General features: G+C 45.6%; 5 protein-coding genes, 1 non-coding gene and 2 pseudogenes across 10 annotated transcripts; 5 read left to right on the plus strand and 3 right to left on the minus strand.

Annotated features, from left to right (window-relative positions):
* The first annotated feature begins 824 nt into the window (after positions 1–824).
* Positions 825–5,804, plus strand: LOC133893418 (RNA-binding protein L-like). Its single transcript, XM_062334428.1, has 7 exons — positions 825–1,415; positions 2,219–2,699; positions 4,583–4,638; positions 4,710–4,840; positions 4,934–5,030; positions 5,111–5,329; positions 5,524–5,804. The coding sequence occupies exons 1-7, from the start codon at positions 933–935 to the stop codon at positions 5,524–5,526; spliced, it is 1,470 nt and encodes a 489-aa protein (XP_062190412.1). The 5' UTR covers positions 825–932; the 3' UTR covers positions 5,527–5,804.
* A 568-nt stretch (positions 5,805–6,372) lies between these two features.
* On the minus strand, positions 6,373–10,444 carry LOC133893417 (DEAD-box ATP-dependent RNA helicase 32-like). Its single transcript, XM_062334427.1, has 8 exons — positions 9,990–10,444; positions 8,986–9,261; positions 8,563–8,886; positions 8,273–8,461; positions 8,040–8,201; positions 7,351–7,826; positions 7,070–7,224; positions 6,373–6,975 (listed from the first exon to the last, which is right to left on the minus strand). Exons 1-8 carry the CDS (start codon positions 10,353–10,355, stop codon positions 6,665–6,667), a joined length of 2,259 nt encoding a protein of 752 aa, XP_062190411.1. The 5' UTR covers positions 10,356–10,444; the 3' UTR covers positions 6,373–6,664.
* Positions 10,445–28,812: 18,368 nt separating this feature from the next.
* Positions 28,813–29,518, plus strand: LOC133892120 (18.8 kDa class V heat shock protein-like; annotated as a pseudogene).
* Positions 29,519–58,988: 29,470 nt separating this feature from the next.
* On the minus strand, positions 58,989–59,060 carry TRNAH-GUG (transfer RNA histidin (anticodon GUG)). The gene has a single exon. It is a non-coding gene; the product is annotated as a tRNA-His (tRNA).
* Positions 59,061–59,336: 276 nt separating this feature from the next.
* LOC133893556 (transcription factor GTE8-like) lies at positions 59,337–70,836 on the minus strand. The gene is made up of 10 exons (XM_062334611.1): positions 70,512–70,836; positions 67,944–68,694; positions 67,806–67,854; positions 67,663–67,727; positions 67,480–67,576; positions 67,343–67,390; positions 67,060–67,181; positions 66,879–66,945; positions 60,053–60,174; positions 59,337–59,967 (listed from the first exon to the last, which is right to left on the minus strand). The coding sequence occupies exons 2-10, from the start codon at positions 68,589–68,591 to the stop codon at positions 59,749–59,751; spliced, it is 1,437 nt and encodes a 478-aa protein (XP_062190595.1). The 5' UTR covers positions 68,592–68,694; positions 70,512–70,836; the 3' UTR covers positions 59,337–59,748.
* A 200-nt stretch (positions 70,837–71,036) lies between these two features.
* On the plus strand, positions 71,037–77,762 carry LOC133893049 (protein MAIN-LIKE 1-like; annotated as a pseudogene).
* Positions 77,763–81,122: 3,360 nt separating this feature from the next.
* On the plus strand, positions 81,123–97,254 carry LOC133892607 (uncharacterized). Its single transcript, XM_062333484.1, has 20 exons — positions 81,123–81,446; positions 82,673–82,729; positions 85,773–85,800; positions 85,910–86,032; positions 86,189–86,300; positions 91,542–91,579; positions 91,700–91,753; positions 93,424–93,492; positions 93,563–93,679; positions 93,786–93,854; positions 94,447–94,526; positions 94,650–94,778; positions 94,853–95,126; positions 95,198–95,290; positions 95,400–95,564; positions 95,950–96,074; positions 96,175–96,301; positions 96,505–96,629; positions 96,712–96,873; positions 96,960–97,254. Exons 1-20 carry the CDS (start codon positions 81,352–81,354, stop codon positions 96,997–96,999), a joined length of 2,082 nt encoding a protein of 693 aa, XP_062189468.1. The 5' UTR covers positions 81,123–81,351; the 3' UTR covers positions 97,000–97,254.
* Positions 97,255–105,840: 8,586 nt separating this feature from the next.
* Positions 105,841–111,182, plus strand: LOC133893674 (protein TPX2-like). Of its 5 annotated transcripts, none has more exons than XM_062334767.1 (24): positions 105,841–106,219; positions 106,335–106,429; positions 106,527–106,582; positions 106,685–106,721; positions 106,805–106,872; positions 106,966–107,072; positions 107,165–107,354; positions 107,437–107,545; positions 107,632–107,748; positions 107,859–107,948; positions 108,252–108,419; positions 108,502–108,549; positions 108,653–108,733; positions 108,812–108,888; positions 108,985–109,063; positions 109,143–109,271; positions 109,377–109,466; positions 109,552–109,671; positions 109,747–109,913; positions 110,002–110,110; positions 110,425–110,484; positions 110,579–110,673; positions 110,758–110,823; positions 110,887–111,182. In XM_062334767.1, the coding sequence occupies exons 1-24, from the start codon at positions 106,060–106,062 to the stop codon at positions 111,023–111,025; spliced, it is 2,457 nt and encodes an 818-aa protein (XP_062190751.1). In that variant the 5' UTR covers positions 105,841–106,059; the 3' UTR covers positions 111,026–111,182. The 5 variants fall into 5 exon arrangements, with proteins under 5 accessions (XP_062190751.1, XP_062190748.1, XP_062190749.1 ...); XM_062334764.1 differs by having other exon boundaries at positions 105,842–106,219; positions 108,502–108,564; positions 110,887–111,181; XM_062334765.1 differs by having other exon boundaries at positions 105,842–106,219; positions 107,168–107,354; positions 108,502–108,564; positions 110,887–111,181.
* Positions 111,183–121,063: the final 9,881 nt, after the last annotated feature.

A 121,063-nucleotide genomic window follows, 5' to 3' on the forward strand; every position in this document is an offset into this window, starting at 1 on the left:
TCTGCTTCCCCTTAACCTGCATATACATTCCATATGGGCAATACTCTATGCGAGCAAACATTCACACCCTTAAGGGCTCGTTTGGTTGCCCACATAGCTTAGCCTGACTCGTATCTAGTGAGCCAAGCTGAATTGAGATAGGGTGAGGAGATACAATATGGTCTATTTAGTTTGCTATATGTCCTCAGGCTGACTGAGTAGAGATTATGTTTAATTGCACGTATGAGTACATGTTGCATTACAAAAGAATTTATTTTTTCACCAAATAATATAGGATTAAAAATATTTTTATAAATTAGTACACAATATTAGTGAATTTTTCCTATTTTTGAAAATTTATTTGAGTATTAAAAATTGCTACAAGTTATAAAAGTAGGTTTTTTTTAGAATTTTAATTAAATATTAGTTTAAGATTTTTAAATCAAACCAATTAGAATGGGTTGCTAGTGAGTTCTAATTTTCTCATAATTTTTTTTAAAATTTTTAGACCACTTTATACTCTTAGATAAAATCAGAAGTTAAATAAAAAAAATACATATATACTTATACGAGCGACTTGCATTGAACTCGGGGTGGCTCGTGAGGAACGAAATCGATTCGCGTTTCCAGGGCATGGCTTGAGCGCTCGACCTGCACGCGCGGAGGCTGGCCCGAGCGCTCGGCCCGTTAGATCTGTGATCAATGGCTAGAGATGCAGATGAGGCTAACGGCACTGGACTCCTCTCATTGGGGAACCGGGACACCTGCGAAATCGTAACCCATCCGGGCCCAGCACGGACCGTAGAACAATACACCGGCCCATATAACCCCGACCCGTCCTACGCGCTCCGCCGCCTCTTCTAGCTTCACGCGTTGAGATCCCAAACCCTCTCTCTCGCGCGCGTCTCCACGCCCTAGGGTTTCGCCTCCGCATCCGCCTCGCCGGGGAATAGATGCAGCCGCCGCACCAGCCGCCGATGAATGGGCAGCACGGCCCGCCTCCGACGCAGAGCTCCGTGGCACCGCCGCCTCCGCAGCAGCAGCAGGCGCCCCCGACGCCGTACTACCAGCAGCTGCCGCCGCCGCAGTACTACCAGCCGGGGGCTCCGCAGGCATGGGGCCAGCAGCAGCAGTACGCGCCGCCACCGCAGCAGTACGCGCCTCCGCCGCAGCAGTACGCGCCTCCGCCGCAGCAGTACGCGCCGCCACCGCAGCAGTACGCGCCCCCACCACCTCAGCAGTACGCGCCCCCGCCGCAGCAGTACGCGCCTCCACCGCCTCAGCAATACGCTCCTCCACCGCCTCAGCAGTACGCGCCGCCGCAGTACGGGACCGCGCCAGGGAGCGACGAGATCAGGTCGCTGTGGATTGGGGATCTCCAGTACTGGATGGATGAGAGCTACCTCTACAACGCCTTTGCTCACGTGGCGCAGCAGGTGGTGCCCCTCTCTTTCCTCCTCTCCCCGAATTCAGGATTGTACTTTTGCGTGTCGAATTCCTCGGTGCAATATTCTGAGAACTAATCCGTGTTTCGGCATTGTGCATCTGAGAGTATGCACTTCTATGGACGAAATAGGTTCTTTTGGTTTTGATATGCGCGGCTTTAGGAGTTGTGATACGCTTATTCATGTTTTCTGTTCTAATTTTGGATACTATATGTTCCCTTTCCTGTTCCGGCCAGTGTTTCCCTTTGAGGGGCCAACGAAGTCATAAACGCATGCTATTTTAATCAATATGTTCGGTGTTAGGTCTAGAAGCATGCATACCAGTATATGGTCATAGCTGTTGGTACCGATTCTAGGTTTTGTTTTTCTTGTCGAACTGTTAATGTATTATTATCATTCTGTCATGTGTGATGTGCAATGTGTTTCTTGTTGAACTTATAATTTATCATTCATCGAGAGTGTAACACATTGATGTATTTGTAACTAACTTATCTCAAGGTATTATAAGACAATAAGGTGTGATTTTTATTGTGTGGCATGCTCTGACATCGAAGCTTCTTTCTATTATGTTTTTCATGTTATAACTCGGGATTGATAGTTGTGTTGCAAGGTCACCTATGCCCATTTGTTTTTGCAACTCTCGAAGTACAATATCTGGAATAAATTCTACAAGACTTTCGTAATAATTTTAGTTGATCTAACTTGTTGTCTGGTGGAGAACATAATCATTGTATGTTTTTGCCTTTTATAGAAGTGTTTTCTCGATTGGTGCTAATGGTTTCAAGGAACTGCAGATTGCCTCCATGAAAATTATCCGCAACAAGCAGAGTGGGCATTCTGAAGGTTATGGTTTTATTGAGTTTCACTCTCGAGCTGCTGCAGAACATACTCTGATGAACTTCAATGGGCGGATGATGCCTAATGTTGACCAAGCTTTTAAGCTAAACTGGGCTTCTGCTAGCGCTGGTGATAAACGTGGAGACAATGGTTCTGATCACACAATATTTGTTGGTGATTTGGCTGCTGATGTTACTGACTCCATGTTGGAAGAGGTGTTCAAAGCTAGCTACCCTTCAGTTAGAGGAGCCAAAGTTGTCACCGATAGGCTCACTGGATGCTCCAAGGGATATGGTTTTGTGCGTTTTGGAGATCTAAATGAGCAGACACGTGCTATGACTGATATGAATGGGATGATGTTATCTACAAGGCAAATGAGGATTGGACCTGCAGCTAACAAGAAGAGTATGGATGCTCAGCAGACATATGCAACTAACGGTATGGCATTCGGATAACATTTTCCTGTATGTTTTTAATTTTCTTTTCAGCTGTTTCGTACTTGTGTAGAATCCTCCAGGGGATACTGATTATTGGAGCATCTATGGGTGCATCACTGCATTATTTTAAATACCAAGCCAACTTACCTACGTATGCTGATTTTTCACTGTTTGTACTGGATGATAGTGTTTTCATAGCACACGGTTTCTTTCTAGTCAATCCACCTCGGCTTAGCCAGCATTTCTTCTGTTGCTGTATACAGGCATTTCCTTCCAGCTCTTTCCTTTCTAAGATTGGGATAATGTAAACATAACCAAGTAATAAAAAAACTGAACAAAATTCATGTTTCTCAAAGCAGGATGCCATGCCATCTGCATTTAGGGCTTGGAAATGTCTTCAGCTGTCTCCTGTAATCCATGCCTCGGTTAGGTCAGTGTTTAAATTTTGCGAGAATATGGTTCTAAAGTACTTAAGAGTTAAGATGGCCAACAATGCTATCTATGTGTTCTCACTCTTTTGCACCACTTTATCTAGACTTACTTTCCATTCTTCCAGTGCTTTCAGTTCTAGTTTGGAACCTACTATCCAGCATGCTTCAGTACTTTTAATAATTAAAATGTATACTTATCAAATAGTCTGCATTATATCTCAACTTTTTTCTTATATCTGCATGTAATGTCACCTGTAGCTTATCTGGTTTACTCCACATTGTACCATGGTGCAAAAATTCTCTTTCCATTTTTCCCACCTTTCTATTACTTACACGGTTATACCTGCACTTTGTTTCACCTGTAGATTATCTAGTTTTCTCTGTTGTACAATGGTGCAGATTCCATTAGCTTTTATTCCTCGTTAGTCTGCCTTGAATACACTTTCCCAATTCCGCATATTTATTATTTCTTCATATATTTTGCTTTCTAAATTTTATCTAAATAGTGTTCATTATGTTTTTTCAATTTACCGTTACCAAGCAAACGATAGCCATTCAACCATTAAACTTATACGTCTTGAGCATTTTCTGAGATGGTTTGGGTTAGGGATTGCGATGGCCTTGGTATCCAGTGAATTCTTTTCCTGATTTGGAATGTTTTATCTATCACTTATGCCCCCAGAGCATAATTAAGTGTTTAAACAATATTAACTAAACCGATCGATAAATGATTGGAAATTTCTTTCATGTCTGTGGTAATGCACAGAGCTGTGGTAATGCACAGAGCTGATTCCAGTTGATTAAATTTACTGCAAAATAGTCAGGGTGATCTAGGCCCTGTTTGTTTCAGCTTAGGCTGGCTTATTGTTGGCTTTTGTAAAGCTGAAAAGCTAGCTTCCGATGAAATAAACTAAAAGCTGATAAGCTGGCAGAGAGTGGCTTTTTTGGCTTCTGGTGTGTTGAAAACCTAAAAATTTCTCGTAAAAGCCAAAAACCATAAGCAGCTTTCAGTAAAAGCCATTTTTCAGCAAAAGCCTATGAGTTTCAACTGTGCCAAACAGGGCCCTAGTTATCTAGGATATCACATTGATAATCTGGCCTGATTTACTGATAACCGAGCTTCTGCACTTAGTTTTCTCTGTTGCAGCCAAGCTTATCAGTGCAGTGAACAATGTTCTGTGAAGGGAGGATTACTTGTATTCTTTCCCCATCTCTATGGAATGGATAGCCTTTTCTTCACTTGCTTTATTTCATGCTCTTTAACTCGCATGGTCTTTACTTTTTTGTTGTTAACAGTAGAAGTTATTGGATTAATGCTGACAACTCTATATGGGTCTGAATGCCCAGCCATTTTGCCAGATTTGGGCCTGGCATCCTGATTTTACATAATGCACAATTATTATATGAACACTCTTTCTGAATCTGATGGTATCTATATGTCTTGTCGTTGCAGGAGCATACCAGAGCTCTCATGGAAATTATTCGGAGAATGATCCCAACAATACAACAGTGAGTAAACCCATTTTTCTTAAGGAAAAATAGGAGTTGATGTTGCCTTATCTTTCATTATTTTGCAATAGGTCTTTGTGGGTGGGTTAGATTCCAATGTAAATGAGGAGTATCTAAGGCAAGTTTTTACTCCATATGGAGAAATTGGCTATGTGAAGATTCCTGTAGGCAAACGTTGTGGATTTGTCCAATTTACCAGCAGGTTCAGTGATTCTTAAAGCTATTTAGGTAACCATTTTTACCTACTATTTGTGAGTTAATTTTTACTTCTGGTTTGGCATCGCCATACATCCAGGTCATCTGCTGAGGAAGCTATCCGAATGCTGAATGGGAGTCAGATTGGTGGGCAGAGTGTTCGGCTTTCATGGGGCCGTAGTCCTCAAAACAAACAGGTATTGTGTGCAAAGTAAATGTTATCTGTTACCAAATGGTCGCTGCCTATACATTGATTAACCCAACATCATCCCCACAGGCTCCACAGCAAGATGCCAACCAGGTTAATGGCAACAACTACTACGGATACCAACAGGGTTATGAAGGTTATGGCTATAGTGCACCCAGTGCACAAGATCCAAGCATGCAAAACTACTATGGATACCCTGGTAATGGTTATGAGCAGCAGCAGCAGCAGCAGCAGCAGCAGCCACCAGCACAAGAGCAGCAGCAGCCCCCTCAACAGCCTCCACAACAGGTAGGACGCCAACAAGAACCTTCCCTCGTTTTTGAAATCGTGTACCATCTTCTCTTTTTTAAAAGTTCAATCAGTAAAATAAACAAAGACATAAATCTGTCTCCCCTAAACCACTGAACAGAGTTTCAAAGCCATAGTGTTCTGTTTTCTTTTTTTTTAGCTGATGAATAACTTAGTTATCTTTTACCCTGCAGTGATTAGTGGTGAGGTGTTGATTGCTTGTGCACTCTCGGAGCGATATCAATTAGAAGTGACGTAGTAGAGCTACATGAATTGTGGTTGGACGTGTAATCCTATAGAGGTTCAGTAGGTGCATGGACAACTCGTATCTGTTACTTTGAAGGCACTCCTGATGTTTCAATTTGTGCGACATTAAGATCTTAATTATGTTATGTTGTGTCTATGAGATCGATGTTATCATTGGATGGTCAGTCTGGCTCTTTCTTTTGAAATTACCCTGAAGTATTTGCTCTTATATACGTTTGTGCTTGTTGAAGGTCGAATTATATCAGAGAACCCTACTTGACCAACATTCCTGTCGGACTGGTGGCTATCTGACCTTTATTTTCCATGAATTGTGTGCAGCATGTCTAACGAAAATGTGGAAGTTTGGGTAGTGCTTGCTACCTCCGTTCTCTAAAATTCGTTAAACTCGCCGTCTGTGGAGGAGGCATCAAATTCAAGAGGTGGTATTGTGTGATATTTGTCCTTCGGCGATGGTCGGGTTGTGTGTATGTGTACAGGACTCAGGGGTGCGAACAATTTGACCTTTGGCCCCTTTCTGCGTCACGGCGCGTAGCGTCAGAAATAGGGTACGTCAAGCTCTCAAAAATCATCACATATATCAGACAATGGAACATCACAAGAAAGTTTAATGATACAAGTTTGTTGGATGCCCGTACTATCATTGAAAATGCTAACACCTCGGAACTGGAGTACTATTTTCATCGATCCTTGCTAAGTACTAGTATGTCATTTCCTTTTGTCAGTACAATTTAACTTCATTAGCTTACACTACTAGATTCATAAGAATGCTCGCGAACAAATAGTAACAGCCATTTCCTAGGATTTCAAACTTAAATCCAAAAGTATCAATTCAAAACTTTTCAGACAGATATTTCTTTTCATCAGTTCGGGCCAATACGGGCATGTTAGCACTGAATTTGTTCAATCTCTGGATATGCCTGATAAGTGGATTTGTATCTCATATCAACTCCCAGAAAACCAGAAAAAGAAATGCCTCAGCACCGTCAAAATTTCCCCCACTGCGCGGTATGGAGAGCTCACTAAAGCTAGGCAACCCCCATCAAGAGCAACCTATGCAGTTTCCAAAGTCTAACTGTGCATTTTACTCAAGAGCTTCAGGGCCAACGCCTCCTGCTGAGCGAGAACGTCACCATCCTTCACAGCATCATCACCTTCGTCGTCACTATCAAAGTACTTTTTGCCATTGCTGGATGCGTTTCGGCCTCTGTCAGACTCCGAGTGGCTATCCTCATCTGACCCTGTTTCTGTCTCCTGCCTCTTGCGCTTCAGTTTCACCTTTTTCTGCAGCTTCTTCTCGCGCAAGCTCTTATTGTGTTGGAGCTTGTCCTCCTTGTCATGCTCCCGCATTTCTCTCAACATCTCTGCATACCGCTGGGAAACTGTAGCAATGGGGATAAAAAGATAAATACATAAGTTTGCGTTCACATCATTCGTGCAAACTATATGCAGAAACAAAATAGAGACTGAACAGACTTTTATCCTTGTGAACCACGGCCTCTGAAGCCACTTCTTCAGCAACGGATGCGAGAGGAGGGATAGCATTGCCATCATCATCATACTTGACCCTCGTTCCCATTGGCCTGTGCACGTTTATCTTCAGTTTCTTCTTTTTTAAGGGCCTTCCCAGTCTGACAAGAACAACTGGTTAGCATAGCTTCTGCAGAACAATATCTGGAACTAAAATATCTGGTAGCCTGAAACTTGAAGGGTAGCAGGAATGTCATAGTTTCAAAATTAAGTTACAATCGACATACTCTGTGACTTTCTCTCGTTTCGTATTTGTATCTGTGGTGGACTCCTTGGGACGAAGGATATCGTCAAGTCCATCATCTGTATTAGTATCTGCGGTGGGCTTCTTGGGACAAAGGATATCATCATCTCCATCATCCTCAATCAAATCTCTGTTGACCTGTGGATTGATGATAACTTCAGGTTTGGAACTGGATTTCATCTGTTTCATATCAATATCATCCATATCCTTCTTCACCACATTCTTCTTGTGGCTTATAAAGCGGATGTTTGGGGTAACAGGCAGACCAAGCGAAGCAGCATATGCAGCAAAATTCTCTGAAGAGAACCTGCTCAGGTCGAACACCTCTTTGTCTTTCTGGAGGTACACTGACTTAAGATATGTTACAAAAGCCCTTTTACCCAGTTGTTGCAGATTGGGAAATTTAACCAGCACCGAAGCTATATTCTGAGATATCTGCTCCAGTTGTTCTGCCTTTGGCTACATCAAAACAATTTAGACAGTAAGTAACGAATAAACAAGAAATGCAATAGATAAAGTAATTGCGTTCATGTTGAGCAGTTCTATGATATAAACAACTATCACTATTCTGTCACTAAGAGCGAATAGTCATTCTAGAAGCTTGTCATTCAGTGTACCGGCATAGATCAAACATCATAAAAAGCACTAAAAACAGAAAATCTTACTGCTAACCTTTCGAATATGTATAGGTATTTTACTTCCGGTTGCCTTCAATTTTTCAAGCATTCTTTCTTCCTCAGGACAAAGGAACATAAGAGCTTTTCCTTTCTTGTTATAACGAGCTGTACGGCCAACTCTATGGATGTAATTATCAATGCTTTCCGGGCAATCAACCTGCAAATGTGATAAATAGGTTATGGCATGAGAAATTCAAGGAAAATAGTAGTGCCTTTAAGATGACATACCTGTACCACCCAATCCACATTCTCTATATCCAGTCCTCTAGCGGTTATATCAGTTGAGAACAGAACTGAAGTAGTTTCATTGAAATCTGCAACTATGGCCTGTTGTACTTCATGTTTCATCCGTCCATGCATACATTTCAAAGGAATACCAGGACGAAGTTTCTTGAAAATTTCAAAAACAAATTTGACCTGCAGAAGTCCGATATTGAAAGAAATTACAAAATTCACTTCTAGATCAATATGTTTATGCAACACATATGCACTCTTGAGAGAAACAATTAAATGATTACCTGCTTGACACTAGATAAGAAGACTATCGTTTTTGAATTTAGATGCCTTTTAATGAAGCTCCAGAGCATATTTAGCTTCTGTTCAAGAGGCACAATCATGGCATACTGCTCAAGAGTATCTGGGGTGGCTGTCCTAGCCTCCTCGTGCACACTTATATATTCAGGATCCTTCAGGCTAACCCTTGCAAGGTCCTTAACTGACTTCGTTTGTGTGGCAGAAAACAGTAAAGTTTGTCTTACTCTGGGAATCTGAGAAATGATAGCATCAACCTGACTTCTAAAACCATGATCAAGAATTTGATCTGCCTCATCAAGCACCAGCATCTGTTTGCCATAGAAAAAAGAAAAGGAGAGCATTTTAGATTATCAACATCTCAACATTTGGCATTCACTGTAATCATAGAACAAGATATGTCTGGTGACCTGGAGCTGTGAACAATCGAAGTTAGCAGTCTCGTTGAAGTGCTGGACTAACCGTCCAGGCGTGCACACTAAGATATTCAGGCTGTTCATGCGTGCCTTCTCTTCTTCGATACCTTTGCGCTTACCAACAATAACACCACCACTAAGGTTATGAAACTTTCCCACCTTCCTGATAACTTCAAAAATCTGCCCAGCCAAATCGTTTGTGGGAGAAAGGATAATGCAACCCACACCATCCTCTGGACCCCATCTCTCTCTGTACAGCTTCTCTATAACCTACCAAAAAAAATTGTGATAAGTTCTTCAAGGTGTTTTAGTAGTTATAAACTTATATGTTATAATCAACTACACCTCTTTGCAGGAGGCACCTGACATGCAAATATGATGAGCTAAACAGCCAAGATGTATGAAATAGCCGGGCACAATTCAGAGAGCTAGGGTCCTAACTTCAAAAGAGATTGAGCACGTATATAGCTAGAAATCAAAACTTTGGTAACAATTCACAGTGCTAGGAACGTTCTTGGGGCGAAGCTAGAAGTAAAATGATGGTGGTACAAAATACACAATCCTAAAGTGACATTGTGCTTTATAATTTGAGGCCAAAGGGCGTGATATGGTCAAAATAAGACACTTACTACTGAAATTTTGATTTACCTTGGTGCATGTGCACCACCCCAGCTCTACCTAGCTTCGCCTTTGCTTCTTGCTCTTCGAGGAATTTTACTAGTTATAAACTTATACGTTATAAGCACCTCTTTGCAGGAGGCACCTGACATGAAAATATGATGAACTGAACAACCAAGATGTAAGAAATAATAATTTACCGGGTACAATTCATAGAAAATTCGAAACTTCAAAAGAGATAGGAATGGACTCGGCATGCCGGAGCATGTATACAGCTAAAATCGAAAGTTTGGTACAATTCACAGTGCTAGGACCGTTCTTACTCTGCTTCCTCAGCGACCGAACTTTAGGGAGAAAATTAGCAGCAGCGGGAGCCTTACCGGGATGACGAAGGCGAGGGTCTTGCCGGAGCCGGTCTTGGCCGCGCCCAGGACGTCGCGGCCGCAGAGCGCGTGGGGCAGGGCGGCGCGCTGGATCTCGCTCATCTCCGTGTACCCGGCCTTCCGCAGCGCGTCCTTGGTCTTCTGCGACAGCGGCAGCTCGTCGAACTGCTTGCAAGCGCCGTACTCGGGGTGCTCCCCGTCCCCGGAGGCCGCCACCGGTCCCGCGGACTTTGAGGGGAGCGGCGGGGGCTTGGTGCCCGGTAATGGTTTGCCGGCGTCAATCCATTCGTCGAGGAGGCGGATCTCGTCGGCCTCCCGGAGCCGGCTCTGCTTCGCCGCGACGCGGCGCTGCGGGCGGCGCATGGCGCTAGGGTTTAGAATTCTGGAGGAGGGACGGAAGGTTCTAGAAGGCGTGGCCGTTCAAGTGTTTAGGGTTTCAACCGGAACGGATTTTGCGGTAGGAGACAGTAAAAGATGTTGGTTTGAGGCTGGAAAAATGAATTTATCCGTTTTTTTTTTGTCTTTTTTCTCTAGCCCGGGTATTCAAATTTGGAAAATTATGGTGAAAGCCATTGCTAATTTTATTTTATTTTTAAACAAAACTCAGTTTAAATCAAATATACTATTGATTGTCTCAGTGGCATGGATGAGCCACCATATCATTCTTACACAGAATATATACGAGTTTGAGACGAGAATATAGATATATGTTAGAATTTTTCTATTCCTTAAAATATGAAAATGCTGGTATGAGCCTTTAAACTCATAAAATTTTGAGGAGGAAAAAAATCATTGCAGTATAGTTTTGGATATGTTGTTTGTGTCTGCATGATATGTGTAACCAATCTCATATGTTGTCTCACAATCAGTGATATGCTACAACAATTCGATCAAAATTTTTTCTAAAAAATTACTAAAAAGCATTGTTTTCATGATAGAGACATCTTTACCTATAAAACCTAAAATGTGATGGTTTGGTTTAGGAAATGCCAACACTCCATGGAGAAAGGAACTATAGTTACTTAAGAAAATACAAAAGCCATAGAAAGAATGCACCCCTACACAAAAAAAAAACGCAACTCTCACGTGAAAAAGTGAAATACAATGAAAACACAATTCATAAAACCAATGTTCATAAACACAATGAAAAACAAGATTTTTATCGTTCTTCCCTGCTATATAGTTTGTGTATCTAATGTGCTTCATAAAGTTGACTAAAGGTGTATTTGGTTTTCCAACAACAAATATTCTAGCTTGGTAGGCTAAGCTAGGTGTTTGGAGCCGTCAATTTTTATTTTTTATTTTTGAATTTGAGGGCTACCTTGCCTCGCTCAACCAGAAAAACATCATTCCTGAGGGAGAGTCGATTCTGCTCGCCTTCAACAACAAAATGAACCTTCAACAGCAAAATGGAGCTCCATTATTACCTGCAATAGCTTGTTGTTTTCTCGCTCTCCACACCGCCCTCTTCCTCGGCCATCCTGAGCTATTTTTGCTGGGCATTACTCCATAAATCGACCAGATAAAGTTTCAACCACGCCGCGAGAGTCCGCTAAGAACTAAGAACCACCAAGTCCATTCATCCTCTCCCTAGATCTGACTGCTGCAAGCCTGACAGAATCTATCGCTCTGGCTGTTTCTTCGGCACCAGACGAACTCCTAAAGCAAGGCGAGTGCCTCATCTTCTTATTGCAAGGTCTACACGCAATCCCTCATCTTAAATGCACCCCAAATCTATGATTCGCCATGTTCGGTGTATGATTTTGCTAGATTGATTTTTTTTTTATGTTTGTCAACAAATATGTAGCATCCACGTACTGATGATTGTGCTAATTGCAGTGTTAATTTGCTGAAAAAGCAAACGGTAAGCTTGGCAAATTTTAATCACAACTAAATGACTAGGCTAGCTCGGTAATCCAACCAAACGGGTTGCAGTTGCAAGCCGGGCGTAGAAGGATTGGGTAAGCTTGCCTAGCTGAGCTAGTGTTCAGATTAGCAAGACTACCAAATGTACCTAAGAGTCTCCCTGACTTGGCTCAAATGCACACTTGTTGTTTGATATAGTATTTTTTTAGCTCTTTTAAACCTCTTACCTCTTTAGAGTTGTGATTGTCTCCTCTGTAGAGGTAAGAGTCGTGATGGTCTCCTCCGTTGATTATATATTGATTTCTTTTACCTAATAAAAACCAACCAATCAATGCATACAGGTAAAAAGGAAACTACTTTCTAAAAAAAATAATGACACGGTTAATATATGCTTTCTAAACTTAGCTATGCATGCAATCTCGAAAATCAGAGGGGCACCTACCAAAAAACAACGACCAACCCATTAGCATTGGCATACATGTAAAAAATCAAATCGCAAAATTTTGCATCTCGACACATTTATTACGTGAAGACAAAACGTTTGTAATATGAACTTCCAGCTGTTATTCATGTGATATTCCTATGATTTAAGTACCCGAATTAGTTCAAATATTTCAGTCATAAACTTAAGTAAAAGCTCACGTAATTGCTTCGTTGTCAAAAGTCAAAACTTCGAAATTTAGTATCAAATTTGAAGTTTTGCAAACAAGAGTTCTATATTTGTAAGATGTTCAATTTTTTTACAGTTTATCTTTTCAAAATGTAATTCAAGTTTATGAGATATAGAAAATGAGGATTCTGTTCACTAATAGCAGTTGGCATAGTTCTATTTGTTTCCTTATAAGCACATAATAAATTGATGGTAGTATCTATTGCCTCCCATGGGGAAATAGAAATATTAAGTTATCAACCATTAGATCAAGCCACAATGTACGGTTCATATTAACTTAGAGTAACCTAAAATCTGCCAATTTTTTTACGAAGTTCTTTTTCAAATTATACGAGCTCTCCCCATATCCTGGGGCTTAAACATTTGGGGGCAGTCCCTACGTACTTATGTTCGAGTGGGAAAATGAAATCACTAAATATGATTAGAAATCACAATCAGACATGTATAGCAGCGCGCAGCAGCTACTTAGTGGATAGTGTGGAGATGAACAAAATTGATGTGGCCCTGGTATGCAGTGGTGGATACATAGTCGAAGTGTAGAGGACTCTTTTCTTTTTCCTCCTCTATCTCATCTCTCTCTTCTTCTTTCTCCTTTTCCCTCCTGCTTCTCCTCTTCCATCTATTTCTTTCAATGGTGTTCCAGCTAGTAGGAAGGCTTGAACTTCTCAACCCTTGTGTATCCGCCCCTGCCGGTATGATATCGACATCTTACCAACTTTGTAAACCACATGTTCATTGGATCCATCCAAATTGCACTGTGGCCGACCTGCAAAAGTAGTTTATGAGAAAAGTTTACTTGCATCAATTTTATGCCAATCAAAATACTAAAAAGGTTACGCGGATTAAAATTTAATGGAATTCCCAAGTTCAAACGATTTGACGATCAACTGCACGCTTTCCCCCCTAAAATCACCTGTTATTAGCTTCCCTGGGGCATTATTTTTTATTTACTCCTCTGCGGTTCTGCCCAACAATGTCAGGCATTATTTTCCTTTTTACTCTTTTTTTTCTAGAGAGAGATGATTCAGGTTTTAATTCTATGTGGTAAGTGATCAAGTGTATTAGAACCATCTCTTAGAAGGCGTGAGGGTATGACTCCACTCACCAAGGTTTTAAGTTCTGATACTGTCGGAGGATGAACTCCTGTCGCAGGGATCCCGAGAGACCCCTTTTTAGAGATTCGGCCGGGGGGATGATCCTGAACGAGCTTGTTTTGGGAAATAAGCGGGAAACGAAAATAAATGCAGTGGCTGGTGGGAGATGATCGTCCTAGTGCGAGAAAGATGGGTGCACCGGGGTTTAGACAGGTTCGGGCCGCACAGGGGCGTAACACCCTACTCCTGTGTGAGTGCTATATCTGTTCTTGAAGGGAATTCTTCAAGGATGTATCTGGTTACAAAAGAGAGCCACTTACTGAGAGCTTGAGGCTCTCATGTTCTAGCTTAGCTTGGGCTGGTTCGAGCGTCTGCGTCCTCTTTCTTTTTCTTCTTACGGTCTCCCCTTTTACGTGTTCTCCATCCTTTCTTTTTATAGGCGCGCTGACCTCGACATATCCTGAATAGGAAAGAGGGGGTGCCAGTGCCAAGGTGCCACGGAGAAAGGCGTCATCATTCCGTCTTGGCGAAGTGACAGGGGCGGTGGAAAAATGCGGCGCGCATCCGACCACCCGCCACTGTGGATGCCCTCGGGCGCCATTAAGGGGGCCCACCGGGCAGCCTCAGAGGTGCCCGGTGCGCCCACCCTGTCTTGTTCTTCTGCCAGGGCAGGGTGGCAGGCGGAGCGCTTCGATTCTGGCAACGTTATCCCGAGGCACCCGGATGAAACGGGACGGGACCCGTGCATTTAATGGACCCACGCCCCCCTGCCAGTGCATGGCAGGGTCTGACACTGGGGCGTGGGCAGCTGAGAATGTCAGGATGTCAGGCCGCGCGTGCCTATTAAATGCGACATTGGGCCTTTGACTGGCTGACACCCCGACGATGGGACCCTTCGGGTCGTCGGACGATCTTGCGTGAACCTTCGGGGAACCGAGTCCTTGGGGGCTACCACGTGCAGCCCCGAGCCCTCTCTCCCGAGCACTTTGGTGAGACCTTCGGGGAACCGAGTCCTCGGGGGCTACCACGTGCAGCCCCGAGCACTCTCTCCCGAGTACTTGGGTGAGACCTTCGGGGAATCGAGTCCTCGGGGGCTGCCACGTGCAGCCCCGAGCCCTCTCTCCCGAGTACTTGGGTGAGACATTCGGGGAACCGAGTCCTCGGGGGCTGCCACGTGCAGCCCCGAGCACTCTCTCCCGAGCACTTGGGTGAGACCTTCGGGGAACCGAGTCCTCGGGGGCTGCCACGTGCAGCCCCGAGCACTCTCTCCCGAGTACTTGGGTGAGACCTTCGGGGAACCGAGTCCTCGGGGGCTGCCACGTGCAGCCCCGAGCACTCTCTCCCGAGTACTTGGGTGAGACCTTCGGGGAACCGAGTCCTCGGGGGCTGCCACGTGCAGCCCCGAGCACTCTCTCCCGAGCACTTTGGTGGGACCTTCGGGGAACCGAGTCCTCGGGGGCCGCCACGTGCAGCCCCGAGCACTCTCTCCTGAGCACTTTGGTGGGACCTTCGGGGAACCGAGTCCTCGGGGGCCGCCACGTGCAGCCCCGAGCACTCTCTCCCGAGCACTTCGGTGTTTGGATCATCGGGGGACGACAGTACTCGGGGATAAGCGAGAAACCTCCTGAGCACTTCCTTCCCGGTACTTGGACTCTACGGATCATCGGGGAACTGGGGTGCTCGGGAACCTAGAGGCTACGGCCCCGAGCACCTTCCCCCGGGACTTAGTTTTTTCTTATCCTGCAGGGTGGACCTCGCGGGATGGTGACATGTGGCGGATGGCCGGCCCGGTCTCGGGATTCAGGGACCCCTGGTTCCTAATACACCGACAGTAGCCCCCGGGTCCATTGGTAGGCGACGGGGACGGAGACTGCGAATGGGCCCTTCGTCGCGGCTGAGGCCGAGGCTGGTGCAGACGCCATGTAGCAAGCTTTCGAGAGGTGACCCTTGCGGACCCAGACCTCAAGTATGCCCCAACGGGAAAAATGAGTGGACGCGTGTCCACACAACTTCCGAAGGGTATGATGACCAAACGGGCGGCACGTGCGGTCGCTGCGCAGATCGAGGAAAATACGCCTGGCAGCCGCTGACATCGCGCGATCGACGGGAGATTCGCCTGGCAATTGCGTGGATCGAGGCGACGCTTCGCTGAGCGAACCGTTTGGGCGGCAGTTTTTGAACTTTGAGATATAAAAGGGGGAATGGATCGGTCCGTTCCCCTCTTTACGCTCTCTCGCACTTGTGCTCCTGCCTTCTTTGTGCTCCGAAGCCCTTAGGAAATTCTCAGGCGACCGGAGCATTCTTCCTTCTCTCTCTCTCTCCACCACCAAAACACCTTCCATCTTTGCCGAGATGACGAGGGTTGGAGGAGGACGCCGGGACAAGGCTTCGGATAGCATCTTGCCGGAGTCTCGTCTGAGGAACGAGGAGGCGGCGGATAAAATCAGTAAACTGCTGGTGCCGGAGGGGCAAGAAGGTGCTGTGGTGGTGAGGCCGGTGAGCCTGACGCCGGCGATGATCGTCCCTGGGCGGACCGTCCTCTTCACCTCTTTTGTGGCGGCGGGGTTGGTGCCGCCGTTCTCCGCCCCAACTCTGTGGTGGTGTTGGTGACTTTCGCGCATCTCTGCGAAATGTTCGTGGGGGTGATGCCGTCGGCGACGCTGCTTCGTCATTTCTTCGTCCTTCGGCCGGTGGGGAAGAAGAGGGGGTACTCCACGGCGGACGTCACGGGGTGCTGCAACCTTCGGCTCCGGGACGGCCTGGGGGATCGTTACATTCCCCAGGTGCTCCGCAGCAAGTGGGAGGAGTGGCGACGGGACTGGTTCTTCGTCGACGTCGACCCCCATGAGCGCCTCGAGCTGCCGGAGGCGGCGGCGGAGCCTCGGCGATCGACATGGGAGGCGCCGCCGCCGGAAGACGCGAGGCTGAAGCCGGTGCTGGAGCGCATCCTGGAATTGCACGAGTCCGGGCTGACCTCTGTCATGGTGGTCGTGGACTTCCTGCGCCGTCGGCTGGCGCCCTTGCCAGAGCGGGCCCGGCCGAGCTGGTTCTATACCGGGCCGGAGGACATCACCAGGACCCAGATCGGCGCGAGCTGGGATCTGGAGCAGGCGGAACTGCGGGGGATGACAAGGGTGATCACCGGAACGGAGGACATGGGCCGGATGGAGCTCCCGTGGCCGGAGATGGCGCTCTGCGCCAACCCCAACCGGGTGGCCATTATGGCGGGGCTGCCGGAGTTCGACGCCCAGGGGCCTGTGGACCGGCCAAGAAGCCGGAGTCCCGAGGCCTCTGAACTCCCCGGGCTAGAGGAGCTGCTTGGTGAGGAGACTACTGCTAGCTCGGCGCAGGCTGGCGACGGGGCCGCCTCAAGCAGCAGCCGCCGTGCCAGAGAGGAGGGCGCCACCGAAGTCGTCGAGGAGGTGGCGCTGGGGGATCGGGGAAAGCGCCCCCGGGCCCTGATCCTGGTGCCGGACTCTCCGCCGTCGCCAACGGCAGCGGCGGCATTTCCGGTGCTGGAGCCGCGCCTGGTGCGGATGGGGCCTGCACCGGCGCCCGCGACCCGCATGGCGGAAACCGAGACTCGTGCGGCGGCACCCGAGGCCCGCACGACGGCGCCCGAGGCCCGCGCAGCGGTTCAGCCGAGCCCTCAGCGGAAGAGGCGGCGGGAAGAGTCCGGACCGACGGCGCCGGACCCGGACATCAGGCTCCCAGCGTCCAAATGGCGGTATCGGTGAGTCTCCTTTCTTGCTTTTCTATGGGCATTTCTGTCCCGAACTAAGCTTTGGCATTTTTCATCTGTCTCCCGTAGGCCGGCCGCAGGTGCTACTGCAACGGAGAAAGAGCGGGCGCCGAGACTAGAAACGAGCCCGCCTGCAGCTCCGGCGGAGGCGGGCACCGGATCGGCGGAGGTGCCAATCGTCGTGGCGGCCAGCGGGAGAGAGACGGAGGCGGCGGCCGAGAGGAGGACGGAGCAAACGTCCGGATCCTTGGCGCCGGCGGAACCTACCCTGGGCGTGGAGAGCCCGGGGCGGATGATGGTGGAGGCGGACGCTTTGCCGGGGCCGGCGGACAGGGCGGCCGACGCGGGAATGCGGCCACCGTCCGAGTCTTCGGCGCCGGCGGAGCCTACCCCGGGCAGGCAGAGCCCGGGGCGGATGGCAGCGCAGGGCCCTGCAGAGAGCTCGGCCCCCCTGGAGGCACTCTGCGGAGAAGCCTGGGCCCCACCGGCGCCCGGCCAGCCCGCCGACCCTTTCCTGGCCGCCATTGAAGGCGTCAAAGTAGCGGTCGGGCGGCTGGGCGCAGCGGTGGATGCCAAGGAGGGGGAGCTTGAAGCTGAGCGCGCCCGCCTGACGTTGGAGAAGGCGTAGCTGGCGGGCGCCCAGGAGGAGGCCCATGCGGCGGCTGTGCGGGAGCAGAAGCTCCTAGAAGATATCCGCGCGGAAGCCGCGCGGGAACAAGAAATTTTGAAGACCGTGCGGGCAGAGGCCGCGCGGGAACGAGAAGACGCCGCCCGCCTGGCTGAGGCGTCGAAGCAGCAAGCTGCCGAGGCCCTTGCCAGGATGGGGCAGGCGCAGGAGAGGGAGGTAGCAATCGCAGCCCGGGAGCAGGCTGCGGAGGAGTGGCAAGCCGAGCTGACCTGCCGGGAGGGCGCGGCCGAGAAGACGTGCGCCGACCTCCAGCGCAGGGAAGACGACCTTCGGAAGATCAGGGAAGAGATCCACCGTTGGGAGGAGGATGTTTCCTTGCGGGAGGTGAACAACGAACTATTAGCGTCGGAGCTCGATGTTCGGGAGGATTCGGTGACTCAGCAGGAGGACGTGCTGGCCCGGCGGGAGGGCGAGCTGAGTCGCCGAGAAGGCGAACTGAGTCGTCGAGAGGGCGAGGCTGACGCGGCGGCGGCGGCCATGACGACCAGGGCGGAGCAAAACGCGAAGCATGAGGCGGAACTGACCGCCCGCGAACGCGCCTTATCCGAGGTGGTGGCCAAGATGAAGCAGGCTACTGCCCCCGCAGCAGTTGGCGGTTCTTTCGGTCCGGTCGGGAACCAGGGACTCGAGGCGCAGCTGCGGGCCGCCAAGGAGAAGCTCGAGACCGCCTTTGTCTCGCGGGTCAACCTCGAGCATATGCTGGAAGACATACTCCGGCGGATACGGCGGGCCGTGGAGAAGGGTGGCCTCGGACGACTCGTTGAAGGCGAGAAGGGCGACGGCCCCGCACGACAAGTGTTGGGGCTGCAGCAGGTCTGCGAGCGCCTCGAGGCCCTGCCTTGGGCAGTCCAGGAACTTGCCGCCCGGGAGGGACATGGCTTGGCACATGCAGTGGCCGAGCACGTTCTGGCCTGCTACTGAAGCAGGGACCCAAACTTCCCGCTGGAGCCGGCGCGGGAGGGGGTGGTCGAGGCTGAGGGAGAGGCCGCCCGGGTAGCGGTCCAGAGTACCGCCGCCGTGGTGGCGGCCGGCTTTAGGCGAGAGGTGCCGCCGCCGCCAGCCCCCGGGGACGACTCAGAGGATTCAGCCGACACCTCTGCTGCTGACTAGATCTTTTGTAGTCTTTTTTCTTTTGTTGTCTTGATGAATGTAGATGTAGGAGTGAAACCTTAGAAAAAAAGCCTTGTACATATCCTGTGAATATTAATGGCAACTTTTCCTCGGGCTCGTAACTCCAGTTTCTTTGAGTGTTCGATGTTCCTTCTGGTGTTTTGTCCGGAAGTCCCGGGGAGTACTCAGTCGGGCCGTTCCCGACCTTCCCGTCCCCGAGAATGAAGTTGTCCTGATCGCTGCTGCTGGCGCAGTCGGCCTTCGAGCTCTCGCGAGTCCACATTTACCTAAGTTAAGAAACAAAGACACAGACTTCCTTGCCCGGGAGATAGATCGATCCCGCTCGGAACACGCCATACCTAGTGAACACTTTTTCACTTTGCGACCACTCAGTTAGTAGAAGGGAGACGCGTGTGGGCGAGAATGTGACCAAGAGTCCTCGTGGTCCGGTGGTGCCCGGGCTTTAAAAAGGGCCGGTCCGAGCACTGACAGCCCTCCCCCGAGGCCTGAACTCCGGACTACTCGAGCAGCTCGAGTGATAGGATTACCCAGGGTACCCGAGGACTCGGTAGTGCTCGGGGTCCTTAAAAGCGGACCGAACACCACGACCACCACGAAGGGCTTTGGTCAGACATTACCGCACGCGCGCTACTCCTTTCTACAAACCGCTCTGTCGTTCTGGAAAAAAGTAGACACGTGGTAGGGTTTTTGCGTGCGAGGAGACCACCTCGCCGAACAGATTAAAGCGCGAGAGCCCCCGAGAGTGACTCGAGGACATAAATTTACTTAAAGCAGACTTGTCTGAATATAACCACTCACCGGACAGCTGTCGGTCTTCCGGCCAACCGATCCAGGAGGGGTGTGCTTCCGAGCTCGGGTGCCTGGGGACTTGATTCTTTCAACGGAGCGCCCGAGTGCCCAGAGGCATACGAGGCTCCTGGGGTCGGGTGATCTCGACCACCCATGCATAAGTGGTAGGATCACCCGAGGACCCTTGGGGCCGACCAGAGACCGGGGCATCGAAGCCCTCGCGGTCGAACTGCTCGCGATTGCCAGCCTGTGACTTAAGAGAGAATTTAGAATTTCTTTGTCTGGTGCGCTCTGTTAGTGCGGTACTTGCTATAGACTGCTCTCGTTTTCGACCCGAGACCTCTCGAACACCCAAACCAACGGACAAGAGCGGGCAGAGGCATAACCCAGAGGTCCTATGGTTCGATGGCGCCTGGGCATGACAGACCAGACCGAGCACCAACAGCCCGCTCCGGGGGCCCGAGCTCCGGACTACTCGAGTGGCTCAAGCGATGGGATTACCCAGAGCACCCCGAAACTTGGTAGTGCCCGGGAGCCTGCCACGACACCGAACACCACAGCCTACCATGCCGGACGTAAGTCAGCGGCGACTGCTCGCATGCATACCGGTTGGGATTCTTTTATCAGCGGGGAAAATGAGAGAGCGAACTTTTTCTCGCACAACCGAGCACCTCACCAGACAGATTAAACATACGGAATCCAGAAAAAATATGTTGACATAGTGATTGCTTATCGAAATACTGAATGTGCAATATTTACAAGGTAGGGCGACAGCGACTTACCCAAGGGGCGAAGCCCTCAGACTGCTTGGGCGGGGAGAAGCCCCCGGCCTTGCTGACCTGAGCCGCGAGCACGACCATCTACGGGTAGAAGCGTCGGAGATGCTCGATGTTCCACGGATTCGGGAGTGGCTGTCCTTCCTCCGTCGCCAACCTGAAAGAACCTGCCCGCGGGACCGCGATCACGGTGAAAGGACCTTCCCACACAGGGGATAGCTTATTCATTCCTTCGCGCGACTGGACGCGTCGGAGAACTAGGTCCCCCACCTCGAGAGACCGGGCCCGGACATGGCGCAGATGATACCGCCGTAGACTCTGCTGATACCGAGCCGCCCGGACAGCGGCACGCCGCCGGCGCTCTTCCAGGTAGTCCACGTCGTCGCGTCTTTGCCGCTCCTGCTCACCCTCAGAGTATGCATGCACTCGAGGGGAGCCCAGAGTGAGCTCGGAGGGGAGGACTGCTTCGGCGCCATAGACGAGGAAGAACGGAGTCTCCCCGGTGGCGCGGCTTGGCGTAGTCCGATTGGCCCACAGCACGGCTGGCAGCTCGTCCACCCATCCCTTCCCGTGCCTAGCGAGCACGTTATAGGTCCGGGTTTTGAGGCCCTTTAGTATCTCCGCGTTGGCGCGCTCGACCTGCCCGTTACTCCGAGGATGAGCGACGGAAGCGAAGCAGAGCTTGATGCCGAGATCTTCGCAATAGTCCCCGAACAAGGCACTTGTGAACTGGGTGCCGTTGTCGGTGATGATCCGGTTCGGGACGCCAAAGCGGCTGGTGATGCCGCGGATAAACTGGAGCGCCGTGTTTTTGGTCACCTTGATGACCGGGACCGCCTCCGGCCACTTGGCGAACTTGTCGATAGCGACATATAGGTATGCATAGCCCCCGATTGCTCGGGGGAATGGACCCAGAATGTCCAAACCCCAGACCGCGAAAGGCCATGACAGGGGAATGGTATGAAGAGCCTGAGCTGGCTGGTGAATCTGCTTTGCATGGAACTGGCACGCCCTGCAGCGCCGAACCAGCTCGGAAGCATCCTGGAGAGCTGTAGGCCAGTAGAAACCTTGCCGGAAGGCCTTCCCGACCAGCGTGCGGAACGATGAATGGCCACCGCACTCGCCCTCGTAGACCTCAGCGAGAAGATTGCCGCCTTCTGCCCGGGAGATGCATTTCAGGAGGACACCTCCTGCGCTACGCCGGTAGAGATCCCCATCTACTATGGCATAGCGTCTGGACTGCCGAGCAACTCTTTCGGCAGACGCCTCATCCTCGGGTGGGAACTTTTCTTTCAAGTACCCTCGGATGTCAGACATCCACGAGGCATCTTGAGAACATTCGGCGAGCACAGCGCACTCGCCGGACGGCGGCGCCCTGACGGGGCTTCCCACTGAGGGCACCGCCGGGGTCCCCTGAATTGAGTTCGAGGTTTCCCCTTCATCCTGTTCGGCAGGCAGGACGGAAGGCCGTGCGAGTCTTTCTTCAAAGACTCCGGCAGGGACGCGCGCACGTGAGGAGGCCAGGCGAGAGAGCTCGTCGGCCGGAGCATTGTCGCGGCGAGGGATATGCCGCAATTCGAGGCTGTCGAAGCGTCTCTCGAGCTTTCTGACTGCAGCCACGTACGCCGCCATTTGAGGATCCGTGCACTGGTACTCCTTGGATACCTGGTTGACGATCAGTTGGGATTCCCCTTTGACCAGGAGGCGACGAATCCCGAGCCCCACCGCAGCCCGGAGGCCGGCGATGAGACCTTCATACTCCGCCATGTTGTTGGATGCGCAGAATTGCAACTGTACGACGTACCGGAGCTCTTCACCCGTTGGGGAGGTGAGAACCACTCCGGCCCCTGCGCCTTTCAGCGAGAGGGAGCCATCGAAGTGCATGACCCACTACCCGGGCGCGTCGTGCCCGGGATAGGCAGAAACCTCTTCTGGGACGACGCAGGGGACGGGCGTCCACTCTGCCAAGAAGTCGGAGAGCGCCTGGCTTTTGATTGCCTGGCGACTGACGAAGTGTAGGTCGAACTCCGCCAGCTCTACTGCCCATTTGACAACGCGCCCGGTGCCTTCCCGGTTCCGGAGAATGGGTCCCAGTGGATAAGTGGTAACCACCGAGACCTTGTGCGCCTGGAAGTAGTGGCGCAGCTTCCGGGAGGCGACGAGCACGGCATAAAGTAGCTTTTGCGCCTGGGGATATCTTGTCTTGGCTTCCCGGAGGACTTCACTGACGAAGTACACCGGTCGCTGCACCCGGCGAGCCCGGACGGCGGCTCCACCCGGGGGGCTACTGCAGCCCCCAGGGTTGGCGACACGGTCGGGGCTGGCCGGGCACTCGGGCTCGACTCCTTGGCTGGGAAGAGCAGTGTGCTCGGGTTCGACCCCTTGCCCAGGGGGAGCCGCGAGGACAAGTGAGTGGTCGGGGGCCTCTGGGAGCTGGGACCCAGCACCCGGCCCCAGACACTCATCGCGCTCCACCACCAGCACTACGCTCATGACCTGAGGAGTGGCCGAAACGTAGAGAAGTAGGGGCTCACCTTGAAAGGGAGCCACCAACACGGGTGGCGAAGTAAGGTACTTCTTTAAGTCGCGGAAGGCCTGCTCGGCCTCTGGCGTCCAGTCAAAACGACCGGATTTCTTCAAAAGTTTGAAGAGGGGGAGCCCTCGCTCCCCGAACTTGGAGATGAAGCGCCCGAGGGCTGCCATGCAGCCGGTGAGGCGCTGGACCTCCTTGAGTCGAACCGGGGGTCGCATCTGTTCGATGGCCCGGATCTTTTCTGGATTGACCTCGATCCCTCGGCCAGAGACCAAGAAACCAAGGAGCTTGCCCGCCAGCACCCCGAAGACACACTTCTCCGGGTTGAGTTTGAGGCGGGTAGAACGGAGACTGTTGAAAGTCTCGGCAAGGTCCTCGAGCAGGGTGGCACGGTCTCGGGTTTTGACCATGAGGTCGTCGATGTAAGCCTCGACGTTACGGTCAACCTGCGAGTCAAGAGTAATACGAATAGCGCGCTGGAAGGAGGATCCAGCGTTGCGCAAGCCGAAAGGCATTGACATGTAGCAATAAGTCCCCACCGGGGTGGTAAAAGCAGTTTTTTCCTCATCCCCTACGGCCATGCGAATCTGGTGATACCCAGAGTTTGCATCTAGAAAGCATAAAAGATCGCATCCCGCAGTTGAATCTATAATTTGATCAATGCGAGGTAAGGGGAAGGGATCTTTAGGGCAAGCCTTATTTAGGTCGGTGTAGTCCACGCACATGCGGAGCTTGCCATTGGCCTTTGGGACGATGACTGGGTTTGCTAGCCAGTCGGGGTGGAGGACTTCTCGGATGAATCCGGCGTTGAGGAGCTTGCTGACCTGCTCGCGGATAAACTCCTGGCGCTCTGGCGCCTACCGCCGGACCTTCTGCTTCACCGGGCGGGCGTCCGGGCGCACCGCCAAGTGATGCTCGATCACCTCCCTAGGGATCCCGGGCATGTCGGACGGTTACCAGGCAAACACGTCTACGTTAGCCTGGAGGAAGGTGACGAGCGCGCTTTCCTATTTGCTGCCCAGGTCGCTGCCGATACGGACAACATGGGTAGCGTCTTCGCCCACCACGACCTCCTTCGTTGGAACAGAGGTGTCGGAGGCGAGTCGGGGTTTGGATGAAGAGGGTCCCGGGTCCCCTGTAGAGCCATCGACCTCGTCCTGCGCTGAGACCAGAGCCATGTATGACTGTTCAGCGCAGGAGACGGCGCCGCAGGAATCGGCGATCACAGAGATGGAGCCTGCGGGGCCGGGCATCTTAACCGTAAGGTATGCATAATGCACGGCCATCATAAACTTGGCGAGCGCCGGACGCCCGAGGATGGCGTTGTAGGGGAGAGGGAGCTCCACGACATCGAAGAGGACGCACTCCGTGCGGAAGTTGTCCCGGCTTCCGAACGTGACAGGCAACTCAACCTGCCCGAGGGGCAGGGAGTGCCCAGGGGTCACTCCACAGAAAGGGAGCGACGGCTTTAGGCGTCGGGAAGACACTTGTAGCTTCTCAAAAGCCTCCTTAGAAAGGAGGTTGAGGCCAGCACCACCGTCGATTAGCACCCTGCCGACCTTGACATTGCAGACAGTGGGGGACACTACCAAAGGTAGTCGCCCCACGGCTGCAGTACTGGCGGGGTGATCAGCCATGCTGAATGTGATCGAAGTGTCCGACCACCTTAGGGGCCTTGCGGCCTCTTCGCTCGGGGTTGCCGAGCACACCTCGCGTCGCATGACCTTGATGCCACGGCGCGAGGAAGGCGTATACACGCCCCCGTCGATGAAGGCGACGGTGTGCTCGGGCTCCTGGAAGCCGAGCTCAGCGTTGTCGGGGGCGACCTCAGTATCGCCTCCTCCACGGAACTCGTCACGCTCCCTCTGGCACTGCTCCACGAGTCCTTTGACCGTACGACACTCCGTGAGGTCGTGCCATCTGGTCAGGTGTATGGGACACCATTTACCTGGCTCGGGCCCCGCGGGAGCGGGGGCCCTCGCTGGAGCGGGAGCTCGGTTAGGGGCCGGGGCTCTCGCTGGAGCTGGTGCCCTTGCTGGAGCCGGGGCCCTCGTAGGCACGGAGGCCCGAGGAGGAGCCCGAGCAGGGGCCCTGACGGGGCGTCGATCGACACCCGGCCGGCGCTCTTGCCGGTGATCGGGCTCTTACGGCACCCTGTGAGCGGAGACCTGGGTTGGCTCAATAGGAGCGGCCTCGCGCTTCCTTCTCTTCTTCTTTTCCCGCTTGTCGGAGCGGGAAGAACTTGGCTGGTCGGAGGCGGGGCGAGGAGCATGCCACGCCCTAGCCTCTGCAGCCATGGCGCACTTATCGGCCAGTGTGAAGAGTTCCGCAGTGGTCTCGATCTCGTGCGTACCTAGCTTTTCGAGCATCCGCTCATCGCGGACGCCCTGCCGGAAAGCAACAATAATAGCGTGGGGGGCCACTCGTGGAATGGTGTTGCGAACCTGGCTGAAACGCTGTATAAAGCACCGTAGCGTCTCCCCTTCCTGCTGTTGGACGGCGTGGAGGTCGCACTCCAAACCGGGACGCGTAAACGTGCCCTGAAAGTTGGCCACGAACTGGTGGCACAGGTCATCCCAGGAGCCGTTAGACCCTGGGGGTAAGTTCATAAGCCAAGAGCGGGCGGAGCCCCTCAGGGCAACATGAAAGTAGTTTGCCATCACCTTTTCGCTGCCTCCGGCCGCTTGGACGGCCGTTGTGTAGATCTGGAGGAACTCGATGGGATCGATGGACCCGTCGTACTTCTCCGGCAGCTCGGGGCGGAATTTGGAAGGCCACCTGACCCGGCGGAGCTCGGCGGTGAAAGCACGGCAGCCGGTGCCGTACCCCGCAGCGCGAGCGGGGGTCCTCGGTGGCGAGTGGCGGCGAGCCAGGTATCCCCGGTGGCCGTGGGCCGGGAGAGAGGAAGCCTGGTCCTCTTCCCCGACCCCCTGCCGGGTCTCCCGCTGACGCTCGAGAGTAACTCGGGCATCCTTGTGGCCCCTCCGCTTGTCAAGGCGCAAACGAAGGTCCTGGGCTTCGGATGCGGCCAGGGGGACGGCACTTCGCCTGGAGACCCCTCGGCCCGTGCGGGTGTTGCCCGTTGAGGAGCCGGCTCTGGCGGCACCATGTCGGGAAGTGGTGCGAGGACTCCCGGCCTGCACCTGGCGACGAGCAGTGCCGACCAAAGCGACGACATCTTGTATCCACCGGCCTTCCGGAGTGTTCGGCGTGGCCTGAACGGGCGGGTGCCTAAGGAGAGCATGTGCTGCAAGCAGCGCGCTCCCTGGGCTAGCCTCGCTGAAAGCGAGCCCGCGTCGTGGTGGCACCCGATGCGGTCCAGAGGCGGACCGGGCGGCCGGGGTCCCGACCACCTGCTGGGGGTCGGAAAGTGCGTCGGCAGCGGCGGCGGCGGCCCTGATGGGCCCAACGCCTTGATCCCCTTGAGCGGGAAAAAGCGTGCACGTGGACGGTGGCTGTTGCTGGTACGCAGCAGCGACTGGGCCTCCTCTGGCGTCGGGCAGCGCCCCGTCACTGGAAGTGGAGCCGGAACACTGGAGGCGATGCCCACCGACCATCTTTTCCTGTGGGAAAAAAAGCGAAACAAACAATCCACGGATATTCCCCCCTACCTGGCGCGCCAGCTGTCGGAGGATGAACTCCTGTCGCAGGGATCCCGAGAGACCCCTTTTTAGAGATTCGGCCGGGGGGATGATCCTGAACGAGCTTGTTTTGGGAAATAAGCGGGAAACGGAAATAAATGCAGTGGCTGGTGGGAGATGATCGTCCTAGTGCGAGAAAGATGGGTGCACCGGGGTTTAGACAGGTTCGGGCCGCACGGGGGCGTAACACCCTACTCCTGTGTGAGTGCTATATCTGTTCTTGAAGGGAATTCTTCAAGGATGTATCTGGTTACAAAAGAGAGCCACTTACTGAGAGCTTGAGGCTCTCATGTTCTAGCTTGGCTTGGGCTGGTTCGAGCGTCTGCGTCCTCTTTCTTTTTCTTCTTACGGTCTCCCCTTTTACGTGTTCTCCATCCTTTCCTTTTATAGGCGCGCCGACCACGACATATCCTGAATGGGAAAGAGGGGGTGCCAGTGCCAAGGTGCCACGGAGAAAGGCGTCATCATTCCGTCTTGGCGAAGTGACAGGGGCGGTGGAAAAATACGGCGCGCATCCGACCACCCGCCACTGTGGATGCCCTCGGGCGCCATTAAGGGGGCCCACCGGGCAGCCTCAGAGGTGCCCGGTGCGCCCACCCTGTCTTGTTCTTCTGCCAGGGCAGGGTGGCAGGCGGAGCGCTTCGATTCTGGCAACGTTATCCCGAGGCACCCGGATGAAACGGGACGGGACCCGTGCATTTAATGGACCCACGCCCCCCTGCCAGTGCATGGCAGGGTCTGACACTGGGGCGTGGGCAGCTGAGAATGTCAGGATGTCAGGCCGCACGTGCCTATTAAATGCGGCATTGGGCCTTTGACTGGCTGACACCCCGACGATGGGACCCTTCGGGTCGTCGGACGATCTTGCTTGAACCTTCGGGGAACCGAGTCCTCGGGGGCTGCCACGTGCAGCCCCGAGCCCTCTCTCCCGAGCACTTTGGTGAGACCTTCGGGGAACCGAGTCCTCGGGGGCTGCCACGTGCAGCCCCGAGCACTCTCTCCCGAGTACTTGGGTGAGACCTTCGGGGAACCGAGTCCTCGGGGGCTGCCACGTGCAGCCCCGAGCCCTCTCTCCCGAGTACTTGGGTGAGACCTTCGGGGAACCGAGTCCTCGGGGGCTGCCACGTGCAGCCCCGAGCACTCTCTCCCGAGTACTTGGGTGAGACCTTCGGGGAACCGAGTCCTCGGGGGCTGCCACGTGCAGCCCCGAGCACTCTCTCCCGAGTACTTGGGTGAGACCTTCGGGGAACCGAGTCCTCGGGGGCTGCCACGTGCAGCCCCGAGCACTCTCTCCCGAGCACTTTGGTGGGACCTTCGGGGAACCGAGTCCTCGGGGGCCACCACGTGCAGCCCCGAGCACTCTCTCCCGAGCACTTCGGTGTTTGGATCATCGGGGGACGACAGTACTCGGGGATAAGCGAGAAACCTCCTGAGCACTTCCTTCCCGGTACTTGGACTCTACGGATTATCGGGGAACTGGGGTGCTCGGGAACCTAGAGGCTACGGCCCCGAGCACCTTCCCCCGGGACTTAGTTTTTTCTTATCCTGCAGGGTGGACCTCGCGGGATGGTGACATGTGGCAGATGGCCGGCCCGGTTCCTGGATTCAGGGACCCCTGGTTCCTAATACACCGATAGATACCTATAATTTACACATATACGGATGTTTTCAGCAGTATTATTGTGATAGAAGCGCACTCGCATGTGTATGTTGTGTGTCCGTGTGTCACTTGTAATTGAAAAAATAGTCTATGTGTATATGACCACCCTTCACTTATGCATTATGCCAAAGCGCAAAGCTCTCACAAGACACCAAAGATTCCATTCAGCTCGCCATGGATTATTACACAATGGAGGAGGTGCACCATCCAGGATTCTGGCCGGTCCATCCATGGCAGTGGCAGTGGCGCCCCTTCTCCCTCCTCTCGTTCCACGCTCTGACTCCAGCGACGCCGCTACCGCACTGGCAGCCCAACCATGTCACCTGGAGGAGACCGCTGCGCGCCTCTTCTCCGCCAACCTCCCAGGTAATCCTCGCACCTTTTTTTTTGTTTTCGGTGCATGCTCCTATGACGGTGCAGAGTGTTGTTCACTTGATTTCAGCTTCATCAGCGACTAAACAAGCTGTTCTTTGGATACTAGGTGTGAGGAAGGGGGAGATAGGGTGGAGACGGAGGACGCGAGGTACCTCGTCGTCCGCACGGAGCTGGACGCTGGAGACAAAGGCACCAGTGTCGAGAATTTTTTTTTATAAGATCCGATCTTTCGAATGACTTGTTCTCCTCGTGCGACATATATCTATTGCTCTATCTTCTGTATACGTGCTAGCCGTTGGATTAGGAGAGGAACGGCGTGGATCAGAATCTCACATGATCTTTCACGTGAGTATCTTATAAAATTTACTTCCTAACGTCTGGAGGAGGAGCTTTGGGAGGAAGTTTCGACTGCCGGGGATAGTGGACGTAGATGGCATCTCGACGAAGTACACCCATGGCATTCTAACCGTGACGGTGCCAAGAATGGGCACCCGGGCCCGGCCCGGCGTCGACCTCCTCGGCGTCGGGCCAGCCCGCAACTCAGTGGCCCGAGCAGCCTGAATCGATTTGTATTTTCAAAATTATTGATTCGGTTTCTGAGCTAGGGATGGATGACACGTCTGGATTCCTCAGTCGTCCTGATGTCGGTAGTATTTGTATTTTTTTCCCTCGTTTTTAGTTGCTTGTGCTGTTCCATGTTAAGCTCGGTGTTAAAGATTATAATTGATCTGATCGTAAAGATAGAAAAGCCAGGAGCATTGCTGCTGTGAAATGGTTTTGTGGTTGTGATTTTCTCCATTGCCGTGTCTTGTTGAGCCTTTTGGTTTTGTGCTGGAATGGAGATTTTTGAAGGATGATGATGGCGATGTGGGTGTATTGCACGAAGCCTTCTCAAGTCCTACGTGCTTCCCGCCTTGGTTAGAGATGGCAATTGGTTATCGGATAGTGCTCATCTATATTCGTATTTATCGGTTTTTATCCGTCCATGGGTATATCGATCAACGCCTGTGGACGACGAAGGATCGGCTCCAAACTTGTTGTCCTCGGGGTACCAGTCATTGTCACGTCCCAAAATGCTAGTTACGTAATTAGGCAGGTCTAATCGTCATCGTATGTGCTTGCATGTGTTTGTCTATCAGAAACTGGTTAAATATGTCTCAAACACCTTCGAGATAGTTTAGAGTACTTTGGAAAATCCCTACATACCTTGAAGAAGGAAAAGAATAGAAGGAGAATGATGAGGGGGAGACTTACGAAAATTTCAGCAAAAGAACCCCTCGCGATCTGGCCGGTGTTACCCGTGGTCTGACTACCTGGTACGTTGCCACGTGGATTTCCCATGGCCTGACCGCCTAAGCTCGCGGACTGACCACCAGCACACAGAGACTCGGGTTAAGTGGATCGATCACTTCCTTTTACTCTCTTCCTCTCACTTTTCTCACTCTCTCTCTCTCTCCACCCGACCCTAGAGAGAGAAAGAGAGCTCTACTCGTCATGTTTGAAGGCCGAAGATCGAAGGTGGGAACTCCCACGAGATTCCTGGAGGACTTCTCTAAGTTTTCTCCCTCTTCTTCCTCGCTGGAGATCCGTTCATTGACCGTAAGCTTCACTACCACTCTAGGAGCCGATCTGCGAATCGGGGCCTCCCTGAAGCATTCCAATCCAATAGAAAGCTTCCATAAGCTGAGGTGAGCTATACCCTACTATTTCCCCATTGTTTTTGAGCTCGATTCGACCCTCGTGTCGTTTAGGCCCAAGTTTTAACCTAGACTAGATTCAATCTATGGGGCATTTTGAGTTTAGCTCGGTGAATGATATTCAAACCACTTTAGAAGCACTCTACTAGTCCCATAGAGCATTTTGGTACCCTTCATTGTTGAAGGTCTCACCGAAATCCTCACCAACGACCCTGCAAAGGCGCTGCTGGCAAGGTCTGACGGTCTGACCGCCAGTTGGAGATGGGAGAATCCGAGTTGAAAACTTATACAGGAGTCTGATCGCCACGTGGGTCAGTATGACCATTGGTGGGCGGTTTGACCACCACCATCCATACGGTTAGACCGCTAGAGGCCAAAACTCTCTGCTGACCGCCGGTTTGACTGCCACCCCAAGACTGGTCTGACCGTCAGCCTGTGAAGGCTAAGGTGAGGCTAGGTTAGCTTATCCAGGGTTTCAAACTTCGAAACCCTAATCATTTAGCAATCCTTTGTAGATGTTTTCGAGTCATAGCGCTCTACTATTACTTGAGTATGCACATTGCATCCTTTTTGTATTGTTAGTTTATTTATGTAATGCAATCGTGTTTCTTTTAGAGAGCGTCGATCTGACAGTTCAAGCAAGCGAAGATGACGTCGGTCTACCGCACTTCTGTGAGTTCTGTGCGGGTAGTATTAGGCAACCGACAGAGCAGCAAGGCAAGTATCTAAGTATATTACACCTTTTGTTCAATTGAATGAAGTCTAAAATTGATAAATTATACTTATGTATGTCGCATGTTTAGCGAGTCAAGTGTCAGACTTATTCGGGTAGAACCTATGTTGAATTGCATATCCTCTACCTTGAGTTGTTGCTTATCCCATTGTCGCCTCGATAATGTTGTTGATGTCTAGCTTAAGAGTTGTTCGACATGCTTAGCAATGCATATGTCATCGGTAGAAGTCGAACGATGGTGATGCCGTTGCTCGTGAGCATAGGGCTCACTTTTGGTTTACAAATATTTTTATGATGTTGGGATGGTTGGATAAGTGATGAGTATGAGACGAGATGTGGGCAGTGTTAGGGGTGTTTTCTGCTAAGGAGGAGTCCTCATGGCAGTTCGGGAGAGGAACCCGGACACTGTAGACCACTTTACATCATTTAAGCACCAACCATTGGCCGTCATTATCTTTAGCACTTACCGTACTCACCACATGCTGATCTAATGGTAAGTCAAGCTGAATACCTTTGTAGCTGTGATCATTTGAGCATGAACATCAACGGTGTGAACGGGCAGGCTTGTAGGGGTATCTAGTTTGCTCTGGAAGTAGTTCTAGATATCTCCGCACTAAGCGATGCACGATCTAAATGGTTGGAGCTTATTGGGAAAGGTTGTCATGAGTATCCTCTTGTGTGCACTTTAGTGAGTGGCACAAGCCGAATGGTCCTCGTATTGTGTGTGTAAAGGAGTATCTCCTGCAAGGTGTAAAAACAGTTCGAGATGCCACGCTCTCGGTCATGAGCATGCCTTTTGTCCATGTGCACCATCGTAGAGTCACGAGTTGTGGTTTGTGGTTGGATATGTTGGTTGTGGTGGAGATGGTTCGTGTTACATATATGTTCATGATGGTTCTAATTACTTTTATATACAGTTGGTTATTGCAGGGTATATTTGTATTATTATTGGTTATGTTTAGATGCTCACACATATGTGTCTAGGTTGCTGGTGCATATGTTTTACTTAACCTTATGGTCTTTTTTCTTATTAATGATCCAATGCATAATCCTTGGAGTCGAGCTATTCATACGTGCTATATATGTATTAAGTCTTGCTAGTACCTTCTTACTCAGCTGCTCTACATGTTTTGTAGGTGAGGAAGAGACAGTGTTTGGCTATTTCATGCCCGCCGATGCTAGAGGCAGGAATGAGTAGGCAGCTACTCGGAGGTCGCGCTTTTGGGGTGAAACCTAAGGGTATATGGCTTCACCCATCTTTTTCTATCTTTAGCTTTTGTTTCCGCTGCGTAGTTTCTCTTTTGGCTAGAAGTTGATCAGTTTTAATATCCTCCTAAATCTCTTTGCTGTAAATTGTTAAACTTGTAAATAGTTAAGAACTTATAATATGATTTAATTACTCACTCTTTATTAATCTTGGTTATGATTGCTTATATTGGAAAGACATGTGTTCCGATCTTAGGCACAAAACACATGTCGGAACTACCGAGATGGTATTCTGATTAATCGTCGAAGTTGTGATTATGAATAATGATTGTCCTGACAATTAATTAGAATACTATTTGGACGGTTCTTCATTGTCACCCACAGGTATACCTGTTTACCCGTGGGGCGAAGCGAGGTGACGCGGCGCGTCGGGGTGAAGGGCGGGGGGGGGGGGGGTCGGGATGAAGCGAGGCGGAAGGGCAATCGGGGGCTTGGGGTGTCAGGTAGAGGCACAAAGCAGCAACTGCTAGGCGGCCGGGGGGTGAAGAGCAGAGAGCTGGAGTATTTATATGATATGGAATGTTAGGGGTTGGAGGAATGACCCACTTGTCATAGATCTATACGGGTTTCATGGGTATAGGTATGCCTTACTCATACTCATACCTGTCTACCCATCGAGTAGTATTTTTTACCCACAAACGTACCCTTGGGTACCAAATGCTATCTATATCCTATCTTATTCGAGTATTTACTCGCGGGTAAAAGGATAATCGGGATAAATTATCATCCCCTCTACTGCGATGTGACGCAAGGGTGTATAGTTGACGTCTCGGGCCGTGGGGCGCTTGATGTGGCTGACCTAGGAGGATAGCATGTGGGAGGTCGTTGGTGCTAGCGCGAGCAAGCTGGGGGCGCTAGCGACTGCTCACGGGTGACATGTGCGTCCATCTTAACCGAACCGGGTGAGGCCGCGACGTGCAGTTTTCGATGTCGCCAAGAGTGAAATGGCATGAGTTTTTTATTTTTATATTTCAAAAATCAAAAAATTATAAAAGTAGATGTCTGCTTGAAAAATTATAAAAATAAACTATTATCGCCTGTTAAAAGAATATACCTACCTTTTTTTAGTTTTTTCAAAACAGATGCATATTTTTATAATTTTTTGATTTTTGAAATATAAAAATAAAAAAGTTTCGAAATGGCATTGGTGGTGTGTGGGGCCATGCAGCGTTTCAATTACGGAGCTGGGTTGCGGTGGTGCAACAGTGGTGGAGTGCCCGCTTGCCTTTCCTACCGGGTGAACTGGATCTGGAGTTCTGCGACATCTACTGATCTGCCATGGGCAAGGTTTGACTTACCGTTTGTGGAACAGTAACCGCTCCCGAGCGGTAACCGAAAATGCGCGGTTATCGCGATAACTGCTCAAAATTCGGCTCAAATTCGTACAAAATTCATTTGCTAAAATTTGAAATTTGATAAAAAAAATTGTCAGATTCGCCTCTCGGTAACCGGTCGAATCGGACCGGTTACCGAGCAGTTTTGGCGACTAATCGAACGGTTTACACGAAAACTGAAGACTAAATAATCGAGCGAATTTGCTAGAAAATCGAGCGATTTGAAGCGGTAAACGACCGAATGAACTCGTAATAAATGATTTTGTAGGAAAATAAAAAAAACACATAAAATCACCAAAAAATTAGAAAACAATAGTAAAAAAATATGGCATGAGATTTGCTATGTTTTATTTAATTAGAAATTTTTTTGGCATGACCTTTGCTATATTTTGGAAGTTTCTACGGCAACAAAAAGATACTAATAGCAATACGAGCATGAACATATATTTGTTTCATCGAATGTATACATACATTACATATGTAGCGCCTCAAATTAATAAATATGTCGAATTATCCGTACTAAAGCAAAAACACAATCACATACCATCCATCAGTACTTACCAAAGTGATGATCGATGCTTAAAATGTAGTTTGCATAAGAAAGAAATATGACAACAATAAATTTATTACAAACTTAATCACTCACCCCATTTTTTTGTTTCTTTCACTGCAGCAACAAACAATGCATCGTTCGCCCTTCTACCAGGAATGCCTGAATTGTGAAAAAATTTGGACCATGCCAAACCAATAGCTTCCTTCGCTTTCTTTCCCTTCGTACTCCATGACCTAATGTCAATCCTCGGCTGCACAGTGGCTTTTACTATAGCAACATTGTAATCTCTGATACTTGGTGGTGACTTCCTTATTGAAGATGCTCTCCTAAGCATCCTCTTTAACACAGTGCCTCATCTATCACTTCCACTACCACCTCCGTGCTCGTAGGATTCACCTGCCATCCTCCTGAACTCTTCCTCGTCCCTAGACTAAGCCATGACACGCTGCACCTGTTTCTCTTCCGTGTCCTCATTATCGCTTGTCAAATCAACCTAAACTCTTGTTGACTCTTGCCTCCGAAACCTCTCATCAGTCTTTCCCTTCCTCTTATCTCTTGCCCTATCCAGCTCATGTCTGAAATAATCACGCATATATGGAGGCACCATATCACAATGAATAACATTCGATCCGCACCCTGGTAAATGTTCTTTCAACCTTATGGCACCACCGCCTTTCTTTTCCTTATTGCAGTAATTGCACCTAAACCCCAGGGCCAAATTTCCTCGTTCTGCCACACCATATCTCTATCCGCCATCAATTAGTTTATATTGTCTCCATTGGAAGAAGAAAACTCAATGGTTAACCTCCTAATAATTATGTCCATGCATGTTAAATTGATAAACATGTGTTGTCATGTTGCTAGTCATACATAAATATCTTAAGAAACAATTAACTTGAACGAATATTAACAACATTTGCAAGTACAAGGTAACCAACGCAGTAGGGTTGATAACCGAGCGAATCAACCACTAAATCATCCTAATCGACCACACAACGAACTGTCGCCCTACTAATAACGATTACCAAATATATTACACAAAAAAATCACTAGTAAATGGTCGATAACCGAGCGAATCAAGCACTAAATCGTCAAAATCGATTGCACAAGTAACTACCGCCCACCTCGCCATGATTACCAATCGAATAACACGAGAAATCGCAAGAAAAAGGGCGGTTACCAAACAGGATTCCTTGAAAATTGCTCTGCATCAGGGACTCCGCGCTACTCATCAAAGGCGAACAGTAACCGCTGAGATGCGGTCAGTTACAAACTCTATTCGCTCGAGAATCACCGCTTGGTCGCCAGATTTCCGCTGGAGCGCCGCGGATTTGGCCGGCCGGGCGACGTTGCTTTGTTTTTAGCTGTGGAAAGAAGTGTAGGGAAAGTGATCTATGCTCAGACCTGACCAGAATGCCGGCTGCCCTTATCCCTTTCAACTAGGCTGAAACGGGCCGATTTTACTATGCATTCGGCCCATTTTGGCCTTTTTACCAACCACCACACTTTGATCAGCTATTTGGTGATGCAAACGACATGATTTTTGAAAATTCTTTTCACAGATAGTCTTAGAATTACATCTAGTTTTTATGGAATCTTTTGTGATTTTTTGAGTTTTTTCAAAATCGATTTGGATTTTTTGAATTCAAATTCGGTTACCAGTCGCATTACAAAACTAAGCCGAACCGAGAGGATCAGTTACCGCGCATTTTGAGCGGTAACCAACGCATTTTGGAACCCTGGTTGTGAGACCATGCCACACCTCACATGAGAAATTGTCTTTTTGCCTACTGTACGCGTGGGTGCATATTTTTGGAAACAGAACTTGTTTTATTCAATTCATTTCCAAATTTTTCGAATTTCTTTCTGAATTTGGAAAGAGAACTTGCCTTTTTCGTATGGTACATGTGGGTACATTTTTTTTACCAAAATTTGTAGAGGTAAATACATCAATAAGATGTACATGTACATATTTTTCCGTGATTTTTGGAAGTGTGCAAGCACGGCAACCGGTAACGGGAGGATACTATCTTGGGAGGATGAGCTAGTTTGTTTCTAGGAAAATTAGATTCTTGATACCCAAAGTTCCTCGTTTTAGAAATCTACCATCGAAATGTCTCGGTTCATTTATGTATCATCGAAAGATTGCGCCGTTTAGAAATTTACCACTATGTTCACTTTCTTACCGTTTTCTTCATTTTATCGGGTTTGGTCGCAGCCATCCATTCACTGAACTTGACTAGTTCTTCTCGAGCAGGCCATGTTCTTGGCTCTTGCTGCCGCCTCTGTCGTCGCTGCATTGTCACAGGATCTCTCATTCGGCTGCATCTTCTCCAAATCAGTTTCATCGAGTAAGCTAATGCCGTTGTCCTGCTCCTTGAAAACTGAAATTTCCCATCATACTTATACATTCTCCATTGTATAACCCTAGGTGCCGTGGATGGAGATGCAATTGATGTAAGTTGTTGCTGCTGTGGATACGAAGTGTGGTTGCTGAAATGAATGTTCCTGAGCCTCAAGAAGGGTAAGAATCAGATCCCCTATTGTTTTGTTTCTGGAATTCTTTTGTTTGTTTCCCTCATTTATTCTGGTTGGGAGTGACTTGCGTTGAGAGAGAAGTTGCTATTGAACTTGTCAAATTTGGGAATGTTGTTGTATAGAATGAACAAAGAGGTTGGTCCCTTAGTTAACTCTGTAACCCTGCTATTTTAGGGTGGATCCTAAGACATCATGTAGAGTAGAGGTTATTGTGCGCTCATACCTCAGCATGATTGATGGCAGAAGGGAGTACAAGAAGGGCACTACTGTTGGTTGGATGGTGGACTCAGAAGAGTATGCCATTATTGAATTGGTGAATGATATAAAAGTTCACTATAAATGGGCAGATTATCAGGAGGTGGAATTCTGGTATGTTGGCAAAGATAACCAAACAGTGAACTTGTGCACTGATGCTAAGCTACTTAGCTTGTTCAAGCTTCTAGAAAAGTGAAATTTCACATGATAGTTGTTACATCTAGCAAAGAGAATATTGGAGAGCAACTTGTGGATGTCGAAGAGCTATCTGGTAATGATAGGCAAGTTGTGTTACATACTGAAGCATCATGTGATAACCTAATCAACTTGGAATCTGTAACTCTTGATAGGGTCAGGGAAAGGGTACATAACAGAATGTTGTTGATAATGATCAAGGTGATCGAGGGCCAAAGTTGTCACGTCCCAAAATGTTAATCACTTGATTAAGCATTTATAATCATCATGGCATTATGTTTATGCATATTCGTTTGATAATTTGAGTTTAAAAATGTTTCAAAAGTACTTGGAGGTAGTTTAGAGCCCTTTAAGAAAATCCTAAATACCTTGGAGATGAAGAAGAACAGAAAAGAGAAATATAATCAAGTTTTCAGCACAAGACCGCTCTCATGGTCTGACTGGGATTCTCTGTGATCTGACCGCCAAGGGGCAACCATATAGGTTTGCCACATGAGCTTCCCACGGTCTGACCACCACAGCATAGAGGCTCCACTTAAGAAAATCGACCAACTCTCTCACACTCACTCTCTCTCCCACTCCCACTCTCACTCAGTCTCACTCACTCTTTCACCCACACCAAGAGAGAGAGGGAGAGATCACCTCGACGTCCACAATGACCGGAGATCAACGGAGGGAACTTCCTTGAGCTCCCCAAAGGCTTCCTCGAGCTCATCCCATTCACCCTTGTCGTCGGTGAAGTTTTCACACGAGTTCATCCACCGCAAGCCCATAAACTACCCCGGAGCCCGATCTCTAAATCAGAGCTTCTCCGAGTGAGCTCCTCCAATAGAAAGCTTCCCTACATTAAGGTGAGGCATCCCCTACCGATTCTCCGTTATTCTCAAGCTCGAGTTGATCCCCATGTCGTTTAACCCTAGCCTAAGGCTTATCCATGAGGTATTTTGAGTTTAGCTCGGTGAATGTTGTCCAAAACACTTTAGAAGTACTCCACTAGTCCCATAAAGCTTTTTGGTACCCTTTGTTGTCGAAGGTTTCACCGGAGCCTTCGTCGGTGGCCTCGCAAAGTGACGCCGACAGGGTCCCACGGTTAGACCGCCGCTAGGGCTGGTCTAACCGCCAACCGGTGGTCTGATCGTCGACATGTCGTCGGTTTGACCGCCAGGCGCCAAAACCTTCTGTAGGCCAATGGTTAGACCGCCACCTCCATGTCAGTCTGACTGCTAGCCATGCAAGGTTGTGTGTACTTATGTTACGTTGTTTGGGATTTCAAACCTCAGAACCCTAATCATTTGGTAGTCTTTTACAAATATTTTCAAAACATGACACTCTATTACTTTTCAAGCATGCATCATATGCACACTTTTCCATTGTTTGATTAATTTTGTAATGCATTCTTGATTCATTTAGTGAGCATTACGCCGATGGTCCAAGCAAGTGAAGGTGTCGCTGAGCTACCTGAGTTCTACAAGTGTTCCACCAGGAGTATTAGGCAACCGCTAGAGCGGCAAGGCAAACATCTAAGCACATTGCACCTTTATTGAATTGAATGGAGTCTAAATTGATAAGTTGTCACTTACATATCATTGCATGGCTAGTGAGTTAATATCGGGTTTGTATGGGTAGAATCTATATTGAATTGAATTACTTCTACCTTGAGTTGTTGATTATTCATATACTTATAGCCTTGATAATATTGTTGATGTCTAGCTTAAGAGTTATTCAAAATACTTAGCAATGCATAGGTCCCTAGTAGAAGTCGAGCGATGGTGCAACAATTGTTCACGAGCTTAGGGCTTACTTATTTTTTACAAACACAATGACAATGATGTGAATTTTATGAGGTGCGAGAATGAGGCGAGATGTAGGTGTTGATAGGGGTATCTTCTGGTCCAGAGGAGTTCCTCGGTGTAGTCCGGGAGAGTAACCCAGATGCCGTAGATCGCTTGCATTGTTTAAGCCCCGTATGTCGGTGTAGTTGGTTGTAACACTTATCGTACTAACCACATATTGATCTAATGGTAAGGTAAGCCAAATACCTCTATAGTTGTGATCATTTGTGCCTACACATTGATGGTGTGAGCAGGTGGGCTTGTAGAGACACTTGTGGTTGCTCTAGGAGTTAACCTAAGTGGGCTCCGCACCGAGTGATGCCTGACTCAAATGGTTGGGGCTAATTGAGAAAGGTTGGCACGAGTACCTCCTTAGGTAGGCCTGTGTGGTTACTCAAGTCGTATGGTCCTCGAGTCATATGGGTAAAGTTGCATCCCTTGAAGGGTGTAAAAACAATTCAAATTGTCACACTCTCGATCATGAGCATTCTTCTGTCCATTTGCATCGGTCGTAGAGTTTTCAGAGTCTGGGGATGGGTGATATGGAAGGGTATGTTGGAAATGGTTGTTTATGACTATTGATTATATGAGATGGTTCCAGTTACATTTATGTTCAAGTCGTTGGTTACAGGGTAGAAAGATATATGTGGTTAAGTATAGGTGCTCACACATAGGTGTCAGGTTGCTTACACATATGAATTTACTTACCCTTGTGGTCTACTCCTTGCTAATGACTCAATTGCATAATCCTTGGAATTGGGTTATTATATGTACCAATTATGGATTAAGTCTTACGAGTACTACGCTGCTCTTTCATGTTCTATCAGTGAGGAGGAGCTCATGTTTGTCTATTTCACGCCCGCTGATGTAGGTGGTGGGAATGAGTAGTACAAACTACTCGTGTGGTGAGGTTTTTGGGTGGAGCCTAAGGGCAAATGGATTCATCTAGCTTTTGTTGGTTCATAGATGTTAATACTCCACTGCATAGTTTCTAGTTTGGTTATGAGGTAATATGTTCTTTATCCTCCTAGTTTTCTTTTATTGTAAATTGATTGTAAGTGGTTAAATGCTTAAAAACTTGCAATATAATTTAATTACTCGGTCTTTCTTAAGCTGTATTGTGATGCTATATGTTGGAAAAGCATGTGTTCTGATCTTGGATACAAAACACATGTCAGGACTACCGGGATGGTATTTTGGTTAATCATCATGGTCATGAATAATTGTCCTAATAATTAATTGGAATACTATTTTGATGGTTCCTCACATGAGTGGGTTGATGTATCATGTGCATTGGTAAGATAATAAATATGATTAAATGCATCAACACATATAAACCATAAAATGATAATCTTTGCCAATGCATCTAATTTCCCCTCCTTGTTGGTGGCATGTGGTATCATCCATTCTTCAGTGACTCTCCAAATATCTAAACATTTAGCTTGCAAATAATAAGTTATTAGAATTTTCTAACAGGAAATATTTGTGTCATTAAAGTGTGAAGCACTATAAGTATACATCCTAACCCCGGACGTCACAACTCACTAGAAAGTGAAGCCTAACTAATCAAAATGTGACGGGGTCTCAAATGTCAATTGAATGGTATATCCTTGTGAAATGTGTGAGTCTTGGCTCTGATACCAATTGTAGAGATAAATATGACCCCTAACTTTGATACTAATTGTGAGCGGTGACGACATCACCGATACTCACAATTGGTATCAGAGCTATGGCTCATATTTAGCTCTACTGCTGAAAGTATGGAGGAGCCCTTCGAGGAAGAAAAATTGTCTTTGAGAAGCATGCATAATTAGAATCGTGTCATCGGCGTACTGCACCACTGGGAATTCAGAGTCATGATGGAGAGGTAGAGGATTATTGATCAGTCCTCTGTTGGCCACTTCATCTACAATAACTTAGAGGAGCAGACAGTACAAAGAGAAGGGGAGAGAGCGGATCTCCTTATCTAACCTCTCTTCTGCAGTGGAATGTTTTTCCATGGACCCCATGGAGAAGGACAGAAGAGGTGCCCGAGCCTAGGATTTCTCTTACCCATCCTAGCCATCTATCAAAGAACCCGAGGTGTTCCATCATCAGCAGAATCGTCTGATGCTCGATGGTGTCAAAAGCCTTCTCAAAATCTAACTCGAGGACGACAAGCTCTTGCTTTGAGTGATGACATTGGTGAAGCCCATCCGAGACAGTCTTGGATGGTTCTACCTCTTATGAAACCATATTGGTTCTTATGAATGAGGCTAGAATTACCGACTGAAGCCTTTTAGCCAGCAACTTGGTTAGCAGCTTTAGTGAGGTGTTAAGTAGAGAGATCGATCTGTAATCACTTAGGGTCTCAGGAGTACTAACCTTTGGCACCAGGGTGATGAAGGAGCTATTAATTGACCAAAAACTCAAAAAATGAATTAAAGATTCACTCCCACCTAATTAAGTTAAGAAAAATAATAAACTAACTGGTGACTCATAACTACCCATTGGATGTCCATAGTGGCAGGGCCAGAAATCCTATGTAGGGGGGCAGCCGGCAAAACACGATCAACATATTGCTATATGGACTATCAATAAGTATGGAGATCGACTATATATTCCACAATTTTTTCACTACTTATATGTGCACTAAGTATTGGTAATATAGAAGTTCACAATTCCATTATATAAAAGCAAACCAATAGCAAAAAAAGTTTAGAATATGAAAAACTAACCTTTTCATTTTAGACGTACTTTGCGTGTCTTTACATCATAGAAGTCGTCAATAAGTGTATATGTTGTGAACTCTGTTGCAATATCTTTCTCAATGTAGATTATCAAGCAATCTCTTAGAAAACCATCTCCCATTTTATTTCGAAGCCTTGTTTTAACAAGTTTCATTACGAAAAATGCACGCTCTGTCATTGCAGTTGAAACTAGTAGAGTTATAACAATCCGAATCAACATGCTAAGGAAAAAATAATTAGTACTTTCAAATTGCAATAGTGATAAGAACAAGGTAAGCAACTAAACAAAGGGAAAATATTATATAACACGCCGATCAAATAATAGTCATCCGATTTTCTAGTTTCCGCTAGCCGACAACAAAGGTCAGCAACAGTTGACAAATTCTGAAACCTTAGATTTACAGGTACATTGTTTTACAGTGGATTACAGACAGGCTTATAGGAAAGACCTAGCGCAAATCCTCGCATGAACCAGTGCCAATAACGGGTATTTGTGTGTGCTACGACCGGATAGTGACGAGATAAATCATCGGTGTAGAACTGTTGTGTGCATACGTTAGGGATTGCAGACTATGGAAGCAAGGAACCAGAAGCAGTGTCATCAATGCGATGTAGACTAGCCAATAGCCATCGATAGAAGCTAGAAGGGTAGGAATATACATTAAGCTAATTACCTACTTAGATCGATGCAGTCGCTAATTAGGCGCAGTATACACTGAACTATACACACCACTACAGAGCTGGGCTTATATGTCGTCCTATCACTACTGGTGCCTCATGGGCCGACAGTGATAGGGCATCACTACCGGTTCATAAGCCGCATAGGAAGAATCAACCATCGTGGCTTATTAATCGACGGTGATAAGGGTCATCACTACCGGTTAATGGATTGAGCCAGCAGTGATACCCAGCACCCTCATCACTGCCGGCTTAATCCACTGACCGGCAATGATATATGTACATCACTACCGATGGATATATGAGCCGGCAGTGATGTCTTCCTCTTCCCCATCTTCTTCTATCTTGAGCTAACAGAGCTATTTCAGAACTCTCTCCCTCACAAGTACGGTATGACTATAGTGGACCAAAAACTCGTTGGATATAGAAAAGAATCATTCATACTTGCAAATGATGTTATGCAAGTCTTCTACATAAAGGATCCGGACCCGACTAACAAGAATGAGTGCCACATGGTTCTTCAAGGAAAAAGAAGGATTGTCGGAGTAGAGAATGTTGTTGACGAGGAAGACTACAATGAATTCGACGTGCTACCTTCTATCGGAGAGGACGTCGACCTAGGTCCTATGGAAGACACCGACAAACCTCCCTATGTACGCCGTGATCATAATGAAGGGTGAATCATTAAGCCAAAGTAGCTAAATTGTATTAATTACTATATATGAATTTATTTTAGATGCAATTATACCTCACTTATGTTATGGAAGCTTCAATTTGTAATTTAAATAAATATGTATTAGGATTTTAGGTTAACATAATATTAATAAATATAGATAGTAAAAAATAAATAAAAAACATTCGAGTAGTGTAGGGTTTGTTCGGTTTTACTTGGAGCAGGTCATGGGTTCAAGTCTCAGCACACGCGCAGCCAAATCAAATTTTTTTGCTCCCTGCACCTACATTGAAAGGGGTTTCGCTGCCGGTACACATATTCAACCAACAGTGAAACCACTAATAGTGCCAGTGGACTTTCGGCCGGCAATGAAACCCCTTTCACTATCGGTTGTCCTATTGAGCCGACAGTGAAGGTCACCTTTCACTGCCGGTGGACTTCTTCAGCCGGCAGTGAAAGTCCTCCCCCTATAATACTGTTTGACGCCTCGTGCCTTTTGACACTTAGAATTTTTTTCCCTTCCTCGTGCCTTCATCAACACTGTCGTCCCTGTCCTGGAGCCCCGACATCGTCATCCCTGTCCCGAAGCCCCAACGCCGCCGTCCCTGTCCTGGAGCCCCAACGTTGCCATCCCTGTCCCAGAGCCCTGACACTGTTGTCCCTGTCCCGGAGCCCCGACGCCGCCATCCCCGTCCCAGAGCCCTGACGCCACCATCCCTACCCCGGAGCCCCGGCCTCCCCATCTCGGAGCCCCGTCGTCCCTGGAGCCCGTCGTCCCCGTCCCAAAGCCCCATCGTCCTCTCTTTCTCTGCTCCCAAGGTTAGTGACGACATCTCCCACCATCCTCCTCCTCTCCTCTCTTCTTCTCTCCTTTCCTCTCCTCTACTTGTTCATCAGTTTCCTGCGACCTCGTACTGATGTAGACCATAGGCTGTTGCTTGTACCGTAGGCCATTTCTTGTACAAATTTCCCGAATGAATGCTTTTGTGCACTTATGCATGTTCGATGGATGTTTTGCCATAGACAGGAAGATGAAAGTCATCTTTAATAGCACATCGATTTCATGAAGTCAACTGTATTTTCTTGCATGTTGGGTGCTGGATGTGTTCATGATATTCATTGTATGTATTGGCCTGATGGACAACTATTTGCACTCTGAGTTAGATTCTGCAGCAATTTAAGAAGTAGGTAGAACCATAATTTGTAAAACCAGTCCAATTTCAACTTAAAAAATGCATGTGTCCTATTCCAATGCTCCCTTGTTTCTTCATAAGTGGTGAACTTGAGTGTAAAACTATTACATTGTTTAGGCCCTGTTTGTTTCAGCTTCGGATTGTGGCTTTCAGCTTTTACAATCCGAAGCTGAAACAAATAGACAGCTTTTGGTTATAGCTTTTTAAAATCTGCTGGTTGGATTGTGGGAATCTGAGAAGCTGGTTTTTCTCAGCTTTTGATAGATTGTGAAAGTCTATTTTACTAAACTATCCATAATTTTTTTTTTAGAATCTACAACCTAAAAGCTTTTCATAATCCAGCTTTTTACAATCCAGCTTTTCACAATCCAGCTTCTATAAGCTGCTTTTCATAATCTCTAGCTGAAACAAACAGGCTCTTAGTCTTCTTTTCAATTTCCCCCTTAACGCTCTATCAAACTAAGTCCTACTTGTTAATGCAAAGATGCATCAATGTTCTCAGTCAAAAAGAGCTATATGATCCTTTCAGTAATGAGAAAGTAAATATGGGCTTACTTGCTTATATTGTTGTATATCCTAAGTTATGCAGTTGCTTAGGACATGATAGGAAGGGAACTTCAATCAACTAGCTGATATGTTTTTTAAGTTCATTCAAAACTCAGCCATTGAAAATTGCACTGTTTTCTTACTTGTTTTAGTTTTTTTACAAATGATGAATTAGAGAACTATTTACCATACATATGACTGTAAAGCTAGACTGGGATGGTTATTACACATACACCTTACACGTCTTTTCACTATCCCAGTCGAGCTTGCAGTCGTATATAATTATCTCCATAATCTGATGCAAACCAATCAAATAATAGACTCTTTGTTGGATGGTGGTTGCATATGATGCTGGTGACTGTTTTTTGTTTTTGTTTGTTGCTTTTCTTCTTTTGAAATACAATAAAATGGTGGCGATGATGATATGGCTCGAGGTCGTATTTCTTTATTACTTCTAGGACTTTAGTACTGATTACTTGTTCGGAGAGGAAGCATTCTTTTCAAGTCAGTATTTATGTACCAGTCCTACTAGTTCAGAGAGCAGCTTGAGGTCAACCTCAGATAGGGCATCAAACTCGTCTTAAGAGAAGCTGCTCTCTGAACTAGTAGGACTGGTACATAAATGCTGACTTGAAAAGAATGCTTCCTCTCCGAACAAGTAATCAGCACTGAAGTCCTAATAAGGCCATTTGCTAGAGCCGCTGTGCATAATAGTTTTTTGCAAGAACATTCTTTGGTGTTAGTGTGGGTTGTAGTATATCATTTTTGAATATTCTCTGAAATTTAGGACTGCTATGACATAGTATTTTTCTCATCGTGATCGGCAAAGTGGAGTGTTTTCCAGTTAGAAAGAATACCACACACAAGTTAATGGATTCAAAGGAGTATGTTACAAAGGATAAGTCCAAATATGAAGCTGTTGCGGTATACAACAGTCAAGTTATCCAAGCCAAGCTAAAAATGGCTAACTTCGAAAATAAGAAGAAGTATGATTTCACATGTAAAGATGTCATAATTCTAATTCTGATTGTAATCATCATTATTTTGCTATGTAAGATGCGATTTTTTTTTTTTGTTAAATTTGATCATAACGTATTCATTTACAATATATATGTGAGAACTATTATGTATATATGTATGATATAAATTACTATATATTAATAAATATGTCTTTATTATTGACTTACATTACATATGTCTCATTGTATGCATGTATTGAGTAAGAGAGAGACTGAGAGATCAAGGAGAGAGGGGTAGGACAGAGAGGGAGGACAGGGCTGAAGTAGAAGGGGGAAGACACAATACTGCCGACTGAAGCTTTTAGCCGGCAGTGATGCCTTAGGAATCACTGCCGGCTGAAACCACCTACTGACAGTGATTCCTTGGATATCACTGCCGGTCGAATCTTTTAGCCGACAGTGATAACCACTTTCACTGTCAGTTCACGGAGCCGACAGTGATAGTACCACTGTCGGTTTCAAAACCGACAGTGAAGAGGATTTTAAGAAGACAATAATGTACTATTCTGTAGTAATAACAATTAATATAGGGATAAAAAAATCTTAACGTTGAGAGCCATGGCCCCTACTTCGCCTCCCTTGCTCCACTGGATATTCAGTTACATCCCTATGTTCAAGAAATACAAAACGTTAACAATGGTGTCGAGGACGTACTCATGTTACGATACGATTTAGGAAGTTTGTCAGTAGGATTATCTAGATATTGGGTCCAGCAGTTTGAGTTGTAATAATAGTCGTTATCTTCTTATGTTACGGATGCACGAAACGTGAGTTGAACAAGCTTTGTACGGCCGGGTACACGCTAGCTACTTCACGTGTCGAACACAAATCTATATAAAGTTAGCAAGGTTACTCTTTATGTTTTTTTCTTAGATGATGTTTAAAAAGAAAAGTTAAAAAATTGATATTAAGAAATCAACTTTTAATGTATATATGCATCTTGCTAGTTTCAAAGATGTTTAAAATAATTTATTATCTCATAATCTATAAGATTATAAAAATCTAATTTCTTCTATAAAAATATAGAAAAGCTCCCTCTAAATTACTTAACACATCATCTTTTTATTTATATAAATAAATAATTATATCAAGAAACTAGCATAGGAGTGGCCTAAGAAAACGTAAGGCAGGTGAGGTACAGTATCTTAAACCAATAACGAAAAGAATCCATCTTAACTATTTTATGGTCTAATCAACGCCGTACAATATAATACCTATAAGGGATGGTCAAATAGATAAATCAGATCGATCTAGTATGGGCTCAGCTAGGTACGATCTGATAGACCTGACTAGTATAACAGGATGAGTCGTGTTAGCCCGTGTGCCACGTCTTCGGTCCACGGCACAGTCTGTCATGTATCGTGTCGTGTCGGATCGGTCCGGACACGATTGCGATCCGGTGGCACGGTCGGCCAGGTGGGCACAATGGATACGGTGCCACGAGCGGCCTGATGGTCCGAAAAAAAAAGCTATAAAATTTAAAAAATATATAGAAAATAGATAAAAAAAATAAGATAAAATATAGATAATAGATAAAAAATTAGTTGTAAAATTAAAAATATATATAGAAAATACAAAATAGCCGGGTCCAGACGTACCGGGTCGGATCATGCCTGTCCGTACCAGCCCGCACTGGACCATGCCCGTACCGACCCGACTAAACCAAACCGTACCGCGCGCTCTGCCCAGACAGGACCTATAACCTCGTGTCTACCAGTCCAATCCAACTTAGCTCGAACCATACTGTATCTGTGTCATACCTATATTATCAAATTTCGAACCGACCTACTAAACACGATCTCTAATACCTACAGATCAATCACTTAACTCTCTAACCCGGCTCTGCTCAGCTTGTCTTACCTACCAGCTTGGACATATGCCGCACCTACTCGCCTAACGGTATGGGGAAAGGCAACCTATATCCTGTCCCTTTTATTTTTCCTATCTAATATCTATTAATTTATTTATTGATTTTTTCATCTACTTTTTTAACATAAATTTTAATATAAATATAGATTCGCAAAGACTAGTTAAAATTTTCTCATCTATAGTTTACACCTTGTACACGAAGCAATTGGACGGAGGACCACTTATCTGGATAGAGGTGGGGAAAAAAGGTTCGAGTTTGGCGATATACAAGCAAGCTCTAAGTGAAAGTCCCTTTTTTTTCTCTCTTTAGGAGAAGTCCCTATTTTACACTCCAATAATATAGGCAAAACTTACTTTAATCTTCGCCACTTTATTTATCCATGAAGAAAATTCTAATGTGTACATACGGACCAGCCGCGACCTTAAAAAGGATCTGAAAACAACTAGATTTAAAAAAAATATTTGAAAATTACTAGAGATGAAACACGCTAAAGCCACTACAGGACTACTTCCATACTCGGAAACACCCCAAGAAGAACTTGACAAACGCTTCCCTGAGTCAGAAGATACTGCTCGAGTGATGACGCTTGCACAGGTCGTCGTTGCAGTGGCAGACCTTCCCCAGCCTCTCCAGGTCGCACGCCTGCACGACCGACTTCCCGATGACGGTGATGTCGCACCGGATGGCGAGGCAGTCGTTCTTGACGTACCCCGAGAACAACTCTAGGTCCTCCCTTCTGATGAACTGCCGGAAGCCACGGACCCTCTCGAACCTGCTGAAGGTGACCTTGCGGCTCTTGCTGTGCGGCAGAGGCAGCGCGCCGCGGTGGCGCACCAGGGAGAGCTGATCTCGGCGTGGACGTCGGCGAAGGTGGCGGCGCGATCGAGCACGACGTACAGGGAGATGAAGTCTTTTCCTCCTTCCCGAGGTTTCCGTAGGATAGAAGTAGATAACTACCGCATAATAAGTCATCAGTGTCGATTCAAAATAGTTATCAGCAACGGTTTTTAAACCGTCACAGATTACTCGGTATTGATAGTCACCAACTATCAGTGTCGGTTTTGAAATTGGCACTAAAAGTGTTATCAATATCGGTTTTTAACTAGAACCGGTACTGATAGTCGGTTCCAAAAATCGACGTTTCGAAGTGAAAAAAATGAATTTTTTTTCGCAACCAATCATGACCGAGGCTCGAGCTACCTCATGCACATGCTGTTATCGTATTTTTTTTCACATGTACGTTCCCTTTGGATCCGAAGCCACGACCTTCAACCTCGTGCATACATTCCTTACCATCTCACATATCTCTTATTGCTAATAGCACTATGAGATATTTTTCTTTTGATCTCGTTTGCCGAAAGTTTATCATAATTATTTTAGCATCTAAATTACTTTAAATGAAAAGTTGTTAACTACAAAGTTATAGATCTCATTGAAATCTATAATTTTCATATAAAGTTTATCTTCATCCTACATCGTATGAAAAAGTTATAAATTTTGAAAAATCAGTTGTCATCGTATATCAGTGGCAGTTCATGACACGAATCGGTACTAAGAGTCCCTTCATTATCATTGCCGGCTGTGACATAAATTGGTGGAAAAAGTCATTATCAGTGCCGATTTCAACCATAAAATCGATAGTCGTGGGTACGTGAGGAAAGAACGATAGTGGCAACAATAGCTAGATCAACTACAAGAGAGAGGTGTCACGCCTAAGACGGAGGGCTGGAGCGATCGATCGATGCGCTTCCTTATTGGAAGGGGTGCTTCTTACTAGTCCGATGAAAGCTTATGCTTTACGACCTCCAAAGACCAAAAAGTGACACAAACTCTTGAAAAAAAAAGCTTGCGGAAGCCCACGAGAAGTCTGCACAAGGATCTTTTTAAGCCAGATAGGAATAGGGAAGAACTCACCTTGGCCGTGGGAAACAAGGAGCACGGTGGTCACACTCGAGGCGTTGGGGTGATAGGTTGGAAATATAGATTCCCAGGCGACGTTGACAGTTACAAGAGTCGAAAGAGATCCAAAGCAGAGCGAGAGGTGGAACAAGAGTGTCACATCCCAAATTCTATAATCACATAATTAAGCATAATTATGCTTCTTAAGCATTATATTTAATTTTATGTAATTCATTTTGTGACACTAATGCAATTCGTTTGAAATCATTTGGATGAGAGAAAGAAATTCGGGAGAGAAAATGATTGATTTCGCAGCAAAAATGAACCCTTTTCACCTACCTGTGGACCCACTCCTCACCCACCCCCTCTCTCAAGTGGGCAACCACCCCCCACCTGCTCTCTCTCTCCCCTCACTCTCTCTCCCGTGCTCCCTCTCACCGAGCAACACAGGGAGCCCCCTCCCTCTCTCACTCTCTCAAGCTCCTCTCCCTTTCTCCATCAAATCCGCGCTCTAGGAGCCGAATCAAGGTGAGTTTGAGGTACCATCGTGATCACAAGCTCATGAGCTATCCATTCCCCCAATTCATTTTTGTTTTCCCGGAGGATTTGAGCTGGATTTGGTGTCTTTTGGTGTTAGGGTTGAAATATGAAGAACACCAGATTTCTTCGTCTCCCAAGCGTTTCCCTCCGTTTCCTCCTTCAATCGGCGATCCACAACCTTGGCAAAGGCCATTGGGTGAGTCCCCTAAACTCCCATGGCAAGAATCCACCTTTTGGATGGTTGGATTTCGCATTTTGAGCTAGGATTGTGAAGTTCATGAGTTCTTGATGAATTAGAAGCAATAGCCGAGTTTTGGTCGATTTCGGCGTATGCATGTTGTCCTATGCGGTAGAGAAGTTAATGTGATGCTCTAGGTCCAAGTCCCCACTCCAAATGTCGCCGGAATCGACGCCGGTGAGCTCCCCAAGTGCCCCCGACGACTTCCAGCGGTCTGACCGCCACCCCCAGACCGGTCAGACCGCCAGGGGCTAAAACTCTCTATACTGGGATGGTCTGACCGTGTTTCCGGTGGTCTAACTGTGAGTCTTGGCAGTCTGACCGCCAGTGACCCTCGGTTTGACCGCTGTACACCCAGACAGCACATTTACTGCTTGCTGAAACTTGTAAAATTCATAATACATTCTCTGTAGCTTCAAAAATTATGAAACAAATTTTTTTGTTTCATAATAACCTACTATACCTATTAAAAATATCCTCAGCCATGAAATAATGAATTAAATTTCTGAGATTAATTAATTAGGTTAAAGCTTCATTAATTCACCGTTAATTCATCATAAGTCCAAAATTGATGAATCCAATTTTGCTAGTTTTCTTATGTCTTGTTCTATCTAGGAAAAATATTTTCATCCATTATATGCATATTGTGGCATATATTTGCACTTCATTCATACTCATTGCATTGCATGCGTTATTCTTTTTTAGAGAACGCCGAACCAACGATTCCAGCGAGCGAGGTCGATCCCGAGGTGCCGCACCTTTGTGAACCAGTGTATCAAGGCAAGCATCTATCATATTGAACCCTGTCAGTTGTATTGAATGGAGTCTAAATATTGATAAATTATACTTATGTATAGGTTTGTATGTATAGGAAGTCAATGTTGGGTTTTGTTGGGTAGATTCTATGTTGAATTGCATTGTCTCTACCTTGATGTATTGTTGATCCATATCCTTGGAGCCTGGGTTTACTCATGCTAAGGTCTAACTTAAAAGTAATGCGAGATGCTTAACAATGCATAGGTCCTCGGTAGAAGTCGAGCGGTGGAACGTCCCATCGTTCGCGAGCTGTAGGTTAATTACCTTCACAATGATTACAATGTTGGGTCGATGATGTTGGTTGGTCGAGTGGTGAGTATGAGGCGAGATGTGGGCGGTGTTAGGGGTGTCATCTGCCCTCAAGGAAAGTTCGGGGGTAGTTCGGGGAGGGAACCCGGACACCGTAGGCCGCTTGCATCGTTTAAGGCCGATCGTCGGGGTAGTTGGCTTTAGCACTTACCTTACTCACCACATGCCGATCTAATGGTAAGGCGAGCCGAATACCTTCGCAGTTGTGGCTTTGTGAGGCCTGAACAACGACGGTGTGAGCGGGCGGGCTTGTAAGCGGTACTAGTTTGCTCCGGGAGTAGTTCTGGTACCACCACGCCGGGCGTTGCATGTCGCACACGATTGGGGCTGGTTGGGAAAGGTTGTCACGGGTACCCCCTTGTGTGCACTTTAGCGAGTGGCACAAGCCGTATGGTCCTCGTGTCGTGTGGGTCCAGGAGTATCCCCTGCAGGGCGTATAAACATTTCGAAATGCCGCGCTCTCGATCATGAGCATGCTATTATTTCATTTGCACCCGATCGTAGAGTTCTCATGGTTGATTCGATTGTATGGTTCAGAGTTGTGGTTCGAATATGTGGGAGGTTGTCGGAGGGTTAACTCCTGTCGCAGGGATCCTGAGGAACCCCTTTTTAGAGATTCGGCCGGGGGGATGATTCTGAATAAGTTTGCTGGAGAAATAAATGGATATGAATGCGACGGCTGGTGGGGTGGAATGATCTAGAGCGGAATGAAGTAAATGCACTGGGGGTTTAGACAGGTTCGGGCCGCACGGAGGCGTAACACCCTACTCCTGTGGGGATGCTATAAATGTCCTGAGAATGTCTCTCAGGAATGTGCTAGTTACAAGAATGTCTGTTTATCCTAGAGCCTGGGGCTCCTTGTTCTTCGGCTTCTATGCTCGTACAAAGGTGTTCTTCGATCTGTGTGTATCTGTTGGCTTTGGGTGCCCTTGGACTTCTCGATCTTCTCTACTTCCTTAACTTCTTCAACCTTGTAGAGCTTGCCGAGCTTTTTCCCCTTGTCTTTGTCCGTACTGCTGGCCGCTTTAAATACCCGCCGACGGTGGCGTGCCCCGAATGGGAGGGCACGAGTTCCAAGGCACCATAAATGGAAAGGGCGTCATCATAGCCTCTGTGCGAAGTGATGGGGGTTGAAAACACACCTCGCGCCCGGTCATCAATCGTCATGATGGCACTAGCAATGGGCGCTGTGGAGAGAGCCCACCGGGCAGCCACAGAGCGGCCCGGTGTGCCCGCCCTGTCTTGTTCGCCTGCCACAGCAGCGCAGCAGACGGAATGCCTTGGGCCTTGCAATGTTATCCCGAGGCACGCCGGATAGCGTGGGATGGGACCCGTGCATTTAATGTCCCCACGCCCTTCTACCAGAATATGGCAGGAACTGACACCGAGCGTGAGGGGAGCAGTTGGAGGTGACAGGCCACGCGCGCTCTTAAATACGGCCTCGGGCCTTTCACCGGCTGACACCTCATCGCTGGACCCCTGTGGGGGCCACTGTCGGAGGGGCTTCCTGGGTCGTCGGGGAACCGAGTGCTCGGGGGTCACTGTTCACCTCCCCGAGCACTCTCTCCTGAGAACGCCCTTCCTTGGTCCTCGAGGAACCAAGTGCTTAGGGGCCACTGTTCATGGCCCGAGCACTCTCTCCCGGGCATACTTGTACGGGTCCTCGGGGAACCGAGTGCTCGGGGGCCGCTGCTTGCAGCCCCGAGCACTCCCTCCCGAAACTTCCTTCAGTGGGTCATTGGGGTACTCGGGTGCCCGGGGGGCCACTGCTCGCGGCCCCGGGCACACCTCTCCCGGTACTTGGCTCTCCCGGTCGTCGGGGGACTTGGGTGCTCGAGGGTCACTGTTCCCCTCCCCGAGCACTTTTTTCCCAGAACTTTAGTCTTCGCAGATCATCGGGGAACCCGGGTACTCGGGGACCACTGACTGTGGCCCCGAGCGCCCTCTCCCGGGACTTAGTCTTTTTTACCTCGCGGAGGTGACCCCACGGGATGGCGTCACGTGGCGGATTGCTGGCTTGGCCTCGGGATTCGGGGACCTCTGGTTCCTGATTCACCGACAGAGGTGGTCGAGATGGTATTTGTTATAAATTGATACTAATGTGGTTTCAGTTTCATATGATCAGTTGGTAGTTGCAGGGTAGTTTCATATATGTTGGTTAATTTAGTTGCTCACACATATGTCTAGGTTGCTTACCGCATATGTTTTACTTAACCTTGTGGCCTACTCTTGCTAACAGCTCAATGCATAATCCTTGGAGTCGGGATATTATATACCCATATTGTGTAAGACTTGCGAGTACCTTCGTACTCAGGGTGCTGCCCTTAAGTTGATGCAGGTTCACAAGTCGGCGAGGAAGAGGCGGTGTTTTGCTACTTTGTGCCTGCCGATCAGGGTGGCGGGCAGGAGTAGCACATTCTACACCGAACTCGGTGTTCTTGGTATGGAGCCTAAGGGCATGTGGCTCTATATCCTTTTGTTGTATAGTTTATTTTCTTCCGCTGCATAGATCTTTTGTTGGTTAGGAGTTGAGGGGTTTTGTCTCCTCCAAGCTCGCTTTTGTTGTAAACTGTTGAAATCAGTTGCATGCTTAATACTTGTAATATAAATATTTATTATTTGCTCTTTATTAAGCTATGTTGTGATGTACCATGTTGGAAGGAGTGTGTTCCGATCCTTGGGCACAAAACACGTGTCGGGACTGCCGGAGCGGTATTTTGACTAATCGTCGAGGTTGTGATTATGTTAATGATCTGCCTGATGATTAGTTCGAATACTGTTTGGACGGGTCCTCACAAAGAGGTAGAATAAGCTAAGATGATGCAAATACTTGAACAAGCGCTACAACGTGAGAGGGAACATACAGATAAAAAGATAGCACAAGTGGTACAACAAGCCCTCATGCGTGAACGGGGCGTCATTGTGAGCGATGGGAACATCCTGCAACGTCTCCTAATGTTACGCGCTCTAGCCCCGGTGCTCGTTGGAATAGCTGTGCATCAACGGGAGTTCCGGGAGCTAACCTCATCACTTATCCTGTGGATCTCATCACAGCACAAACACCATGTGAACTACACATTGGAGCTAGAAACATTACCATCAAGGTAGCTTCCTACGTGGCTTATCCTCGTGGCTCCCATGAACATTTGCACAAATGTCTGATACCAGAGGGCTACGTCATGGTTGAAGTAGACGAGACAGTTGACCAGTACCGTCATGTTGAGGTGGATTACCCCGCAGAGGAGAGGGCGAACACTATAGGAGAGAACGAGCACACATTCATCACGCGGGAGAAGGCCTACATAGTGTTTCCACCAAGAACAGCTACCAAGAATCTCTACTCTCCACTACGTCACGAGCCGTCGTTGCCTCAAAGATCTCCCTCTCCTCAACCATCTCCCAAAAGAAGTCCACCTCTTCAGCCATCACCTCGAAAAAGCCCACTGCTTAAGAAGCCAGCACCATCAACAAGCCAGCCATCAGCTCAGAAAACAAGATCAGGTTCTAAAACTTCCAAGCAGACGACATCATCTAAGAAGTTGGTGGAACCCAAGGATGTATATTCACTCACTGATGAGGAAACCAAAAAGATTATGGACACCAGTGTCATGACTCATTTCCATCCTCCACCACCTCCACCGAAGCCTGTTGTGCCTAAAGATACCATAAAATTTTTCATGAATATGGCCAAATCTAAACAGACGGGAGCGGCTTCAAGTAAGTCGCCGAGTGAATTCGAACGTATCAGTAAGAAGCAGGTTAAGAGCAAATCAACTCCAATCGTTCAGGATGCTCCAAACATTGGGGACTTCCTGGCTACTTCTGAACTATCAGCAGAAGAACTAGCACGGCTTACTGTGGGAGCAGATATTGCAAAGTTAGATGTTACATGACCGTTTGAGTTGACCAAACCTTTGATCAAACCAGATATAGAAAGAAACCTTACAACTCCAATGCGCCAATTACATTAGTGGTACTTAGATCAATCCAGGCAGGATTTGCAGGCATTCCTCGTAAGATACATAGAAGAATATTTTCTCAACGGGGACGACTCCTTCTGGGTGTATTTCAAGGACTTGTATGAACTGTACAAGGAAGATGTCCTCGACGTGGCTATAGTCAGAGTATGGACTCTGTAAGTGACTTATGCATTAAATTATGTTATATGATCTTGTACCTTGAAATTGCATAGATAACTTCTCTATTTCATAGAATGGAGAACCGCACATGCAGACAACAATTTGATCGTAAACTAGGATTCATCGATCCTGGGCTTGTGAACCAGACGCTTGTAAGGGAGTCTATACTTCATCGAGAACTACATATTGAAGTGTCTGCTTCACCACCAATACAAGAAATTCATACTCTTACCCTACAGCTATGAGTATGTGCTTGCGCGCTTGGCGTTCTTCTTTAATGGGTAACTCGATTCTAGTACTAATTTGCTTTGGTGACATAATATTCCTGAAGCTTTCATTGGATCCTCCATGTCATCCACCCAAACTTAAACAAGATCATTATCTTGGAGTGTATGAAGCAGCCACCTGACAAGAATCTCTGCGCGTTTTATGTTCTAACTTTCGTGCACGTATTCAGCCTGGACGGAGATGCTATCAGGTTCAATGATCTTGAGGTATGAAATAACATATGAATGCATTCTTTTCAATTTCTACATGTGTTCAAGGACTAATTCTTTCGATTCTTCAAACATAGCGCTCCAAACTACGCACAAAAGAGTTACAACCTGTAGAAATAAATTTCCTTCAAGAACAAATCACCGGGTTCTTCATGGAATATGTTATCAACCCAAAGAGCGAGTTTCATGAACCGATCGTGCCGTCGATCAGTGACAAACCTTCATGTTACACCGTACCTTCTAGTACAAAGTATGTGACAAGGAGGAAGTCTACCAGAGGGTTAGACGGCTTACATATCATCAAATGACACCTTTTAATGAAGAACATTAATTTCCATGTATTAATATAGGACATGAATTATTATGTATTAATGAAGGTGTATTTTGGAGTTGGTACCGTAGAACGACTCTTCGACAGAATGTGGCCTTCCAACGATGATACGAAGAAGAAGCAAGAAGCAGTGGCCTATCAGTGCACCTAAGAGGAGGAGGATGAGAGGCTGACCCGTCAGTTGTGCGCTGCGGAGGAGCAAAAAGCAGCCTCCCGTAAACATACCCAGGAGGAGGAGGACGAGAGAGTGACCCGTCAGTGCGCTGCGGAGGAGGTTGAATGCTCAAACCGTACTAGCGTTCAGGAGTCGGACTTCGATGTCTTTGACACGCTGGCAAGCTTGGAACTTAGGCGACGCTACAGTCGATCAGGCGTGACTGGGTCCTTCGCTCCATCATCATCCCCCCCCCCCCGCGTCCCCGCACGTATAGACGCCATCAACTGTCCGCGCGGAGACACGGTCCTCATCGTAGGAGAGGTAGAGGGATACTGGACTGGCTCAACGCGACTGACTTTTTGGGGGTGACCTGTGAGAAATATTATGTATATATATGTGACATGAATTACTATGTATTAAGAATGTACCTTTATTATATATTTATATTACGTATGTCTCATTGTATATATGTATTGAGTGAGAGAGAGATAGAGAGATCGATGAGAGAGAGGGAGGACAGAGACAGAGTAGAAGGAGAGAGGCACAACACTGTCACCTGAAGTTTTCAGCCGGCAGTGATGCCTTGTGAATCACTGCTGACCGAAACCACCAGCCGACAGTGATACTCAGAGCATTGCTGCTGGCCGAATCCTCCAATAGTGATAGTCTCCGACTATCACTGCTCGTTACCCACTGTCAGTTTTAAAATCGATAATGAATGAGGTTTTAGAGTTGAGAACGAAGAGAGTTTATGTATAGTTTAAATGATGGTTTCACGGTTTATATTTGGTTGTCTGCTATAGTGTTGATTTACATATCATTCCTGATTGTTAATGTAATATGTCTCTATTAGAATTTGATAGTAAAACAATACGCATCCATCAATATGCCACGTGCGGACTTCTATAGCTGTATGTCCGGGACATCTCTCACGAGACTGGAAAGTGACGCGGCAAGGGAGAAGTTCTTCGTCCCAGAGTCTGACCACCTAACACTCCTGAATGTATATCTACAGTGGAAATCTAATCAGTATCGAGGCGACTGATGCAATGACCACTTCCTCCATGTTAAGGGTCTCCGTAAGGCTCGGGAAGTGAGGTCTCAGCTGCTGGATATCCTGAAAACCCTGAAGATCATCACCCAGACATCATGCCATATGGAATGGGACGTGGTGAGGAAAGCTATCTGCTCTGCTTACTTACCATGCCATATGGAATGGTATGTCAACTGCCGGAACGGGATGCCTTGCCACCTGCACCCCAGCGGTGCACTCTACGGTCTTGGCTACTCTCCTGATTACGTCGTCTACCACGAACTTGTCCTAACAACCAAGGAGTACATGCAGTGTGTCACCGCAGTTGATCCACAATGGCTAGCGGAGATGGGCCCCATGTTCTTCTCGGTGAAGGAGACCGACACCTCCGTTCTTGACCACAAGAAGAGGCAGAAGGAAGAGAAGACAGCGATGGAGGAGCTGAGGCGGCGCGGATCGAGAAGGAGAGGGAGCGGGAGAAGAGAGCTAAGCTGCAGCCGCAGGTTGCGATGCCGGGCCTGAAGGAGGGCTCGACGTCTCTGAGACCCAGAAAGATGGGTTTGTAGATAAGAAGATTCAGGAAACTTACGGTGTACTGTGATTTTGTTGCTAGGGTCGAGAGCCCTTGTACAATAGCCTCGCTAATTCATGAGCTAATGTAGTCTGCACTCTGCAGCATGTAGATCAGAACATGAATGTGAATGTAATAGCAACAACAATCGAGAAGTTAAAAAAAAAAAAGAGTATGAGACCCTAGTTTTTGAATTAACTGATTTTGGCAGTGACAGTAGTCAGTTCTCACTGCGCGTTGGCGTTGGAGTGATCCTTGTTTTTGTCCGTCTTCCGTGTTGAGGTCTCCGAACGTTTTTATTGATCTATCGTGCGGATGCTAGTATCATGCGTTTTCATGACAAAACCATGTCACTATTATGAATAAGTTGCAAGAAAAAAGAGAAATAAATGTGGCTGCTGGGATTCGAGCCCAGGTCTCCACGGCCACAACGTGGAATTCTTACCACTAAACTACAGCCACTTTGGTATAGCACTTCTGGTCAGGAATATTAATACGGTATAGTATCCCTTATGCATAGTATACCCTTTTTTTCTAGTGACGTTTTGCCCTTGTTCATATATGTTTACAGAATTACGTTTTTCTGGAAGTACTTCAAAAATTCTAGTAAATAGTTGCTTATTGGCTTATTAAAATTTCACCGGGACAACCTCAGATTCATAACGGGGGCAGAGCACGGAGCAGAGAACAAGGTACACTGCGAATAGCAAACTTCTTTGAATCTTTGGCACCACCAACTACTATAAACACTCATATCTCGTTACTCTTTTTTTCTCTTTTCTCATTAGTTTACAGAATGTCCAGTCAAGAGCTCACTCTAAATAGACTTTGTCACTTGGAACACCTACAACATACATTGGCATACGACAGCCATAAAACTGGCAGCAGAGCCCAAATTAATCAATCTACTCCAGAGTTCGGCAAGAGACATTCTGCAACTCGGTTAGTAAGACAGACCACACGAACTAATACTTCTTTTTACTCTGCTCATGAGGTTGCATGGTTGTGGAATAGGTTACATAGCGCACACATAATCTTACAATCCCGGCAAGCATGTTCATGGTCCAGAGGAAAGAAAAATGGATATTCTAGAGGTACGCTATTGACAGCAGCTGATCTCTCCTTCCTCAACATTGGCATTCGGGGAGGGTTATATGCTATCCTCCATTTCATGTTCGACCTCTTCCTCAAGATCCTTCTTCATGAATAGGCCAAGCGCCTCCAGTGGGCTCCCTAGGTCTGGTGGCAACTCTATCCCATTGACAAAATCCACAATCAGTTTGCATGGGGGATTCAATTGCCACTTTTGGCATAAGTTCTCCAGGTCCTTTAGAAAGTCACTGTTGTCAATATCAACGGTCTTCTTCATCTGCAGGAGAGAAGATATTAAATAACAATAGCGAAACAACAAGCATAGAACCTTGCTGGTAAGGAAAATGGCAAGAAGGAAATACCATGTGCAGTGCCAGTCGTGCGGCCTTTCTTTCCTGCTCGCGCTTCATCCTCATTTCTTCGTCTAGCATTAATTGTGCAGCAGCTTCAGCAGCCCTTACTTGGGCCTCAATCCTTGCTTTCTCTGTAACAAGGAAGAAATTTGAAAACAAAGCCATGTAAGGTCAGCATTCACAGGGCTGACATAACCCTTCTACCAATACTGTTAGAAATGTAGCTAGTACTACATAGGCGTAATAGGCAAATGCATAAACATGCGCAAGGGTGAAAAAAGATAAAAATGTCTCTGTACAATATGCATGTATCTAATATATTCATACACTCCTCAAACTCGTGGTGGATCAGCAACTCTGAGCTTAGAGAGATAAAAGCTATGTTTTGCTCTAGCCTGGGGCATTATGAAGAAATAAACTATCTGGAGCTCTAAAGGCATGCAGAAGGGTAACAATATGCTGTTGCGCATGTGAACTCATGTAAGAAGCATCCAACCTAGTATATAAGGTAAGCTCAAACTTCACAGGATCACGGGTAATGTTGATTGCACTGGCAATATTGGACAAATGCTAAATCAGTGCAGTAAGGCAAGCACCAAATCTTCTAAGAGCTACCTGAGCAAGGTAATCAGCTGCCATAGTCGCCATATCCCCCAACTCAGACTCAACACTCGAACCGGAAAATACACCCTGCTTCTTAGTGTTCCAGTTAATCAGAGAGGAGCAAAGGAAGTCGGAAAAAGTAGGAGATTGAAGATCAGCATAATCATTGGCGCTTGGCGCAGGTCACATTAGGGTACACTGAAAGCTGTAGAGAGCTCGAATGAGGGAAGAAAAGAGAATGAGTGATTGTCCCACAAAGGTATTGCATAACTCGAAAAGGATGACTGTATGGGAGCATGAACAAACTGACTCGAAATGTCAATATCATGAAAGATGTCAGGGCAGGTGATGCCAAGATATACCAAGCGGCCCAAAAGATGGAGTAATGAGTTGGATCTTGAAAAGGAACACCATCTATAGGCAAAGAGTCAGGTGAAGCTCCATAGGAGTGCCCACGGTACTCTGATCACGGAGATCAGAGCAATCAAGGATGTCCTGAATGTACTTATGATGGGAGAGGTAACAGTCATTAGCCATGAGGCATAGATGAGACATTAATTCCTAGGAAGTAACAATGTGCCAAGATCAAACGTCAAGAGTTCACAAACTATAATGCAAAGGATCATCCCCAGCAATGACCATGTCATCGACGAAGAGAAGAAGAAAATTACCACAAGAAGTGTGAATAAATACTAGGCACGAGGAGGATGAGGTTTGCCTTGACGGGCAGGTGATACCTCAGAAGGATACCTTTCGATATTTGGGGTCGATGCTGCAGAAGGATGGTGAAATCGATGAAGATGTGAGCCATCGAATCAAAGCCGGATGGATGAAGTGGCGCCAAGCTTCCGGCGTCCTCTGCGACAAGAGAGTACCACAGAAGCTAAAAGGCAGGTTCTATAGGACGGCAATTAGACCTGCGATGTTGTATGGCGCAGAATGTTGGCCAACTAAAAGGCGACATGTCCAACAGTTGAGTGTAGCAGAGATGCGCATGCTGAGATGGATGTGTGGCCACACAAGAAAGGATTGGGTTCGAAATGATGATATACGTGATAGAGTTGGTGTAGCACCAATTGAAGAGAAGCTTGTCCAACATCGTTTGAGATGGTTTGGGCATATACAACGCAGGCCCTCAGAAGCGCCTGTACATAGCGGAAGAATAAAGCGTGCGGATAATGTCAAGAGAGGTCGAGGTAGACCAAACTTAACATGGGAGGAGTCTGTAAAGAGGGATCTGAAAGACTGAAATATCATCAAAGAACTAGCCATGGATAGGGGTGCGTGGAAATTAGCTATCCAAGTGCCAGAGCCATGACTAGACTTGCAAGATCTTATGGGTTTCATCTCTAGCCTACCCCAACTTGTTTGGGACTGAAAGGCTTTGTTGTTGTTGTAATGATCACTGGCAAAGAAAACAACAACAATGATGACAAGTGAGACACTCAAACCAAGCACAGGGAGGTTGTTTGAGTTAATGTGACGTAGGTGACAAACAAAACCAGGGACAATATATTCACGAGGCAGCTACATCTAGACCTCCGTGGCTCACCATTATGAATTCCATCACGTCCAGTGAAAGAGCACTGTTAAATAGAGGCAACAAAAGGAGGTGCCAATAGTCATGGCCATACTCTTGCTAAAAACCACATGCAACACAAGGCTTGTAGCAACCAATATTACCAATAGTGTACACCAGCCTGCATGTGGAGGAAGAAACATTCGCTAGGAAGGGAACACAGTCCCATGTGCCAATACCCTCTAGAACACCAATCGCCTCAAACATAGGAAGCTCCCATTCATGATGCTCTGTAACATCACGATAAGATGTTGGCTTGGGAATAGAAGCAACGTAGACTATGTGAACACAAAGGGATATTTAAATTTTTGCCACTCTCAAGAGTAGTGCACTCCCAAATGCCATCCTCCCGAGTTGGTTTCCTCAAATGCCACCTGTACCCACTGGATTTTGCTCATTTGACACTCTTGACCCCTTTCCTCCTGCCACTTGGCATTTTGCTCTTTCCGACATGGCAACCAACGCGAAAAGACCCTTCTGCCCTTGAGCTGACTCGGCGACACCAACACGTTGCTCCACCCACACTCTAACCGAACAGGTGGAAGATATATATGGGGAAGGACATGCCTCTCCCCCTATCTCAACAAACAAGCATGCAGTAGAGCGACACGGAGCAAGTCGATGGTGCTCATCCCTATGCCCAGTGATGCGAAGGCCAGCACCATCCATCATAGAGCATAACAGCTTGAGCTCAAAGAAGCCAGTGAGACGGGAGCATGGTGGGAAGGGCACGACTCCCATTGCTATTTTCGAGGAGGGCGTGTCGTGGGATATCATCGAGGCCTAAGCCACTTAGATGCCCCGTCGTTGCCAGGTAGTGATGGTGCAGGACTCGGATGGCAGCCAGCATGTGGATTCACCCCAAGCAGTTGGAGGCCCTTGCAGGAGGTGAGGAATGGGTGGCATGCATGCACCCACTTTTTCTTCCTTGCACCCCGCCATGGCCATCCGCTTCTTCCGACCTCATGCGCACTAATGCACTACCTTCTCTGCCATTATACATTCTACATCACTTCCTCTACCTTCTATCGCATCCTTGACATGGTGGGTGAGCTCACCTCCTAGGTCGTGGAGCTGTTAAGGGTATAATAGTCCAGGAGTGCCACGAGGTGGATGACCTTCGCGGCCATGGAGCTATTAAGGGTATTATAGTAATGTCCTAATCCTAGAGTTTCCCTCATATGTCTATATATAGTGTCCATTGGGACTCAATGTATCCATCTATCATTTATGCAATCTATACAAAGTTAGCATGTCATCAGAGAAAGAATTAGGGTTAGGGTTCATCTAACCCACCCACGATCCAGCCTCTACCCTAGTTCTCCGTAGCGCTACCCTTGAGAGAAGCCATCTCTACTCTCGGGGGTAGCCTCATTGATCTACATTGTGTAGTTATCGTTCGTTCTTCGTCTTGTCATCGTCAATAACAAATCTTCATCGTCTTCGTCGTGGTTGATCCCTCCCGCGCAGCTTATCCCACTGTCTCCTGCAGTAGGTTGTCGCCGCGCTGAATCTCCCCGTCTCCGCCCTTTGACGTGTCGCCATCCTCTCCTCCCACAACGGCTTCTAGATAGCGCCATCAAGTGTCTTCTCCGCCAAGATTTGTGCCGTCAAGGGTTCCTGTGGATTGCGCGACGGTCGTTGTCGCCAGATCTCCACGTCGTTGCTGTCGTCTTCGTCCGCTCCATGTTGTTGCATTTTTTCTGGCCGCACCTCCACCTCATTGGTGGATCTGCAACTGATCGAACAGCCCATCGCAGAGCTGCTATCGTCCGCCTGTCATGGATTGATCTTCTATCTCGTCCGCAGTCGCCAAGGAGATCCCCGCGTCACCAGATTTGTGGTCGACTGTACCACTTTGTCGCAGATCCAATTGACCTCTACACCATCTCGTTGCTGGTCTACATCAGCCCATTGCTACTTAGAGGTTGTCTTCGTTGTTGCTATCCATATCCTAGCTGAATGTTCTTGCTAGCATCTTAATCATTTTTTTGTTGTTTTTTTTTTTTTGTTGAGTCCATCCAAGTCTGTTGCACTCCTTCAGTTTATCTTAGCCGTGCGTGCCCATAAAATTCTGCCAAGTTAGCCAATTGCTTCTTTTGTTTTGTGGTTGGCCAAGTACCATATATTTGGCTAATCTCATCATCATTGTCGTTGATGTGACTTTTCTCTCTTGGTCCTTTCATAGCCGCCTTGCTACATGTCTGACCATCTTTGTCGTCATCACGATATTGTTTCACTGCTTGCCGTCTTGCAACAATGATTTCTCTATTCTCCCTTCTGGTTTGATTTGACACATCTCGCTTTTCTTGTTGTGTTCAAAGTCTCCAAAACAAGATTCATATTTAAAAGGCTCGAAAGACAATTTGTGAAGACTTAAGGTATTTGCTGAAGTACGAGTCGTGAAGGCAGTACCCTCTTGTGGAGGTAGCGGTAGGGGTGGGGAGAGAAAATTTGCGTTTGGGTTTCAGACCAATTGGCCAATATATAAACATGTACCAGGGCGAGAAAAGACAAATGCCCCAACACAAAATACATATACTCTTAACAAATACATACATCTATTCTAATCATAAGCATATCAAAGACTTCTAAATAAAGCCAAAGGAAAAAAAATCCTAATCAATTATCAGTTAAGTTCCTATTGTAGAAAGCCAAACAAACTCACTTCCTCAAACACTCCCACAAACAAACTACACCTGCTTGACAAAAATTGTTTTCCTGCAATTTCTAACATGCAAAATTAACTAGTACCTAGCATTTCTAATGATAGCTAGTTATTACCAAAAATGTGCTAGAATACTAGACAAAACTTCAATTGCAAAACATGTATAGATTAAGTTCACAACTTTGGTAGGTAGAGAAAGCTGAGTCAAATTAAAATCATTTAATAATCAATTTTATTTTTCTTCAAGAATGCCCCCAAAAGTGACTTGAACCGAGATGCATGAGCACTTCTTTTTAAGAGCAGTGTGTCTACCAATTTCATCACGGCAGCTAAATCAACATAATGGTAACTTAAGAGAAAAAAGTTATTAGGTTGGGAGTCTCCGTAGAATTTGGGAATATCATCTCTTAACCTAGCCGGATGGATGTATGCTCTTTGCAGATGATGTGGTGCTAGTCGACGATAGTCGGACGGGGGTAAATGGAAAGTTGGAGCTGTGGAGACAGACCTTGGAGTCGAAGGGTTTTAGGCTTAGTAGAACTAAAACTGAGTACATGAGGTGCGATTTTAGTACTACTAGGCACGAGAAGAATGAGGTTTGCCTTGACGGGCAGGTGATACCTCAGAAGGATACCTTTCGATATTTGGGGTCGATGCTGCAGAAGGATGGTGAAATCGATGAAGATGTGAGCCATCGAATCAAAGCCGGATGGATGAAGTGGCGCCAAGCTTCCGGCGTCCTCTGCGACAAGAGAGTACCACAGAAGCTAAAAGGCAGGTTCTATAGGACGGCAATTAGACCTGCGATGTTGTATGGCGCAGAATGTTGGCCAACTAAAAGGCGACATGTCCAACGGTTGAGTGTAGCGGAGATGCGCATGCTGAGATGGATGTGTGGCCACATAAGAAAGGATCGGGTTCGGAATGATGACATACGTGATAGAGTTGGTGTAGCACCAATTGAAGAGAAGCTTGTCCAACATCGTTTGAGATGGTTTGGACATATACAACGCAGGCCCTCAGAAGCGTCTATACATAGCGGAAGAATAAAGCGTGCGGATAATATCAAGAGAGGTCGAAGTAGACCAAACTTGACATGGGAGGAGTCTGTAAAGAGGGATCTGAAAGACTGGAATATCACCAAAGAACTAGCCATGGACAGGGGTGCGTGGAAGTTAGCTATCCACGTGCCAGAGCCATGACTAGACTTTCAAGATCTTATGGGTTTCATCTCTAGCCTACCCCAACTTGTTTGGGACTGAAAGGCTTTGTTGTTGTTGTTGTATCTCTTAACCTAGCTATGCTCTGCTCTACAACTATTGTTGCAACTCAGCCTATGTAGTCTATGCCCCACTATCCATACCTAGCTCCAGATTATTCAGATTTTTTTAAAAATCCGAAATCCAATAAAATAATTTTTACCAGCTCCTTTTAATTACTTTGCACAAAAATTAAGATTGTTTCCATGAATGAACAACAAACTGGTCTGAATTATCCTTACTGAGAAAAAATAACTAGTCATAATCGCCTACCCATGACAAAATATCCTGCACTAATCTACAATGTGCCATGTCTTTGCTTGACAATATATTGAACACTGCCCAAACCTGGCACTCTAAGGCCCTGTTTGGATAGGCAATTTGAACCATTCCGCTTAGATTAGCAGGAAAACTAGTTCATTTTTCCTCCCAATCCAAGGGGGTTGGTCCTAATCCCCCTCTATCCAAACAAAAGCTAACATAGACTCTGGGGATCGTTTCTTACACCCAAGTTCCACAAAGCGCGAAGTGTCAAGCAAATATTGGATATGTTGAGTTTAAAAACGTTTTCACTAACAAGCAACTATCCCATTTAAAAAAGAAGGGACCAATCCAAGTGAGAGCTTTACGCAGATACTAAGATACAGTTGAACTCGCCAAACTAGGCAGAGGCAATCAAACAGATCCAGTCCATATAGCCATCAGAAGCTCGGAGCAAGTTCTTACCTTCTTGCTGCCTTTTTTCCAGCCTCTCTTTTTCCAACTTCAATTTTGCAGGGTCTATTTCCTTCCCCTAGAAAATCAAGGCAGCATTCAGTAAGACCTAAATGTCCATGGAGAAGTGTCTTCTGCAAAAGAATAGCTTGATTGTAGCGTACAATGTTCAGCATGTATTCAGAAATATTACATGATCCAGAAGTGCATTCTGCTGCGCCTTCACGATTGTTCCAGCAAAACGACCCTTGAGCATTGCTACACGAAGGGCTTTACTTGGTGACAAAGGTTCAGGTTGTAAATAACTTTCCTCTCCTAGAATTCGCATCACAAGATGCATTACATCAGCAATCAATCATGTGGAGAAAAGAGTGCCTTAAGTTCCTAACCGTTATCACTAAACAAAAGAATACAAAAGATAAGCAGGCACATAAAATGGACGCATCTATGATAAAGAGAGAATATGCCAAAAGAACCTTGCCCGGAGGAAGCAAGAGGTGATGTGCAAGACAGTGATTCATTTCCTAAGATTGCAAGAAAGTGTGTTAGATAACAGATAGTGTGTACTGGTATAAGTATAACATCATAAAATTAGGTGGAATCATCAACGTACCACTTAAAATACTTGATTCAAAGCTGTTTGCATTTGATAGTATCCTTGATATTTTAGCATTCTCCTGAAGATAGAAGTTATGGCTTAAGAGGGAGAACTGGACATTCATTCAGCTACTAATGACACTATCAGACTGAGATAACTATAAGCCAAAATAGAAATAAGGGAACCGATGCCCAAAACCTTGGTGCAAGGGATTGTAACATCTAAAGAGCGCTCTCGGCTACTAGCTGCATGAAAATGCATATCTGCATTGAAAGGAAAAAAACAAAGTATTAAAAATCATCCAATGGATAGGCTATATGGTTGAGACTTATCATTGACACCTTTGGAAGATGTCTTCTCAGAGCTTCGCATGGAAAAATTAATTTTTACCTGTGCAGACAGCAGATAGCAGTACTTTAACACTATATTGCCATTATAAAGAAGAATAATTAAATGAATAAGGTATATGGTGATCCTACTTTGGAGGATATTGCATTTATCAATGGCTTCTCTGCAAGTGAGTTTGAGCGTGAAACCAACCCGCTAGGAATCACAGACTTTGAATTCATGGCTGCTCGAGCCTTTATTGCTTTCATTGGTTGCTGCTCTTGTGCTGAGTTCCTGTCGCCCCATTTTCTTTCCACTGATTTCCATTCTGATTCAAATATTATATTAAACTGTTCAGCAATTGTGTGAACATCATTTCCTGGAGGATTATACTTCATAGCATTTGAGAATGTTAGCCTCACATCCGCTGCAAATTCACTGGTGCTAACATATTGCTTGTTTGTGAGTTTCTTCTTAACAGTACCCAAGTCCATTGGGTTGCAGATAACATCAAAATAATCAGGAATCCCAAAAAGAACAGGATCAACTGGTTTATCAAAAAGCCAACAACCTTTGTGATCCATAAGTTTCCTCAGAATTTTCCCACACAGCCTTGTCTTACTAACATTCATGCTTTCAGACATGTTCTTACAGAGTGGTTGGTGCTCTGATGTAGAAATTGATGTCACCTTAGATTTTTGAGAGAGTTTACTTCCCTCAACCTCCAAATCTGTACCGGAACCCTCTGACCCATTGCTTATATAAGCTGTCCTCCTCTTCTTACAGGCTTGCATGCTCATAGTGCTCAATAAGAATACGTCCTTTCTGGTTTTGACAGAGCACCAGTAACATCAGAGTTGTTGATACCTCTCTGATGGCCACACACCAGATCTTCAGTCAGGGCTGAAAATAGAAGATTCAGATAGAAGCAAGTTGTTTAACATGGCCAAATAGAATGGTTGGGCCACGAAGGAAACAACAGCAGAACAGTAAAGGGAATTGTGCGTACACTCCATTTTAAACAGGAGTTGTTTTACAGAATTTCTGGCAGGATGAATCAACAAAAAGTTGCATGGAAACAACACTAAACTGCTGATACAGGGCCTGGTCACATAATACAGCATATTAGGATATAACTCAGGCTTTTGTACTAGCACGCTTCATTTATACGGCTTGCCAATACTTTTGACAGAATATCCAATACTTCTAAGCAACGATCATATCATATACAGTTTCCAAAGATAGCAACTCCACATTCCACCCTATCTCCTATTTAACCCTTTTGTTGCTATGTTTAGACTAAGTTTACTTAACATGGGAGAAGGGACTGCACTCTGCACAAAGCCATCTACAAAAAGCCTAAGCATAATGTTAAAAAAGAAGAATACCCCTTCCCCAGATGATCTGCTTATCCCCAAAAGAGGAAGCGGCTGTGGCTTTTTTTTCTTTCAAAACACATAAATAAATATCACAGAGTGGATGTTTATAATTTAGCAGTATATATGTCACTTTAGTGTCAGCTAACAACCAACCACAATAGTTGTGTACACTTCCTAATATCAACAACAACAACAAAGCCTTTTAGTTCCAAGCAAGTTGGGGTAAGCTAGAGATGAAACCCACAAGATCCAAGGAAAGTACCTTTCCTAATATCAAATTATGAAATTAGAAATTGGTAAAAAATAGTGTCGCTGCATCAATATTAATTTTTATTTACTCAAAGAAAGCCTTACTAATTCTACCATCAAACTTTACAATTATAAACCTGTTTAACTCGGCAATGGAAATAACAAAGGGGGGAAATAGTAGAAAATATGTCTCGCAATAAAATGGCACAAGTAGATACACCGTAACCTTCAATTGATTGAAAGATTCAGATTCCTGCTCGAAATAAGTTCTAAAACAATGAACATGAGAATCAAGGACCAGGATAGACATCACAGATGTCATGTTTCATGTGCTCTTGGCAAAAATTCAACCACAGATTGTTTTCTTGAAGCATTAAAAATGTCATATGATATGCTCCCTTTTCAGAAACATTAGCCTTACACTATTGATCAAGTAGCTTTCAGAAATCAAGCAATCTCTTTCCTTGATCCGGCATCTTCTTTCGCATGGTATGCTTACAGCATACATCCAGGTATCATATGGCAACTTTTGAGTTAGTAATGCATGCCACCATTAACAATTAGTTTGTCGAAATAGTTCATTTCACACAGTGGTAACAATTTCACATTACCATGGTCCAACATTTCATTTGAACTACCTCACCGAGTCACCATAAGCGCAACCTGCCCATACAGGAAGGCCATGCAAAACAAAAGCACATCTAAATGCCGCTCGCAGAGGAGGTGTAACCAATGGCTACAACACCAGAAGCTGTTTTCCCATTATACATGGGCATAACTCCAAAGTCTAAACCGTAGCACAAGAACAACGGGCATGGACATGCAGTTCCTTAACCTAGCCCTAGAAGCCCAATTTTCGCCTTCAGATACCAACCTTACACAGCACCACAACTCCCCAACCAGACCCTACGAACACCAATTATGCTACGCCAATGGCCCAATTATAAATTATCCAACCCCAACCGATGAAACCATAGCAACATCCCATTGCAAGATCGAAGAAAAGCACCCGGGGCGCTTTGGAACCCTAGGGCCATGGTCAACCACAACACCTAATCCCTACCGGAGAACGACAAGGAGAGAAGAACCAACCTGAAGTTAGCTCCGCCGCCGCAGAGAGCGGGGCTACCGGGACGACTCCCGGGACGCCACGCCCAAATCCTTCGCCCCTGGGGATAGGGGGCATCGGGAGGGAGGCCCCCGCTTCGCGTTCCCCCGACCCCCTCGGAAAGGCGCGTAGAGAGTCGGAGTTGCGTGTGCGCGCCCGCACGCCGCCAAGCAGCAGCCACCGCCTCTTCAACGGCGAGCAGCGGGTGCGGAGGGGAAGACGGGAAAGGGGATCGCGCGATTGCGGAGGCTAGGGTTTTAACCAAGCTTGGGCTCGGAGAAGGCGAGCGCAACGAACCGAACTGAGCCGAGCCCAACTGGCTCGGCGAGACGACCGGTCCGTGCGGTTTGGAGTTCTGACTCGGTCGGACTCGGATGGCTTCGCGCCACTGAAAGGTGGGTCCCACGTCGCGACTTGGGGATAGGCCCCGCATGACAGCGAAAGAATGACCTCTCGCTCGCTCGATAACCCCTCTCCTCCCCCCCTCCTATTGCTTCTCCCTCCTCCACCGAAGGGAAGGGGAAAGGCGCCCTAACCACCGGAGGCGAAGGCGGAGGCGGCCGGCGAGTCCTCGGACTCCTCACAGGTGAGTGATTAGTCTCCGTCTCCTTCTCATCCTTACCCCGTCCCTATTGGAGTGGAAAGGGATCTCGTGCTCAGATCCGGCTGACATTTCGCTCCTTGGTTGGTAATTTTGGTTGGTCGATTGATGCACCGATGTCTCTAGTTTTTCGTATGAAGAGGCCGCCCTAGGAGGCTTTCGTGAGTAGAAAGCAGCGAATTGTTGTGCAGAATTAGGGTGCGCTTAGTGGATTGAGTGCTGGTGGCACTTAACAGGTCGTGATAGCTGCTGGATTTGCTGTAGCTCTGGTTGGTTTTGTGGTTAATTTTGGATTGACGTGTGGTGGAGTTGATGCTTCAGCTGATATGAAGTCTCAGTCTATGTATAGTTCAACCCCATAATGTCAGACTGCTGGATATTCCATTAGAACATTATGAAAGCTGCATTTGTAGAGCAAAGTTTAAACCAGGACTTTGTGGAAACTGACCAAAGGACTAGTTTATGGTCATTGATTGAATCAGTAGTTTGCATGTTTGGCCGGCGGTCCTATAGAACTAATCAGCTAATATCTAAAAAAATTGGTAATAAACTATTGGTCAGTTACATAGATTTGCCTTTTTATTTAGTACTGGTTAGCAGTCATTTGAAATGAGTTACTTTTGAAAAGAAGAAAATATGTACAGTATGCAGTACAAGTTTAGAACAGTACAAATAGCGTGTAGTGAAATCAATGTAATACAATAGACAATAGAGAATCCCATGCAATATATTTGTAATCAAAATACTGCACTTGCCCTCATTATATGATTGTTTGCTTGCATATGCAGCTAGTTGTATTTGTTTCCTAGTAGTAACATGAGATTCTATTTTTTTCTGGCAATGAACATTTACTGCTCAATACCAGAACTCTAGGAGAAGGATGATGTTAGCAGTTCGATGCCAGATGCCCCCTTAATGCAGAATTATGAATAAAACATCGTTTTGACTGTTCTCCCAAAGTGATCAAATTTGTTGAACTAGACCACGCTGCAATTTTGGTCTTCCTTGTTTTACATTTTGGCCTGCCATCTGGTTCTAATAATGAGGGTTTATTTGGGGTTTTATTCTGTTTTTTAAAAAATATTAATGAATGAAATAGGTGTACTCAATAACACGAGGATTATCATGAGAGATTGTAGAACCGTACTGCTTGGAAAAATGGAACCAAAGTTAATGCATGTCTAATCATGGAAAAATGTGGTGTTTAAAACTTAAAGGACGCCTGGAAGTTCATTATAAAAGAGGGTAAAACGCATCATGAATATACCAAATAATGTTCCACTCTTTTTTGTTTTTCTATAGACAAAGCAATATGAATTCTGGCTAGAGTAATTACAGTTGGCATTTTCTTTTTTGAGTGAAGGTTGGGGTTCCTTCAAGCATTGGTGCCTTTTAGCATCCAAAGAGGTGCGGTGTACAACTCGTACTTAGTCCTTGATTACTTAAGGGCAAAAGTATCTAGTATAACACGAGAAAGTGGCCATATAATTCTATTGATATAGGCGAAGAGAAGTAATTAGGGAAGGAAAGAACTAGTTTCCTTTTAGGTTTCAGAATAATTAGTTTCCTTTTAGGTTTTGGAGTAGTTAGATTTCAAGATTGATAAGTTTGGTAATTTACGATAGAATCAGCTAGGAGATAGAGTTGGATTTGGTATAATAGTTAGTTGGATTAGAATTGCGGGTCTTTAGTTGGCTGGTTATATATATAGTTGGCAATAGCTGTGTATTAGGATCAAGCAAGAAATAAACAAAGTAAAGATCAGAGCCCGTTAGGCGGGGCGATCTAGTTATCTCAGTTACCTGTTTCTCTATATTTGGTATCCAGAGACATCGATCCTACCGCCGCATGCCCTCCTCCACGCTACCACCACCGCCGCTGCTTCCCACACCGCCGTTGTTCGATTTAGGGCTACAACAGTCGCCGCTGCTCCTGCTGCACCATGCTTTGTCCCTGCGCCACCGCCGCTAGATTCTGCTCCTCCACGCCGCCGCCACCCTACTGCTGCACCACACTGCCATCAACTTGATGCGCCGCCATCGCCGCTGCTCCTCACATTGCCACTATCGTTTTCGATGTTCTATTTTTCCCTGCAGCAATCGCTGCTCTACTCCACGCTACCCGCAACCGCTTGTCCACCGCTTTGCGTCGTCGTTGATCACACATCTGGCTTACGCTCCTCATCATGGATGACGACGCCTACACCATAGAACTCGGCACGATGATGGAGAAACTTTTTGACGAAAGTTGAAGCAATCAAGGCTCGTCAGGATACATGGGAGAAGAATTTCAGCACCTTAGGTTTGGCTTCTTCAGCCACCTCGGGTCCTTTCAAAGGCAAATCAGCGAGCGCAGATGATGATCGGTGTGCTACTCGCTTTCATAAGCTTACTTTCCCCAATTTCAATGGAGAAGAAGATCCTTTGCCTTGGTTGAATCGTTGTGAGCAATTCTTTCGTGGACAACTGACATCGGAGAATGACATGGTATGGCTAGCTTCTTATCATATGACTAGCGATGCTCAACAATGGTATATGTAGTTTGAATGTGAGCATTACGTCAACATGCGCTTCTGTTTTCCAATTCGCAACAATCCTTTGAGTGAGTTGGCTACCCTCAAGAAGACGGGTTCAGTGCATGAATATCATAAGAAGTTTTGTCTTTCTTTCTCAAGTTACTCCATCCCTTGTGCCCAAGCAACAAGTCAACTTATTCATCATGGGACTTGAAAAACCTCTTAGCACCGATGTTGAGCTTCCGAATCCATCTAATCTTGAGGAAGCCATGAGTTTGGCATGTGCATATGAACAACGCCTTTGCAACGAGTCTAAAAACCCTTTTCAAGGCGGTTCTCGCCCAACGGCAACAGTAGTAATCACACCAACAGCAGCAGCAAGTCTACAGCTATCTCCAGTAGTCCATCATGAAGGTCAGCAAGGTCGTCAATCTTCTCAAATTCCTGCAAGTCTAACCTGCGGATTGTGCAAATCCCACCCGCAAATCGCGTCGAATGTCACCTCGCTGAGGCCTATGAGAAGCCGCACAGGAGGCGGAGCGGAACGAATATGCTCGCAGAAAGCATGGCACCGATGGCGTCCCTGCTGCCACAGCCAGCTTCAGTCAGTGGTGGGGCTAGCGCGCAGTCGAGGCATGCCGCAAGCCGCGTGTTTCAGTCTTTTGGCCTCGAGGTGTGCCATGAGGATACCCTCCAACACGGATGGGGCTAGGCCACCCCTCGCGAGCCGCTTGAGCTTCAACAGTCGCCTGGAATGAGGATGTGGCCTGTAGGTGCAGGTACTCCCTGTATATCGGCACCTTTCTCACCACCACGCTATCCCACACCGCCTCCTCCTCACCCTTCCTCCTCATCCTCCTCGACGGTGACCACCTCTAGAGGCGTGGGCTCCAGTTCCCTTGCTACATTTGTGGTGTAGGTGGGAGTGGGCGGTGTGGGAGGGAGATTGAGGCGGCGGCAGTGAGGACGGCACAAAGGGCGGGCTCGGCCCACGGATCGGGTGTCAAAGCAACAGCAGCTGCGCCGATGCGGGAACGAGGAGGCAATGGTAGAGGATGAGGGGCTTGGTGCGGAGGAAGTGGTGGCGGCGGTAGGGTGGCGGAGGAGCGAGGGGAAGTGTGTTCGCCCCCAAAAACCTAAATCTGCCTGGGTGGATGTTGCAGTTTGGAGTTTCGGTGGGTACTGGTGTGTTTTTTTCGAGTGGGCGCAATTTTTCTGCGAATTTTTTAGCAAGGGAGTGGGAGGGGAGAGAGATTCGCGGAAGGAGGAACAGGGAGAATCATTGCACATTGATCGTTTGATCAACTCAGGTGGACAGTGAAGATCGATCGGTTCTGCCACAACTCGTGTATTTTATAGGAGTATAGATATTCTTGACTGCATTCTCCTCCCTGTACATATTTTGTTTCAGATATGTACACCCTCAACCTGCCAAGCACTGCCATATCCTTATTCAATTCTGGGATTGTACATTAGTTATTTTTTCCCCTTGCTTAATTGGCTTGTTCTTGTATCCAAGAATTGAACTACCGAAAAGCAAAATTTAATCAGCAACCTGAATTATTGTGATTGTCCTTATGCTGTGCATGAGTATTTGGACAAATGATTTGAATGGTCAAAACATTTTACTGTACATTGTGTTTGTGAATTTAATGGTCATTAGTCATCACTTTGAGATGTCATATAAATGTTAACTATGTGAGAAAAAAACAGTTGCCTTCTTCATTATCAGTGGATACTCACCATGCTGGTTCCAAACTTCAATAGTGATTCCCCTTTTATTCGCTGGTTTTTTATGCAAATTGCAACAGTCCTGTTCTGTTTACATTTTTCAGCGTATTAGACCTAAAAAAATTGTCTTCAATTATGTTTTCCAGGACAAAATGGACCTTGCATCTCAGGGTTTGATAGCACCACAACAGAAGGAAAATGGCCGAAGACCGGTTGGTAGCTCACAAATTTGGACAGTATGTAGCTTTCTCATTCCCTATTCCTTTTCACTTGGGTGTCTTGAAGAAATTGCATACTGAGAAACTCTTTTTTTTTTCTTTGTAGCGGTACGGTGTTCTGCTCCCAAGCCAGCAGACTCGCAAGCTAAAAGAATGGGTTCTGATTGATGAACAGCAACAACTGGTTAATACTAGTGGTCTTGGACATCTTGCACTCACCACTGGATTTACCATTGATCGTTCTTTGCTTACAGCCTTTTGTGAGAGATGGAACAATGAAACAAATACTGCACATTTCATGGGATTTGAAATGGCACCATCACTTCGTGATGTTTGATACATTCTTGGCATTCCAGTGACTGGTCATGTGGTGACCGCAGAGCCAATTGGTGATGAAGCTGTGAAGCAGATGTGCTTGCGTTATTTAGGAGAGTGCCCTGGAGATGGGGAGCAACTGTGTGGCTTAATCAGGTTGACTTGGTTGTATAGGAAGTTCCATCAACTGTCAGATAATCCAACCATCAACGAGATTGCATATAGCACCCGAGCATACCTTCTGTACCTGGTTGGTTCCACCTTGTTTCCTGACACCATGAGGGGATTTGTATCCCCAAGATATCTACCACTGTTAGCGGATTTTAGGAAGATCCATGAGTATGCTTGGGGGGCTGCAGCCCTTGCTCATTTGTACAGGGGATTGTCTGTTGCCGTTACACCAAATGCCACAACGCAGTTTCTTGGCAGTGCAACTTTGCTCATGGTACTGCTCTAAATCTGAATAAGTTCCGATTGTTATGGTATTGTATTATCTGCTTCACTAATTATGGCTTTCCCTTGTTTCCACAAGGCCTGGATTTATGAGTATCTTACTATAACTCAACCACAACAAAAGAACCAGAGCACCTTGCTGCCCCGGGCTTGTCGGTGGAACTTTGGGGGAGCAACACGTGGACAGAGAAAGAAAGTTATGGAGTGGAGAAAAATTTTCGAACAGCTTCAGTTTTCTGAGGCAGGTCCAAATTACCTATTTTATAAGTTTGTACCACTGTTTGAACTGCTGCTATGTTGTTTTATCCCAACTATGTTTTCAGGTCAATTGGAACCCATACGAGGACATGAATCCAACAATTGTTCCAGAATATTGCATTGCAGCAGATAACATCTGCTACTCTCGGACTTGGCTAATCAGCTTTAACATAAAGGAGGTGTATGTGCCTGACAGGTTTGCTAAGCAGTTTGGAAGGGAACAAGGTCGCCTCCATGGGGTGCCAATGTGGGCAAGAAGAACTTGGAGTAAGTGGAAGGACTGGAGGGTTGAGTATGCTCGTGAGATTGAGGAGTTCCATCAATTGGTTGGCTGCCGTTTCACCCCTTCTGCAGAAACCAATATTAACATCCTCCCGGCAGACGAGTCTGTAGCTGGACAGAATGCTACAGGATACAGTCGGAATACCTCTCATAACTTTTCTACGATGGTAAGCCCTTGACAGAAAGCTAATTCCTCATACATTTTTCCTACGGTTGCCCCTAGGTGTGTTTATTGCTTGTGATTTGTAGGTTGAAGATTTGAAGAATGATCTCCCAGTAATTGATGGTTATCTGGAGGGACAGTTACTCCCTGTGGAGGTTGCAAGCTTCCTAGAGAGGGTGAGTACGATGCTCAAGAGCTACTCCCTGCCACAGGGCAGTCGAAGGAGAGATCAAGCAGCTCAGGGCCAGACTGGGACTGGCAGGTCAAAGTACCCAAGAAAAAGGGGGAGACCTTCACTCTTTCAAGATCCTTCAAGCCCTCAGGATTTGAGGGTAAATCAGTATCCTAGTGCGCTAGTACCTTATCAGGCGAGCAAGTGCGACATGGTGTTTGATGGCACTGTTCCTCTACTAAATGGAGGCGAAGCGTTCAAGGAACAAGAGGCCGTGGAGCCCTGGCAAATGTCCCATTTGACGAGTCAGTCTCCATCCTCTCCAGACTAGCTCACTGGAATCAAGGAAGCGGAGTCGGCAAGACGGAGATGAAACTGAAATTCCAAGGGACACCGATGGCCTCCGAAGGAGTGGAAGGCACTGTGTGCAGCTGAAAATGTTCAGGCACAGGGATGGAGTGGGATCTGAGGCAGCTGATCCAATTTTCCTCCAATAGAGACCGCTGCTTCTCGGTCCTCGTATTGTACACATGTGGTGAATATACAAATAACGTGGGTTGCCAGTTTGCCCGGCCTATTAACTCGGTTCATATAATAGGACATGATCCTTCTGATTATCCTAACCATCACCTTGCTTCCTCTGTCCTTACGCCGCCTTGATCCCTCTGACTCCCCTGTAAGAGAGGCCAAGGCTGACATCGAAAGGAGATTCAGATGAGAGAAGCGGTTTCTAGTTAGGAGTCGGGTCTTAATTATACAGGTACCCTTTCTCTCCCTTTATTGTGACTGTCACACCACATAAAGCCATGGGGTTCTTCGTGGCGAGATGTTCTCCGCCACATTGATATATCTGTGTTATGGTGACAATATCCCAATGCTATGATAACTATGTTTTTTCCCCCATGTTTATATCTTAGCCTGTAGCTAAAAAAGGTAGATGTTGCAAACTGTGGTCTATCTATCTGCTGGATGATGACTTTCCCAATTAATCTGCAGCTTTGCAAATTTGATGCCTGGTTATGATGCTGTAAGCTTGTAGTGCCCATGTTTGCTGCATCCATGCTCATGCTTGATTGCTGAATCCGTGTGATCGTAGTGGAACGACATGTTGGCGATATCTTGTGCGGAAGAAATGGTCTCGAGCTGGTTCGATGTTGTGCGCTCGAGATATTTTGATCTGCTTCTGTTGGTAACATGTGAAGAAAAACCTGGTGGCAGTGGTCGGTAGCAGAACCGGATCCTCTGAGGCGCATAACCCAATGAGTCTAGAGCTACAACGATTTACAGCCGCTACGGTACTAAATAGTGTTTTTGCGGTCCCTGTTTGTCAACACACGGTACTGAATTCACTATCTGTTCTGTCACTGTGACACTCGCTCCATTTCGTTCGTCCCGGATCGGCTACAAATGCATGAAGTCAGGTTCATTTGTCCCCAATAGGAACTGCAAATGTGTGAAGTCAGAGGGGGCACAGTACGTTAGAATTTGATTACATTAGTGATCAATTAGTAATAAGGTGTCTTTATCAAGGGATGTCCTTTGGTTATGAGATTTCATACTCTTTTATTGTGTCCATTGGAGAGAAATATGTTACTCTAATAGCATTCCTTCATCATGTATATATACGCAAACATTTTATTGAATCAATACAAATTTTTATTCTCTGCTTTCTGTCTCTACTTTCATTTTCTACTGCAATATGTTATCAGCACCTATTGCTCTCTGTGCTAATCGGCCAATTTACGAGGAACAGAAGGCCAGAAGAGAGGCTAATCGGCCAATATTCTTAATGTTACACATGTGGGTTTTGAGATAAAATACTTAGGCCTGTCAGTTCCTAAAGAAAGAATGAATAGAGGAAAATTCTAGACTCTGCAAGTTAACATGAGCAAAAGACTGGTGGATTAGGAGAGAAATATGTGTCAAGTGGTGCAAAGGAAGTTTTAATAAAATCAGTGGCTCATGCCCTGCCAACGTATGTGATGAGTGTATTAAAGCTTCCCGTGTCTATTTGTGATGACCTAACAAAGATGATTAGAAGTTATTGGTGGGGTATAGAGAACGGCAAACATAAGATGCACTGGGTTGCATGGGATAAAATGATACTTCCAAAGAACCGCAATGGTCTTGGCTTCTGAGACATGCATCTCTTCAATCAGGTGTTACTGGCCCGTCAGGCTTGGCGACTAATTGACAGACTGAATAGTTTTTGTGCGAGGTTGATAAAGGCTAAGTACTACCTAAGAGGGAACCTAGGATACTGTGTTTAGAGAAATCCCTTCGATTGCATAGAAATGAATTGAACATGGCTTGAAATTGTTGAAAAAAGGTATAATATGGAGGATTGATAATGGCAAAATAGTTAGAACTTGGCGAGATCCATGGATACCTCGCAGTGCATCTCATTGATCGATTTCTGATCAGGGGAGATGTAGATATACAAGAGTGGCTAGTTTCATTGATGAGCAAGGAGAGTGGAAGGAAGAACTACTAAGGGTGCCTTTTCTCCGTGATGATGTTGATCTCATTCCGAAAATTAGAACGTCACGGTGATAAGAGGAGAATTTTTTGGCCTGGCAACCGGAGAACACCGGGCTCTTTTCGGTTAGGAGTGCATATATTCTTGTTGTGGACAAGCTTATCAATAGTCAAGTGGTGAAGGCTTCGAGTTCCAGGCCATCTAGAGAGAGATCAGTCTGGAAACTAATTTGGCAGACGCTTGTGCCATAGAAGATACAGATCAATGTTTGAAAACTTGTTGGGGGGGGGGGGGCTACCCACGATGCTAAAGAAGAAACAACTTCATATAGAGGAGATTGGCAACTGCCCTCGCTGGGCCATGAGTGATGAGGACTATTTTCATGCTATGATAATCTATCGTAATGCATACACTCTATGACAAGCAATGGGGGAAGTCTGATCTATACCAGCAATAGATGATATCGTGTATACCGACCGAAGCGGTTATTTGTTGTGCTTCGTGGAATTTCTAAAGAAGAGTGGTGTAGGGTGCTACTGCTTATTTGGAGGATCTGACAATTGAGAAATGATACAACCTATGGGAAGCATAATCCACCAATTGAAGTGACAAGGAAGTATCTTTGCAGCTACTACAATACATTATTCCAAATCCGATAACATGATGAAAAAGATTTACTCATAGGCAAGTAGGTGACTGGCCAAGAGTGACTGAATGCCTGACTCCCTCAAGTCTCTATGCGATAGTGTTTCACCTCCATGGCCTCACCTAGAACTAGTGTCGGTGGCAATATCCATAGATGGCTTATATTTCAATAACGTCATAGGTTCTGAGGTCATTATTATGAATTCTGTAGATGAGGTCATGGTGTCAACTTGGCGTTATTTTTCTCATTGTTCGGAAGCATTTGAAGCTGAAGTCCATGCGGCTACTGAAGGCATCACTCTGGCGCTGCAGCACACAAACTATCCGATAGTTTTTCAGTCGAACTGCGAGATGTTGTGCAAGCGCTCAAAGGTACGTCCATGGACAGATCAAGGGCATGCCATCTCATCAAAGAGCTAAGGAGGAAGATGGATAGAGATGGAGAGTTTATACTCAAGAAAGTAAATTATAACCAAAACAGGACTGTAGATTTGTTAGCAAATTTGCAAGAACGTGTCGTGGTATAGATGTTATATTACTTCACTCTCTGGATTGTATCACATCGACAATTGCTGCAAATTTTAACCCTGTTCGGAAGTAATAAAGCTCTCTTATTTCCAAAAAAAATACGTACCGGAACGGTTACAGTACATTCAAATCCACTCTCCCCGTGGAAGGGACGGTGCAGGAGGGCCCACATGACATTAGGTTGGGGCCCACCCTCCAGCGTCTGCCTGTCCCTGCCCCATCTCCCACGCGGCCCCAGCATCTGCGGCAACTCTGCCTCTCACCCGGACGAACAGACAAACCAGGCACCAACGCCATATCTCGCGAAATGGGCGAACCCGGAAGCAGCGAGTAGCGCGAGACGAACGCCGACCCGAATCCAAACCCTAGCGCCAGGACGGCCGGGCTTACCAACCCGGCGGCGATCCCGACCCTCCAAAGCCCCAGCCCGGCGGCCGCCGCGGCCGGATCTCGGGTATCGAGGGATGTCGGAGTCGGCGTCGATGGCGGCCGCCATCGAGGCGCGGTTCAGCAACCGCGACCTCATCGGCCGCGGCTCCTTCGGCGACGTCTACAAAGGGTCAGCAGATTCCCCCATTTCTGTGCCCGAATTTCCTTTCGCGCTTTTTATATCTCGAGCTGATGTGCGGCGCCGCCGCCGGCTGGCGCCCGGTTGAGCCGTTAGTTTCGCTTCTGGTCGAGCGGCATTGGGGATTCGAGTGTTGGGGCACGGGAGGGTGTCGGTTTCAGGAGGATTTTGGGAATTTGGCGTTGGGATTAGCTGATCGAGTAGCCAGTTGAGTAGCGTCTGTGATGTTATCCACCTGCTTGCTCGTGTTAGTTCGGTGGCATTGGTGCTTTGATCGGGATCTGGAGTGAACGGATGCGGTTGGAGTGTTGGGTGAGGGTTTCGGAGGAAAAGGCAGTGCTAATTGGGTTAATTTAGTGGCTAACTGAGATGAACTTACACAGCATCTATTCTGATTTGTGTCTGTTAGTTGAGTGGTACTAGTGTTGGATGGCAGCTTAAAATGTGATAGGCGGGTGGCAGGTTGGCACCTAATGGCTAGCCTCCCATTTGGTGGGCTAGGCAGCAGCTTAGGTGTTACGCAGGAGCGTGGCATCTAGTGCCTAGGCAGGATGCACGACTGAATTTTGAAACTGTGGATTGCGGGCTACACTTTTGTGTTCTGTGTATGGATCGACTTTTGAAATAGTGAAATGCAGGTCTTGTGAGGAATATGCTTGCTAACGTGACTGAAGCTATTATTATTTTGTTCATGTAGAAGATAAGCACTTTATGATGTGAGTGACTTAAGTGAGGAGTAGCTGTAACTGGTTGGACTGGTTGCTTTCTCAAATCTATAAAGAAAAGACGCGTGAGCTTTGTGTGTTTACGAAAAAAAGATGTGCATTTTATGGTGGGGAATCTGGTTAAGAATTTGTTAGTAACTCACAGCCCACTCAGCTTCTATATGCTGTTTCTTGTGTACTTAGAGATTTCCCTTTGGACTAGAAAATAATCAGTATGTGAAATGAAAATCCTGTTGTATATCCTCACTTGTATCGTCACTTCACATATAATGCACATAGAAGTTCGAACTCTATTTGCATGGAGAATCACATAGTGTTTGCCTTATTTCTGCGTTCACTTTATAAGCTTTGAATATTTTCTCACATATTCATAGGCAATTGCTTCACTTACATATTTTTCCCATGACTTTTACTTCTAATCTTTCTCTTGCTTCATTCGTGATGATGAATTTCAATGCTTACTCAATATTCTTTTGTGCTATTTATTTGTAGGTTTGACAAGGAATTAAATAAGGAGGTTGCAATAAAAGTCATTGATCTTGAGGAAGCGTGAGTCCCCAACATAAATTTTACTTCGACTCTTTATTTTGACATATTAATTATTAGTTTTTTGTTTTGCTTTGTCACTCCACCTTTGTTAATTGCATTATTTCTTACTATCTGTTAGGAATAGCAACTTGTATTCAATGGTAGCCTATTGGGGCAATATATAGAGTATATGAGGGAGTACATGATAAGGACTCTAGTAACCTATATGTAAGGGATAAGGACTCTATATTCCTAACACCCCTTCAAATGCAAGGCGTATGCAATAGCGTTGCATTTGAAAGAGATGTCACTAAGTAATAAACTTAGACTAATACATAAAAAACTGTCTCTTTAAAGCCGTCGTAGAGTGGAGCATTGGTAATCCTGTTGAATCTAGCTGAAGAAGTGCAAAGCGGAGCACAAGAGTAGAGTCGTGATGATGACAACAAAAGAATGCTCTTGGTAAAAAATCGCAACAAGTAATGACAGGTAGCAAGACAACAAAAGAAGTTGTCACTAAAGCTATGGAAAGACCAAGACGACAAAAATGATGCCCTATATCAAGAATTGCAAACAAAGCAATGACGAGTAGCAAGATAAACGAAGTTGTCACTAAAGCTACGGAAAGATCTAGATGTCACCGTTGCAACAATAACGAAGGGAAAGATATCGACTAATTGACGAAGGAATTACGGCATAATCGAACTCAAAGTGAGATTGAAACTTGGATGGGCATAGCGGAAAGCAAAGACTAAAGCTAATACGAGACTTAGACACTAGCATGCAACAATGAGATACTAGCAGTGGAGACAAACTATGCAGAGATGCACCAGTAGCACAAGCCTGGCACAATATCAGCACCACACGACGAAGCAAAAGCTACCAGTAAGCAGTAAATTGACAGCATAAATACCACCAGATATACTAGGCAGGCCATTGGAAACGTGGCCCAACACAGTAGCCCACATAGTAGCAGAGGTGCAGGCCTATAGAACCAAAGCACAAGCCTAGCATATTCTTGAGCAGCACAACCGACTCGTGAGAGAGACAGGTGGCGTTGAGGAAGAGCTGTGCAACCCGGCGAGCGGGGCGGGGCGGGGCCACTAACCTTTGAGGCGCCGGATCGGGGGCAAGGCGTGGGAGGCGCCGAAGAAGCAAGGCCGGGTGACAAATTGTCTCCCAACGGCCCATGCCCATCGTTGACGTGTTCCCCGTGGACCGCTGCAAGGTGAAGAACCCAATCGGTCTTGAGCACTCGAACAGAAGGGTCGGCAGCCAGTCCTGAGCACCCAAGAAGAATGGCCAGCGAAGCAGAGGGGGGCTCGGGAGGTCCGGAGCAGAGGCGCACGGGAATGGATTCATGTCGGGCCGGGCGGACCAGATACGTCGGGCGGAACTAGCGGTGTAGAGAACGGTGAGACCAGGCGGACTTGGCGGGCGCTTAGGTGGACGCTGGAGGACGAGGCGGTGGCAGTGCAGCAGCAGATGGGGTGGATTGGCGGAGCAGCGACTGGATCAGGCCGACCGCAACGTGGAGCAGTCCATATCAGAGAGCGACACGGGGGATGAACAAGAAATCGATCCGAGAGAGAGAGAGAGAGAGAGAGAGAGAGAGAGAGAGAGAGAGAGACGACGGGAAGCAACTTAAACTTCGGGTAGTAGCCGAGTGACATGCAGAAGGTAGATTAGATCGGACGTTGAAGCGAGTTGCGACACCTTGAGGAGAAAAACATGGTTGTGATACTATGTTAGAAATATCAACTTGTATTCAATGGTAGCCCATGGGGCAATATATAGAGTACATGAGGGAATACATGATAAGGATTCTAGAAACCTATACCTAAGGGATACGAACTCTATATTCCTAACACTATCTACAACCATGATGCTCATTTGTTTTAGGGTGAAAAAATGATAAATTGTACTGATACTGATGGTACTATGTTTCTTGAAGTTGTTTTTTCACTCAGTTCGTTTAAATGGGAAAAGTCCACTTTTGCTGTGAAATTGGTTCCCCTTGTCTGGCCTTATGAGACCATAGTCACCAGAAATTCGGGTCGAGGAACGGGGTTGCGGGCCGACATCTAACAAAGGTATGGCACAAAGGGGGTATACCTCTTCGGGACGACAAACTAACGATGCGGAACGCGACCCTGATTCATCCGGGTCGATGCCTCATTGTAAAGATTAAAGACATATGCTATGAATATAGATGCTAACCAGTACATACATATAACAGAAAAGTAGCAAAAAAAATATATACATACTTTCCATAGCCCACTCAATGGCCCGGATGTATATTTTTTTTGGGCCATGCTGTTGAGAGATGATAATTGACCGATCATAAAGTACATTGAGTGGCCAATTAGCATCTCCACAAGCCCATACAGAACCTTATCTACTCCTCTCCAGTTTCCATCACATAGCAACCCTCTCACTGTCTCTCCCGTGCAAGTCCTCTCTCTCTCTCTCTCTCTCTCTCTCTCTCTCTCTCTCTCTCTCTCTCTCTCTCTCTCCAGTAGTGGAGCATCCCATGGCGAGCAAGCCATCCTCCTCTCTTGGTGGGTGCTCCATCCTCTCCCGGTGGGCGACAACAAGAGGCAACGACGGCTTCGTCCCGATGGTTTGGTGCTCCATCCTCTCCCGACGGGCGACGGCAAGAGGCAACGACGGCTTCGTCTCGGTAGCGTCCCGGCGACGAACCAGTCCCGCGATCTGGATCAATTGATTCGGGGTCGTGGATCGCGGCATCGACCCCGTTCCCGGTGACTATGCTTTTGATTGTATACATTTCCTCGAATCAATGTCATAAACTGTCATGTAAACTATATGAACAATCCATTTTCTTGAAAAGTAATTCCTTATCACGAAAATGCAAATCTGTGTATGTAATGTAGAAAGATCTACTAGGCAGGGTGACCTCATCTTAAATTGGTAATTAGTTTTCCTTGGAAAAAGTACTTAACTAATCGGTACATCTGTTTATCGTTTTAGATTCTGACTCTTATGATTTTTTTCCCTTTTGGCAAGTTGTTAATACTTATTTCCAACCAATTCCATGCAGTGAGGATGACATTGAAGACATTCAAAAGGTTGTACTTTCACCTTGTGTATATTGGTTTCTAGGTTTTCATGTGATCAACCTAGCATGCAGTTGATGTGGGAAATTATTTTCCTAAAAGGCTTTATTTTCTGTTGCAGGAGATATCTGTTTTGTCACAATGCCGGTGCCCATATATAACCGACTATTATGGCTCTTATCTTCACCAGACTAAACTGTGGATAGTAATGGAATACATGGCTGGTGGTTCTGTTGCTGATCTTGTATGTTTTGTATATTCTATCTCGATTGGCCCAGCACAATGCATTATACTATGTAGATAGAAGTTAAGATAGTGCATCATTTAATTGTTAAGCATCATTATAAACTATACTTAGCTGATAATTTAATGTTGCTCTGACTTCCATTTCTGTGTGCAGCTCCAAGCTGGTCCTCCTCTGGATGAAATGTCTATTGCATGCATTCTGAGGGATTTGTTACGTGCAATTGAATACCTGCATTCTGAAGGAAAGATTCACCGCGATATTAAAGGTCTTACTTCTCTCCCTTTACCTTTTCTTACCCAGATGTTTCTCGTGGATATCCGCAACCTTGATAGCAATTGAACTCTCCGAGCCACATCATTCTTATGAAGGCATAAATTAGAATCATTCTTTCATTAAGTTACATTTCCTTCAGGTTGTAATGGATAAATTTTCGGGACAATCCCTTGTTGTATAGTGCATTAAATATATCTGTTTAGCTGGTCTTAGTAATCCCTTGCTAGTTAAAGGACGCTTGGATTCTTTGCCCACCCTTGCCTAGCAAGGTTAGAAGATAAGCACACATATTTGGTTTCTTTGCTTGGTTTGAATTTAGGCAACGTGGGCAAGAATTTCTTTGTTTTTGAGAGAGCCAAATTGGCTCTCCTCCCCTAGCAAGGCTAGTGGGCAAGGAAACCAAACGTGCCCTTAGTTTGTGAGCTATGTTAGGAATAGCAACTTGGAGGCCCTAGGAAAGTCATCAGAGCGGGTCTTAATTAGACCAACTTGCACGTGATAGGATGAACATGTGGGGGAAGAGGAACAAGATCTCACGTGCCGGTGCGCTCAAGAGCAGCAAGTTCTGCTGCCATCACATGCCGCCGTTCCTGATGAACAACAGCATGTCGACAGGAACAACACTAGCAAAGCCAAAATGATCAGGAGGTCGAATCGAATGGCGATCACGAAGAGAATGATGAGGAGGAACTGAATCACCAAAAGGAGAATGCTCATCATAAAGCGGCACAACATGATGTGAGGCAGCACAGAAATGACGAGTGTAGTGGACAGGAAAAGATTCAACAAGGTCAGAAAGAGAAGGTTCATGTGAGGTGGGAGCCAAAGCCGTGGAAGGCATCGAAGAAGGCACAACAGGAGAAGGCGCCAATGGTGCTCGGAGAAGAGAAGAAACAGTGGTGGCTATGGCAGGAAAAGTGAGAAAAGACAGTGGCTCGACCAAGGAAGCTTAAAAAGTAGGTGGAGAGGTCTAAGGATAGAAAGGATGATATTCATCAAAAGTAACTTATCGAGAAATACGTATCCGATGAGCAATAGGATCACAACACCGATAGCCCTTATGCTCAGGGTTGTAGCCAAAAAAGACACTCAACAGATTGAGCGATCAATTTGGTATGTTCACAGGGGGCAAGAAGAAACGTAATAAACATAACAAAAAAGATGGATGAGAAGAATAGTGATGAAGACGTCTATATAGACGTTCAGAAGGAATCCCACTCTTGAGAGCAGAAGAGGGTTGGATGTTGACTAAGTATGTGGCAGTGAAGACCGTCTCGACCCGAAAATAAGGTGGAACAGAAGAGGCAATCATAAGCGCGCGAGCTGTCTCAAGAAGATGACGATGCTTGCGCTCGTCAACGCCATTTTGAGCATGAGCTCCAGGACAGGAGAACTGAGACAATGTACCTTGTTCAACAAGAAAGAAACGAAGATGCCCAGAAAGAAATTAGCTAGCAGAATCAGCACGAAAGACATGAATGGGAGTGCCAAACTGAGTGCGAATTATAGTGGCCAAGCGCTTATATATAGATAACACTCGCTACAAGAAGACATAAAATAAATCCAGGTGTGGCGAGAGCAATCATCTATAAAGATAATATATAGTAACTATGACCCTCTTTCGAAACGAAGGGAGCCAGACCCAAACATCTGAGTGAATGAATAATATCAAAAGGATGTTGAGATACAAACTCACTATTAAGATAAGTAGATTGAATTTGTTTACCAAGCTTACAAACCCGACAATGTAAAGATGCATCTCTTGAGACGAATCCTAAAAGACCACGACAAACTAATGAAGGTAGACGCAACCCACAAATATGACCAAGACGTTGATGCAACTGCTAGAAGGAGCTAGTAGTCGAGGAAATATAGAGATCGGCGGTGGTAGCGGAAGGAAGACGGAGTCAATCAAGCTCCCATAGACGTCGAGAATCATGGCGCCAGTGCTAGTACCAACTAGAGCACCCATGCTACAATCTTGAACAGAGCAAGAGTTAGAATTTAGTATAAAGCGACAACTATGGTCAGTAAGCTGACCAGCTGACATGAGCTGAATGGTGAGTTAGGGAACATGACCAACAGAAGGAACACTAAAAGAAGAACTGCTAAGAGTGCCCTGACCAGCAATAGAAAGAGAAGTAACATCAACGGTAACGACATAAAGAGGAGAAACAAGATGATGAAGCGAAGACAGACTGGAAGAATCATAAGTCACATGAAAAGATACTCTTGAGTCAAGAATCCAAGGTAAAATACTTGACTACGTAGAAGGTGGTCTCTCAATGACAGAAGAGGGAGTAGTAGAACTAGCAAAACCTGTCGGTACAGAGCTAGAGGTAGCAACCAAGCGGTGAAACAATGTCACAATCTCTTGCTGAGTGTTAGTTGAAGAGGTAGTCAAGGTAGAAGCACCAGAGGGATGTCGAAGATGCTTCTTCCGGTAGCAGTTTGCTTTATGGCCCTCCTTGCTATAGTAGGTGCAGCGGGGGCGACCACCACCACCTGAAGGGGCCGCAAAAGGCAAAGGAGTCGCAAGAGGAGTAGGCGGCGGTGTAGATGAAGACTTAGGCGCAATAGGTGGACGAGCAGCCAACACTGAAGGAAGTGGTAGCAATGCAGAACAACGCAAATGAGTCTCCTTCGAGCGCAACTCCATAAGAGCCTCCACAAGTGACACGAGGATGTCGTGCAAGCAACTGAGCATGACGTTGCTCAAGCTCCGAATGAATGCGGGTCAAGACCTCGTGGAGGCGTCAAAAATCCCGTTCGGCATGCAGATCCAAGCAGCACTGGCAGGAGCGGCAACCAGCAACACAAAGAGTTCAATTGACGCCACATAGTCGACATCTGAGCATAGAACACATCAACTGTGGCATCATCCTGCCGAAGAGACTGCTCTTAGCGAACAATAGACAGATAGAACACATCCACATAAGACTCATAGGTCTGATGAAGATGAGTCCACATCAGAAAGGCAGTAGAGAAACCAACAATCTCAGAAGAAAACTTAGGCTTCACACTAGCAACCAGAATAGACACGACACAAGCATCATCATCCATCCACTGAGCACAGCCAGACAACTGATCACGGTACAACTCCAAAGCTTCTTGATAGGTAGATACAACCTTCTCATAGGAACCGGTGGCGACATCAATAGTTGCTTTGTCTCCTTTATCGACAGATGATTGCACGGGCTCTGTCAGAAGCTCAAGGGAAGACGAACAAGGAACGTTGTTAGAGAGAACTCCCCAAAGACGAAGACCATGCATGTGAATGCCCATATGCTGCGCGAAGTCCCGGTAGTTGGCACAATCAAAGATAACCGAGCACCGAGGAATAGAAACGGTGCCCGGCGACATCATGAAGAAGTGTCAAATGACAGTGAGAGCGCAAAAGAAGTGGCGAGCACGCAAACAAATAGCGACAAGCGACAGCGAGAGCGCAAAAGAGAAGCGGCGGTCGACGACGAGAGCGCAAAAGAAGTGGTTGCTGCTGCAATTTTTTCCTTTTTTTTATTTTTTTACTCACGTGACCAGATAGTCATGAGCCGACTCTGTTCGTGACTCATAGGCCTAAGATGCCATGCTCGATTCCTAGCGAGACCAGCGCGGGCGACACTTGCGCTGCGAGGAGGCAGTCGGATCAGAGGGATCCAAACCAGAGGCCGAGCAGGAGGTGGGAGCCGCTAGTCTCGGCCGTTAGGCGGCGGGCGGAGCCGAGCGGGAGGTGGGGAGGGGCGGACGACGTGTCGGGCTGTAGCCATCGGCCTGAGAGGGGCGGACTACGTGCTGGGAGGTCCAAATCGTCGAGAAGATGGCAGGATGACTCGGGGGCGGAGCACTGCGCTGATCTGGAAGGCTGATACGGCGGTGGCTGCGGAGAGAGCCGGATCTGAGGCAGCGAGAAGACCAACCGAGGAAGCCGAAATCGGGGAGAACACCGACTGGAAGAGGTGAGTGGATTTAGATCAAGGGCGGCAAACAAAGGGGGCCGGCAAGGGACTTCGCAGCATTTTCTGGCCTACCATAAAAAAACTACATACACAGGGATGACGGTAATTGTAGTTAAGTTCTCGTCATCCGTCCGGTGCGAATACTAAATAAGGTTGCCCCTTGAACTCGCAGATGTAAAGGGGTTGCCTCTCTTCTTGTCTTGAACTGCGTAACCAAAGCGACTTACTCTGGATGGATTGGTCTGATGAGGGCCTAGGTCGGTTCGAACCTGACGAATCGCTACTATCCCTTTGAAACCGAATGAGATCGGATGAGTTGTTGCGCCATAAAAAGAAACCTAGCTCTATTACCATGTTAGGAATAACAATTTTATTTCTTGGAGGTCTTGTGCCAGTATATATACACATGCACAAGTGACAATATGCAAAAAACCCCTTATAGTATGGGGATATTACACAGAGCAAGATATATATCTAACAAGCTACACATCGTTGTCATGGAAATAGAAGCAGCTAGTTGGAGAATACTCGGTCATTCTATCGAGTAGAAAATGTAGAGAGAGAGAGAGAGAGAGAGAGAGAGAGAGAGAGAGAGAGAGAGAGAGAGAGAGAGAGAGAGATGTCATGTACTGTACCTTCAATGACTGAGCCATTACTTTTAAGTGGCTTATATATCTAAAAACCGAGAAAGCCAATCAGAAGAACCTAAAAACCAATGGACAAGAGGTTCTTGACAAGGATGCCGCTCCCCTCTTGTGTAAGAACTAATAGGATGTTTGGTTTCAGGGATGAACCCATCCTAGATGGGGTGGTCCATCATGGGATCATCCCATGGATTTTGGTGGGTTACACCGTTCCTCATATTGCACTAATCATTTGCTTATGAGGGATGAGGTGGTGATGAATCAACTCATTTCATTCCTCAAACCAAACAAGTTGATTAGGTTCGGAGCTAGGATCGGATGATCCATCACCATTCCACTCCTCAAACCAAACGTTCCATAATAATCAAATAGCATTCGCAGATTTTCTCAATGGTTGCCAATCCAAACCATTTACTCAACAAAGCATTCCAGGACTCATTACATTTCACGCTGTTGAATGTGGAACTGATTACACAGATACAAATGATCCTACTGTTGTGTAACGACTAATTAACTGGAGTATGTTCTCGTCAGTATGGTTTTTTCTTATCTTGATATTTTGTAATACCAAGTATGATATATATTGGCAGTATGGTATATATTGCAATGACAACATTGTTTGATATTTTGCAGCGGCAAATATCCTGCTCACAGAAAGCGGAGATGTGAAGGTATAACTTTTGTAGGACTTGTGGAAGATGCTGCGTTTAGAAATGCTTTGATTGTTCTGCAGCTGTTGTTAATTCTTAATTTATAATGCATATTCTGATGTTAGTATGTGCATCCCATAGGTTGCAGACTTCGGTGTTTCTGCACAGCTGACTAAAACAATGTCTAGGAGAAAGGTACCGTCTCAACCATTCTTTTGTAACGTTGGGTTGCTCAATGTTTCTGCATATGCACCAGGAGCTTATTGAACCCTCAACTGCAGCTTTATTTGACTGATCTAGATGATTGATTCTACTCATTAATGAAATCCTTGTAGTAAAAGTAGAATAGAATCGAACCCCCTTGTTATTTATCATAGTTAAACTCACCTGATTAGCTGTTGTTTCACACGAATAAACTGTCAGTCTGTATTAAAAACAAAATTTCTGACTGTGTTTGGCATTCCTGTGCTGCTAAACATTAATATGCGATCCTTTTCAGGTCCAATGAATGGAGCATGTCCTTGCCGTAGCATTTTTTAAGCGTTGCATCTTTCATTGTTAAACTAGGAATAGCCCTTGCAAATGCGTGGCTAGATTTAAAAAGTACATTTATATTCAGTATACAACTCTAATATCTATGGTTAAAAATGCACCTGTATTTTCTACACAGCTATAACGGAACTAGTAAATCTACAGTGTTATAATCTGCCCCCACAAATATAGGCAGTCTAGATCTCTCTTTATCCTGATAAATAAGAGAATTTCTAGGATTTCTCATTTTTCTCAAATTTTCCTGATAGTGGTATTATTGTGGGTCTTGAATCCCACCAACTGTTTTTTATATATAAATAGATATACCTTCTCCATTCTAGTCAATGGACTTTTGATTATACCGTTAGTAGTTTTGCCCTTCCTTTGGTGCATGTTGGCTAGATTTTATTTGTAGAACACATCTATGCAGAAATTTAAAATCAGTGAGAAATTGGATAACATGGTGTTTGGTAGTGAGTCCAGCCTTCTAGTGGTAACCAGCCAAGTAGGTCAAAATACTGTTCAGGAAATTGTAACCGGCAATTCGCGATGAAACAACTAGTAAATACCTGTTTTTTCTTTTTATGAAACTTGGTGGATCTTCCCTTCCTTTTCTAAATACTGTTGAAATGTTATGTCTATCTACGAGCTGAGTGAATCAATGTTGATCATTCATAAAGTCCCTTATCATGGAGCAAAATGCCCAAATATATGGTTCCCGACCAAAAAAACAAACCTGTTTATGATTGCTGCTTGCACTGGAATTTACAACTTTACTGTGCCATAGAACCTTGCATATGGCTTGAGGGTGCATATGTTTCATGGTAACGGCATATTTTGTTGCTCTTTGTTTTGCATCCAAAATCACAAATAATATATTTACTATTTTGGAACATAAGTGTGAAGATTCTGCCATGAGTTAAGCTACCATTTGGTGAGTGGTAGAGCGCCAGATGGGTTGATGTGCATTCATTATTGCTCTGGGTAATCGGAAACCGGTTAAGCAGCCTTGATTATGCTTGGGCATTGGATGGTTTATGGAAAGAACTCAAGAAACAAAGTGAGGTTTTTTTTTTAATTTTTTTTTGGTAGGGTTCAAAGTTTGATTTGTATAACCATGCACTTGTTTGTATCAGTTTACTGTGCACTATATGGAAGGTCCTTCCTTATCTGTTATGTTGATATATAGCAGTTTAATACTCAGCTTAATGACAAGCCTGCTTCCATCCCATCTGTTGGAATGTTCACTGGGAAATCTTTTCTGTTTTGCAATTTTACATAGATTAACTCAGAGTAAACCTTTGTACTGTTGCTAATGATTTCAAATTTTTCAGACATTCGTTGGAACTCCCTTTTGGATGGCACCTGAGGTTATTCAAAATTCTGAAGGGTACAACGAGAAGGTACTTGCGCATGTGTTAAACACATTTATTCTTATTGAGCTTTTTTAGATAAGGTTGTGTCTCAATGCAGGCAGATATCTGGTCTTTAGGTATAACTGCTATTGAGATGGCAAAAGGTGAACCCCCTTTGGCCGATATTCATCCCATGAGAGTTCTTTTCATGATACCTCGTGAAAATCCTCCTCAGGTCATTTGATTTATTTCAGCAAGTGTTATCAAGTGTATTGCAACTTACCCAAAGCATCGTTATGCATTTCTATGCAAGAAGATAAATGATATTTATTAATATGCAGCTTGATGAGCATTTCTCTAAACCGATGAAAGAGTTTGTGTCACTATGTTTAAGGAAGAATCCAGCAGAGGTAAAATTCTTATTCTGTGTTTATGCCCTGTATCTAGAATCACTTCCTCTGCACTTGTTTGACGGAAAAGTTTCAGATTCAAAAAAGTGATTTTTTAAGAATTTTTTGCAATTTTCCTTTTCTTTGGACATATGCAGTGTTACTCTTATCTTTCAAATTTTCTCATTGTTCTTTGCAACATTACTAGTTTTGTATGGGTCATTATTTTTGGAGTCACACCTGTTGTAACTGTGAAATGATATTTTCATGAAGCACTGCAACTCTTGCCGAATGTAATCATATTGTAACGGAGAAAGAGAGAGGGGGGGGGGGGGAGGATGAAAACTGAGTTCTTATAGAGAAGCAGGAAATAGATTAGCTTTTCGGATATTTCATTGCTTTGTTGTAAATTTTATGCTGAAGTTTGCATATATGCTATGCCAATTTAGTAGCTACATTGTAAAATTTCAGACAAAATTTCCTGGGTGCAAGTGTCCGGGTCTCTTATTTGGGAGTTATTAACATGTTAATTTCATGTATATGCTGGAATGACATTGAAGTTTTATATTCCACCTCACTTTTGCTTAATGCTCTCTTTGTCACTTCCTCGCAGAGGCCTAGTGCCAAGGAGCTTCTTAAGCATCGTTTCATAAAAAATGCCAGAAAGACTCCAAAGCTTCTGGAGAGAATCAGGTTTGTGGTATACTTTCTTCTGAACGAAAATTGAGTAAATGGCAGCACTTGTTTAACTGATTATTGAATTGTATCAATGTCTATCTCATTCACTTCGCTTGCTTCTATTGCTGGTATTGGTAGGGAGCGGCCCAAATTTGCAGCAAAAAGCATGGATGACACGCAAAATGGCCAAACACATATCGAAGAAGATGATGTTGGTACAGGTACTATTAAGGTCGATAGGGCAAAGGATGCAGCTCCGCCTCTGAGGTAGGTTTAATAAAACACTAAGTAAATATTGTTTCTGTCTTCCAACACCTGATTTTTTTTTGGTTCTATTGTAGTCAAGGAACAGTCAGGAAAGCTCCTGGCTGGGATTTTCCTGATAGATCAGAGGGTACAGGAACTGTACGTGTTGGTTCAAGGCCTCCTCAAATCACCTCCACCAAGGATGGTAGATTTGATATGCCTCAAAGTCCAAATACACCAAGACGTACAGCTGATCGAGAAAATCAGTGGAGAACATCATGGACTGGATCTGAAGAATCGCCCTCAACAAACTTGTCTCAGAGAGATATACAGAGTGAACGTGGGAGACTAGAAAGTTCTACAGAAGATGTAAGATTTTGATCCATGGCATGTAACTTGGTAAATTTTGATGATTTTACTAACAAAAAGTTCTTTGCCAGAATGACCAATCTGTAAGTGGGTCAGGAACTGTTGTATTACGCTCTCCAAGAGCATCTCATTTGTACTCAGCAGCTGCCAATCACAGTTCCAAGGTAACTAAAAGATCATGTTTAGATTTTTAAAATTAACAGGCCTACTTTCCCCTCAAAACAAGACCGGGATAGAAGTGAGCGGCAGCAGCTGATACATCTTACTTATTAGCCTCCCAGCAGATTTTCCTCGTATGAAGATGTGTCTTCCAGTGGGACAGTTGTTCAGAGTCAAAGTGAAGAACCAGAAACTCCACGATCTTCAAGGTCAAGGTTGGGGATCCAAGAAAAGTCATCAAGCGCTTCACTTGAGGATAGTGCTATTAACCTTGCAGAGGTGATGCACATGAACAATTTTGTTGCCAATTTTCTGTTTGTGGTTAGTCATCAAGACATAGGCCCTGTTTGTTTCGGCTTATCAGCAGCTTCTGTTTTTCAGAAAAGTTGATAAGCTAAAACAAACGTTAAATTTATTGCTGGTTTATATGGCTTTTCTGACAAGCTGGCTTATGGTGAAATAAACTAAAAGCTAATAAGCTGGCTGAGATCAGTTTTCTGAAAAGCTGGTGTGCTGAGAGCCTAAAATTAAGCCCATAAGCTAACCGTTTTTCTCACAAACCATAACTAGTTTTTCAGATAACCAGTTTTTCAGAAAAAGCCCATAAGTTTCAGCTGTGCCAAACAAGTCCATACTTATTAATGTACTTGAGTGATACATGCAGGCAAAGGCTGCTCTGCAGGCTGGGTTAAGAAAGGGAAATGCTCGAGAAAAACCTGTTATCAACAGGCATGAAAAGGAATCACATGAACATAGATTTTCTGGAGTAAATAGTCAAGTGATCCAAAGGTATTTGAAGCTAGTTTTAGTTGTGTTTTAACTTAGAAGTTAGAAACATTCTGCCCCATTATTTAAGGGTTCTTTAATAAAAGCATGTTCTTTACCCTAGTGAGAATGTAGACATTCAAAAAGGTCGCAAATCACGGCAATTATCTGATGGGCAATCAGCTCCTCGAGCTTCTAGTTCGGTAGCTTCACCTGCAATCTCATCATTGATAATCCCTTCTCTGAAAGAGGTAAACTAATTTGTCATGTTCCTTGTTTCTATCTTATTTCTAAATTGCACTAGTTTTCCATGTCTATCGTTATTTTTTTTCATGTTTACTTAATTCGACTTTTTGTAGTATAGGTGCATTCGCTACAAGTCAGTCTCGTACATTCTTTGCATCTCTTCAGACATGTCTTCCAACTTTTGGACTTTATTGCTGTCGTGCTGCAGGCTACTGGCGACAAGTTTGAACGGCCTGCTGTTCATGCATTCATTGATTCCTTGATGGATCTAGAACATGAGTTACCTGGATCATGCGAGGTACTGGTCGGCAGATTGATACACCGGCTAGGGAGGTACAGCCATCACTATCTCTCCCTGGAGATGGATCTTGTGCATTTTTTCAGCTCATAATGGCTCATGATACCTCCCATGCAGCTCAAAGGATTCCTCGTTGCAAGGTCTTCAGGATACAGCAATGTCAATTTTCACAAAGAAACCTGAACCTCCCTCCGAACTAGCAAGCAACAAGAAATTAGTTAATACCCCACCATTGGCTGCTCCTACCGTAAGCCCTCTGGCGAGGTTCCTTCTTACAAGGTTGGTCCACAGTCACAGTTTTTTGACCTTGATCAGTATATACCCATAACAAAGAATGAGTTGCTGACTTGCCGCCGTTGCTGCAGGTGGCAAAACCAAGTTTCGCAAGATCTTAATTCTGTCTGATCAAGTCAATACAACAAAGGAAGATGTTTCATCTTTGATTCAGTGTATAATTAATTTTTGAGTGTGCATAACGCTTTCTTTAGAAACTCTCTTTTTGCTAGATCTCAGCAGCTTGTGCTGCCATTTGTTGTGTTCATCGTGAATAACACATTTCCTGCTCATTCTCTGATGTAACTGCAACCGCCGCACATGTATAACGTCTCAGGAATATTGTCAACATATCCAAATCTTACTAGTTACCGGTCCTTAAAATTTCGAGAATTGTTTGGCAAGAGTTCTGTTAATTTTCTTAGTCTTATACTAGTACTGAATTTGGTAGCACGTACTCTGTAAGTAGAATTGGCAATCGCTTCGGATCGGTCGTGCCCTGCTGCACTGCTCTTTTGTTGATTGCCAATTAATCCCTTGTTGATTGTGGCAGATTGTACGTTCAACGGATTGGTGAAGCCCTCCAACCCCGTGCGTAGGAAAAAGTAACCGCAAGGTAAAAACTTGCGCTCTGGTAGCCTGAACAATACGTCAATCATATCAGCAGTTCATCGCTAACTTACACGGTGGATGTGGATCGTCGCTGGTGAATGGGCCGGATCCGTCAAGTGTTCTTCGCTCAGGTCCATGAGCGCGAACGATCCCTTCTCCGCTGGGTCCCACTGTCCAGCGACTCGAACCGACTACGTTCCTCAACCTGTGAGACAGACTTCTGTGTTGAGAGTGATTTGAGAGAGTTTTAGAGTAATGAATGTTGATCTATTGATTGATGTGTCACACATATATATACATGTTCAAAGGGCATGAACATGTCCATTCAGTAGTGAATGGTTGCCCTTTGGTTCAATAACTGAAAGCAGTTAGTGTGCTAATTGATCACATGCTAAATGTCTATTTGTAACACTCCCCCTTGATCAATTATCTTGTGTGTAAACTTTTTGTTGAAAACTCCTCTAAAAACCCTGTGGGAAAAATATGAGGAGAAATAATATGTTATGTGTAGATATACCATTAAAAACTCCTTTAAATCCAATGGGAAAATATAAGGAGAAAATGATATGGTATATTTCAGTTATTGCTTCATTGTAAGTTCAAATGAGAAAACTCATTAATGAATTTAGAGAGCAATGATTATGATCTTTAGACCATATTTAAAACCTCCGAAAACATTTTGGAAAATAGGAGGAACAAAGTAGATATTGCCTCATTAAAAACCTTATATGAGAAACCGTAAAGGGAAAAACTCATAAAGGAAAAGAGTGCAATAGAACAGGTTATTTATTCAGGGATCAATCTCCCCCTGAACCTTGCAAATCCCGTAGTCGTCGCATACCAATTCTATTAACATATTTTTGGAATATAGAAGTTGGTAAAGACTTGGTGAACAAATCAGCGAGGTTATCACATGATTTGACTTGCAAGATTTCTATTTCCCCATTATTTTGTAATTCATGAGGGTAGAACATTTTAGGAGCAATATGTTTAGTCAAATTGCTCTTTATGTAACCTGTTTGCATTTGAGCAATGCATGCAGAATTATCTTCATAGATAATTGTTGGTGATTGAATAGATCCAATACCACATGATTGTTGTATGTGATTAATCATTCTGCGAAGCCATACGCATTCACGTGATGCTTCATATAATGCGATTATTTCAGAATGATCAGTGGATGTAGCCACTAGAGTCTGTTTTGAAGATTTCCATGAAATGGCTGTTCCGCTATTTAAGAACACAAAGCCTGTTTGTGACTTGGCATTATGGGGATCTGATAAGTAACCAGCGTCAGTGTATCCAATCATATCCGTATCTTGATTTCTTTTAAAGAGAAGACCAAGATCTATAGTGCCTTGGAGATATCGTAAGATATTCTTGACTCCTGTCCAATGACGTTTAGTTGGAGTAGCGCTATACCTAGCTAGTAAGTTAACTGCAAATGCGATATCAGGCCTGGTGCAATTTGCAAGATACATAAGTGCTCCAATAGCACTGAGATAAGGAACTTCTGGTCCCAGTATCTCTTCTCCTTCCATCCTTGGTCTAAATGGATCCTTTTCCATATCAAGAGATCGAACAACCATGGGAGTCTTTGAAGGGTATGATTTTTCCATATTGAATTTTTCCAATATTTTCTGGGTATATGCGGCTTGGTGTAGTAAAACACCTGAAGGATAATGCTCGAGTTGTATTCCCAAGCAAAATTTGGTTTTACCCAAATCTTTCATTTCAAATTCCGTCTTTAGATGATTGCGTGCTTCATTTATATCTTCTGTATTTCCAATGATATTTAGATCATCAACATATACAGAGATAATACAAAATCCTGTTGAGGATTTCTTTATGAAGACACATGGGCAATCATCATTGTTGGAATATCCCTTTTGTAAAAGGAATTCTTTTAGTCGGTTGTACCACATTCTTCCCGACTGTTTTAAACCATATAATAATTTTTTAAGTTTTACACAGTACATGTTGCGGTTTGCGTTTGGATTCGGAATGTTAAGTCCTTCTGGAACTTTCATGTATATATCCGAATCAAGTGACCCATAAAGATATGCGGTCACCACATCCATCAATTGCATAGATAGATTATTTTGAACTGCCAATGAAATTAAATATCGGAACGTGATTCCGTTCATTACTGGAGAATATGTCTCATTGAAATCAATGCCAGGTCTCTGTGTGAACCCTTGTGCTACAAGCCTCGCTTTATATCTCACCACCTCGTTGTTTTCATTCCGTTTGCGGACGAAAACCCACTTGTATCCCACAGGAAAAATGTTACGAGGAGTAGGTATCACTGATGTGAATACCTCTCTTTTGGAGAGCGAGTATAATTCTTCCTGGATTGCGTTCTTCCATTGTGTCCAGTCCGAGTGCTTACGGCACTCTGCCATGGTCTTTGGATCTGGATCATTGAGAAGATCGTTTGCAATCTTTGAGGAGAAGTATGTGTCGACAATTGTAGTCTTTCTGTCAAATGATTCTCCAGAATCAATATAGTTGATGGAAATTTCATCTACCCTTTCCGACTCATTGTGATTTCCCATTGTTATTGAGTCTGGGTGTTCCGATTTCCTAGCATGAGTATTTGTGTGCACCGTTGAGCTAGGATCTGGATGTTGAGCATCCAATGGATGTTTACTATCCTTGGGTTTTGGGTGTCCTTCAACTTGACGTTGATTTGCATTTACTGATTTGGAGGAAGGATTCCTCTGTTTCTGCGGTAGCTTGCAAGAAGCTTTATCTTTTGTGTCCGTACTTCTCCCTCTCTTATTTTGATTTGGGGGTTGAGTGGTTTTATTTGGTACCTCCACTCTTTTCGGCACATTCCTAGCAGGAATATAAGATTTAGTGACACCTTTATTGTTAGTAAATGCATCTGGCAGGGTATTTGCAATATTTTGCAAATTTATTATCCTCTGAACTTGGAGTTCAGATTCTTGAGTACGTGGATCTGTGTAGGAAATGTCCGTGGCATTCCAATTGATTTCCTGGCATTCTTTCTGGTACTTGAAATCTCCCCCTAATGCTGGGAAATGTCCCTCATCAAATATACAGTCAGCGTAACGGGCTGTAAGAAGGTCCCCTGTTAGGGGTTCTAGGTATTTTATGATCGACGGAGAGTTATACCCTATATAGACCCCTAATTTCCTGTGTGGGCCCATTGATGTACGCTGTGGTGGTGAGATCGGTACGTATACAGCGCAACCGAACTTTCGCAGATGGGAAATGCTTGGGGGATTTCCACGTACTAACTGCAGTGGGGAAGTAGTGTGATATGCAGTTGGTCGCAATTGAATTAAGTCAGCAGCGTGTAAGACTGCGTGACCCCAACATGAAGTTGGTAGGTTGCAATTGTGTAATAGTGGTCTTGCAATGAGCTTGATTCTCTTGATAAGAGATTCGGCCAAACCATTTTGAGTATGGATGTAAGGTACTGAATGCTGGACTTGAATTCCTAGGGCCATACAATAATCATTGAAGGCATGTGAGGTAAATTCAGCCGCATTGTCCATTCGAATGGATTGTATCCTATGTTCAGGATAATGTGCTCGTAATTTAATAATTTGAGCAATAATTTTGGAAAAGGCATGGTTTCGTGTGGACAATAGACACACATGTGACCATCGTGTAGATGCATCAATGAGAACCATGAAGTACCTGAATGGTCCAGTTAATGGTTGGATAGGGCCACATATATCACCTTGAATTCGTTCAAGGAATTTGAGTGGTTCAGCTCTAATTTTAAGATAAGAGGGTCTTAAAATTAATTTCCCTGTGGCACATGCGGTGCACACAAAATCCGATGGTTGTGGAAATTTGGCAGTATTTATGCCATGACCAATTGAATTGCAGATAATTTTTCGCATCATTCCAACACCGGGATGACCTAGGCGATCATGCCATATTTGAAATGTGTCAACATTCTGAAAAATTACCTTATATGCAACATGTGGTACGGGCTTGATGTATGTATAATACAATCCTGAGGATAAAGAGGGAATTTTTTCTAGTATTTGTTTTGCATATCCGTTATTTTTGGTAATGAGGAGATATTCCTCTTTGTTGTCATCGTGAGTTTCAATATGGAAACCATTTTGACGGATATCTCTATAACTCAGTAGGGTACGTGTTGAATCGGGATACAGGAGTGCATCTTCGATTGTAATTTGAGTACCCATAGGGAGAGTGATTATGGCGCGACCAGAGCCAACAATCATAGCATCGCGTCCTGCGATCGTCAAAACATTTCCTTGACTCTTTTTCAGAGTTTGGAAATATTTAGTTTCCCTTAGTATAGAGTTAGTGGTACAACTATCCACTAAGCACATCTCTTCTTCATTTGGATTGTCTCCCGTAATCATCTATATATATAAAAATAGAGAATGTGAAATTCTTCATAGATATATATAGAATACATACAACTTTATTGAGTATCAATGTGTTGATACAATAGTATGACAACAACCTATTACAACACTATGTAGGACATAGATATTAATAATATCTAATGAATTAAGAGCCTAATCGAAGTCTCCAAATAAGTCATTGGAAGCAAAATCCACTAGCATATTGTCCATGCCCTCAAGGTCCTCTTGCTCTTTAAGAGTGATGTCGTTGTTCAGTTCTGGATGAACATTTTGGGAACAACTTGTCATCTTGGTGGTGTCAGATTGAAGATTGAAATGAGCTTCAAATCTTTTACCTTGAGTTGGTCGGTTTCGTCCAACGGATTTTAGGTAAAGATCAACCAAGTGTTTTGGGGTGTGGCATTTCTTAGTTGTGTGGCTGTAGCAACCACATTTACGACAAATATCAGATTTGTCTTTGTTATTGAAAATGCTCTTCCCCTTGTTATTTCTATGGAATTTCTGCTTCTTTATGTGGTTGTTCCTGCCTTTGAAGTTCTTTGGACGACGTTTGTTGCTGTCGAACCTCTTTGTATTCTGAACATTTGAATTTACTTCAGGTAAAGGGGCAGTGCCTGTAGGGCGCTGGTGATGATTCTTTAAAAGAAGTTCATCATGCTTTTCAGCCTGAAGTAAAGTATGAATTAATTCAGAATAGTGCTGATAGTTTCTAGCACGGTATTGTTGTTGCAATACCCTATGGGCAGGAAGCATTGTAGACAAAGTTTTTTCTATTTTCTCCGCATCAGTGGGAGCTTTGTCACAGAAAAGCAATCTTGGGCAGATTTTGTGAACAGCATGATTGTATTCTCCAATGGACTTAAAGTCCTGAAGGCGAATGTTGGACCATTCGCGTTGTGCATCAGGTAGTATTACTGCCTTTTGCTGTTCATATCGCTCTTTGAGCGAGTTCCATAGGTCATGTGGATTTTCATCCATCAAGTATTCAGATTTTAAATCTGGATGTAAATGGTGCCTTATGTAGTATAAAGCCCCATACTTGATTTGATCTTGAAGTGGCGGATCTCCCTCTTGAGGGGGATTAATTGCCGTCATAAGTCCGCGGGATGATAGACTTATCTTCATGTCCATTGCCCATGTTAGATAGTTTTTACCATCTAACTCGAGTCTTTCGAACTCAATATTGGACATTTTGTCCTACAAATTGACCAATGATTAAATGAATTTACATTTTGGGTAAATTAAAGAATCATGGTAATGTTGTAATAGTGCAAAAAAAAATTGTACAATCAAGTTAATACTTGAGTTGGATAGTGTAGACCTCAAATTATATTGGTAACACATTAAAGGTAGTCACCAAAATGATGAAAACCTTTTAGTAGTGGAGGCATAATCTGTAATTATTCAGTAGATGCCATGAATTCCACTAACTTGTGTTATTCAAATCTTGTGTTAACACTATGTAGGTAATCACCAAAATTGGTGTAGACCTTCTTTAATTCATAAACACATTGGGTACGCACGTTGAGGATATTCACTATATGTAAATATAGTGTAGATCCCTCAGTAGTTTATAGATACTACCTTGTGTATGGCCAATATGAAGTATGAATTAGGGTAATCACCTAAAAAAGGTGTATAGTGTTATATCAAGTGAAGAGGTAATCACATATTTTGCAATAATATTAATTTTATATGAAAATTAATTGCTATTGCAAATTAATTTGAATGCATTATCGTAAAATGCTTGTAACATATAAGATTTTCAGAGAATACAAGGACTGGAACATATATATTTACAACATAAACAGAACAAAATACAATTATAGTTAAAGACAGGGGCTATAACGTAATTTTACAGGACTGTAAAATTAAATACTGAAATTGGCTATAAAATGATGAAAACCCGAGGGGTTTTTTGTGAAAAAGCCAATTATTTTAATATTTTTTTTTGACTGATGGGCTGAACAAACTTGGGCTGAGGCCTTTTTAGCCTTTCGGCCCAGCCCGGAGCACCCCCTCCCACCTTTCCTGTTGCACAGTATATATAGTGGCCGGCTAGGGTTTTCCAAACCCTAACCGGCTTTGGAGCCGCCGCCGCCGCCTGGTCTCTCGGGACCTGGGCCGGCTATCACGTGGGGGGGTGGGGCCGCCAGCCGGGGAAAACAGGCGCTGGTGGGGCGCGCCGGCCGGACCGCCGGTCGGCTTCAGCGGTGAATCAGTAGTGGGGCGCGCCGGCCGGACGTCGGTGGCGGTCGGCCGAGGGGCCTTCGGGCTGCTGGCCTTGGAGTGCGTCAGCCGAGCCACCGGGCGGAGCAGCGGCCGGACGAGCCACCGGAGTAGAGGGTCGGGCGGAGCATGGGCCGGCCGAGCCGCCTAAGCGGAGGGTCGGGCGGTCTGCCGGCCTTCACGGGTGGTCAAGTCGCCGGCGAAGCAGTGGCCGGCCGTCGGAGCAGAGGGGCCGGGCCGTCGGGGGGGTTGCAGAGCTGAAAGCGAGTCGGACCGAGTCACCGGGATGGTCGCCAAGCCGCCAGAGTTCGGGCCGTCGGCTGAGGAGTCGGCACGGCGGGGTGTCGCCGAGCAGAGTGGGCCGGTCTGCCGGTTCGCCGGCCGTTCATCATGCAGAGGGGGGCGCCAGCCGAGGGGTGCTACACCCCTTTCCCCCTTGCACATGCACGCGCCTTGGCGCGTTTAGAACCCCCCGGAGGGGAGGTTGGAGGCCGCAGGGGCCCATGACCCCGGGCGGAGGCCCGGACGGCGGTTAGCCGCTGCAGTGGCGAAGCGACGAAGGGTGCGGCCGAGCGGCGCAGTTGGTGTAGCCACTGTGGAGCCGGCGGTTGATGAAGAGGAGTCGGTTATCTGGATGAACGGCGCAGCGGCCATCGAGACCGTGGTGGATGGGTCCTCCGAGATGACTTCCACAACTTCAATGCTGGAGTCGATGAAGGCAGGTGTGTTCAAATCGAAGCCCTGGGAAGGAGAGGCAGGATGGTAGTCCGCCATTGTTCCCGGGAGGCTTCTGCCGCGCCGAACACGGAAAATCCAGTCGCGGCGGTGGCCATCCGTGGTTTCTGCCACTGCAGTAGGAGGAACCACGTTGGCCATGTCCGTGGAAGTGCCAGTGGGTGGCACTGGAATAGAGGAAGACAGCGGAGTGTACTCCGGAGAGTACAACACGCGTTCCTCTGGATCTTCTTCCTCCTCGGATGCCATCTCCAGTGTGGTGTTGAAGAGAGGTGCAGCACCGCTGCGTGCTGCCATGGTTGGTGGAGGGCCGGTGGGGGCAGGGGCTGCTTGAGCCCTCATAAGGTCGTGGTTGTGGCCATGACGGCGAGAACGACGTGTGCGGCGACGGCGATGGCGACGGCGACGGGCACGCTGTTGGCCAAACGGCGAGATGTGCCGTAGAACTGCCACCTCCAAGTCCATCAAACAGCGAAGAATGTCTCCAGTGGTGGATGAAGGTGAGGCCATCTCTTATCTTGTACCTTGTTCTGGGAGAGGCCTTCGTGCCTTCTCTGTTGGTGAGGCCGGTTGGCCCTTCTTCTTCTTTTTTCTTGCTGTTGTGTAATGGTCAAAATGCTCTTTTGGGTGATTCTAAGTGCTGATAACGTGTTGAGAGTGATTTGAGAGAGTTTTAGAGTAATGAATGTTGATCTATTGATTGATGTGTCACACATATATATACATGTTCAAAGGGCATGAACATGTCCATTCAGTAGTGAATGGTTACCCTTTGGTTCAATAACTGAAAGCAGTTAGTGTGCTAATTGATCACATGCTAAATGTCTACTTGTAACATTCTGGACGCTGGGTTGACGACATGCTTCACTTCTGCGGTCCCGTTCTGCCCCTTCGCCTCCTCTTCTCGTAATCCACCAGCTAATCCGGCCAGGGCCCACCCGCAGCCGCACAGGGAAAATAGCCGTTGCGCACCGGGCGCGGGGCACCGGCCTTGCCCCCTTTGGCACAGTGTTCATATCTCCCGACCGTTGGAGACCCCCACCCCAACGTTCTTCCCCTCCCCATCCCCCATCCCCCGGCCTCCCATCCCGACACCTTCTTGTTCCCCACTCCCAATCCCCTCCTCAGGCCACCGCGTCATCAGAGAGAGAGAGAGAGAGAGAGAGAGAGAGAGAGAGAGTCGAAACCCTAGCTTGATTCACCAGGCCCTACGCCTAGGATTCCGCATCGACCCATGGCGCCCGACACGGGGACGACGTCGGCGGCGGCGGGGATGGACGAGGCGTACGAGTTCTCCGCGCCCAGGTTCTTCGACTTCATCAACGAGGAGACGGAGGAGGCCGTCCGCGCCGCCGAGAGCTGGTTCGAGACCGGCTGCAGCCACGCACCTTCGCGTACGTACCCGCGCGGCGCCGCGGCCTTCCTCGTCTATCGCCCTCCCCTCCCAGTTCACCCTCGCTGATTTCCCTCGTCGATTTTTTCCTTAATTTTTCCTGTTCCGTCGTTTAGCGTTCAATCCGAGGATCAAGGAGTCGAGGGCGGAGGTCAAGGTCGCCGTCCTCTGCGATTTCGCTGACGCCGCTGAGGAGCAGCCGGCCCCAAAGGTAAATAAACGGAAGGGCTCACCCTGATTCGGCCCTGGTTTTGGTCCTCTCTGCCCGTTCTTCTCATCCGGCGATCTTTGTATTTGCAATTGTGCAGCAGGAAGCCGTGGAAGGGGTAGCAGGAAGCGTCGCCGACCACGCAGCGGTTGATGGGTAAGCGCCGGATATTTCCCTTTCTGAAATTCATCTGCGATTCATTATGGTGGCACGCTAATTACTCTCCTTGCTTATTCCCCTCTTCCTGTGTGTTTTCAGGAATGCGCAGGAGAAGAAAGACGCTTCATTCGGATCTGTACGTGATTCCTTCTTGATTCTCCTGCAGTTCAATACTAGTTCTGTGGTTTCTTCTTGATGCTCACATTCCGGACTTTTCAGGTCTCTGAAGCAAATCACGGTGGGATTTGTGCTACTGCTGATTCTAGCAGCCAGCAGCAGGAGAAAAGGTAACCTCTTTGGGCTGGAATTTGTGTCTCATACTCATTTCGTGCTCCGTGGCTGGCATATTGAACGAGTTGCGCCCTGGTTGTTTTGGCCAGTGCTGCATGTCCTGAGGCCATGCCGGAATCGCCGCCAGTTGAAGAGGAGAAAAAGGAATCGCCCGAGTCTTTCGAGTTCATTCCGTCCAGAGACCCGGCTGCAAAATGTGGGTTACTACTTGCTATTTAATGTTTTTTTTATCACTGTGCGGTGGGAATTGGTTTCTTAATTCTCACTTCGACACTGCCATGGCTTTAGCAGCAGATGGTGGTTCCGCCAGCACTCCTAAGATGCAGAGGCCTCCTCCTCCTATCGAAGTTTTCCCTGCGATTTCTGCCTGTGCCAGATCTATAGTGAAGACTGAGGCACGTACTCCGAAGACGCAGGCGAACGTGTCCAAAGTAGGTCCTATGGCTGGCTCGATGAGCGTCAAGAGGAGTGTGATCAAGTAAGAGTCAAGCTCACCCGTACATTTTGTATAATCCTGAGATTATTTTCATTGCTTGAGTTGTTAGCTACTTGGCTTTCAGGGGCGCTCGTGATTTGGGGGCTGGAAAGGCAGCTACTGCTGCTACTGAAATTGCGCAAGATAACCAGGCCGTGAAGAGGCAGAAGCTTGATGATGGAAGGACTAGACAGGTAAGGAATGAGGATTGAAGATGGAACTTATAAATTGATGTCATTGTGATGTTGTAAATATTTTTGTGTTGCTGGGGTGTGCTCAGATACTGGACGTCAAGACCAGGGTCCTACATCACAAGGGAAGAGGTGGTATAGCTGAAAGCACTGGGTTGACACAATCTTCCATGAGGAGGGCCCATGATGGCGCGCACTCTGCGAAGGTAACTGCAAAATTCTTCTCCCAGCTCTAACGGGAGACTTGAGTTTAGTGTGAGGATTGGGGAGAGATGAACAGCAATATGATACTTTGGAGTCTTGGTGTTTTGTTCAGGAAGTGACCTCATATGTTTCGGCTGCGGAATTGGTTAAGAAGTTCGAGTCAGGGACTAGAGGCATTCCTCACAACAGATCACTTTCACATGTTAGTATTCATTTCACCATTTCAATTGTACATTAGTTTTTCACGCATTGCGTGGTTCCATATCTAGGCCGACGTGTCTCTGTTGACTACCAACAAAACTTCTTACACTTTAACATTCGAAGTTTTAGCGATGAAGAACTGTACATATGATTGCTAACCTTCCTTAGTTTTGTGCGTTGGTGTTGTTTAATTTGTTCATGTTTGATCAAATTAAATACATTTATTACAACTGAGATACTGGATCAGGAAGCATTATTGGGATCTTAAGTGGATTGGCATCCATATTGCTCATGTGTAATGCAGGAGGATGCAGCAGCGGGCAGGCCTAAGCTTATGTTAACAAGGCCAAAGGAACCTGAGCTTCAGACTGCCAACAGAGTCCGAGCAGTCAGAGTGAAGAGCTCTGCAGAGCTAGAGGAAGAGATGTTGGCCAAGATCCCCAAGTTCAGGGCACGACCATTTAACAAAAAGGTGAGAATTTGTTTTGTGACTTAACTGCTTGCTGAATTCTCAGGAGCTAAAGCTTCAACTAGGTGCTGTTTTCTGCTTTCAGATTGCTGAAGCTCCTGCATTCCCTCCGCTTCCACGGAAAACTCCACAGGTTCCCAAATTCAATGTGCGTTTGCTATCGTCATGACAAATGCACAAGTGACAAGCATTCTTTTAGTTGATTAATCAATTATACCTTTCAACAACGACTACAGGTGTTCCATCTTAAAACGATGGAGAGAGCAACTCGACACGCGGACACCTGCTCAGAAGCTTCTTCTGTGGGTACCATCCGGGTAACTTTACTTTACCCAACCCCAAATTAGGCTGTCAATTATTATTAATAATCAAAGTTGAATGCTTCGATCTTGCAGAATCAGAGTAAGTCGCTGAAATTGACAGAACCGAAACCACCACAGCTTCACACAGCAATGAGAGCTCGGCCGCCAAGGTTTCTCTTTGCCACCTCACATACATCCGTGATTAGCCATTTCAGATACCTGTGAGATTTTTCTTAATTCTCGATTCTAACATAATCTTTCAACAGCGTGAAAAGTTCTCAGGAGCTGGAATTGGAGGAACTGGAGAAGGCCCCCAAGTTCAAGGCCAAGCCACTGAACAAAAAGGTACAATCACTTGCCTGAGAAAAGCGCATAGATTTGATTAGATGATTTGGAGCTTCAGTCTGAGCTTCATTTCATGCAGATTCTTGAGAGCAAGGGAGATGTTGGTGTGTTTGCCCATCCAAAGCCTCCGGTCACAGCTCCCAAAGAGTTCCATTTTTCAACCGATTATCGCCTGGGCCCTCCTTCAGTTGCTGATTCATTTGATAAGGTTGTTATCGAAAGTCGTGTCGTGACATAACATTATAGCTAGTGAGCTGTTTTTTTTTTTTGTCAGGACATTTTTCACACCTTAAAGTTCTTTCCTGTTTTGCAGCTTTCTCTTTACTCTGAATCCTCTTCACACAACGACAGGAAAGATGTGCCTAGACTCACCGTACCAAACCCTTTCAATCTACATACAGAGGTTCGTGAAATGTGAATTTCTGAGCTCTTATAGCATTTCTCACCATATTTGCTGCAACAATATAATACTGTGTCCCTTGTTGCAGGAAAGAGGTCATTTAAAAGAGAGGCAGCTAGCTGCACAGCTCTTACAGAAGCAGATGGAGGAGGAAAAAGCTAGGGTTCACAAAGCTAAGCCGTACCCATACACCACAGACTATCCAGTCGTACGTGAAAATTTACTCTGAACATTTTCCAGTTGCAATAATCTCATAATTAATCCTGTAACAATCCCTGTTCAGGTGCCTCCAAAACCTGACCCAAAGACTTGTACGAGACCAGAAGGCTTTCAGCTAGAGAGTTTGGTGAGACATGAACGAGAACAGCAAAGGCTGATGGAAGAAAGGGAGAGAACGGAGAGGGAAGAGGCCCAGATGAGAATCATCAAAGCACAACCTATACTGAAAGAGTTAGTAGCACATGCAGTCATTTGTCCTAAGAATCCTTCCTTTTTCGTGGGCAAGATACATAAAAACATGTATATAATCTTGTTTCAGGGATCCTATTCCTCTGCCGGAGAAGGAGCGGAAGCCTCTCACTGAAGTCCAGCAATTTGCATTGCACGTTGATGAAAGGGCGGTTCAAAGATCAGAATTTGATAATATGGTCAGTAGTAAGCTTTCCCCTGTACATTGTTTTTGTTACACGCTGGAACATGCTATCTTTGTTGACACCTAAGAGAGATGCGTACTAGTTTATTATGCGGTTTTAAAGAACACTAACAACTCTTGGCACATAAATTGTTGGGACAATTATAAATTTACCACTGTTTTGAACCGTTATTGCAAACTTGTCATTAAAAAATTACAAAAATACCACCAGAATTGTCATTCGAGTGACATTCTTGCAAAAAATAAAAAATCAGTGGCAAAATTGCAAAAGCCCCTAAATTGTTTAAATAAATTTTTTGTGTGATGCAGATAAAAGAGAAAGAGAAGACTTACAAAAGGTTGAGAGAGGAGAACGAATTCGCCCAAAAGGTACACGTCTTCCTTGCTCCTTCAAATGTTTCACTAGTTGCATTGCATTCGTTTGCCTGCTTTGCTGATGGACCGATGCAATCTCTGTCTGAAGATCGAGGAAGAGAAAGCGCTGAAGCAAATGAGGAGGACCATGGTACCACACGCGCGGGCCCTCCCAAAGTTCGACCGACCATTCCGTCCCCAGAAGTGAGCAAAAACAACCAAAATTGTCATCTCCAATGTTCAGCCTCCCAAACTTGATCTCATAGTCTCGCGATTGCTGTTTTGCAGATCGATGAAGCAAGTGACCAAGCCGAAGTCGCCGCAGCTTCAGGTGGATGAGAGGAGGGCAAGAAGGCACACCTTCATCAGATGATCATCGTCCACAGCTATGTGTTGTATTATCAGGAGGGCAAGAAGGCACGCCTGTTCGTTTTCTTTTCTTGTCCTCGACGTCAAAATCATTCCCTATCTTGCCGCTAGTATGATTCTTTCTCTGACCATATGTAACCCCCCCCCTCCCCCTAATAACTGTAATCTTGTCAGTCAACACAGCTGACAGACAGTGTATGATCCTGTAGGGAGGGCCAAATAGGATCGCTGATTGCCGTGTGTAGACCATGTGTGTTTGTGTAATACCTGAGTTTTGGTGAATGTAACGTGAGTGATGTAATACGAAAATTATAAAAGAAATCACGTCACTGCCCCTTCCAAATGAGCAAAAAGTGGGTTCTCCGATTCATAGCTCGGATGAACGATCAGAAATCGTGGTTGCGTAGTTCTCCTCGAAATGAATCCGTGTTGCTATTCAAGCGTCTATTTTAAACACCCCTGACCCGGTGGAAAAAAGAAATTTTAGCCCATCGACTCTAGCCCTGCCATTCACTGCCGTCATGTCGTCTCCTGCTGCCTCGCCGACCTTCGGCCACCATCCAGTGCCCCGGCTGCGCCATGCGTTTGGCTGGATGGCCGCGTTGCCATTGGCCGCTGCCGTTGCTACAAAGGGGGGGCCACCGCCACGGCTGAGCGGGAGTGAGGCAACAGATCAGTCAAGAAAGGGAAAGAAGAAAAAGGAAAGGAAAAGAGAAAGAATGAAGAAGGAAAAGAAAGAAAGTGAAGGAAGAGGAAAAATTCTTGGGATTTCATCGGATTTGTTTCAAAATCACGATTTACGCTACAAAGGTTTATCTCTAGTCCTTAGATGCAAGAATTTTATGGAAGGATCGATTTGGTCACCGGTAGATCGATTTTGGTTCCGCGTTATTTATGCCGGATTGTTCAATGAATTTCTAGCATTAATTGGTGTAGAATCATCCCACATCACCCAATACAAAAGTTGTAGGCCTCGTCGATATCTTTCCAATGGCGCGGGTTTTATTTAATTTGGATAAGTGGGTTGAAAGTTATGCCAAAACCGTGTCGTTGTACGGAATTGAAACCCTTGCCAACAATTCTTCTTTTTAATTCTGGGCATGATAGAGAAAGAATTAATGTTTCCGTGCAACATGAAAGTTGCAAATAATTTTCTCTAGATGCTTCAGATGTATTTATTTTTCATGTTTGGATAAGCAGTTGAAATTTATACCCAAAATAATGCAAAGCTATCAGCAAGCCATCTTGTGTTCCAACGGTCAGACCGCGAGCGTGACGGTCTGACCGTCAATCGTATAGAGAGTTTTGGGTGTTCTGAAGGCTTCTTATAGTCGGACCGCCCAGGATCACGTTTAGATACCACGGGAAAAGACCTTTTTAGGTACTGCGAGTTCTGGTAGTTAGACCACGAGGGAGCGGCAAGACCGCCTGGAGGGGTGTTTTCCAACTAAAAAGGGGGTTTCTAAGCATGTCCTTTCAGGGTTCGATTAGAGAGCATAGTTCAAGCTTTCAATGTAAATTCACATGGACATTTTAGAATAGATTTTTGAGTACGATCTTGTTCTATAGGTTTTGTAAGTGTTGGTGCTAGCGGTGCGAGATCGATTTCTCACCACGGTTAAGGCAAGTGTATGACGAACCTATGATTGGCTTATTTTCCTGACACCTATTTTGTTGATTCCTCTCTATTGGTTTATTCGATATTTGAAGTCTCTTATGTCCAGATTTCAGTTCCATGTTGTTCTATTTATCTATCAAGCATGGTCTGGTGTTCCGGAAAATTTGATTCTTATGTTCATGATCCTATGAGTACTACTGACTCCACTTGCTTAGCTTTACTGGTAAATGCAAAAGGAGAATCGAGACAGTCCGTATCGACGAAAACTATTATCTTCTTGTTGTTCTCAGACGAAAATTCATAATGTCCGTCTCAGACGAAACTGTTGTTTTATTGATGTTCTCGGACGTAAATTCATATTGTCTGTCTCAAACAAAAACTAAAGTCTTTTGTTTTCAAGAAAAAGGAAAAAACTTCAATATTTCTCTTTCTTCTTTGAAGTGGTTGATGCGTCTATTCTTTTGATTTCATGTTGTACTTGCTGAGTGTTTTTACTTACTCTTCTATTTCATTTGATTTTTAGGTACCTCTGATCGTGTCATGTTTGAAAGAGGGACATAGCATCACGTAGCGGCAAGAATCACACTTAAATCATACCTTAGTGCTGTGTTTTGGCTAGTTGGTTATTTAAGCAACTTATGGTTGTTTTGGTGTATTGTATCATGTCCTTGAGTTGTTTCGAGTACTAGTTTTAGACGCTTATGGTTATCTTCCGCTTATGAATATCTTGCCTTTGATGATTGTGTAGTTATCGTGTCTAGGAAAACAACAGTGTCAGGGGAAACTCTACCAAAATTTATAATAACTTTTGGACTTTTTAAGTTTGTAGATGACAATCGGTTGTGATCTAGGTTTGTTGAAATCCGAGGCGTTACAGTTTTGTGTATTATGATGTCGACGATGACACTTGTTATTTTGTTGATACCTTGTGTTTTTTTTTTTTGGGGTCCCATCTCTTTCATGCGCAGTTCCACTGAATTGCTTGTAAAGCCCTTGTTATGTTGTGGCTGCAAGTGACTTGACAATTGCTTTAGCCTTTCTAGCCTCTGGGAGAAATACTGGTAGATAACGCATTTGCTAAAATGAGTAGGAAACCTAATATAAATAACTCATCATTAGTGGATCTATTCAAAATAGATTGTGTAGGCAACTGTTCTTCAGCACAACCTGAACAAATGTTTCTATTTTTCCATTGCAAAAAAATGTACAACTTTGGTTGCCCATCCTTGGCTAGTATGCTAAATGGATCCAAGATTGGTCAAATTCTATGGGTCGATTCATATATTTTTAAACTAAAGGAAGGCAGGAGTACTACTTCATGTTGAGGGAAATGAGACCAAACTGTACAACAGTCGGTTAATTGGAAAAATTGCACTAACCCTAGCATTGCGGGTAAACACTCTAACTAAATTAGACCTAGAGCACCGCAGAACAACCTGGCCAACTACCTAGCTAAACTAGGCCTAATGTGGGCCACGTCACTGCCGAACTAACCATTGCCAAACTCAAGCCGATGGCCACCCGAACGTGGGGGAATGACCTTCAAGTTGTCGCCCGTTCGGAAGCCAAAACTAAGTTTTCACCCGAAGAATCCCTAGCGGGAAGCACCACAATGATGCATCCAAGGAGGGGAGTTGTAATACCCATAAATGTGCAAATTTAAAAGTTGACCACGGCCTCATGTGAGGGTGAAAATTTGACTTTTTATCCGTTGCTCGGATGGACGATCAGAGTCCATGGGTGCGTAGATCTCGTCAAGGAGATTCCGTTTTGCTATCTAACATCTCGTTTGGACACTCTGTGAAGTTGTAGTGAGCCCAATAAATCTAGCTTATTGGATAAAAAGAAATAAAAATAAAAAAAGATAAGAACGGGTGGGATCAGTCACCACCCCGATCTCCACCCATTTCGCTCGACCACCCCTGATGCCTCTCTTGCCACGCCAAGCCCTAGGGCCCTGCCACCGCCTAGCCACCATACTCTACAGCCTCGGCCACCCACCGCTACGCCTGACCGCAGCCGTGTTTTGCTGGCTAGCTGGCATCCGTGCCTCCTCTGCTAGTCGTGGCTGGCCGAGGCCGAGGCCGAGGGGGGCTGTGACCAGGAGTTGTGGGGGAAGAGGAAAGAAAGAGAAAAGAAAAGGAAAAATAGGAAGAAGGGGAAGGAAGAGGAAGAAGAAGGAAAGAGAGGAAAGGGAAGAAAGAAGAGGAAGAAGTAAGAAGAACGGATTTTTCATGAGTTTGTCAGATTTCTCCGTTGATTTGTGATCTCACTACAAAGGTGACCTATTCGTAGTCCTTAAACACCTGTGGTTAGTGGGGATCAATCATTTTCCATTGTCGAGTTAGTGTGTTGGTCGATCTAGTGCATGCAACGACTTAAATTGGAAATTGAGGTTTAATCGATGACGAATGTGACCATAAGCTAAAAATGGAAGTTGTAGGTATAGTCGCTATTTTTTCAATGGTGCTAGTCATGTTTGTTTTGGATGAGTGGTTTATGAGTAATTAATAATATGATAACATCATCCGTCAAAAGTTAGTTCATGTGGTGTTTTTGTTCTTTGGTCTTGGACCTTGTTAGAGGAAGTCTCGTTTGGCGACTTGCAAGTTAAATGTTAGTAGAAGTCTTTCCGTAGATCTCAATTGTCGTGTTTGCGGGGTTTTCGGGCGTAGGAACGTGTCTCCTTTGCTTTGCTGTTGCATCCTTTTGATGCTAATCTATGGACTTATTTAGGTGGTGCCACTTCGAGACGTAGCTAGTTTTCGCATTCGCCGTTGGTGAAGGCAAGTGAATGTAGTGATGACTACTCTTTAACTTGTTATTTAGTTACCTCCATATTTTAATTGCCGCACTTACTAATAGCTTATTAAATTAAATGTGAGCATGTGACTTACTTTCTGCATTCTGAAGAATTGATGTTTTTCCTAGATTATGAGGTACATGAAGTGAGATATGTCTTCTCTCTTGTAGTTGTTTATCATTCTCAAATGCAAAGCATGACGTATATATCTATGCTGAAATTACATCTTTCAATTATGCATGATGTCTTAATATTTACTTTCTGAAGTTTACTTGAATTCTTGAAGTAAAAAGTGAAGTAAGTGAGATTTGTCGCATTGAAGTTGTTCATTTATTATAATATGAAATATTGGATGTTATATTGTTACCTATGCATGAAGCATGTCATTCATATGCATCTCATGTATTAAAAATTATGTCACCGTCTTATGGTTGCGATCATACCAGTACAACACTATATGTTACCCGAGAAGGGATACGGTTCACACCCTTATGTTACCTGAGGAGGGGTAAGGGTGAGGAAGAGCATGAAATATGCATACATATGCATTCATATGGATATCTTTACTTTAATCGCATTGATATCATTTTTGTATTGCAAGAAAGTCTTTAATACTATTTTGGGTTGTTACTGCTATGGTGAAACATAGCTAGCGGATCATAGCATGCGTTCGTCATTATATTGTCAAGATTAATCATGTTTTTCAAATATTATTAGCATGTTCAATTTATTATCTTTGTTAAATACAAATGTTTAATCAACTGTAGCTAAATAGTTCGTTAAAGCAATTCACTTACTAAGATTTTCAAATCTCACCCTTGCTATCTATAAGGAACGGTGACTTACTGAGAGGGGGTGAATTAAGACATTTAGAAACTAATGGCTCCAAAAATTTCACAAGGTAACCTATCTCAATTTATATCTAAATGTTATCTAGGTTTATCTAGTGTGTCTACTAAGAGGATTGCAACCTACTCTAACAAGGTAAATTGCAAGTATGTAAATACGGAAAAAGGTAGAGAGACGAACTCGGCACAAGAGATTTTTATCCTATGATATCAGTGGCACACAAGCCACCTCTAGTTCATGTTGGAGCTCTACAAAAGATATGCTCCTGGTCGCGTCTCTTCCGGTCATCGCTCTTGAGATACCAAGTCACCAAGACAAGGCCTCAAGCACGATAAGCCACCAAGTCACCAAGGCGAGGTCTCACCATTAACCTCTCTTCTGGTCACTTTGTGCGACGTCTTCACTTCAAAGCTTTAGTCACAGAGACAAGGGCCTCTGCGTCCTGCACAATCTTCTTGTTGCCGCTCCACACCAAGTTGGAGGGTCAACAAGTTATCGGCGAGTCATCAAGACTCCAAGACACTGGCGTACCTCTCGGTACACAGTTGGATCACTCCTTAATTCAATCTCTAGTTTGCAACACCTAGCAACACTTCTCTCTAGGCCTATAAGCACTAATCACTCTATAATATTGTGCTTAGCCATCTTAGATGAACACTTTAAGTACTTTGATGACTTGAATGTCTTCTCAAGTGTATATGGGCTTCTATGGACTCTAGCACCTTTAAATGATTGAGTGGGTGGGTATTTATAGCCTTAAATTCACCAACTAGTCGTTACTCCAATGACTCAACTTTACTGTAAACACCGGATGGTCCGGTGACAACAGTAGTACAATCACCGGACTATCCGGTGTGTACATCAGTGGATACTAGCTATTGAAACTCCACTCAAACTTCTTCTTAACACCAGATATTCTAGTGTTGCCTTCAATTTCATCATCGAACTTTCTGGTGTGTAGACTTGAGCCTGACCAACCATCTTCTACATTGTTCAATTGTCTAATGTGTAGATCTTCTGATCACCAGACCTTTCGGTGTGTTGATTTCTATCTCTTTGCAAACTCTCTGGAAAATACTCTAATGTGCACTGTCATCTAATCACCAAACCTTCTAGTGTATTGATCTTCAGCCTTCGACAGTTGCAGTTTTCTCTGGAACAAATGCTCCGATGTGTAAAGCACACATATTGCTGGACAATCCGGTGAAGTCATTTATTTCCTTCTTTGAGTGAAAACACTCTAGTTTATGCAATCTCCTGAGCACCGAACTTTCCGGTGAGTGATTTCAACCCAGTTTTCCATCTTTTTGGGAAATGCTCCAATGTGTATAACTCCAGTAACACTGGACCTTCCAATGTAGTCATTTTTCCTAGGACTTCTCCAATTCAATCAAACTTTGTCCCGGCTTCGATAGCTTTTTCATGTATTGCATCCATGAGACCTACTAACATGTATTCTTAATAAATATGTTAGTCCTATTGACTGTATTGTTATTAATCACCAAATCACAAACATTCCCTAATAGGGTCATTTTCGCTACACTATCTTTCCAGGCACGTCTTGAGACGATGGCGAGCATGCGGGATGGGTAGTAGCATGTCTTGCACGAACACCTCTACTTTTAGTTTAGTTCTGTTGTGTTGTCAGTTTGGACTTTTAGTTGTCGGTTGTATATTTGTCTGGTTGTGGCATAGATGAATGATCGAGATATGTTCCTCGTTTGCTAGGATACTTATTACTATTAGTGTGATGATATATTTATTTCTCGCTGTGTGATGTTTGGTCAGTTATAATAGTTGCAGGGGTGGTGCTGCCGAAATTTCTTGTTTGGCAGGCCCATAGGTTACTTTGGTAGCTCTCTAGGCTTGTGGTGGTTCCTGAGGTGTTACAGGAGTGGCGTCGCCATCGCCATCACAAATAGAAAGCCAAACAGGGCTTTCTGTAACACCCTAGAGTGGTACTAAACAACACTACAAGCATGCCAAACTAGAAAATTTTGGTAGCACCTTACCAGAAATGGAGGTAACATCATAACAAGTGTCCTAGCAATGTAAAGGATTGACTCCGACAGCAATACCATCCACATCAAAACATGCATACGTCACCGACAACGAATGTCCACGAGTGAATGACATCGGAGGTTTTTAACCACTCATCAACACTACAACATCAAGAAACAAGAGCATAAGTGTGGGTGTGAATGTGAGTGATAAGTAGCTACCCATCCCGATGCTCGCCAGCTCAAGGCAAACATGGAGAGGGAGATAAAACAGTGAGATGGAAATCTCAGGAAACAAACTGCTATAATGAGCTATTTAAATGACAAATTGATTAAGCATCAGTTTAAACATATCTTAGTTCTATTACCAACAAGAACATCATATAAAGCTCAAGTTATAAATAGCATCAATAAGAGCATCATATTAAGCTCAAGTTAAAGGCAACATCACTAACTCAAGTACCATGCTAAAAGGTTTCATGGTTCAAGGCTAGACATAAGTATTTATAGACTTCTTATCGCAATTACCCAAAACTACTCATATGGTGAAAACATGGGTTTCAACATCATCACAGTTATAAGGCATAAGACTCAATTATATTTAATATCATCCTACCACATCATAAGATGTAAGGCATCTTGAACCCATTAGAAACTATAAGACAACAAAGACCGGCTCCACAATGTTAAACAATGTATATCCTCATATCATCATTAAGTATTGACATTACTCAAATAACCAGCATACGATGCCTCATCCACCATTCCAATGCATAAGAACCTCTGCACTCAACTTCATAGTACTTAAATTGTAATTTGCTATCACATCACAAAATTGTTTTCAATCCATAATTTCAATGCGAGGTACCGTTGCATTGTAGAGATATATTCGATCCACCATTCTAATGCAAAATGCTTCTGCATTGCAAAGCTGCATATGAATACACATGTCATGCTCTTCCTCACCCTTACCTCTTCTCGGGTAACGTAAGTGTGTGTATTCTACCCCTTCTCTGGTAACATACGGTGTTGTACCGATACGGCCGCGAACGTTGTGCGACATAACTTCCAATACATGAGATGCACATGATGACATGCTTCATGTATAATTAAACAGCACAACTTTCAACATACTTACATGCTTTATGAATTTTTAGATGAAGAATATAAAAGAGCGACGCATTCCACTACATTAACCTCATGATTGAGGAATAAAAAGAACTTCAGACAAGGTAAATAACAAGTAACAAGCATAACTATAGTTTAAGTAACAAGCATAAATATAGTTCATTGGTATATGTGTATGTGATGAGATTAAAGAGCTGAAGGTAATATAATAGTAGGATAAAGCACAGCACAACCGCTAGGTTCACTTGCATAGGAGTGGCTAAGGAATTGCATAAGACATAATCAATTTTAATAGTACTCCACATTACATATTTTAAACTTCATCTCTTCCATGGGAATGAAATACATGCAACAATCCCTCATCTTTGCAAGTCATTATAAAGGCATGATCTCAAATGTAAATGCTATGCAAATGGTGTCCTGCATATGACAATTATAAATGATACACAATTTAGACTTCAATAATTTCATATGTGAAAGACAAGTAAACTCCATCTTCTATGCGAAGCTTATTAACAACAAATACTTCACTCATATTTAACTTCGAGAACATCATTTAACTATGTAATCATGCTAGAGCAAAAAGAAACTCATCATTTTTCATTTATCAAGATCATCATGTGTGTTTTATTTTAAAAGTGAAGGTAGTAAAAAGAATAGGTTATAGCTATAACAACCACCGCTACGTTTACTTGCCTTTTACCGAAGACGATGAAGAAATCTCACTTAAGCATGATTGGAGGAACTATCACCTATACAAGCATACTATTAGCACCAAAACACAACAACATAGTACAAAATAAATACACGCTTCCTATGCCCAAAAACACCACATACAAGGCATTACAAAAGTTATAGAAAATTTTGTTGGTAATATGCCCTAGAGGCGATCGAGTTTGCGGATTGGATCTGCTAATGGGCTTTAATGTTGATTAAAGGACCATTAGGGTTTAGAGTCATAATGGGCTTTAATGTTGATTAAAGGCCCATTAGCGTGCTCTATATAAGAATAGGCAGGGGCCAAGGCGCATGGTGTTCTTCAGAAACCCTAGCCGCCTCCTATTCCTGAACTCCCTTCGAAACCCTAGCCGGGCGCGCGGTGCTAGCACACCGGCGCACGGCGATTCCATCCTTATACGTGTGGATACCGTGGAGGCGCTGCTACTATTGCGGTGCTGATCTGCCCGGGAGTACTCGGGACGTACCCGTGAGTACTCGGAAGGTGCTCGGGACGTGCTCGGGACGAGGTTGACGATCGACTACTTGACGCGCACGACGTTGGATTGGTCTGCTCCAACTCTGCTTCCGCTGCACTGCTCGTCAAGTGGTAACGATTCATGATCCCCTACTCGCATGGCTTCCTGGTTGAATGCGGTAGAGAAAATTTATTTTGTGCTAGCATAGCCTACCCGCAACCCTTCAGTGGCATCAGAGCCATCCTGCGTAGTTTTCGATCTGGATCAGTCACATATAGAAGATATGTGAGTTTTTGATCAGTTCATATGATGGATTGATCAATGCACGGTTGGTTAGGTGAATAAGAGATCGGATGAGATGCCAGTCGATGAAACCACATAGCCAAAAAGATTAGCTCGATCTCCCACCTGTTTTTGCGTGCGACTTGCCCCTACCGGCTGGAATCACCATCGGGGCTAACTGCATGCATCGCGACATGGTCGGGAGAACAGCAGATCGAGGTCGTGTGTGCTGTCATCGTTTCTGGAAAAACCTCACGCGATGATCAATGGGATTGATCTAATGGAAATTGAGGCATTATGAATGACTCGGAATTGGCTCGATACGATCGATCCGATGAGATTTTCATAG

Source organism: Phragmites australis, chromosome 15 (genome assembly GCF_958298935.1).
Source record: "Phragmites australis chromosome 15, lpPhrAust1.1, whole genome shotgun sequence".
Taxonomy (NCBI): domain Eukaryota; kingdom Viridiplantae; phylum Streptophyta; class Magnoliopsida; order Poales; family Poaceae; genus Phragmites; species Phragmites australis.

What these genes read in the sequence shown, in the direction of transcription:
- LOC133893418 (XM_062334428.1), top strand. Translation starts at nt 933, where the DNA reads ATGCAGCCGCCGCACCAGCCGCCGATGAATGGGCAGCACGGCCCGCCT. An exon ending in ATGATCCCAACAATACAACA is followed by an intron (nt 4,639 to 4,709) that starts GTGAGTAAACCC and finishes ATTTTGCAATAG; the next exon opens with GTCTTTGTGGGTGGGTTAGA. An exon ending in GTAGTCCTCAAAACAAACAG is followed by an intron (nt 5,031 to 5,110) that starts GTATTGTGTGCA and finishes TCATCCCCACAG; the next exon opens with GCTCCACAGCAAGATGCCAA.
- LOC133893417 (XM_062334427.1), bottom strand. Translation starts at nt 10,355, where the DNA reads ATGCGCCGCCCGCAGCGCCGCGTCGCGGCGAAGCAGAGCCGGCTCCGG. An exon ending in TACCTATACATATTCGAAAG is followed by an intron (nt 7,827 to 8,039) that starts GTTAGCAGTAAG and finishes GTTTTGATGTAG; the next exon opens with CCAAAGGCAGAACAACTGGA. An exon ending in AAACGAGAGAAAGTCACAGA is followed by an intron (nt 7,225 to 7,350) that starts GTATGTCGATTG and finishes TGTTCTTGTCAG; the next exon opens with ACTGGGAAGGCCCTTAAAAA.
- LOC133893556 (XM_062334611.1), bottom strand. Translation starts at nt 68,591, where the DNA reads ATGAGCATGCAAGCCTGTAAGAAGAGGAGGACAGCTTATATAAGCAAT. An exon ending in TAAATGCAATATCCTCCAAA is followed by an intron (nt 67,855 to 67,943) that starts GTAGGATCACCA and finishes CTGTCTGCACAG; the next exon opens with GTAAAAATTAATTTTTCCAT. An exon ending in TCTTGCTTCCTCCGGGCAAG is followed by an intron (nt 67,182 to 67,342) that starts GTTCTTTTGGCA and finishes TGCGAATTCTAG; the next exon opens with GAGAGGAAAGTTATTTACAA.
- LOC133892607 (XM_062333484.1), top strand. Translation starts at nt 81,352, where the DNA reads ATGTCGGAGTCGGCGTCGATGGCGGCCGCCATCGAGGCGCGGTTCAGC. An exon ending in TAGAAAGTTCTACAGAAGAT is followed by an intron (nt 95,127 to 95,197) that starts GTAAGATTTTGA and finishes GTTCTTTGCCAG; the next exon opens with AATGACCAATCTGTAAGTGG. An exon ending in TAATCCCTTCTCTGAAAGAG is followed by an intron (nt 96,302 to 96,504) that starts GTAAACTAATTT and finishes GTCGTGCTGCAG; the next exon opens with GCTACTGGCGACAAGTTTGA.
- LOC133893674 (XM_062334764.1), top strand. Translation starts at nt 106,060, where the DNA reads ATGGCGCCCGACACGGGGACGACGTCGGCGGCGGCGGGGATGGACGAG. An exon ending in GACCACGCAGCGGTTGATGG is followed by an intron (nt 106,583 to 106,684) that starts GTAAGCGCCGGA and finishes GTGTGTTTTCAG; the next exon opens with GAATGCGCAGGAGAAGAAAG. An exon ending in CACAGGTTCCCAAATTCAAT is followed by an intron (nt 108,565 to 108,652) that starts GTGCGTTTGCTA and finishes CAACGACTACAG; the next exon opens with GTGTTCCATCTTAAAACGAT.